Genomic DNA, 144,179 nt, shown 5'->3' on the forward strand with positions numbered 1-144,179 from the left:
TCCACCGGCTTGATATGATCAAGGAGACAATAGGACCCATCGGAAAGCAGTTCACACAATTGTATAATATTCCATATCAGGAGATCTCAATACCAGCTAGATGAGGGGAGGGGGAAACATGACACATTTGAACAAAGCTTTCTGTCCATCGGACCAATCAATTCAATTCTTTGGGTTTGTTTTTGCCATCTGGGGAGATCAGGCAGAAAACAATATAACGAGGAGCCTCTGAAATGAAAATGAGGGTTGAGCCGCGGGATGAATTTATTATTTTTAAAATTCATTTACAGGATGTGCGTTTCGCTGTTAGGCCAGCATTTATTGCCCATCCCGAGTTGCCCTTCAGAAGGTGGTGGTGAGTTGCCTTCTTGAACCGCTACAGTCCCTGAGGTGTAGGTACACCCACTGTGCCGTTAGGGAGGGAGTTCCAGGATGTTGCCCCAGCGACAGTGAAGAAACGGTGATATATTTCCCAGTCAGGATGGTGAGTGACTTGGAGGGGAACCTCCAGGTGGTGGGGTTCCCAGGTATCTGTTGCTCTTGTCCTTCTAGGTGGTAGTGGTTGTGGGTTTGGAAGGTGCTGTCTAAGGAACCTTGGTGAGTTACTGCATCTTGTAGATAGTACACATGGGCTGCCACTGTTCGTCAAAGGTGGAGGGATTAAATGTTTGTGGAAGGGGTAGCGCTTAAGAGGGCTGCTTTGTCCTGGATGGTGTCGAGCTTCTTGAGTGTTATTGGAGCTGCACTCATCCAGGCAAGTGGAAAGTATTCCATTACACTCCTGATTTGTGCCTTGTCGATGGTTGGACAGGCTTTGGGGTGGGGTCAGTAGGTGAGTTACTTGCTGTAAGATTCCTAGCCTTTGACCTGCCGTGGTAGCCACAGTATTAATGTGGCTAGTCCAGTTCAGTTTCTGATCAATGGTAATCCCCAAGATGTTGATTGTGGAGGATTCAGCAATGGTAATACCATTGAATGTTATGGGGTGATCGTTAGATCCTCTCTTGCAGGAGATGGTCATTGCCTGGCACTTGTGTGGCGTGAATGTAATTTGCTACTTGTCAGCCCAAGCCTGGAGATTGTCCAGGTCATACTGCATCTGGACATGGACTGCTTCATTATCTAAGGAGTCACAAATGATGCTGAACAGTGTGCAGTGATTCGCAAACATCCCCACTTCTGACTTTATGATGGAAGGGAGGTCATTGATGAAGCAGCTGAAAATGGTAAAATGAAACGGAAAGAACCCAAGGCATACAGCTTGCCAAGATCAGTACATCAGAGCAGAATCTGGCTCCCTCCCTCGCTCTCTCTTTACAACCAGGACCGAAGGAAGAACTATACCACAAGGAATGGGAATGACCCTGAGGATTTTGACCAGAGAGGAAATGATGGGGTGAAAGTTTAATCTGTAGCCTGCGGAATACTCAGCCCAATGCCGTGTGGAGAGTCGGCTCTCATCTCCCAACTAAACCTGAGGTAATTTAGGGGTTTTAACAACCGCGAGTAAGGGAAACTATTTTGATATCAGCCTGGCTTTCGCACCACATGTGCTCAATTCTGATGTGATTTCCATTGAAAGCCACCTTGGTGAGGGCACTAGTGAGACACTGGAACCGTGCTTCAGGTGTATGCATAGTAGGCAGGTTGTGATGTCAATTAGTGTGTAATGTAGATTTAACCCTTCTGCTGCCATTTTGAACCTCACCACTCCATGTCCTTTCTTAACCTGGCTTAGCTGAACAGACTTTCAGCAGCAGGAAGGAGAACTATCTGAAGGATCATCAACTTGAAAGTTAGTTGCAGATTACCATCCACTGGCTCTGTTTGAGTTTGTGGAAGTGCTGGGTATTTTGAGGAATTCGTTTTGGTAAAGCTTGAGAAGGCCTTCTCTCCGATTTCAAAGTTTCTGGGCATGCCACTTGCTCCAGGTCATGGTTGCTATAGTTGGAATTCTCTTTCAGTGACAGCAAAAGAGGGAGATGGAGTGGAGACAGCAAAGAAGAGGACAAGTTACTTCCAGAGGGAGGAGGAAGTGTTCTCAGCAGGACACCTTATCCACCGCAGATCTTTCAGGTGCAGTGGCTGTGTCATGTCCCTTTTATGGAGGAGCCGCTCAGAGAAATTTTCCACGCCTTACAATCATACTTGCAGCATCAGAGCAGAGTGAGAATGGTAATTTCAGTGGGTGTGAAGGTGACTGTGGCCCTGGATTTCTTTGTGTCAGGATCCTTCCAGCTGGAGCAGGTGATTTCATAGATTTCATAGAATTTACAGTGCAGAAGGAGGCCATTCGGCCCATTGAGTCTGGACCGGCTCTTGGAAAAAGCACCCTACCCAACCTCACACCTCCTCCCTATCCCCATAACTCAGTAACCCCACCCAACACTAAGGGCAATTTTGGACACTAAGGATAATTTAGCATGGCCAATCCACCTAACCTGCACATTTTTGGACTGTGGGAGGAAACCGGAGCACCCGGAGGAAACCCACGTAGACCCAGGGAGAAAATGCAGACTCCGCACAGACAGTAACCCAAGCCAGGAATCGAACCTGGGACCCTGGAGCTGTGAAGCAAGTGTGCTAACCAGCAGGATTTTCTGGGAGACTATGTCGTCCCACTGGAGCTATATTGCACCTGATTTGCGCTCCCGCTGGGAGCACAAATAAGGATTAATTCCCAATCCTTAGCCATATAAATTTTTGAATGGCGAGGATTGGGAGGAATTCCCCAGAGAATCCCACTGTTGGTGAGTGGGCGGCCCGAGAGCGGGGTCGGCGCCTGCCCTCCTTTGAGGAATTCAGCCCCCCTCCCGCAGCACAATTCAGCCCCCCTAGCCTGTCCCTCTCCCCTGTACGGGGGTGACCTGATACACCCAATTCCCTTGTGAACCAGGGGACATTGCAGGATGAAGGACAAATGGGACGTGAGAAGTAGGATGAGGTAAAAGAGTACCTTCTTTTATGAGTTTAATCCAGCCCCTGGCCATGGCCTCTGTAATGGTGGCTCGAATTATGGTGAACAGGTTCTCCTCCAGGGGGACAAGGTCATGCAGCCATGCCAACATCCCATCAATTAGCTCCTGACTTCGGATATGCACTACCTTGTAGATAAGGAAGTGTGTCAGTGAGTGTCATGTGATGTTTTTGCGTCATGTGGCTGGCATGGTTGAATACCTGACAGTGTGTGCAAGTGGTGTGAGGTTTGCAGCAGTGCTGCTGAGAGTGAAATGAAGTTCTGAATGTGAGGTATGAGATGTGTTGGATAGAGATGGTTGGCAGATGAGTGAAAGGGCTATGTTGAATTGAAAAGCATCTGAAGCTTGTGGTCCAGTTGCAAGGAAATGGCATTTGAAGATGAGTTCACTGACCTTGACCATTTTGTTGAATTTCTTCCAGTACTGCATCCAAGTCCTCAAGGTGACAAATTGCTTCCATTGACCTCAGTGGCTACCTGCTTCCATTCCCTTCTCGCCACTTGAGTGGCAGGACCCCTGATCCCTTGTGCGTACAGGACATCTGTCCACCTCGCACAGAGAGTCTCAAATGCTGCATTGGAAAATTGGGGAGCCTGTTTTCGGTAATGCTGCGCAATGCTCTCTCTTCCATTGAATCAGACATTATTCTACAACACCACACCTGCAGCAGCTAGAATTTACCTCCCTTTTTAAGAGATGCAGCCAGGATTTAAGAAGCACTGGCTAGTTTAAATGTTGCTAGCTTCAAATGAACACCTCCCCCCACCACTTCTGAGGAATATAGACACTCAACAGCCTGTTTGTGTGCCGTCTGCATTGCTTTGAATGAGAGTGGGTGAAGGGCACATTGTCATTCGTGCTCCTGTCTTTGCGGGCTAGCAAATTTTAACCTCCAAAATATTTTAATTATTACCTTTAGTTTCTGCAGTGTTCCAGCCAATAATCTAATTAATTACGTGACCACTCGTGCTTTATTCTTAGTGTAGTTTAGGATGATGGGGACATATTAGCTGATCCACACCTTAATATGATTTGCAGTGCTTTTAACCCATAAAAAAATGCATCGTGGCCTCTCTCTCTCTCTCTCTCGATAAACAATGGCTTCCTGGGTATGCTCATGTATATATCTTTCTGTGCAAGCATTTGTGTAAACCCAATGCAAATCTGATGCTAGCAGCTGACCCAGCAGGAAACTTATACGTAGCCTTTAAGTTTCAGTGTTCAGTCTATTCAATTTAGTGGCACATGGGGACACAAAGGTAAGGCAGTAACAATGTTCAGCTCTTTCATTTTTCTCCTGTTATTTCCCTGCACGACTGGCCAGTATTTTTATTATGCTGGGATTTAATTTACAAATTTAAAGTGCAATGTGTGCCCAAAGGGCAGCAAGGCATAGCACAAAACTAAAGGTGACGGATGCACAACTTCTCTTGTTCAGACCTCTTAGCCCTCTTAGAATATATTGAAGGGAGTGCAAGCAGGCCAATGGGTCTGTATGCCATCGTCCTGGCATTTATAGCACCTGAGTGAAGTGTCATTGGCTCTAGGACCACAGATATGGAGATGCCGGCGTTGGACTGGGGTGAGCACAGTAAGAAGTCTTACTGAGGATTCACCTGAGGAAGGTGCAGTGCTCCGAAAGCTAGTGTTTGAAAGAAACCTGTTGGACTTTAACCTGGTGTTGTAAGACTTCTTACTAGGACCACAGAACAGGGCTTGGCACGCCTCACTCTTCTTCATTGTCAACCCCTGGCAAATTCTTCACCCTCTTAAAGCAACAGTACACAACTAATCCCTCACAATGTTGTCTGGTTAAGGGCACCAACAACTCCATTTCTTACACCAAGGCTACACCATTCCCTTAACACACAATAACTGCCTTGTACAATCCCATCCTCGAACATCTTCATACCCCCATACCTAGTACTTTGTTTCATTCAGGTCAATTGACAGTTATGCTTTAACTGTCGGTTTTGTCATCACTTAAGTATCTTCAAACATTGCTACATTGGTGGGGGAGCGGGGGGAACCGCCTGCTGCCAAGAAACATGCTGCGGGGAGGCCACAGAATTTCACTTGATGTATTTTTATTTGGTTTTCAAAGGTTTACTGTTTACAGTTCTGTGGACGATTGTGTTATGGTGTATTGATGGTTGAAGTGGGAATAGAAGAGCTGGAAGAAATGATCAGCAATTTATCTGTGCAGTCTAAAAGTTTAAAAACTATCTTTAATAGTTTTCTCTGCCAATATTTATCCACTTGATCAAATACCTCCTACTTGATTACTGTACCTTCTCATCTTATGCTCTTAGCATACAGAGAATCAATTAAATAGTAGTTGATGTTTTTCTCTAATCTTCTAAGTATTCTCAGAAACACATATCACAGAATGACAGAAGCCCTATAGTGTAGAAGATGCCCATTCGGCTCATCAACTCTGCTCTGACCCTCCGAAAGAGCCCTGAGCTCTTCAATCTGGGTCCCTGGTGCTGTGAGACAGTAGTGCTAACCACTATGCCACTGCTCCACATACTTATTCTGTATGCTTACTGTGAGATCAATGGCATTATAACAACTGTACAGATGCAAAACCATTGGAACATACCTACCTAAATCCAGATAAGAGATGCCAGCGTTGGACTGGGGTGGACACAATAAGAAGTCTGACAACACCAGGTTAAAGTCCAACAGGTTTGTTTTGAATCACTAACTTTTGGAGCACTGCTCCTTCCTCAGGTGAATGAAGAGGTATGTTCCAGAAACATTCTGGAACCCACCCCTTCATTCACCTGAGGAAGTAGCAGTCCTCTGAAAGCTAGTGATTCAAAACAAACCTGTTGAACTTTAACCTGATGTTGTCAGACTTCTTACTGTACCTAAATCAAAGCAAAATACAATAGATTCTGGAGATGCAAACTGTAAACAGAAAGCACAGGAAGAATCAGCAGGTCTATGGAGAGAGAAACACAGTCAACATTTCCAGTTTAATATGACTCTTCTTTGGATCTGAAGAGAGGTAGAAATGTGATGGGTTTCAGCTGTTGAAAATGAGGGAAAGTCAGGTAGAACAAAAGAATAGATCAAGGATAGAGTAGAGGGCGGTGGTGTTTAAATGACAAAGATGTAATTGAGTAAAGCAAAGAGAGTGGCAACGGTAGTAGTAAAGGAACGAAACATTGATCCAGAAAATATGTCAACAGCAGTATAAAGGATAGTGCTGTCTGAATGCAAAACAAGAGAACAAGATACCGATTGGCACTAAGGGAAAACATATTAAATGGAGGACAGAGTTTATGGTTTGAAGTTATTGAACTCAGTGTTAAATATAGAAGACTGTAAAATGTCTAATCTGAAGATGAGGTACTGTTCCTCAAGCATGTGTTGAGCTACAAAAATGCTGCTGAGTGCCTTTTTGAGATACTAACCATGCATGTAATGAACTTGACCTTGTCATTTTAGATTTAGATTTAGAACAGTACAGCACAGAACAGGCCCTTCGGCCCTCAATGTTGTGCCGAGCAATGATCACCCTACTTAAACCCATGTAACCCGTATACCCTAACCCAACAATCCCCCCATTAACCTTACACTACGGGCAATTTATCACGGCCAATCCACCTAACCCGCACATCTTTGGACTGTGGGAGGAAACCGGAGCACCCGGAGGAAACCCACGCACACACGGGGAGGACGTGCAGACTCCGCACAGACAGTGACCCAGCCGGGAATCGAACCTGGGACCCTGGAGCTGTGAAGCATTGATGCTAACCACCATGCTACCGTGAGGCCCTTTGTTCTGGTAACTTTGTTTTGTTCTGGTAACTGTTGTGACAGTGTACGCATGCCAATGCAGATATTAACGTGTACCTTTAAGAAGCTGCATAGTTACATCACTATGACATCACCACGTGTAAGGCTGAAAGGTACAGCCTCTGTGTTACAAACACAGAAAATGCTGGAAAATTTCAGACGGTCCAACAGCATCTGTGGAGAGATAACAGAGCTAACATTTTAAGACTGGGTGACTCTTTGCCAGAGCCTCCATGTTAGATTTTCACTATCGCCTGTGATCTCTATTGCAGACATTCAATACTGTCTGTGACTCTGTATCAGTAAGACTTAGTGGGTGAGATTCTCTGGCCTCCACGAGGTATGTTTCTCGGCAACAGGAGGTGGCCCACCGTTGGCGGAATCTTTTGGTAACGCCGCTGTCAATGCGATTTCCCATTGAATCCACCCATGCCACCATGAATCACATGGTGGGAGTGTGCCGTTGCAAGGACTGGAAGATCTCGCCGGTGTAAAGAGCCACATATAAACCTTATGCGCCAGGCATATAATCAAGTTATCAGTCGATGTAACCAAGAACTGTGCAGAGCTGTATGTAGTTGTTGCTCGTAATAAACTCCATGCTATTGTGTTCAACTAGAACCCTGGTCATTCTGAACATCTTGCTTAGCATAGATAGCCTAGAGACAGATCGCTTGAATCCTCAACATATATATGGTGGCATCAGACATGACTTGATTGCATTTTGTTTTAATTGATTCAGATCAAAAGGTTACATGATCACTGCAAATATTAAGAAAGTGACTAATTATACAAGTAGTCTTGAACTTGCAGAATTAAGCCCGAATTCTCCAGCCACTTTTGCCGAAAATTTCTTCTGATCCAGCTGAAATCAACGGACGTTTGAATGGCTCGCTGTATTCACCACAAGACCTAATCTAGGTCAGGCTAGAAAGTTCCGGCAGCAGTAACCAACTCATCTGCTTTAATAAGATTAATTTGGACACAAAAAACCAAATATGGTAGTCACCACTGTTGTATATATCACATATAAGATGTAATACGGTAAGGCTCCTGTACTACAGGTAGGGGGGGAAATACCTGCCTGCTGGCTCCGCCCAGTAGGCGGAGTATAAATGTGTGTGCTCACTGAGCTGCAGCCATTTCGGCAGCAGCTGCAGGAGGCTACACATCTCTGCTTAATAAAGCCTCGATTACTCTCTACTCTCGTCTCATCATAATTGATAGTGCATCAATTTATTAAACAGAGATTTTACAACGATGGATCTCCGCATCAAGCCTGATCAGCTGCAGCTGCACCCTCAAGTAGACAACGCCAAGTCGGCCTTCGCCCATTTGCTATCTTGCTTTGAAGCCTAAATCGGATCTGCGACAGAACCACCCTCAGAGGCACAGAAACTCCAGATCCTGTATACACGGCTGAACTCCGATATCTTTCCCCTCATCCGGGACGCACATGCCTACACTGAGGCCATGGCGCTGCTGACCAACAAACTCTACACCAGACACCTCCTGTCCACACGGCATCAACTCCCCGGTAAGTCTGTGGAAGATTTCTGGTGTGCCCTGCATGCCTGGCGAGGGACTGCGATTGTCAGGTCGTTTCGGCCATTGAACATTCTGAACTCCTAATCAGGGACGCTTTTGTTACGGGCCTAGGGTTGCCGTACATCCGTACATCCGCCAGCACGCCTTAGAAGGGGCTATCCTCGATCTTGTGGCAACCAAGAAACCTCGTGATCTCACTAACGGTCGCCTCCCGTAATGTACAAGCGTACGCCCCCGACCGCACGGCACCCCCCCTCCTGGACATTGTGAACCCCACCAGTGAACACCCCATAGTGGACCTCACCAGTGACCGCCCCAGCCAATCCCAAGCCAGTGCCGCGCGGCAGCCAGCCAACCCCGGGGGACCCAAGTGCTACTTCTGCAGACAGACAAAGCACCCCCAGCAGCACTGCCCGGTGCGGAGCGCACTCTGCAAGGCCTGCGGGAAGAAAGGACATTTTGCTGCTGTGTGTGTGGTGAATGATACTGCATTGTAATTCACACTGTATTGCATTGCGTTGTATTATGTCCTTGTGGGCTCTGTATGTGAGCCGTTGCGCGGCTCTGCCCATAGGGGGAGATGAGGAGTTTGTGCTGGGCTTCACCATTGCCCCCGCCCATGGCTCCGCCCATGGCTCCTCCCACTAACTAGAAGTATAATGTGCTGCAGCCGTAAGCCTGCTCTCAGTTCCTCTGGTCGCAGGCTGGCTCAGTTGTAAGACTATTAAAACCACAGTTTACTTCCAATCGTGTGTCTAGTGCATTGATGGTCACATCAGTATGCCAGGCCCGCTCGATCACCATTGTAACCAGGCCCATTGTTCCTGCATCACCCACGTGCGATCCGTGGGCGCCGCCATTTTCGTCCCAGCAAATCACATGCAGCCAGTGGGTGCCGCCACCTTCCTCGCCTCAGAAAACGTGTGGCCCGTGGGCGCCGCCATCTTGCTTGCCGCAGGACATGTGCAGCTCGTGGGCGCCGCCATCTTCCCCCCATCAGGCCTTGTGCGGCCCGTGGGCGCCGCCATCTTTTAAAAATTTTTTTAGTGTTCCCAATTCATTTTTTCCAATTAAGGGGCAATTTAGTGTGGCCAATCCACCTACCCTGCACACCTTTGGGTTGTGGGGGAGAAACCCACGCAAACTCTTTTTAAAAATTAGAACAGTACAGCACAGAACAGGCCCTTCGGCCCTCAATGTTGTGCCGAGCAATGATCACCCTACTCAAGCCCACATATCCACCCGATACCAGTAACCCAACAACCCCCATTAACCATATTTTTTTAGGACACTAAGGGCAATTTAGCCTGGCCAATCCACCTAACACGGGGAGAATGTGCAAACACCACATGGACAGTGATCCAGAGCCGGGATCGAACCTGGGACCTCGGCGCCGTGAGGTAGCTGGGCTAACTCACTGCGCCACCGTGCTGCCCTGGCGCCACCATCTTTAACGCCGCCCGCCATGTGCGCGCCGTGGACGCCGCCATCTTCCCCGCCTCAGGACCCCTACTCCTCGGGCACCTCATTGGGTCGCTCATCACCTGCAACCACCACCGACCAGCCAGGGGCCTTCCAACACCAGCTACAGCTCGCCTCCATCACGATCAACCAGACCCGGCCACACAACCTCGCAACCGCGTCGAAGACGGTAAAGGTCGATGGGCACAAGACATCCTGCCTTCTTGACTCCGGGAGCACAGAGAGCTTCATCCACCCCTATACGGTAAGGCGCTGCTCCCTTACGGTACACCCCATCACACAACGAATCTCCCTGGCCTCCGGATTGCACTCCATGGAGATCCGGGGGTACTGCACCACCACCCTCACCATCCGAGGCGTAGAGTTCAGCGACGTCCGGCTCTACGTCCTCCCCAACCTCTGCGCTGCCTTGCTCCTTGGCCTGGATTTCCAGTGCAACCTCCAAAGTCTCACTCTGAAATTCGGCGGGCCCCTACCACCCCTTACTGTATGCAGCCTCACGGCCCTTAAGGTCGACCCACCTTCCCTGTTTGCAAACCTCACCCCAGATTGCAAACCCGTCGCCACCAGGAGCAGACGGAACAGTGCCCAGGACAGGACCTTCATCAGGTCTGAGGTCCAGCGGCTGCTGCGGGAAGGCATCATCGAGGCCAGCAACAGCACCAGGAGAGCCCAAGTGGTAGTGGTGAAAACCGGGGAGAAAAACAGGATGGTCGTTGACTACAGTCAGACCATCAATCGATACACGCAGCTCGACGCTTACCCCCTCCCACGCATATCTGATATGGTGTCAGATTGCACAGTACTGGGTCTTCTCGACAGTGGACCTGAAATCTGCCTCCCACCAGCACCCATACACTGCGTTTGAAGCGGACGGCCGCCTTTATCACTTCCTTAGGTTTACCTTCGGTGTCATTAATGGGGTCTCGGTCTTCCAACGGGAGATGGACTGAATGGTTGACCGGTACGGACTGCGGGCCACCTTCCCGTACCTGGATAACGTCACCATCTGCTGCCACGACCAGCAGGACCACGACGCTAACCTTTCCAAATTCCTTCCCACCGCCAAACTCCTCAACCTAACGTACAACAAGGAGAAGTGCATGTTCAGCATGAACCGCTTAGCCATCCTCGGCTATGTGGTGCAAAATGGAGTTCTAGGGCCCGACCCTGATCGCATGCGCCGCCTCATGGAACTCCCCTCCTCCACTGTCCCAAGCTCTGAAATGATGCCTGGGGTTCTTCTCATACTACGCCCAGAGGGTCCCTAACTATGCGGTCAAGGCCCGCCCACTAATTCACTCCACCGTTTTCCCCCTGATGGCCGAGGCTCACCAGGCCTTCAACCGTATCAAGGCCAACATCGCCAAGGCCATGATGCACGCGGTCGACGAGACACTCCCCTTCCAAATCGAGAGCAATGCATCAGACGTCGCTCTGGCCGCCACGCTCAACCAGGAAGGCAGGCCCGTGGCATTCTTTTCCCGCTCCCTCCATGCCTCCGAAATCTGGCACTCCTCCGTTGAGAAGGAGGCCCAAGCCATCATAGAAGCTGTGCGGCAGGAGATTCACTCTCCTCACTGACCAACGGTCGGTTGCCTTCATGTCCAATAACACACCGGGGCAAGATCAAAAATGATAAGATCTTGTGGTGGAGGATCGAGCTCTTCACCTACAATTACGAGATTTTGTATCGCCCCGGTAAGTTCAGCGAGCCCCCCGATGCCCTATCCCGAGGTACATGTGCCAGCACACAAATGGACCGACTCCGGACCCGACGCGACGCTCTCTGTCACCCAGGGGTCACCCAGTTCTTTCACTTCATAAATGCTCACAATCTGCCCCACTCCATTGAGGAGCTCAGGGCTATCACTTGAGACTACCAGGTCTGCGCGGAGTGCAAACCGCACTTCTACTGGCCAGACCGAGCGCATCTAGTGAAGGCCTCCTGCCGCTTTGAACGCCTTAGCGTGGATTTCAAAGGGCCCCTCCCCTCCACCGACCGAAACACATACTTTCTTAACGTGGTCGACGAATACTCCAGATTCCCCTTCGCCGTCCCATGCCCCGATATGACGTCTGCCACCGTCATCTAAGCCCTCAACACCATCTTCGCCCTTTTCGGTTTCCCCGCCTACATCCACAGTGACCGGGGATCCTCATTTATGAGTGATGAGCTGCGTCAGTACCTGCTCAGCAAAGGCATCGCCTCGAGCAGGACGACCAGCTTCAACCCCCAGGGAAACGGGCAGGTAGAGCGGGAGAATGGGACGGTCTGGAAGGCCGTCCAGCTGACCCTAAGGTCCAAATATCTCTTGGTCTCCCGCTGGCAGGAGGTCCTCCCCGACGCCCTTCACTTCATCCGATCGATACTTTGCACTGCGACTAATGCAACCCCCATGAACGTCTCCCTGCCTTCCCCAAGACGTCCGCCTCCGGGATTTTGCTCCCAACGTGGCTGGTAGCTCCAGGACCCCTTCTCCTCCGCAAGCATGGGCAGCTCCACAAGGTGGACCCGTTGGTCGAGAGGGTACAGCTACTCCATGCATACCCACAGAACGTCTACGTGGCGTACCCCGACGGCCGCCAAGACACAGTCTCCCTCAGGGACCTGGCACCAGCTGGTTGCCCCCCCCCCAATTGCCCCGGCGCCACCCATCCTCCCCCCAGCCCACCTCACCACAGCCCCAGCTCCAGGACGACCCATCCTCCCCTTGGTCCCACCCGGGGATAAAGATGAGGTCTACACACTCCCGGAGTCACCAGAGACCAAGCCGACGCCTGCATCGCCACTGGGACTGCGGCGCTCACAACGGAGGATCAAGGTACCCAATCGGCTGAATTTGTGAACTTTCCTTAAAATGGATGTGAATAGTTTTCCACCACCCTCACTGAACTCTTTTTTAACAGGGGGTGAATGTGGTAGTCACCACTGTTGTATATATCACATACGAGATGTAATACGGTAAGGCCCCTGTACTACAGGTACTAGGGTAGATCCCTGCCTGCTGGCCCCACCCAGTAGGCGGAGTATAAATGTGTGCGCTCACCGAGCTGCAGCCATTTCGGCAGCAACTGCAGAAGGCTACATATCTCTGCTTAATAAAGCCTCGATTACACTCTACTCTTGTCTCGTCGTAATTGATAGTGCATCACCAAACAGATTTGGGTTCCACATTTTAAAGCCCTATATTGTATGAGAAAATAACATTCAAATATTCAATATCCATTATCTGTACAGTAGTATAGTGGTTATGTTACTGGACTAGTATTCCAGAAGTCTGAACTAATGTTTTGAAGACATGAGTTTAAATCATTCCAAAGCAACTAGGAAATTTTAAATTCAACGAATTGTATAAAATCGGGGTAAAACAGCTAGTTTCCACAATGGGTGACCATGAAATTACTGGATTGTCATAAAAATCCATCTGATTCACTAACGTCCTTTAGGGCAATTAGGCTTTTAAGTAACGTCACACCCAAAGCAATGCGTTTGACTGTCAATTGTCCTCTGAAATAGTTTAGGAAGCTACTCAGCTGTATTCAAAAAGGTGGCTCATCAGTTTCTAATTGCAATCAGCGATGAGCAATAAATGCCGACCTAACAAGCAATGCTCACATCCCATGAATTAATACAAAAGAGTAGGCCTGATGTCAAACAATAATAGCAAATTTTACAGTTCTGTTACTGTCATGTATTGTTAATATATAATTACGCATAATGCAATGATAACACAGGGCGGCACAATGGCACAGTTGTTAGCATGGCTGCCTCACAGCAAGAGAGACTCGGGGTCGATTCTGGCTTTGGGGAAATTTCTGTGTGGAGTTTGCACTTTTTCCCCAAGTCTGCCAGGGTTTCCTCCGGGTGCTCTGGTTTCCTCCCACAGTCCAAAGATATGCAGGTTCGGTAGATTGAACATGCTAAATTGACCCTTAATGTCCAGGGAAGCACAGGTTAGGTGGATTGACCATACTAAATTTCCCCATAGTGTCCAGGGATGTGCAGGTTAGATGGAATGGCCATGATCAATGTGTGGGGTTATAGGGATAGGGTGGGTGAGTAGGCTTATGTAGAGTGCTCTTTCGAAGGGTCAGTGCAGACTCGATGGGCAGGATCACCTCCTTCTGCACTGTAGGGATCCTATGGATTCAGGAACTCAGTGGTACTACTCCTCATCTCTGCTTTACAGTATACAGATATACTGCATTACAGGAGCAAAACTGATAGGCTTCATATTAATGGTAATACACCTTGAGCAATCATCCAGGAAACTGGGATGTGAGTAGAAGAAGGTGGGTTGGGGGGGATACTTTTTGGCAGATGCAATGTTTCCCCACCAAGACACCGTGGATTTTATTGTAAACTCTTTGTCAATCCATGCATTTTCCTCAGTTCCCCACATGTTAATTTATTTTAAACATATTCTGGTTCTTTGCTCTGATCTAAATCCAGATTTTGAACAGACATCAAGTGCACCTTATCCATTTAAAGTCGAGTCTAAATAATTTTATACAAACTGTACTAATTGCCACTAATTGCCTTTCAAAAGAAAAACATTTTAACATGGAAATAGTGCCTTTCACTGATTTACTCCCAGGAACAATTGTAACTGAATTCAGCCTGTTAATGCCTACAGATAACACAAAAAATTTGCTTTGTGTAGCAGCATCGCACATGCATTTAAAAAGAGCACGTTTGGTTTTTTGCGACCAATGTCATCTTCTGTGGGGAGTTCTCCCTCAATCAATACCACCAAAAATAGATTAACCTGTCTTTAACATCATGGCTATTTGCAGAACCCCTCCATGAGCAAAATGGCTACCTCCTTTAGCCACATAATAACAGCAATTCCCTAATGTAAATCAGCGCATATGGAGTGCTGCTGGATGTTTCTGTGAAGTGTTGTGAGGCATTATATAGTGCAAGTTAGTTTGTTTCTCAATTACAATACATTTTACTGCACGTTGGAGCTGGATTTTGTCAGGGGTGATGGCCCTGAAGATGAGCCTGAAAGTTGGGGGCAGCACGGTAGCATTGTGGATAGCACAATTGCTTCACAGCTCCAGGGTCCCAGGTTCCATTCCGGCTTGGGTCACTGTCTGTGTGGAGTCTGCACATCCTCCCCGTGTGTGCGTGGGGTTCCTCCGGGTGCTCCGGTTTCCTCCCACTGTCCAAAGATATGCAGGTTAGGTGGATTGGCCATGACAAATTGCCCTTAGTGTCCAAAATTGCCCTTAGTGTTGGGTGGGGTTACTGGGTTATGGGGATAGGGTGTTGACCTTGGGTAGGGTGCTCTTTCCAAGAGCCGGTGCAGACACGATGGGCCGAATGGCCTCCTTCTGCACTGTAAATTCTATGACTATGAGCACTACCAGTGCTGTTTGGGAGGACCTGGACAGATTTTTTGCCTATCATGTAGCTTATAACCAGCCATTGGAGTACCTGTCCATTTAAAGGATGAGAACCTGGCTGGTTCCAAGAGCTACCAGACAATCAGAGTATTGGAATCTCTTCAGCCCCAGCAGCACATTGGGAGTGATGGCCCCTGCTGGGACTGCATCCAGTTTGAGACTCTCGGCAAGAAAATTGGAGCCAGGGATCTCGGGAATCAGTCAGGTGGCTGTGGTGGATATGGGCAGGTTGGTGAGTTTAGGAGGGATGGTGTTGGCACAGGGGTGACCATTGTTTCCGAGGGCCACAAGCACGTGATTATAAAGACCCTGCCTCCCTCAGCCCACAAGGAAGGTGCCAGATCTACTAGTCTTTCCAGATGTGCAGCACCCACCCGCCACTGGTAAAATGCCAATGGGATGTGACTGTTAATTGGTTACTCGAGTGACACTTTGCTCTCAACTCTCCTCTGAATTTTCCAATCCCTCCTCTGTAGCCACCTAAAATGGATGCTGAGCTACAAAATAGGTCAAGCGCTAAGACTGCTGGGAAACAGACAGTTTAGCCAGAACAGCAGTCTGCAAAGAGCAGTTTGCATTCTGCAACAGCAGAAACCAGTTTGGGCTCAGGTGAGAAGACCTTAGCTAGGTGCAAATGGCAAAACGCTTTGGATGCTAATGAGGCCATCAGACTTGAACACCCACACAATAGATACATTTGGTTCTGAATGGACACATTCTAATCAAGGCCCAGACATCGAGGCACCAGAAACCTCCAAACAAAAGGACATAAGAAACGCCCCCTCCATCACGGAGACCCCCTCGCATTGGGGAATTAATCCAGTATCGATAAGAAATTGATCCAATAGGTAGAGCCCGCCCGAGAAGAGGGAAGGACAATGGAACCCCTATAAAAGATAGGGACCTCGTGTTGTCCGGTCTGTTTTTGTGCTCCGGCTACCTGTGATCCTGAACTTGACTCCTGACTCCAGCCGTTGAGCACCAGCCGCCGAACCGTAAGTGCCAGTACGACGCTCGCTACGCGAACTAAGCCCGCTAGAACCCCCAGTGACCAGAACCCTTGCTGAAGGTTGCAGCCCAAGACCAGGACGAAGGCCTCGCTCCCTGACCTTGCCTGTTCCTGTTAGATAAGTATTCTGATTACTTTAGTTTAGTCATAGCTTAGTCTCTTAGTGTGTGCATGAATATTTATTATTACTGTATAATAAATATTATCGTTTGGACCTTACTAATCGGTGTATCGTCTTTATTACTTTGAACTTGACCTTGGAATACTAGTGACGTTGTCTATACGGCAACTGGCGACTCCTAAAGCTGAATAAATACATACGACAGAGCCTAGCGGTGTTAAGCACTTGGAAGTTAATACACCCCAATAAACGCGTTTTGCGCCCATAGTAAAATGTGCAACACCTCCACCTCCGATCCCTCTTCCCCAGGACCCATAAAATTCAGTAGCTGAAGTGGGCAGTAGTGCTATTGCACAGAAAAATCCATCCCAGTTGCTGGATTTCTTTAGAAGTAGATATGCAGACCAAAAGCTTCTCAGCAGTTATACTCTAGGAGCTATCTCTGATGCTGAAGAATAAAAAATGGTGGCCTCTGATTTCTGCACCTATCTCCTTTAGAAAATTGAAATGATTTAAGGAACACTGCAAACAAAGGTTGTGACAATGCGAGAACAGAGACTGGGTGGAATAAGAAAGATTTCACAGCCAATTAAAGCTATTTGCTTGTCAGATTATTCAATTTATTTTAAAAAAAATATTTTTATTCTCTTCCTTTTTCACATTTTCTCCCAAATTTACAACAATAAACAATAATCAGTAACAAATTCAATGTCAATCCCCATATCAATAACAACAATCCCATCCTCCCACCAAACCCCCAACCATTAGCCCGCTGGTTAACATAAACAAATAACAAAAAGGAATCAGGAATCACCCATAGTCACCATAAACACATACAGTCCTCCTCCCACTAACTCTCCCAACACCCACGCCCCATGTTCGATGTAATCGAAAGTGCACAATCAATTACGCCCATGAATTGTAGTTCCCATCCTTCCCCTCAGTTCAAATTTGATCTTCTTAAGAGTCAAGAATTCCAGCAGGTTCCCCCACCACGCCAGGTCACAGGGTGGAAAGGTTGATCTCCGTCCCAACAGGATTCGCCTTCGGGCAATCAACGAGGCGAAGGCTACAACATTTGCCTCCATGCCTGTTTCCAACCCCGGCTGGTCTGACACCCCGAATATGGCCTCCCGAGGGCCTGGTCCAGTTTCACGTGTACCACGTTAGAGATTACCGTAAAAAGCTCCCTCTAGTAATCCTCCAGCTTTGGACAGGACCAAAACATATGAATGTGGTTTGCGGGGGCCCCCCCGCAATGTTCACATACATCTTCTACCCCTCAAAGAGCTGGCTCATCCTCACCCTCATGAGGTGTGTTCTATATACCACCTTCAGCTGCATCAGCCCCAACCTCGTGAACGAGGTGGAGGCGTTCACCCTCCGGAGCACCTCACACCAGAACCCCTCCTTCATTCCAACCCCAATCTTCCTCCCACTTTGATTTGATCCCTTCCAGCGGTGCCTTGTCCTCTTCCAAAATAGCCCCGTAAACCGCTGACACTACCCCCTTCTCCAGTCCCCCTGTCGTCAGCACCTCCTCCAGCAATGTGGAGGCCGGCTCCACCGGGAAGCTCTGTATCTCCTTTCTGGCAAAACCTCGAGCCTACATGTACATATTTCCCCCTGCTCCAGCCCATACTTCGTTCCCAGCTCCTTCAATCCTGCAAACCAACCCCCAAGAAACAAATCTTTTAGCGTCCTAATTCCTTTCTCCTCTCATCTTTGAAAATTTCCATCCCACTTCCCTGGCTCAAATCTGCGGATCCCCCGAATCGGCATTTCCCTTGACCCTGCCCCCAACCTAAAGTGCTGGCGAATGTGCGTCCAAATTCTCAACGATGCTATTACTACCGGACTCCCTGAGTATTTCCACAGGGCCGTTGGGAGCGGCACTGTTGCTAGCGCCTCCAATCCCAACCCCCTACACAAATTCACCTCCATTCTGACCCACTGGGAGTCAACCCCTCTGACCCAGCTTCGTCCCTTCTCCACGTTCACCGCCCAACAATAATACATCATGCGATTATTCAATTTCTAAGGTTGGAACCAGGTGAGTGGAACTGCAGCGGCCCACCTTGCGCAGGCGCCGACGACATGGCAGAGCCACACAGCGGGCCCGCGCAGAGTAAGATAGGTCCCCACAGATCATGATGGCCTGCCGATCAATGGCCCCCGATCGCAGGCCTGACCACCGCTGAGGCCCCCCGGAGTCAGATACCCCCGCCCCCCACAGTGGCCGTGGGTCTACAAACAATGTAGAGTCACCTCACCTCAAATGAGAGTTTCTGAGCAAGAGTCCCAAGTGATACAGCAATCGCGTTTCACCGTGATACAGTTGTCCACAGTGTCACAAGGCTGCCTAGCATGTACATTAACTAGATGATGTTGATATACTGACATATTGTCTTCCTCCCTTAGATGTTCCATCCTCTAGAAGCTGCCAGGAACCTGAGGACCCTCCATTCACACCTGAGGGGAAACCACAGACAGAGATACTCGTGTCACACCCCCTTTCGCTACCAGGTACTAGCGCAGATACAAGAATATCAGAGGGCTTTAAACCATTAGCTATGATGGTAGTGCACAGTGGGGAGGGTACAGCGCACTGGTGGAGTCAGCTGGGGGCAGCCTGAGGACTGCTGGTTACCAGGACCACGATGAGTCCATGGCAGTTGATGAGCCTCTGCAGTTGCCAATCAGGCGGCAGTTTCTGGATGTCCAGTGAGGTAAGATTTGCGCCATGGTCTCCGTCATGGAGAAGCCCATGCATAGCATGAGCAATGCATTGACCCTCAGCACTGAGCACACAGTCTTCTCCATTGCCATGGAAGAAGAGGTCTGAAATCTCAAGACAACAGCAACAGCAAACTCTCACCTTTACTCCCAACAACTCACAAAGCCAATGCTCCAACCCCTTTTTATCCCGTCCTTGAACGCGAAAAGTGAAAATTCTGGATGGGTGCCTGCCTGTGTTTGTGCGTCAACCGTCATAAATCGCGCAGGCAATGTAAAATTCCAGTTAATTGCCCTTTTCATTGCTTTAACTGACTAATTAGGGGAGGCGATGGCTTAGTGGTATTGTCGTGGACTAATAATCCAGAGACCCAAGATAATGATCTGGGGACCTTGGTTTGAATCCCACCACGGCAGGTGATGGAATTTATTTTGAAGGCGACACAGTGATTAACACTGCTGTCTCACAGCACCAGCGACCTGGGTTCGATTTCAACCTCAGGTGACTATCTATGTGGAGTTTGCATTTTCTCCCTGTGTCTGCGTAGGTTTCCTCCAAGTGCTATAGTTTCCTCCCACAGTCTAAAGATGTGCAGGTTAGGTGGAATGGCGATGCTAAATTGCCCCTAGGTGGGGTTACGAGGATAAGGTGGGGGGTTGGGCTTGGGCAGGGTTCTCTTTCAGAGGGTTGGTGCAGACTTGATGGGCCGAATGGCCTCCTTCTGATTTGCAGGGATTCTATGAAATTAATTGTCAGTGGGTGTGCCTCTGACTCCTGCGTATTTCAACGACCAGAATATCACACATGTGCGTGATGATGCGGGAACGCGTGCCTGGCGTCCTCTTACGTGATTTCACGTTCTTCTGTGTCAGCCACGCATCCAAAAGTAACATAAAGTTCTGACCCTGTCTTAATCCTCATTTTCTTTCCCCTACTGCAGTCCTGCTCGTTCACTTTGATGGTCAGTAACAGAGGGATGATGAGGTTTGAAACTGTTGTTGAATGGGACATTGGGGTTTTCTTCAATTGTACCATGATAAAATAAATTGATCATGGACAGTCTGGTTGGAAAGGGAATGTGTCAATTCCCTCCTCAGTTCCTCTTGCCCTTCCTCCTCTTAAACTGCTCACCATATTCCTGGTGGCAAGGGAATAACCTCATGATCACGAGGTTGTGCAGGATTCAGCAGATCACGATGGATCATGACAGTGCTCTAGTGTGTACACCAGGCCTCCTCAAGAGCGGTTCAGGCAGCTGAATCATTGCTTGAGAACCCCAATGTTCTGCTTAATTACATTTCATGTGGCAGCAAGGTTCTCATTATACAAATACTGCCCATTGGGGTTGGATTGGCACTGGAGTCATGAGCCAGGACGTCAGAGGATAGCTTTGTCACCTAGTAGCCACCCTCTGGTCTGACGCAGTGGATAAAAAGCTGATAGTACAGTGTACTGGTACAGAGCAAATGCTAGGATACTGGGCATTCACCTGCATGATGTGCTGAGCATGGTCACATACCAACTACACATTCACAGAGTGAAACCCTTTACAGTTGCAGCACATTTCTGTTTCCAGATGTGACATCTGCAAAGACATGTGTGTGCTGTCAATGGCAACCTACACCTTAGGAAAGTCTACAATCCTGGCAAAATCACATGCACAAGCTACCCGTTTCTCAGAGAGAACGCGATGTAGATGTAATCCTCTCCCGGCATACTGAGCATCAGTCAATTTTTTTATGCAGCAATGGATGTCACACATGGATATTTTTGAGATATCACCTGCTCCAACCTGGAAGGATCCCGATGCAAAGAACGTGACAGCTAGAGTCACCTTCAAAGCCACTGGCAGGGCCATCCTTGCTCTGTTCTTTAACTGCATATCTGCCTGCAGCAGGTCATAGACTTCAGTGAGCACCACCTTCATAACATTTTTGTTTTAAATATTAGAGTCCCCAATTATTTTTTTCTCCAATTAAGGGGCAATTTAGCGTGGCCAATCCACCTAACATGCACATCTTTGGGTTGTGGGGGTGAAACCCACGCAGACATGGGGAGAATGTGCAAACTCCACACGGACAGTGACCCAGGGCTGGGATTCGAACCCAGGTCCTCAGCAGTCCCAGTGCTAACCACTGCACCACATGCGGCCCTACCTTCTTCATAAAATTGAGACTTCATGCACGCTTTTCATTAGTGAGTTTGAGGTAGGAGAATTGCTCCATGAATAGCTTGGTGGATAAGGCCTCCTGCTGTGAGTCTTTTAACTTCCTCTTCTCTCTTTAAACAGCTTGTTCTCCTCTGTGTTGATTCTGTTCATTCTCCCTGTCATGTTACAGGTCCAGGGTGATTGTAACTACAGCATTGAGGATCATGATGCTCCACGTCTGTAAGGAACCATCTTTTCCTGTCTATCATTTTCATATGTTGATGAGGAGGAGTGGTGTCAGAGACAGCTGCATGAATGATCCATTTGTAGTTGTGTTGCAAGTAAATTTGGGGGTGAAGGGATGGGATAGTGGAGAAATGGAAATCATTAAATCTTCGGAAAAGAGATTTGAACAGGTTGTACATAGGGTAGCCAACCTACTGTCACCTGTTCACTGTCTGGAAGTGAATTTTTTTTTTCATTCACAAGATATGGATGTCACTGGCAATGTCAACATTTATTGTCCATCTGTAATCATTCTTGAGAAAGTGGTGGTAAACTGCCTTCTTTAAATGCTGCAGTTTGTGTCATATAGATACACCCAAAGTGTCGTTACGCAGAGAGTTCCAGGACTCTGACCCAGCGAGGATGGAGGAACGGAGATATATTTGCAGGTCAGAATGATGTGTGACTTGGATGGGAAGATGGAGGTGATAGTGTTCACATTCACTTGCTGCATTGGCCTTCTGCGTGGAAGAGGTCAAGGGTTTGAGGTGGTGGTGTCAAAAAAGCGTGGCCAAGTTTCTGTCGCATCTCTTGTAGATACTGCAGCCACAGTATGCTGGTGGTGGATTAAGTAAATATTTAAGCTAAGGAATGGAATGCCAACCAAGTGGATTGCTTTATTCCTGATTGTGTTGGACGTCTTGAATGCTGTTAGGGATGCACTCAGCCAGGAAAGCGAAGAAAGTGAAGAATCTACCACCACACTCCTGATTTGTGCGTTGTTGGTGGTGGAAAGACTTTGGAGATTCAGCTGGTGAGTTCCTCACCACAGAATACTGTTATGGCCAAAACCAATAACATTTTAAACAAAAGGGATCCCCATGACTCCAATGGAAAGAAGACTGATGGACAAGGTTTCATTTTTAAAAGTTTACTGGAATAAACCAAATAAAATCAACATTCTTCACATTTTAATTAGAGGCAAAGGATATTTCAAATGAGAAGGTAAATTTCACTTCAAATAGTATATGCAGAAAAATAGGCCTCATGTTACAACAAGCACTCACATTAGCTCCTGACCAGATGTACAATTTCCAACTCACTTCGCACTCTATGGATTTGGTGCTTGTTTTGCTTTCTGCAACAGCTGTATTCTTTCCGAAGTACCCAGGTACGCATGACCCCAAACAGGCAGAATGTCTATGACCCCTCTTTTACTCAGGGCATCAGTTCTCATGCCATGACTTTCCAGAGTTCCGTTTCAACTGACCAACCAACACACCCAGTTCACAGCCTGATCCTTTAATACAAACAGTCAAGCTTGCCCGCATGTTGCTTCACAAGGAGCTTCAGTTGTGTTTTCTTCTCATTGCCAAGACATAAAACTGGTCTATTTTTACACATTTGCTTGATTCCCTTAACCCCAATTCTGTGTTCTCACTTGCAGCTTCTGAGATCAGGGCCTAAATTTTACATTGCGGCCAGGTGTGCGTCGACCCAAACAATGATGAAATTGTGTGAAACTAAGGCATGCATCCCAACGTTATCAGGAGGACTTGCAATATTGAGGTCAGCGAGCGCATAGGCGAGTCAAATCCGCACCCACTGACAATTAAAGGGACAATTAAAGCCATCAATAAGCCTATTGCATACAATTTTCTGTTGGTCAACTGATTTTTCACTCATCGCATGGACAAAATGGGTAGACGGCCAACACATTTTCATCGACTGGCCACGTAAGGGCAGGATAAAAAGTCCCCAGAACACAAGCACTTTCAGTTCATTTGTGAGTTTGTTGCTGTCTTTGTTCAGAGTTTGTGCCAGATTTCTGTTTGGTTTCTGTAGCTTTTCAAACCTCCCTCGGTGTATTTGACGACCTGACCTTTTCTGGAAGCTGATGTTTCCACAGGTTTCTGCACTGAAGGAAGTTATTAGCTGAAGGCCACAGAACAACACAACACTAGAAACAATCTTTGTACGCATGGCAATTGTAAAATACAGGCCCAGCTGTAATTCAAACTCCAGCTGTCTATTTAACTTTTGCTTTTTAACTTTCACCCCAAAACAATATCACATGACATGAACACTTCTCAGAAATCTCCTTTCCAGAATAGTCTCACTTTGGTCTTAAAGGGACAGCAGTGAAAGAAATTACAGGGGGCTGGATTATCCGATTTTGAAGCTCTGTCCGGACCATGGGCGGAAGGCTCTGTCAATTCGTCATTTTGTCAATCCTGCCCCCGCTGTGGCCCGAATTCTCCGCCACCCGGGAATCGGCGGGGGCGGGAATTGCACCGCGCCAGTCGGCGGGCCCCCTGCGGCGATTCTCTGGCCCGCGATGGGCCGAAGTCCCGCTGCTGATAGGCCAATCCCGCCGGCTGGACTCAAAACAACTCTGGTGCCGGCGGGATTGGCGGCGCGGGCGGGCTCCGGGGTCCTGGCGGGGGGTGCAGGACGATCTGACCCCGGGGGGTGCCCCCACGGTGGCCTGGTCCACGATTGGGGCCCGGCCCACGATCGGGGCCCACCGATCGGCGGGCGGGACTGTGCTGTGGGGGCACTCTTTTTCTTCCGCCCCGCCATGGCCTTCACAATGGCGGGGGCAGAAGAGACCCCCTCCCCTGCGCAGCCGCTGACGCCCCGGCGCATGCGTGGACTTACGCCGGCGAAGTCCTTTCGGCCCTGGCTGGCATGGCCCCAAAGGCCGTTCACGCCAGCCGGCGGAGCGGTAACCACTCCGGCACGGACCTAGCCCCTCAATGTGAGGGCTTGGCCCCTAAAGGTGCGGAAGTCGGGGAGGCCCGATGCCGGAGTGGTTGGCGCCGCTCCAATACGCCGGAACCCCCCGCCCCGCCGGGTAGGGGAGAATCCCGGCCCAGGTGTCTAGTCTTACAACCAAAAAGTCGGCGCCACCCCCGCACCGATGCTCCGCCCGGTGGGGGGGCGAGCGGCGGCCATGGCTTTACCTGCAGATATGGAAGGAAAATTTCCGAGTCTGTGGCCACACATGCGCAAAGCGGCGACCTGCAGCGGTCGCACTGTAGAACATGGGGCTGGCAGCACGCGGGCCCGGCCTGCCAGATAGGGCCTCCTTGTAACCCCCTCGCCACCCCTGGATCACCCCCTACCAGTCTCCCCAGCTCCCATCGAAGCCCCCCTCCCCGACTGCGGCGGTGCTGGACACAGTCCGCAGCCACCACGCGAGATCCCTGAAAACTGTGAACACGCACGGGAAGTTGGCCCATCGGGGGCGGTGCATCGGGAGAGGACCTCAGGTGACGTCCTGAGGCCGTCCCAGCAGCATACTCTGCGATGACGCCATTGATGAGGGGGCGCAGCATTCGAAAAACGGCGGCACCCTCGACTTCGGCATTAAAAACGGATTCTCCGACCAATCGCCGAATGCCATTTCGGCTTCGGCAATCAGAGAATCCAGCCCAAGTTTTTCCCCGAAGTGCAAGAGTCATCACAATACCCTGCCTCTGATCTCCTTTTCGTCACAGTATTCATGTGGCTCATCCAGTTAAGTTTTGGTGGTCCCAGAATGTTGATGGCAGGGAATATGATGATGGTAATGGTATTTAATGTCAAGGGGAAGGTGGCTAGACTCTCTATTGTTGGAATGATTCTTTCCTGGAACTTCTATGTGTGAATGTTACTTGCCACTTATCGGCCCAAATCTGCAAGTTGCCCAGGTTTTGCTACAGGCAGTCATGGACTGCTTTGCTAACTGCTGAGTTGTGAATGGTACTGAACAATGTACAATCATCAAAGAACACCCCCACTACTGATCTTAATATTGAGGCCAGATCATTGATGAAGAAACTGATGATGGTTGGGCCTTGGACACTAGAATCATAGAATCTTAGGGCACGATTCTCTGGAAAAATTTCTAAGTGTGCTAGCGAGCGGGATTTATCGCGGGTTTCCTGGCATTTGGTACAGCGAGGCCGGCAACACTATTCAACGATAATTGGTTCACTTAATGAGGCCTCACGGGCCTCCCACCCGGAATGAAGGCTCACCAGCTGATTCGTCGGCACAGCGCTTGCCAGCCCCTCCTCACAAGGTTGAGCAGCATTAAAACTGCACTTGCCCAGCCAACCCCAGCCAGCTCTCAATAATGGTGCCAAGGAGACTAGCCCCAAGATTCGGGGATACTGACCTGGGGAAGCTCTTGGACGCGGTGGAGGCCAGGAGGGATGCCCTTTTCCCCTGAGGGCCTCGGATGGCGACCCACAAGGCAGCCAATGCTACCTGGAATGAGGTGGCGGCAGCCATCAGCTTGAGCAGTGTGACCAGGACTGGCCTCCAGTGTCGGATGAAGGCCAACGACCTACACCAGGCAGCCAGAGTGAGTAGACACCAACGTCCCACCCCCCAATCCGCCAAGGGAGCATCCCCCCAGATTACCTCCAACCCTCCCTCCATTCCCACTCCCCCTTTAGCATGCCCTCCATCCACCCCTTCAACTCTCCCTCCACCCGAACCCTCCGTTCACATCCCCCCCAACTGTGAACCACGCCTGTGGCTAATGATGCCCTCTCTGCGTCACTCCAGTACACCGACCGGAGGGTAGCCCGCTTTGTTGTGTTCTGCTGTGTCCTCCACAACCTCACACAGCAGCGGAGGGACGAGCTGGAGGTTGGTGACAAGGAACATGTGACCACCTCGGAGGAGTGGCGGGATACGGGGACGAGGATGATGATGAGGCGCTGGACCAGCAGGGGCTTTAGGACGAGGCTGGGCAGGAACTTGAGGCCCAGCTGGAGGCTGCAGAACAGGTGGCAGCGGTGAGGGCAGGCATTCGTTTGGAGCTCTGAGGCTGGTGGGCCCTGGAGCATTTCTCAACGGCACATGCACAGCCGTGCTGCTGTGTCCCGTGTGCTGACTTCAAGACATGACCTCATCAGAGGTGGAACTCGGGGAGCTGGTGTTCACCATCCCCACTCTATGGTATGGGTCCGGTTTGGCACCCTGCACACCCTCCTCCCAGCCGATGCCCATAGGGCCCTGGCGTGACTTTGGGATGGAGGAGCAGCTGGTTCAAGCCCCGGCTGCCCCTGCATCATCTGGCTCTGCCAGCCCTGGTGGTTTCCCATGGTCTGCACCAGAGTGTCGACAACCTCGGCGATGCTCCTCAGTGACTGGGATAGGACTCAGCAATGCCCACTTGCAACTGGGACAAGCTTGCAGCCATTCACATCTGATGCGGTATATGTCCCTCAGAACCTCATCAACGTCAGCCTGGTACTGGGTCACATCCCCACCGAGTCGGACATTCTGGCGAGATCCTCAGCCATGGCTGTCCCCGACTGCATGGCGCCTTGAATACCTTCACTCATGGTGCCGACATCATGCACCTTTCCACTGCGGTCACCACCCTAGTAGTGTTGGCCTCGGTGCCATGCATTGCCGGCACTTTCACCTGTGCCCATAGCCTCTGTCACTTCTCCATTTGGCTATGGACCTGCTGGAGTGACACTGACGTCCCCCCCCGAATGTCCCGGCTGCTCCCTGTCATCTCTATCAGCTTCGAGTACCTCTGTACCACAGGCTGAGCAGCCCTCTGACTGCTGTCTCACCTGGGGATTCATGCCTCCACCAGATGTGCATCAGCAGCTGTGTGATGCTCACCTGAGCGTGCCCCAGAAGCCTGTCCACTAACAGATCCCACCAAGGTAGGTGTATCTGTGCTGGTGGAGGATGGGGATGACAGCTGTGCCGCGACTATAATGGTTGCATCATCGGAGCTCTCCTCTGAGGTGTTCTCCTCAGAGTCAGGACAGGGGGCTGCCCGTGGTGGGCTGGCACAGCCAGGTGGAGGACATGCAGGAGAATGGTGCGTGAACCACTCTCAGTGTGGCAGCAGGCCGCTCTCTGTGGGCTTGTACCGCTCTTTGTCTTTTGGTGTCAGGCCGCAGCATAATCCTGCGCTGACGAGTCGAGATGTCGTATATGCTGGGCTGAGGATTCCCCAATCCGAAGAACTTGTCGTCAGGGTCTTCAATGGACAACACTTCTAGTTGAGGTTCGGGTTTGGAACTGGGGTAGCCACCTCCCAAGATGAAATCTTCATCTGAGTCGATATCATCTTCTAGGGCAGTGCTTACTGCATGTTGCAGGGTTCTGCGGAGGTTACTTACAGGTCGAATTTCAGGCATTATGCTGTCCTTCCAGGTGAAAGAATCGGGTTTCACGGCTTTAAAACATTTTTTTCGTGTTTTGAGACATTTCCCCTTTAAATGGGCGTGGTCCGGGGACTCTGACGTCACAAAGCGTGTGACGTAGGTCGTAGAAAGCAATTGTGCATGCGCAGACCGCTGTTCCTTTACTTGGGGCCTATTTCGCAATTGCGCATACGCGGCTTCTCGCGTATGTGCAAACGGACCTTCCCGTTCTGTGCGCTCTTCGCGCAACTGCGCATGTGCAGCACCTTTTCCAAGATGGCTGCAAATCAAAACTGCCGTTCGTTGCTGCAAGCCGACCTCATGGTGAGTTTTGGCGCCTCTTTACCTTTTCTTTTGTATGTTCGTGGGGGATAGGGGGGTACACCATCTAGTGCTCCTCCTCCTGGACGGTGCACGTAGAGCTCTGTGATTCACATTGGGACGGAGGAGCAGCTGGATCGAGCCCCGACTGCCCCACCGTCATCTGACTCTGCCAGGTCTGGCGGCTCCCCAATGTCTGCAGCATGGTGTTAATGCCCTCAGCTGTGCTGCTTAGTGATTGAGGAATGCTCTGCAGTGCCTCGGCTATGCTCACCTGTGACTGGAACATGTTCTGCAGCACCTCATCAAGGTCCACATGGGACTGGGACATGCTGTCGACGCCCTCAGTCATGGCTGTCACTGACTGAGCCACGCCTTGGACACCTCCACTCAAGCTGCTGACGTCGTGAACCAGACTCTCCACTGCAGTATTGACCTCTGTGCCATGCATTGCCAGCGACATCTCCTGTTCCCGCAGCCTCTGGGTCTTCTCCAATCGGCTATAGACCTGCTAGAGGGTTGCTGAAATCCCTTGCTGAATATCATGGCCATACCCTAGCTCCGTGTAAACCTGGTCCACAGGCTCAGCATCTGACTGTGACCCAGCTGGGTCTTGGGATACAGCAGATCCCTGAATGCTATCTCGCCTGGGTGTTCCTGCCTCCACCTGATGTACATCAGCATATGTGAGATGCACACCAGAATGTGCCCTGGAAACCTGTCCACTTGTGTCAGTCACCAATGTGTGTGTCTGTGTGTTGGTGGAGCGTGGGGATGACACCTGTGCTGCGAATATAGTAATCTCCTCGGAGCTCCCCTCTGGGATGTCCTTATGGGAGGCAGGAGTGAGGGACCACCCCGGATGGGTCGTCACTGTGGGATGAAGATCCTGCAGGTGAATGGACATGTGTTCAGTGAGAGGAATGGATCATTCTTCATGGCTTTGACAACTCATGTGTGACCGGCAATCTGGATTGGGGCTGGTATGAGCTTACCTCTGTGCCGAACGCCAATCTCAACGATGGTGACAGATCTTTCCTCTTCCACCCCTGCATTCTCCAGGGCCCATTCCTCATAGGGGGTGAGGACTCTGGTGTCCAGAACCCCGCTGCCAGCCCTTTCCCAACTTCTCCTGTGGGGTGAGAGAGAGAGGCCATCATGAGCCACTCGCTTTGTTCATCGCAGGTGTGGGGTGGGGGGAGGAGATGTTGAGTACGTGGGGGATAGGGGAGGTACAGGGAGATGGGGAGTATGGGGTGGAAGGGGAGTTTTGAGGGGGATGGGGAGTTTGGGGAGGTTGCTGGCGTGGGCGGCACTACTGGACATGGGTGGGTCGGGGCATGGAATGATGCTGGGTGGGGGCAGTGACAGGTGCATGCTTGGCGGGTGGGGGGTGGGAGGGGTGGGGGCGAGGCTGGGCCTGTGCAACGGGGTCGATGCCAACCCACATGTGCGGCCCAGTGGATGTTGTTGACCTTCTATGGTGATAGTTCTCCTGGTGACCCTCCCCCAGCTGACTTCTTCCCAGGTGGCTCTGGGTTCCCTGTGGCTGACCCTCCGAGACTTATGCCTGGTCTCGACCGCGACGAAAAATCTGCCCAGGTCGGCATCCCCGAATCATGGGTCAGGTCTCCTCGGTCAAATGGCTGCAAGCTGTGTGGAGTTGACTGTGCAGAAGTGTTTTAAATGCTGCTCTTCCTCGTTAGTGGGAAGCTGGCGGGCCAGGTGCTGAGAAACAGCCAGCAGGATATCGATTTGTGACGTGAAGCCCTTGGGGCCTCATTAAGTGAACCAATTAACCTTTTATAGCGGTGATGGCCTCGCTGGCCGAGCATCGGGAAGCTCACAGCTGTTCCCACTCTCTACCACACTTAGAAACATGTCCATTAAATCACGCCCCATGATTGAGACTTACCTTTTATTCCCAATTTATTGAACAAACTGAATTGAAAGTTCCCCAGCTGCCAGGGTGGTATCTGAACTCATATCTCTAGATCATTCATCCAAGCCTGTTGATTACTAGTCCAGTAACATAAAATTATGCTGCCATAACTGGTGTGGTGATATGCATCACTGTAAATACACAAGGGGTTAATATAAATACACGTAGACTAGCTAAACACTAGATGGAGCACCAGAGACATGACACACAGACATTCAACCAATAGGCCAGTAAGATAGGACACGACCAATGGGCATTTACGACACGCACAGAGGTGACACTACCACAGTGGGGCATTACACCAACCCATATAAAAGGACACAGCACACATGATCTTCCTCTTTCCAATGGAGACACTTAATGAGTACACAGGGTTGATTGAACACATCACACCCACCATGTGGATTGTAGCAGACTGGTTCGTCAGTCTGAGTAGTTATAGCAGGATTAACAGGAGAGTCGAATCCATGTAGGAGAATCGTTAATAGTTTAATAAATGTGTTAAAGCTACCTCTAAGTCTGAACCTTCCTTTGTCAGAGTGCACATCAAGGAAGCAGCTTATGCTACATCAAGAGCATAACAAAACATGGCACCAAGGAGTGAACTGTTTAAATCCATATAGTTACAACTCAGCAGACAGGACTACCAGCAACACCAGCCAGGCAAGATGATGTTCGAGATTCCGGTTCCACAGCAGCTCAGGTACCAAGGCAATCTCAGCGCAAACTGGCGTGCATTCAGGCAGAGATTTGAGATCTACCTGGTAGCGACCAACCTAGATGGCGTGGCGGATGCAGAGAAAATAAAGCTTCTACTTACCATCGCGGGTCCAGAAGCAGCTGAAATCTTCCAGACCTTCAAATACTCAAAGGGGCAAAACGGAGCGACTACCAGGCAGTCCTGGACAAATTCCAAGAATTCTGCGAGGAACATACAAGAAGAAAAGGTAAAGAGGCGCCAAAACACACCACGAGGTAGGCTTGTAGCAACGAACGGCAGTTTTGATTTGCAGCCATCTTGGAAAAGGTGCTGCACATGCGCAGTTGCGCGAAGAGTGCACAGAACGGGAAGGTCCGTTTGCGCATACACGAGAAGCCGCGTAGCGCAATTGCGAAATAGGCCCCAAGTAAAGGAACAGCGGTCTGCGCATGCACAATTGCTTCCTACGACCTACGTCACACGCTTTGTGACATTAGAGGCCCCGGACCACGCCCATTTAAAGGGAAATGTCCCAAAACACGGAAAAAAAGTTTTAAAGCCGTAAAACCCGATTCTTTCACCTGGAAGGACAGCATAATGCCTGAAATTCGACCAGTAGCTGAAAGTAACCTCCGCAGAACCCTGCAACATGCAGTAAGCACTGCCCTGGAAGGTGATATGGTCTTGGAAGACAACGACTCAGATGAAGATTTCATCTTGGGAGGTGGCTATCCCAGTACCAAATCCGAACCGCAACTAGAAGTGTTGTACATTGAAGATCCCGACGACAAGTTCTTCGGATTGGGGAATCCTGAACCCAGCATATATGACATCCCGACTCGTGAGTGCAGGATTATGCTGCGGCCTGACGCCAAGAGACAAAGAGCGGTACAAGCCCACAGAGAGCGGCCTGCTGCCACACTGAGAGTGGTTCACGCACCATGATGGGTCCTAGCCTGCACACAGAAAGCGATGAAAGACTCCACAGCGAGACAACTGTACGTCTCCACACAGAAAGTGACTCCAGTGACACAAGCCTCCACAGCGAGCTCATGGACAGATTCCATGATGGAAGGAACACAAGACTCCAAAGCGCAGTCCTTGCATGAACAAGACCATAAGGGTCTCGCAACCTCCTCTGAGCAGCCAGCAGCAGACGATGCAGGTCTGCCACGCTCAAGTGCACAACAAGAAGGTTATGACAGTCTCTCATGCTCAAGTGCACAGCAAGAAGACTATGACAGTCTACCACACTCCAGTGAACAAGAAGACTCTAACAGTCTACCCAGCTCAAGTGAACGACAAGAAGACACTGAGGCTCTACCCACTGTATGTGAGACAAGTGACGACGACATCCCACTTCCCATACAGGATGTGCAACGTGACAGACCTCAGCTAGTGTGTACAGAGGCACTCGACAATCACAGTGAGACTACTGGTGACTCCGGTGACACCACGTTAATTTAATCCTCATCTGCTCGAGCCTCTCCACAAGCAAATGCATTCCTGAATGTTTTGACTCCGGACGTGGAGCATCAAGAAACCTCGGAAGATGCAGGTGAACCAGAAATGACTCCAGACGGGGAGCATCGACAAGCCAAAGCTGATTCAAGTAAGCCGAACATGACTCCAGACAGGGAGCGCCGCGAACTCAGTGACTGCACGCTCAAGGAAACAGCAGATGCCACAAAGCACGCTGACTCGAGTAACTGTGTGAAGGACTCGTATTATCCACAGTGTGGTCCTTGAGTGCAGCACACACAACAACAAAACTAACCAACACAACAGCAACATCAAAGACAATAACAAGAAACGTACCAAAGGCAACAGCGTCGACAACAAGCACGACAAACACAACGCCACTGGAACTACGACTGGTACAACATGGTATGGCGGATTGGAAATTAGCAAACGTGACACCACTGTTTAAAAAAGGAGGTAGGCAGAAAGCAGGTAATTATAGGTCAGTGAGTTTAACTTCGGTAGTTGGGAAGATGCTGGAATCTATCATCAAAGAAGAAATAGCGAGGCACCTGGATGGAAATTGTTCCATTGGGCAGATGCAGCATGGGTTCATAAAGGGCAGGTCGTGCCTAACAAATTTAGTGGAATTTTTTGAGGACATTACCAGAGCGGTAGATAATGGGGAGCCAATGGATGTGGTATATCTGGATTTCCAGAAAGCCTTTGACAAGGTGCCACACAAAAGGTTTCTGCATGAGATAAAGATGCATGGCATTAAGGGTAAAGTAGTAGCATGGATAGAGGATTGGTAATTAATAGAAAGCAAAGCGTGGGGCTTAATGGGTGTTTCTCTGGTTGGCAATCAGTAGCCAATGGTGTCCCTCAGGGATCAGTGTTGGGCCCACAATTGTTCACAATTTACACAGATGATTTGGAGTTGGGGACCAAGTGCAATGTGTCCAAGTTTGCAGACGACACTAAGATGAGTGGTAAAGCAAAAAGTGCAGAGGATACCGGAAGTCTGCAGAGGGATTTGGATAGGTTAAATGAATGGGCTAGGGTCTGGCAGATAGAACACAATGTTGGCAAATGTGAGGTTATCCATTTTGGGAGGAATAACAGCAAAAGGGATTATTATTTAAATGATAAAATATTAAAACATGCTGCTGTGCAGAGAGACCTGGGTGTGCTCATGCATGAGTCGCAAAAAGTTGGTTTACAGGTGCAACAGGTGATTAAGAAAGCGAATGGAATTTTGTCCTTCATTGCTAGAGGGATGGAATTTAAGACTAGGGAGATTATGCTGCAATTGTATAAGGTGTTAGTGAGGCCACACCTGGAGTATTGTGTTCAGTTTTGGTCTCCTTACCTGAGAAAGGACGTACTGGCGCTGGATGGTGTGCAGAGGAGATTCACTGGGTTAATCCCAGAGCTGGAGGTGTTGGATTACGAGGAGAGGTTGAGTAGACTGGGATTGTACTCGTTGGAATTTAGAAGGATGAGCGTGGATCTTAAAGAAACATATAAAATTATGAAGGGAATAGATACCATAGATGCGGGTAGGTTGTTTCCACTGGCGGGTGAAAGCAGAACTAGGGGGCATAGCCTCAAAATAAGGGAAATTAGATTTAGGACTGAGTTTAGGAGGAACTTCTTCACCCAAAGGGTTGTGAATCTATGGAATTCCTTGCCCAGTGAAGCATTCGAGGCTCCTTCATTAAATGTTTTTAAGGTAAAGATAGATAGTTTTTTGAAGAATAAAGGGATTAAGGGTTATGGTGTTCGGGCCGGAAAGTGGAACTGAGTCCACAAAAGATCAGCCATGATCTCATTGAATGGCGGAGCAGGCTCAAGGGGCCAGATGGCCTACTCCTGCTCCTAGTTCTTATGTTCTTATGGTTCTTATGTATGACTCTGCAAATGCGGGACACTGTTACTGCTAAGCTCAGTACAATGACATACCATGGCAGGACGACACAGATTGCATACATCGCTACCACAAGCATCGAAAGAAAGAAAGAGTCCACATCAGACAACAAAGTGATTTGACCACTTCTTGTTTCCTTACGCACAGGGACGCTGACGGTGTTTACAAAGCAATGCCACCATCAAACATCACCAACTCACCAACCAAACAAGAAAGCCACTCGACCATAATAATTAATGAATTTTGGACTCATGCATATGATTTGGACTTATTGTTTAATGATCACTGTTATCATAACTTGAACATAGCATCACTTATCTACCTGTTTTTGTTCAATTTTCTTTAATACTGTACAGAAAATATGTAACACGAAAAAAGGGGGGATGTGGTGATATGCATCACTGTACATACACAAGGGGTAAATGTAAATACACGTCGACTAGATAGACACTAGAGGGAGCACCAGAGACATGACACACGGACAGTCAACCAATAGGCCAGTTAGATAGGACATGACCGATGGGCATTCACAACACACACAGCTGACACTACCACAGGGGGGCATTACGCCAACCCATATAAAAGGACACAGCACACATGATCTTCCTCTTTCCAGTGGAGACATTTAGTGAGTACACAGGGTTTATTGAACACATCACACCCACCACATCGATTGTAGTAGACTGGTTCATCAGTCTGAGTAGGTATAGCAGTATTAACAGGAGAGTCGAATCCAAGTAGGAGACTCGTTAACAGTTTAATAAATGTGTTAAAGCTACCTCCAAGTCTGAACCTTCCTTTGTCAGAGTGCACATCAAGGAAACAGTTTATGCTATGTCAAGAGCATAACAAAACAACTGGCACATTAAAACCTTTAAAACCATTTGAATGCCTTCATGGAATTGATGTTGAACAATTCAATCAATGCACAGTGTTCAACGAAACAGATAGGATGATGCACTTTATGGCCAAAATATCTACATCATCAGTGGTTTGGTCAGAATGCATCTTGAATGCTGGACGCACTTTTGGACATAAATGGCCAAGTGAGACAATAAAGTGCTGGCAGCAAGCAGGGAAGAACCAGAAGATTCAGGTCTACAAGTCTGGATTATGACAAAGATTGGATACATGACGGCATTGTAGTGATCTCTGTATATCAATACACATGATCAATGTATGTAAAACTAGTACAGTCAATTCAACACTAGATGTCTCACTATCAGATGGTATAAGAAAGACTTTCCCACTCTTTCATAGAGCGTGTGCTTCAGGAGAATGAACAGACAAGACACAGAATAGATGGAGAGAGAGAAGTTATAAGTTATTTCATTATTACATTGTACAGTTGGTTAGTTATCTTTACTGTATTTTATTTATTTTACAAACAAAGAGCAAAGAACAAAGAAAAGTACAGCACAGGAACAGGCCCTTCGGCCCTCCAAGCCTGTGCCGGCCATGCTGCCCGTCTAAACTAAAATCTTCTACACTTCCGGGTCCATATCCCTCTATTCCCATCCTATTTGTGTATGTGTCAAGATGCCCCTTAAACGTCACTATTGTCCCTGCTTCCACCACCTCCTCCGGCAGCAAGTTCCAGGCACCCACTACCCTCTGTGCAAAAACTTGCCTCGCACATCTCCTCTAATCCTTGCCCCTCGCACCTTAAACCTATGCCCCCTTGTAATTGACCCCTCTACCCAGGGAAAAAGTCTCTGACTATCCACTCTGTCTATGCCCCTCATAATTTTGTAGACCTCTATCAGGTCGGCCCTCAACCTCCGCCGTTCCAGTGAGAACAAACCAAGTTTATTCAACCTCTCCTCATAGCTAATGCCCTCCATACCAGGCAACATCCTGGTAAATCTCGTCTGCACCCTCTCTAAAGCCTCCACATCCTTCTGGTAGTGTGGCGACCAGAATTGAACACTATACTCCAAGAAACCTAACTAAGTTTCTATACATCTACAACATGACTTGCCAATTTTTATACTCAATGCCCCGGCCAATGAACAGTAAGAAGTCTTACAACACCAGGTTAAAGTCCAACAGGTTTGTTTCAAACACGAGCTTTCGGAGCACGGCTCCTTCTTCAGGTGAATTCACCTGAAGAAGGAGCCGTGCTCCGAAAGCTCGTGTTTGAAACAAACCTGTTGGACTTTAACCTGGTGTTGTAAGACTTCTTACTGTGCTCACCCCAGTCCAACGCCGGCATCTCCACATCCCGGCCAATGAAGGCAAGCCATATGCCTTCTTGGCTACCTTCTCCACCTGTGTTGCCCCTTTCACTGACCTGTGGACCTGTACACCAAGATCTTTCTGACTGTCACTACTCTTGAGGGGTCTCCCATTCACTGTATATTCCCTACCTGTATTAGACCTTCCAAAATGCATTACCTCACATTTATAGAACATAGAACAGTACAGCACAGAACAGGCCCTTCGGCCCTCAATGTTGTGCTGAGCCATGATCACCCTACTCAAACCCACGTATCCACCCTATACCCGTAACCCAACAACCTCCCCCTTAACCCTACTTTTATTAGGACACTACGGGCAATTTAGCATGGCCAATCCACCTAACCCGCACATCTTTGGACTGTGGGAGGAAACCGGAGCACCCGGAGGAAACCCACGCACACAGGAGGAGGACGTGCAGACTCCACACAGACAGTGACCCAGCCGGGAATTGAACCTGGGACCCTGGAGCTGTGAAGCATTTGTGCTAACCACCATGCTACCCTGCTGCCCAGTAGGATTTGTCCAGATTAAACTCCATCTGCCATCTTGCCGCCCAAGTCTCCAAACGATCTAAATCCTGCTGTATCTTCTGACAGTCCTCATCGCTATCCGCAATTCCACCAACCTTTGTGTCATCCGCAAACTTACTAATCAGACCAGTTACATTTTCCTCCAAATATACTACGAACAGCAAAGGTCCGAGCACTGATCCCTGCGGAACACCACTAGTCACAGCCATCCAATCAGAAAAGCACCCTTCCATTGCTCCTCTCTGCCTTCTATGACCTCGCAAGTTCTGTATCCATCTTGCCAGCTCACCTCTGATCCCGTGTGACTTTACCTTTAGCACCAATCTGCCATGAGGGACCTTGTCAAAGGCCTTACTGAAGTCCATATAGTCAACATCCACTCCCCTACCTGCATCAATCATCTTTGTGACCTCCTCAAAAAACTCTATCAAGTTAGTGAGACACTACCTCCCCTTCACAAAACCGTGCTGCCTCTCGCTAATACGACCAATTGCTTCCAAATGGGAGTAGATCCTGTCTCGAAGAATTCTCTCCAGTAATTTCCCTACTACTGACATAAGGCTCACCGGCCTGTAGTTCCCTGGATTATCCTTGCTACCCTACTGTGGTGAATGTATTAATGCTACCATTCACCATTGTATTGCATTACATTGTATGGTGTTGATGCCCTTGTGGGCTCCGCCTATGGCTCCACCCCCTCGGGGGTGGTATATAATCTGCAGCCTGTAGGCGGCACTCAGTACAGAGCAGTCGCAGGCAGGCACAGATCTAGCTGATTAAAACCACTGTTCACTTCAACTCTCCATCTCATGTGAATTGATGGTCACATCACCTTCTTAAACAAAGGAACAACATTGGCTATTCTCCAGTCCGCCAGGACATCACCTGAACACAGTGAGGATCCAAAGATTTCTGTCAAGGCCTCAGCAATTTCCTCCCTTGCCTCCTTTAGTATTCTGGGATAGATCGTATCAGGCCCTGGGGACTTATCCATCTTAATGTTTTTTGAGACGCCCATCATTTTGTCTTTTTGGATCTCAATGTGACCCAGGCTATCTACACACCCTTCTCCAGACTCAACATCCACCAATTCCTTCTCTTTGGTGAATACTGATGCAAAGTATTCATTTAGTACCTCGCCCATTTCCTCTGGCTCCACACATAGATTCCCTTGCCTATCCTTCAGTGGGCCAACCCTTTCCCTGGCTACCCTCTTGCTTTTTATGTACGTGTAAAAAGCCTTGGGATTTTCCTTAACCCTATTTGCCAATGACTTTTCATGACCCCTTTTAGCCCTCCTGACCCCTTGCTTAAGTTCCTTCCTACTTTCCTTATATTCCACACAGACTTCATCCGTTCCCAGCCTTCTAGCCCTGACAAATGCCTCCTTTTTCTTTTTGACAAGGCCTACAATATCTCTCGTTATCCAAGGTTCCCGGAATTTGCCATATTTATCCTTCTTCCTCACAGGCTACATTCCTTATATTCCACACAGGCTTTGTCTGTTCCCAGGGTTTACTAGTTGAGTATTAAGTACAAAGGACTCACAAATATTATTTATATTACTCAATAAATGAGTTCACCTTTACAAGAAGACTATTGTTCATTTCATCAACTCGGCTGGTTCAAAGTGTAATACTATATTGCACAAAGTAATATAACAGGCATCTGCCTGGAAAGGAGGCATGAGTGTAACATAGTTAATACTAAATATTACTTTAAAATAAACTGGGAGTAGAACAAGGGTTCAAATAAATTTGTACCAGTATCAATAAATTCAGTGCGCCACCCGTAGCCAACTTGTGGAACAAACCTTCACATATAGTAAGGCCACAACCCTGCAATCATTTAAAGGACAGTTGGATGTTACAATGCAGCAAGCTGTGGGGGGTGTAGGGTGGCGGGTGGCGGGGCGGGGGGGATGGGGGGGGAGGGACGGGGACGGTAGGGGGTGGTGTCAGCAAACGGTGAGACTTGAGGATTTCCCTGAGAAGAATGAATGGAGATAGGCTGAATGGCTTTCGTCACCGTCATTATTGTGCAGCCTTGTGATGCTTTAAAAATTACAGTATATCATCATTACCTATCTTGAAATCCCATTTTCTGTTCGAGTTGCCAGCTCTTCATTATCTGCCACTGCCGCTGCACAGAGGAAAGACAGAGATCGATCTGGTTTTGAGAAAAACAGTCTGCATGGGATTTATTGACCTTTTGTACCATTCAAAGGAAACAAATTAGCAGCAGGTCATCACTGAGTCATTTGTGTTAGAATGCTGTGAGCAGAATGTGGAACAATACAGTGCAGGAACTGCAGCAGTAGGTTTAATATCAACTCAAACAGCGCAATTATACACATCCTGCAAATTTGATGCATGCATTTTATGGATGAGGCATGCCGTGATGGTGTAATACCCGAAGAGGTCTGTATTGTAACAGCTGCAGGGATTTCAGGGTTTGAGTCTTTTTGAATATCTGATTGTACCTATCAGTAATTTTCTTTTTTTTTTGTGAATTGATATATGAGGCTGCTATGCTACAGGATGCTTAAGATTCCAGTACTATTTAATCCGGCCTATTTACATTTGGGTACTGGCTACAACACAGAAACAGCTTGTTCAAAAGTCAAATATTCCAGATACTGGAAATCTGTAATAAAAACAGAAAATGCTGGAAATATTCAGCATGTCTGTGGAGACATTTCAGGTTATAGATCACTGATGTAAATCCTAAATTCTGACCTTGATACACCGACAGTCAATCTAACTATTGCAATAATATGACGGAGGGTTGAGCGTCGGTTAGCACAATTGGCTGTTTGGCTAAAGTGTGATGCAGAATGATGCCACTGACATGGGCTTAAATCCCCATACTTGCTAGTTCATGGATGTCTGCCTCATTGCATTGCAAGTGCTCAAGCTACATATAACATAAAATATAAGAGCAGGGAATTATGATGGAGCTGTATAAGACAGTGTTTTTCAAACTTTTTTCCTGGGATCCACTTTTGCTAACCAGTGGACCTTCGGGACCCTCGCGATGTTTGCGACCCATGCCAGCTGACCTTCGCGACGCACCATTATCACTTATCTTTACTGAGGCAAGTGAGCTGCTTGGTCCTCATGATCTCACGAGCTTCGCCATTCAATGTTACATTTCTGCTAAGGACTTCAGCTGACAGTTTGCGCTGCATCCTTTGAAAAGAAATCAAGAGATTTGTCTTGGAACTCGCTTTGCTTCGGCTTCCAATTTGAGAGTTTTAAAGTTTCATTTGCCAGTACTTCCCTGCACATAACACACATAGGCTTTGCATCCTGATTTTCATTGGCACAATTAAAGCCAAAGCTCAAGAGATCATCTCTATCTTCTTTTGTTCCCGATTTCAGTTTCTTCTTAATTGTTTGTTCACCAGAGGCCCTGTAGCTCTGTCTACAGCTCACACCAGCACTGCTTTGTCCTGCTGTGGACTCTTCGGTGAAGCTCTCTCCAGCAGATTCAGTTGTGAGATCCAGGCCTGTTTGTGTCTCTGGCTCTCTCTTCCTTAATGCAAAATAATCCATCTTCAGTTCTTCACATAGTCTTGTTGCTTCCTTGCTGGCAGCTACAAAATGAAGGAATCGCTCCTGCATGATTTCACGCCCAAAGCACCAATGTACAGGGCGCATGGCGTTAGTGTGCGTGCCGGGCGTGTGACCTTCTCTCTGGTGCTGCCTCTGGTGTAAAGACTCCATTGTTCCTATTTAAAGGCTGGTTGCGACCGCCATTCTTTTGTTACTTTGAAACTTTATGTTCTGTGCCTAATTTTTCCAAATTCGACTTTTTAATACTGAAAATTGAAACAATTTCAGTTGAACTTGCGCATCCTTACATTAATACACAAACATTGTTTTGAAAATATCCCCATTTCTTTAGAAATTTAAATCAGTATAAAAAAAAGTGCAATCTTGTTTTTACTTTACAAACTATGGGCTGGATTCTCCATTGACGGGATTTTCCGTTTCGCCAGCAGCGCACTCATGCCCGGGAATTTCCCGACAGCGTGGGGTGCCCACAATGGGAAAACTCATTGGCCGGCTGGCGGGATAGAGAATCCCACTGCCGGCAGGGGCACGCTGCACCAGATAACCGGTGCGGCGGGATGGAGAATCCCACCCTATGACTAGAGGAGATGAGCCAACTTGTTAAACACACAAAATGTCACAATATTTCTCACTGCATTGCACTATCCAAGCATCCAAGTCATCACTTTCTCCATTCTCACGAAAAGCACTGACTTCCTGGTTTCCAGAGAGTGTTGGAAACAAAGTGATGGTTGCATAGGTTTCTTCCAGTGTTGACAGTGCCAGCCGTATTGACTGGACTCGTTTAATTGGTATTCCTGGCTGACAAACCTGGCCAGGCTTCCCTCTCACTGTCCAGTAGCTGCATCCACCCCAGTCACAGACCACTTCCCGATCAGTATTTCACATTGTGGGAGTGCAAGCGGATGTTGTGCCGGCCATTGAACAGCTTGACCACGGAGCTGCCGGTCACAGACTGCTGATTGGCGAGCTGAGCAGTGCGCAGAAGACGAGCACCAGAACAGAGCTCCAAGCTGTAGCCACCACTGTTAGCACCGCATGTCCACGTGGACGCCTGGCAGCCCCGTCCCCAATTCCTCACACGCGCGCAGTGTCCAGCACACACAGCCCAGCTCCCGCTACCCCACTCCGCCCCCTCAAACGCCGCACCAATTGGGGACTGCTCGCGGCCGGCTATCTTAACAACCGTGGCCTTTGGGGACTTCTTCCCGCGATCGGGAATGCCACAACCGATCACGTCATGACCCTCCTGACATCCGCCTGCGACCCACCCATGGGTCGCGACACTGAGTTTAAAACCCTGGTAGAAGACACTTGCTAGGCTACAGCTGGAATACTGTGTGTACTTCTGGTTGCCACAGTGTAAGAAAGATGTGATTATACTTCAGAGGGTGCAGAGGAGATTTACCAGGATACTATCTGGGTTGGAGCAATTCAGCTATGAAGAGAGGCTGGTTAGGCTGCGGTTGTTTTCCCTGGAGCAGAGAAGGCTGAGGAGGGCCTGATCAAGGTGCACAAAATTATGAAGGCCATAGATATGGTGGATAGGACGAAACATTTCCCCTTAGTAGAGGGATCAATAACCAGAGGGCATTGATTTAAGATAAGGGCAGGAGATTTAGAGGGGGTTTGAGGAAAAACATTTTCACCCAGGGGGTGGTGGGAACCTGGACTCACTGTTTGAAAGTGTGGTAAAGATGGGAACTGACACAACATTTAAGAAGCATTGAGATGAGCACTTGAAACGATGTGCTGGAAAATGGGATTCGAATAGATAGGTGCTGGTACAGACATGATGGGAGAAGGGTCTTATTTTTCTGATGTAAAATTCTCTGACTCTATAACCAATCATCTCTCCCCCTGTTTAATGGAGAGAGATGCTTAGGGTCCTTTGTGGACTTTGGGTAATTGATGGATGGGGGTGGGGGGGGGGGGGGGGGGGGTGGGGGGGGGGGGGGCGACACCAAGACCAACAACTGGGGAAATCTTCCTGTAATATTTAAGGTGAATGCCTGTGTTTCATTTTACTGTTATACATATAACTACTTTGGACAGATCTTTGGTCAGTTTTAGTTTCCTCTTTACTTTGGAACTTCTAATCTTCTTTTGGAAGCTTCCGCATATAATTTTGCAAAGAATGGTGCTGTAATTGCCAGCAGGTACACATATCTGGTTCTAATTTATATTTTCATGGCAGGATCCTTGAAATCACCATCTGACTGATCAAAAGCCAATCTCACATCCTCTAACTTCTGTGCAGGAGCATTGTGCTCCGCCTCCAACACTTCAGCCTCTGGCTTCCTTGCGAACTATGAATTATCCTATCACAATTCTCCATAAACAATCCATATCACTTCCAGTTAATCTAGCAGTGCTAGTAAGTAGACGTGATGAGATTTGTGACAGAGTTGGACAATTTTTGCTGACAGTGCAAATGCAGTAGTTTCTGGCATAGTTCCATCTCACTCTCTCGAACGACATTCTTGTTTTCAGCTTCTCTGGGGATAAGAGGATTGAGAACTGTTTTGAGTTTCCTGATATCTACTCTTTATTTTCTGTTTAACTTAGGCCCTCCCCAAAGTTGAGGTGTAAGATAAAGAAATTATTCATTTTGGAAGATGGACCATGGGCCAACTTTCCTACTGCTTTGTACATGCCTGGGCGTGAACCAGATAATCATATTTAATTGCTCATAAAAAAATGTGCAATCTATTTGCAAACACATTCTCCTCGTGCCCGGGTGTTGCTGGCCGCAAACCGGGCACTGATAATCATTGATCATAGAATGCACAGTGCAGAAGGAGGCCATTCAGTCCATCGAGTCTGCACCGGCCCTTGGAAAGAGCACTCTTCCCAAGCCCCACACCTCCATCCCATCCGCATCCCCTATATCCCCGTAACCCAGTAAACCCACCAAACCCTATTGGACACTAAACGCAATTTAGCATGGCCAATCCACCTAACCTGCACACCTTTGGACTGTGATGGAAACCGGAACACCCGGAGGAAACCCACGCACACACGGGCAGAACGTGCAGACTCAACAGACAGTGACCCAAGTCGGGAATTGAACCTGGGGCCGTGAAGCAACTGTGCTAACCACCATGCTACCGTGCTTAGTACTGGTCTCCACAAACATAAACCAGGGGCACAATCTACGGCCACATCCCACTCGAACAGGGGAGCGACGCGGCCGATAGATGCAGCGAGAGGCTCCCTCGGGCTTTCCAAGGGATCTCATCAGATCTCACTAGGTATCGCTATCTGGATCCCACCCACAATGGGAGATCCCAGCCGGGCACCGATTAGCCCTGGTCTACGCAAACATGGACCATATGGAACGTCACGGGGGGGGGGGGGGTCACCCAAGCCATGGGAGACCCTGGGTGGTCCATTACAGGGCAGGGTGGCTCCCTGGCTCACCCCCTGGCACCCACGCACCTTGGCACTGTCAGCAGGCACCTTGGCATTTCCACCCTAACTGGGAGGAGCACACCCAGGGTTCCAGGGTCGTAGTGTCAAGTGTTAGAGCCTGAGGGGATCCACGCCCATGAAAGAAATGGGGCTGTCGAAGGTATGGGGATATAGGGTGGGTATGATGGGATCTCCGCAAGATTGGGGGGGGGGGGGGCGAAGGGTGTGGGCCCTGGAAAGGGAGGGGCGCGAAAGGGGCCATTAGAAAGCCCGAAAAGGTGGGGGTCTCAGCGATCCCATGGCAGGGTGTCCTCATTTGGTGGGTATGGGTAATGTTCATGTGTGTGGGAGGTGACATTGCCCGTAGGTGGAGGTGTGTGTGGGACCCTTAATCTCACTTAGAGATCAAAGCACACTTTCAAAATGGTATACCGATCTCAGAGGAGCCGGTCTGGCTGGCGATGAAAGAAATTATAAGAGAGGGCAGCACGGTGGCGCAGTGGTTAGCATTGTTGCTTCACAGGGCTGAGGTCCCAGGTCGATCCCGGCTCTGCGTCACTGTCCGTGTGGAGTTTGCACATTAAAACATAAGAACTAGGGGCAGAAGTAGGCCATCTGGCCCCTCGAGCCTGCTCCACCATTCAATGAGATCATGGCTGATCTTTTGTGGACTCAGCTCCACTTTCCGGCCCGAACACCATAACCCTTAATCCCTTTATTCTTTAAAAAACTATCTATCTTCACCTTAAAAATATTTAATGAAGGAGCCTCAACTGCTTCACTGGGCAAGGAATTCCATAGATTCACAACCGTTTGGGTGAAGACGTTCCTCCTAAACTCAGTCCTAAATCTACTTCCCCTTATTTTGAGGCTATGCCCCCTAGTTCTGCTGTCACCCGCCAGTGGAAACAACCTGCCCGCATCTATCCTATCTATTCCCTTCATAATTTTAAATGTTTCTATAAGATCCCCCCTCATCCTTCTAAATTCCAACGAGTACAGTCCCAGTCTGCTCAACCTCTCCTCGTAATCCAACCCCTTCAGCTCTGGGATTAACCTAGTGAATTTCCTCTGCACACAGGGGCTGGTTTAGCTCACTCGGCTAAATCGCCGGCTTTTAAACCAGACCAAGCAGGCCAGCAGCACGGTTCGATTCCCGTACCGGCCTCCCCGGACAGGCGCCGGAATGTGGCGACTAGGGGCTTTTCACAGTAACTTCATTGAAGCCTACTCGTGACAATAAACGATTTTCATTTTTTTCATTTCATTTCCAGTGCCAGTACGTTCTTTCTCAAATAAGGAGACCAAAACTGAACACAATACTCCAGGTGTGGCCTCGCTAACACCTTATACAATTGCAGCATAACCTCCCTCTTTTAATATTTTATCATTTAAATAATAATCCCTTTTTCTGTTATTCCTACCAAAATGGATAACCTCACATTTGTCAACATTGTATTCCATCTGCCAGACCCTAGCCCATTCACTTAACCTATCCAAATCCCTCTGCAGACTTCCGGTATCCTCTGCACTTTTCGCTTTACCACACATCTTAGTGTCATCTGCAAAGTTGGACACATTGCCCTTGGTCCCCAACTCCAAATCATCTATGTAAAGTGTGCCCAACGCGGATCCCTGAGGGACACCACTAGCTATTGATTGCTAACCAGAGAAACACCCATTAATCCCCACTCTTTGCTTTCTATTAATTAACCAATCCTCTATCCATGCTACTACTTTACCCTTAATGCCATGCATCTTTATCTTATGCAGCAACCTTTTGTGTGGCACCTTGTCAAACACATTCTCCCTGTGTTTGAGTCCCCACAGCCTAAAGATATGCAGGGTAGGTGGATTGGTCACACTAAATTGCCCCTTAATTGGAAAAAATTAATTGGGTACTGTAAAATTAAAAAAAAAAAAATTCTAAGAGCGCGATTTAACCAAATTGCAACAGAGTCCTGTGACAAGCATGTTTAGCCAGCAGTTTCCCGTCACTCACATTGAAGAGAAACACCATGCTATCTATTGGGACGTTTTGCAATCTAGGGCATCAGCGGGCTGCACTTAGTCCCATTTCCTGATTGCTTGACCACCTGTAAGGGGTCCCACCCCCCTGCCTGCATCCCACTTTGCATGGGCAGGGCAGACCCGGGCTCTATCCCTGGTGCAGGAAAGTGCCAGCGCACCCTGGCAGTGCAACCTGTCACCAGGTGCCAGCCAGGTGGCATTGCTAGAGTGCCAGGATGGCTGTGCCAAGGTGTGAGGGCGTCACCGCCAAGGTACCTAGTTGGCACCAGCAGTACCAGGGTGCCACCCTGCCCAGAGGGCAACCACCCGGTGCCTCCGATCCTTTTGGAGACCCCTCACCCCAAGTGCTATTCCGCCTGGTCACCATTTGTGGTTGGAAGATCACGCCCCAGGTGTGGGACAGCACGGAGAGAAGCACACCAGGGTCTGCAAAAGTGACTTCGGCAGCGATTTAACGGAAAGGTTTCTAAGGGCATGATTTTGTGGCTGTGTCATGCCTAAGCGAGAGAGCAACCAGGCCGTTAAATCATGGGAGAGTCCAAAAACACGTGTGCAATCTTTTTGCAATCTAACTGACCTGCTCCCATTTGCAAAATTGGGATCCCACTGTAGCATGGCGTGAATCCAATAATCAGCACTTATGCTCAATCTCCAGACAATTACCAGGACCGTCCCTCTATCTAACGGCCTTCCATGATCTAATGGCCTTCCCAGCAAGTAGTCACACGGATGCCGATTCGTACTCCTTTTCAAAAACGTGAAGCTGGTAAAAAGGCTGCTGCAGGGACCCAAGGGGATATGTGGCCATCTTCGCTGACAGGCAAAAAGGCCTGAATTGGATTTGTTTATTGTCACGTGTACCGAGGTACAGTGAAAAGTATTTTTCTGCGAGCTGCTCAACAGATCATTCAGCAATCATTGAGATCATTAAGGCCTGGGGCACTGGGGCTGCTTCCTCATGCTCAGTGGAGGGGTGGGGAGCCAGCCTTGGTTGGGGTAGGCCACATTCAAATGGGGGGGGGGTTGCGGAGCAGGGGGAGGGGGGAGTGGTCGCCCATGGCCTCTGCTAGGGGTGTGGCGGTGTCTCAGTGTCCACGGGTCCTCCATGCTAATCCCTAGACAGTGGTTGCATTCCATGGGCAACCCCATGCCCAGCCAGCCTGCACTACTGGCCATCCATAACTCCCACTGACCGCTGAGTCCTCCGCATGGCTGAAGATTATTGCTAATGGGAATTAGCAATCGTAGTTAAGTGAGCACTTCACACATCCCAAGTGCATTCCCATGGGTAGCATTGCCATGTAGCATGTGGAGGTTATCGCCTAGCATTGCAATAAGACCGTGATCTCTAGACACTTTGTCTGTACACTGCAGAAAGCAACACCAGGGACGTATCGGCCAACATCCGGGAACCCAGGGGCTTGGCCCTGGAACCGGGGGACATTTCTGTGGCTGGAGGGTGGGTGAGTACACTGGGGAGGGAACCTTTGCCCAGTCCAGGGAATGCAGGTGTCTGGGGTACAGGGTGCGGGGTCCAGTGACTTGGCGCCCCCGCTGCGGCCTGAGGTGTGTCGGATGTGAGTGGGGGGGGGGGGGGGGGTGGGGAGTGGGTAGTGATGGGGGATATGGAGGGTCCCGGGGTGGAAAACCCCGCTGGTTGTCAGTATCACACCCTCTCCCAATTTGTGAAAGATATTGCATGGGATGGACAATATCTTGGACCCCGTGGAACTTTCCCTCAGAGTGCTTCCTGCAGGCCAGAGAAGGCAGCTGCAGCAGTGTCAGCAGGCCCGAGGTGGCAGTACATGTGCAGGGCCCTGCCCCAGTCCCTGATGACCCGGCTCCCCATAGGACCAGGGAGGGACTCAGATGGGGAGGTTGGCGACCGCCCAAGGTATACAGGCATCACTGGTCTTGGGAACAAATGACAGACTGCATATGCCCAAAGAGGTAGTGCAGCACGTGTTCCATGTCCTTGCGGACCACGTGGAAGAGGAAGATACCTGCTTCCGGTGGCCATCAATGTCACTGCAGTCCTGAAGATCTATGCTTTAGGATCATTCCAGCACTCGACCTGTCTGGTATCTCCAAGCTGCAGCCCACAAGTGAATCCGTGATGCCACGGATGCCCTTTTTACCCACGCAGAAAACAAAATAAACTTTTACATGGACCAGGCCCAACAGATGCCCGGGTCGCAGGATTCTCCGCCATCGATGGAATACTCCATTTCCAGGAGTAGTGGAAGGCACGCGTGTTGCCTTGCGTCAGGGAATGCGCTATATTAACAGGAAGGGATTCCACCCGTATGCAATTGTCACATGAAGATCATTCACGTGTGTGCATGCTTCCCGGGAAGTGTGCATGACAGCTACATCCAGGGACAGTCTCTCATTCCCGGCCTTTTCGAGGACCACCCTAGGCTGGACAGCGGCTCTTGGGGGGAAAAGGGGTACCCGCTGAGGACCTGTCTAATGATGTCAGTATGGAGGCTGGAGACCTGATACAAGGAGGCCACTTGGTCTGTCATTGAACTATGTATCAGACTCCTCAAAATGCAGTGCCGATGCCCCGACCATTCCGGTAGTGCCTTGCAAGACATCCCCCAGAGTGTCGCCCGCTTTGTGGTGGTCTCCCTCCACAACTTGGCACAGCAGCGGGGCGACGTGCTGGAGGTGGAGATGGAGGAATAGAGGAGGAGGACGAGGATGAGGAGGCACCGGACCAGCAGGGGCTGGAGGATGAGCCCGTGTGCTTCGATACCACTGGCGAGCATCGACTGGGGGCTCTGGGTCCAGAGGGCCCTGCCGCACTTGCCGGTGATGCATGTCTCGATGTGCCACCCGAGCAGTGTTGGCCTCGGTGCCACGCATTACCGGCGCCATCTTCTGCGCCCATAGCTGCTGGGACTCCTCCAATCGGTTATGGACCTACTGGAGGTTCGCTGACAGTCCCCTCTGAATCTCACGGCCACACCTTAGTGTCTGAATCAGCTCCTTGTAAACATGATTCAGAGGCTCAGCATCTGACTGGACTCAGCTGGGTTCTGGGATCCAGCAGACCTCTGAATGCTGTGTCACCTGGGTTGTTCTGCCTCTACCTATGTGGTGCTCACTAGATTGTGCTCCAGAAGCCTGACCACTACTGTCGCTGACTCCGAGATACGCTGTTGTCAGTGGGGTGCATCTTGGGGAAGCTGGTGGCCGCAATTGCCACTTCATAGGATAGGTCCGTGTTGGCATCCAGCACCCCCTCCTCCCAGTCAGTGCCATGGGGCCTGTGGGTGCACCTTGGGTTGGAGGGGCAGCTGGATCAAGTCACGGCTGCCCTGCATCTTCTGGTTCTGCCAGCCCTGGTGGCTCCCCAATGTCTGCACTATGGTGTTGACGCCCTCGGCAATGCTCTTCAGTGATTGGATCATGCTCTGCAGTGACTCGGCAATGTTCAGCTGCGACTAGGACAAGCTTCGCAGCAATTCGGCTATGCCTACATGCGACTGGGAGGCCTCGGCAATGCCCACCTGAGAGCGCGACATGTCCCCCAGAACCTCATCAAGGTGACATCTCCCAGTGGGGTGAACATTGTATTGATACCCTCAGCCATGGCCGGCACGACTGTGCGACGCCTTGGACCCCTTCATTAATGGTGCCGATGTCGTGCATCAGGCTTATCCACTGCAGTCACCGCTCTCACAGTGTTGGCCTCGGTGCCACGCATTGCCGGTGACATCTCCAGCCTCCGTGGCCTCTGGGATTCCTCTAAGCAGCGGTGGATCGCACCCTATGTGCCATTTTGTGTGAGTTTGGCTGGGTGTTTCCCGCCGGCAGAGGAAAGCAGTGGCATCCAGCTTCATGGCACCATGGATGGGTCTGCTGCACTAGGAGAGGAGGAAGGTCAGCAGAGCTATAGTGGTAGGGGATTCAATTGTAAGGGAACATATAGGTGTTTCTATGGCAGCAAAAGAGACTACAGGATGGTATTGTGCCTCCTTGGTGCCAGGGTCAGGGATATCATTGAATGGTTGCATTTTGAAACAGATAGATATCATGGTACATAATGGTACCAACAATATAGGTATGAAAAGGGATGAGGTCTTGCAAGCAGAATTTAGGGAGCTCGGAAGTAGATTAAAAAACAGGACCCAGAAGGGAGTATTCTCTGGATTACTTCTGGTGTCATGTGCAAATGAGTATAGAAATAGGAGGTTAGTCCAGATAAATTTGTGGCTGGAGAGATGGTGCAGGAGGGAGCGCTTTAGATTTCTGGGACATTGGAACCGTTTTTGTGCACGGTGGGACATTTATAATGCGGGTGGGTTGCCACTGAACAGAAGTGGGAGCAGCTTCCTTGTTGGAGGTTTGCGAGTGCTGTTGGGGGGAGTTTAAACTAACTTTTCAGGGGGTTGGGATCCTGAGAGAAGATTCAGCAGGTGGAGATGCACAGCCAAAATGAAAAGACACAGCAAGTGAGTCAGGAAGGCAGAGAAGTTACAAGCCAGTCAAGTCACAGGGAAGATTGACAAGATTTATGGTATTTATTTTAATAAAAGGTGTTTGATGAACAAGGCCGATGAGTTGAGGCCACAAATTAAAACATGGGGGTATGATGTCATTGCTGTCACTGAGACATAGCTCAGAGAGGGGCAGGTTTGGAAGCTCAATATTGCAGGATATATTCAGGCGAGACACAATTTTTATCAGGGAATTGTCATGTGAGAGTAACCTTTAAGAAATGTGTGTTTAAGAAATGTACCTTTAAGAAATAGAACTGCTCATGTTACTGGGGTGATGTCAGTGTGGGTGGAGCTAAGCTCTACTTCTGCTTTTTAGTTTCAGTTTTGAGAAAGAGCTTGGGTGTGTCTGTGTTTTTCAGTGAGCTGCATCTGCTGTGATCTCTGCCATCCAAAGACTATCTATGGATCATTTGGCAAACTGAGAATTGTAAAATGGTCTCAGCATTGAATGTAAACAGAGTGTGTTCCTGTTTGAAGGTTTGTTAAGTCTTTGGGTGTGAAATGACAGCATACAGGTTACTTAGTGTTGTATTCTTTGGGGATTATATTTGATTTACTGGTTGCTAAGATATTCACTGTTTGTTTAAAAGGTCAACTTGAGTTCATAGAATAAACATTGTTTTGTTTTAAAAAAACACTCATCCATTTTCTGCTGTACCATACCTGTAGAGTGAGCTGTGTGCTCCCCATAGCACAATCTATTAAAAGTTGTGGGTCAGGTGAACACCACGATACATTTTGGGATTCTCTAAACCCTGGCCCATAACAATTGGGGGCTCGTCAGGGATAAAAGTCTATCTATTGGATTGGCTCAGTGAACTTAAAGACAGTGAGGGGTGAGCATATTGTGATTGCTTTTCAGGTGTGGTATTTCAGTTAAGTAGGGAGTGTGTTGTGGATAATGGCTCTTTCAGAGGCTCTGAAGTTTTTGGGGGTGGAGACAGTCACACGCAGTACCTTACGGACAGAGACTAAAAGTAGACTCTTAGATTTGGCAAAACATTTCAGTTAAGGTGAATTGGTTAGGTGGATTGGCCATGCTAAATTGCCCGTAGTGTAAGGTTAATGGGGGGATTGTTGGGTTACGGGTATACGGGGTACGTGGGTTTAAGTAGGGTGATCATTGCTCGGCACAACATTGAGGGCCAAAGGGCCTGTTCTGTGCTGTACTGTTCTATGAATCTATTCTTCTATGAATCTTAACATTACCTGACAAAATGTAAAAAGGTGAGGTAATTATGGCGGTGGCTAGGCATTTAAAATTGCCTGAGATACAGTCTGACTCATGAGAAATGGCAAAGATCCAGTTGCAGATTAAGCAACTTGAACATGAAAAATAATTAAAGCAGCTTGAATATGAAATTAGAGAAAAAGAAATGGAGAGAGAAGAAAGAAACAAAGAAAAAATAGCCTGAGCGCAACAAAAAGGAAGAGATAGGGAGGAAAGGGAAAAAGAGAGAGAGTTTGAATTTCAGAAAATGGCCATGAAACATAACAGTCAGTTAAAATTGGCAGACTTAAAGGGAAACGTACAGTTGGATGATAGTGATGAGGAAAGTGAGAAAGAGCATCTAAGTCGAAGGCTTGGTGGGGATCTATTTAAATATGTTCAAGCATTGCCAAGGTTTGATGAGAAGGAAGTGGAAGCCTTTTTCATTTCATTTGAGAAGGTTGCTAAACAAATGAAATGGCCACAGGACATGTGGGATTACTGACTCAAACAAAGCTAGTAGGTAGAGCTAGTGAAGTGTTTGCGTCACTACCGGAGGAGAAATCTGGGACATTATGAGGAGGTGAAAAAATCCATCTTAGGTTCATATGAACTAATGCCTGAAGCTTATAAACAAAGGTTTAGAAATTTAAGGAAAGAATTTGGTCAAACATACACGGAGTTTGAAAGGCTCAAACAGAGTAATTTTGATAGGTGGATAGGGGCTTTGAAAATAGACCAAACGTATGAAGCTCTCGGAGAAATTATACTTTTGAAGGAGTTTAAAAATTCAATTCCTGATGTAGTGAGAACTCATGTGGAAGAGCAGTGGGTTAAAACTGTGAGGTTAGCAGCAGAAATGGCAGAAGATTATGAATTAGTTCATAAATCAAAGCTTGGTTTCCAACATCAGTTTCAGCCTATGAGGGATAGAAACTGGGGACATGAAAAATACTCAAGTGGTAAAAGTAGTGGCGATCTGATGGGAGATAATAAAGAGAGTATACCTCAGATTAAAAAAGAAATCCAGGAGGGTGGAAAAGAAATGAAAAGTTTCAAATGTTCTCACTGTAATAAACTAGGCCATGTAAAGTCACAATGTTGGTGGTTGAAGAAAAGCACTGGGAAGGCTGATGTGGTAAAACAGGATAAGACAGTGGGGTTTGTTAAAGTGGTGAAGGAAAGCCCAAGTGAAGTGAAGGAGGTGCAAAAGATTGTACAGCCTGATCAAAAGGTGATTGATAAGAAGGTGTCAGGTCTCTTTAAAGAATTTACTTGTGTGGGTAAAGTTTGCTCATGTGTATCAGGAAGAGTAGGTAAAGAAGTCCAAAATTTTAAGAAATACGGGAGCTAGTCAATCTTTAATGGTAAGAGATGAGGAGTTATGTAGTTTGGGAAGAATGTTGCCAGAAAAGGTGGTAATATGTGGAATTCAGGGTGAGAGGAGTAGCGTTCCGTTATATAAGATAAGGTTGGAAAGTCCAGTGAAGAGTGGTGAAGTGGCAATAGGAGTAATAGAGAAACTATCTTCTGCAGGAATACAGTTTGTCTTGGGTAATGATATAGCTGGATCGCAGGTGGTAGTGATGCCTACTGTGGTTGATAAGCCAGTGGAAAATCAGACAACTGAATTGTTGAAGGACAAATATCCTGGGATTTTTCTGGATTGTGTCGTAACAAGGTTGCAAAGTCACAGGTTAAGACAAGAGGAGAAATCAAAGAGTGAAGATGACGTTGAGGTGCAATTGTCAGAAACGATTTTTGATCAGATGGTTGAACAGGTAGAGGATGAGGCAGATATTTTTAGTTCAAGAAAATTGGCGGAGTTACAACAAAAGATATAAATATAAAACGAATCAGAAAGCATGTACGGAAGAGGAATCTGCGTGTATACCAGAGTGTTATTACTGTAAGAGTGATGTCTTGATGAGAAAATGGAGACCTTTACATATGCAGACAGATGAAAAGTGGACAGAGGTTCATCAAGTACTATTGCTGGTAGGGTATAGAAAGGAGGTGTTGCGAGTTGCACATGAGGTACCAGTGGGAGGTCATTTGGGACTAAGGAAAACTCAAGCTAAAATCCAGAAACAATTTTATTGGCCTGGACTACATAAAGATGTAGTTAAATTTTGTCAATCATGTCACACATGTTAAGTGATAGGGAAACCTCAAGCAGTGATAAAACCAGCGCCCCGAATACCCATTCCAGCATTTGAGGAACCTTTTACAATGGTCCTAATTGATTGCATAGGACCGGCATGGGAAAGGTGGCATCTTATGACTGAAAAAACGGCGCAAAACGGCCACCAATCCCCTGTTTCTGGGGGGCTAGCAGGCACGCAGCGTAGAGCACCAAGCTCTAGCTGCGGATATGGCCTGAGAATTGTGAGGTGGGGCAGCACGGTGTGCAGTGGGTTAGCACTGCTGTCTCACGCGCTGAGGTCCCAGGTTCGATCTTGGCTCTAGGTCACTGTCCGTGTGGAGTTTGCACATTCTCCCCGTGTTTGCATAGGTTTCGCCCCCACAACCCAAAGATGTGCAGGGTAGGTGGATTGGCCACGCTAAATTGCCCCTTAATTGGAAAAAATTAACTGAGCATTCTAAATGTAAAAAAAATAGAATTGCCAGGTCCGTGGCCGCGAATGCGCATGGCGGCGGCCTGTAGTGGCCGCGACATGCAGTGTGGCGCAGGCCGCGTGCGGACCAAGCCTCTCAAATAGTTACCCCCTTCGGCCAGGCTCGCCAACCCCGGACCACCTCCACCAGTGCCTCCAGCCCCAACCGAAGCCCCCCCTGCCCGCGGATAGGCTCCTCCCCCCTGACTGTGGCAGTGCTGGACTTAGTCCTCAGCCGCCACGCTGAGTTCCTGATAAAAAAATAACGCACGCGACCGACGCCGTCAGGAACCCAGCCCATTGGGGGCAGAGCATTGCAGGAGGGTCTCAGGTAACCTCCTGAGGCCATCCCGATGGCGGGCGGCGTACTCCTCAAGTACGTTGTTTTGGAGGGTGCGGAATATTTCAAAAACGGCGTCCCCCCCCGATTTCGGCGCTAACGTGAATTCTCCGGCCGAGTGCCGAACACAATTTCAGCGTCGGAGACTGGAGAATCCAATATATTGTGAAGATTGATGTACTGAAGGTGAAGGAGTCTTTTTGCAGTCAAGAACTCAATTCCAAGTCTCTCAACAGATGCAGAGTTAGCCTGGTGCCAGTTGGCCATCCCGGGGGAGGCTTTTATAGTGGAGCATTCTGTCAGAAACCCAGCAGCCAAAGGAGTCACTAAATGACTTGGATGCTAGGCTAACAACGCATTAAAATATAACATTGTTTTATATGTAGTGATCCCAATCTTCCTTAGAATCAAGATGGCCCCCAGTGTGCAACAACCTACTTCAGGAAAAGTTAGTAAATAACCATTGGTAATGGAAATGTTTAACTTCATCACAAGTTGCTACACCAGTGGAACTGAAAATATATCGGACCTTCTTCTCATTACACATCTTGCTTGGGTGAGATCTGTCAGGCCCAATTCCAGGATAAGTGACCACTCAGCAGTATTGGGAGAGTACTGTGTTAAAGCAACACTGCACCGAAAACCATCAAGGAAAGTGCCGTAGTTGAAGGATATCAATATCGATGCCTTTAACAGCCAGGTTGCACAGAAGACAGAATAGATTTTCAACAGAAAAAGTTGTTGAAAAACTGTTCTGTCTTCTGTGGACAAGAATTAGAAGATGATTATAGAATGTGTAAGTCAATTTGTAAACCCACATGTTGCTCACAAAATCTATTCCAGAAAGAGGAGCACTCCCTGGGAGAGCATATGGGGGAGGGGTTCTGGTGTGAGGTAGTCCGGAGATTGAACGCCTCCACCCCGTGTGCGAGGTTGGGGCTGATACAGCTGAAGGTGGTATACAGAGCACACCTCACGAGGGCGAGGATGAGCCAATTCTTTGAAGGAGTAGAAGATGGGCACTAATCACGTTCATATGTTTTGGTCCTGTCCAAAGCTAGAGGATTACTGGAAGGAGGTTTTTAGGGTAATTTCCAAAGTGTTGCATGTGAAACTGGACTCGGGCCCCCTGTTCAGGGTGTCGGACCAGCCAGGGTTGGAAACGGGTGCGGAGACAGATGTTGTAGCCTTCGCCTCGTTGATCACCTGAAGGCTGATCCTGGTGGGATGGAGAGCAGCCTTTCCCCCCTGTGCCCTGGCGTGTGGGGGACCAGTTGGAATTCTTGACTCTTGAGAAGGTTAAGTTTGAAGTGAGGGGAAGGATGGAGGGGTTCTACAACTCATGGGCATTATTCATTATGCACTTTCAAGAACTGGATAACATAGAACATTAGTTGGGGGGGTGGGGGGGGGGGGGGGGGTGGGTGGGTGGCAGGGTTGGGGGGAGGGGGGCTGTGTGTGTTAATGGTGGCTATGAGTGATTCCTGATTCCTTTTTGTCATTTGTTTGTGTGAATATGCGGGCTAATGTTTGGGGTTTGGTGGGAGGGTGGGATCGTTGTTAATGATTTGGGGATTGACATATTTGTTACTGATTATTGATTATTGTTGATGGGTGTAAATTTGGGATAAAATGTGAAAAAGGAGGAGAATAAAAATATTTATAAAAAAAGCAAAAGGAAAGTGAACAAGAAGGAGAAACTATATATGGATACTAAACATTCTTGGTGGAACAATGATCCTTTGAAGATCAAGGAAGTCTGGTTTATGTTTCAACAATACTGAACTCTGGTCAATGGGGAGATTTGGGGCACCAAGCATAAATACAGAATTGAACTGGCCAGGACAGAAAACCCCTGGGAATTTTTGAGTGGTATTAAATCAGAAAGAAAGGATAGTACTGGAATACCAATTCTGTATTTAGGGGTTAACTTACGACTGGATGGCAAAGGAAAAGCCGAAGACCTAAGCTCACAGTTCCAGAGCGCTTTCAAGGAATGAATCAGAGCACCTGAGTATGAATCTTTAGCATTGGGCTGCCTTACAAGAACATGCCTGATGTTATAGTTAGAACAAAAGGTGTTGAGAATCTCCTCCATAATATTGATCCATCGAATGTTTGTGGTCCTAATAACATCCCAAACCAAATGCTTAAATCTGCAGCTGATCAGTTTGCATCAGTGTTGCAGTTTGTTTTTCAACACCCATAAACACAGGGGAACCAGACATCGACTGGCTGAGCTAACCTCTCTCCACTTTACCAGAAAGGACCCCTTGCCGACCCAGCAAACTACTGTCCTATTTTGCTCACTAATGTTTGCTGTAAATTACTAGTACCCATTTGTGATAGTGTTATGGGCCAGCGCTTGGAGAACCCCAAATTGTATCATGGAGTTCACCTGACCCACAACGTTTAATAGTTTGTGGTATGGGGAGCACACGGCCCACTCTACAGGTATGGTACACCAGAAATGGAAAAGTATTTTTTAAAGCAAAACAATGTTTATTCTATGAACTCAAGTTAACCTTTTTAAAACATACAGTGAACATCTTAGCAACCATTAATTCAAATAAAACCCCCAAAGAATTCAACACCATGTAATCCTAAATAACTTCCCAAACAACATCCAGAAGATAAAAGAAACACCTTTTAACAGGAGCACATTAGGTTTACATTCACTACTGAGAACATTTATAATTCTGAATTCACCAAATGATCAAGAGATAGTCTTTTCATGGCAGAGAGAACAACAGTGCATCTGCTTTGCCTGGCTTCAGCTCCAACACCGAAAATGAAACTAAAACACACCCTGCAGCAAACAGCCTAAAACAAAAGTAAAAAGCTGACAGACAGCCCCGCTTCATCCACACTCTGACATCACTGATAAACACCCATTTCTTAAAGTTACTCTCAAATGACATTAGGCAGCTAATGAGGCATCTTGAAAGGCAGAATATCTTTATTGATGAGCAGCATGCCTTTCGGAAAGCTGGTTCAACAGAATCACAACTCATTCTTTACCATTCACATCTGACCTGTAATGTTGACAATCGCATTACCATAGATATTTTACATTTTTACATTTTTGATTTTTCCAAGGCATTTGACCATGTGCATATGCAAAGCGACTGGACAAACTAGATCATTCTGGAGTATGAGGAAATATTCAGAAATGGATGAGAACATTTTTTAACAAACAGCAGCATAAAGTCACAGTGAATGGGGAGGCCTCAAATTGGAAACCAGTCTTAAGCAGTGTGCCCAAAGTACTGTCCTGTGTCCCCACCTGTTTCTCCTTTTCACCAATCACATCCAGGATGAAGAGTCAAGTTCGATCAGCCTCTTAACAGATGATTGCCTTGTCTATGGAACTGTTACTGAAGCAGCAGAAGTTAGCCTTCAGGAAGATCAAAATAATCTCCTCAAATGGACCAATATATGGGAAATGAAATTCAATTGAAATGTAACATTCTACGAATCAGAATGCTGGATGTCCATTAGAACTCAACGACACATGATTCCCCCCTTGCATTTATAAAGAATGTCATTAAACTTCCTGTGACGGTGATGTGCTGAGCGGACGCACATCAGGTGGCTCTCCTCCCAACTAGAACCAAAAGAGTTCATTTTTGGCAATTTCTGGCTCAAAAAGCCATCCAAAACTTTCCCAAGACAAAGACCAACAGCGGTGAAGAGGATGCCGACAAATGGTAACTCGAAGAGCTGATGGGAAGGCAGGAGCAGTAGAAAGGGGCATGAGCAATGGGTGGCTGGACTGGCGGATCCACGAGGCGAGGAGTAAGCCCCTGCTGCCCAAGAGGGGGGAATAACGGCAACACGAACAGACGGAACCGACCCGAGTGACGGCCTCTCCGTCCCCACCAGGCGAGGGATGAAAAAGCTTCTGAAAAAAGGAAGCCATGAGGGAGGCAATAAAAATGGAATTCAGGGTGGTGGTAAAGGAGGTGATGATGGAGACGAAGGTCTCCCTCCAGCACACGATCGATGGTCTGGGGAAGAAGGTGGAGGTGCTGGAAAAACAATCCTCGAATTTATGAAAGCTTTGTCAGATCAGAGCGACAGAATCGTGGATCTAGAGGCTGAGGTGAAAAGCTTGGTGTGGCCCAGGGGACGTTCGAGGACCAGGAGAACAGGTCTCAGCGACAAACTATTCGGATTGAGGGCAGAGACCCAATAGACTGTATTGCCCAAATGCTGGGTAACTTAGTTAGGAGAGACAGCTTCCCCAAACACCCAGCACTCGACAGGGCACACAGGTCACTCCATACAAAACCCAAAGCAGGGGAACAACCAAGAGCGATCACTAAGCTGAACTGGTATCAGGACCAAGAAAAGATCCTGAGGTGCGCCCGGCAGACAAGGTCGTGCTCAGGGGAAGGGCACAGAATCCGGGTCTACCAAGACATTGGGGTAGACCACACAAAAAAAAGGACGGAATTCAATAGAGCAAAATCGGCACTCTGTAAAATTGGGGTGAGATCGGCATGTTGTTCCCAGCCAGACTCTGGGTCACATACCGGGGTAAGAACATTACTTCAGCACCCTGGCAGAGGCTAACAAGTTTGTGAGAGCTCACGACTTGGCGAGAGACCAAGCTCGGCAGTGATGAGGATGCGCTGGAAAAAAACTGCACTGGGAAAGAAAAGCAGAGACCAGAGACTACTGTGTAGATTATGTGTTTGTGTGGGACTGTATTGACTCGCTTTGAGCTGAGAGTTGGAATACAGAGAGAAGGGAGCGGTGACAGGGAAAGCAGGTGAGGGGGCGGTGAAGGGAACATAGGCAGGCAGGGGAGGAGAGCCACCAAACTAGCAGGAAAGGTCTGCACAGGAAGACAGGTAGTAAAGGGGGCTGCGGCACACCTCTCAGGGGGAGAGGGAGCATCTGGCCAAGTGGGGGGCTCAGCAGAAGGGAGGGAGAGCACGGGGTGGGGGGGGGGGGGGGGGGGGGGGGTCAAGGGGGGGGGGGGGGAGAGGGACAGGGGGGATACACAGAACAGGTAAGGGACAAAATGAGAGGGAAGGGTTGGCAGCAGAGTTGGCATTGGCTTTGGTAGGCAAGGAACAGGCTGAGAAATAAAGATGAACAAAGGGAAACCCCGGAGTACAGGGGTGCACCCACGTGGTGACGGCCATGTTGGGTGCCCCTTGGACAAAGGGACACCCCGGAGCACAGGAGCCTGGTCTCACAGGGAGAACGGTCACAGCGGGCATTTTGGATGGCCCGCAGACAAAGGGAAATTCCGGAGTGCCGGGGCGCGTCCACCAGGTAAGTTGATCCTGCAGGAACGGGGGGTCAGAAATCCCCCATCAGGATAGTCACCTGGAATGTCAGGGGACTCAATGGTCTGGTGAAAAGATCCAGAGTCTTCGCCCACCTGAGAAACCTGGAGGCTGATATAACCTACCTGCAGGAGACACACCTGAGGGAGAAGGACAGACTGCTGGTAAGAAATGGCTGGGTGGAATAGACATACCATGCATGCTATGGGACGAAGGCTAGGGGAGTAGCCATACTGATCACCAAGAGGATAAGATTTACAGAGACCAGGACGGTTACGGACCAGGGGACATTACATTATGGTCAGCGATGTCCTCGACTGAGCACCGATAATTCTGGTAAATGTGTACGCTCCCAACTGAGATGACGCAGACTTTATAAAAAAGACCCCGACATTGACACACACCGCCTGATAATGGGGAGGCGACTTTAACTGTGTACAGGACCCGCTGACCGACTGATCAAACAGAACGGGGAAAAATGCAGGCATGGCTAAGGAATTGGGAACATTTATGGAACAGATGGGGGCGGTGGACCCATGGAGGTTTCTGCACCCGGGAGAAAAGGTACATAAAGTATACACCTCATCGACTTCTTTGCAGTGGGGAAATGAGTACATACAGGAATAGTAGGAACGGAAAACTCCGCGATCGTCATCTCTGACCACGCTCCGCACTATGTGGATGTGAGGTTGGAAACAGGCCGGGCCCAGCACCCCACATGGAGACAGGACACGGACCTCCTGGCCGACAAGGCGTTCAGCCAGAAAACATCACAGGTCATAGGCGCCTACGTGAGTAACAACCGGAACGGGGAGGTCTCACCCTCCACATTCTGGGAGGCACTAAAGGCGGTGATCAGAGGGGAAATTATAGCTTTCAAGGCAGCTGGGAGCTCCCAGTTGGGAGCATATACATTTACCAGAATTACAGTGCTCAGTCGAGGACATTGCAGAGATAGGGAAGAGAGGATGGCTAGGCAGCAGCTGATCGACTCCATTTTGGAGGTCAACAGAAAGTATTTCAAGGCCCTGACTGTAGAGCTGCTGGCGGAGAGGAGGAAAACTACAAATGGACTTTAACCTGGTATCTGCTAGGAAAGTAGTGTACCAAATCCGCCAGACACAGGGGACTTTCTATGAACACGGAGACTGTGGTAGTCAGCACTGTTGTATTATATTGTATATACTGGTATTACGGTAAGACCCCTATACTACAGGTACGGGGGTAGATCCCTGCCTGCTGGCTCCGCCCAGTCGGCAGAGTATAAATGTGTGTGCTCTCCGAACAGCAGCCATTTTGCCAGCTGCTATAGGAGGCCACACATCTCTGTGTAATAAAGCCTCGATTACTCTCTACTCTCGTCTCGTCGTAATTGATCGTGCATCAGAGACAAGGCTGGCCGCCGACTGGCTCACCAGCTGAGAAAGCAGACAGCCACGAGGGAGATAGCGCAGATAAAGGATAACAGAGGCAGACTGGTGGCGGGTAAGAGATAGGGTTAGGGTTAGGGACACCGCTATCGGGTAAGACAGCTGTTTGTTAGTTCAAAATTCAAAAAAATCCCAGTAAAGTGACGTCACACGAAACTGTGACCTGATCGGCTGAAAGGCAGACTGGGCTAAATTTGAGTATCTGTGGAGTTACTGATTTAAATCCCAGTTTTGATTTGACTTAGATTACCATTTTTAAGTTAATTTGAATTACTATTTGAAAAATTTTGACTTAAATAACTATTTTGGGTTGATTTAAATTACTATTTTTAATTTGATTTAAATAACTTTTTAAATTTCAATTAAATAACTATTTTTAATTTGTTGTCAGGTCAAGAGGGATAAATACTCAGTTTAAAAAAAAATCTGATTAAATACTATACAGGGATTGGATTTAATCTGACACAAAAACATCTTTCTAAAGTTTAATTTCAAAGCTTTAATTTAAAGTAATAAATCATGACAGGACAGCTCCAACGCGTGGTCTGCTAATCTTGCTCCATGTGGCAGGCTGGGGACAGTTCCAGTCCTCAGGGTCAGCATGTGTGCAGGAAGGGATAAATACTCAGTCTCCAGTTATAGCTCCTGGAAGCTCGAGTTTCAGGGCTGGAGCAGCGGCTGGAGACATTGTGGAGCATCTGCGATTCGGAGAGTATCGTGGATAGCACGTATAGAGAGGTGGTCACACCGCAGGCTCAGACTCCACAAACAGGAAGGAAATAGGTGACCACCAGACAGAGCAAGAGAGCGAAGCAGGTAGTGCAGGAATCTCCTGTGGCCATTTCCCTGCAGAACAGATATACCGTTTTGGATACTGTTGAGGGGAATGGCCTCTCAGGGGAAAACAGCAACAGCTAAACCAGTGGCACCACGGTTGGTTCTGCTGCAGAGGGGAGGAGTAATATGTGTGACAGTGCAATACTTATCGGGGATTCAATTGTATGGGGAAGAGACAGGCGTTTCTGTGGCCGCAAACGAGACTCCAGGATGGTATGTTGCCTGCCTGGTGCTAGGGTCAAGGATGTCTTGGAGCGGGTACAGGACATTCTAGAGGGGGAGGGTGAACAGCCAGTGGTCGTGGTACACATCGGTACAAACGACATAGGTTAAAAAAAGGGATGATGTCCTAAAGAGGGAGCTCGGAAGGAAGTTAAGAAATTGGACCTGAAAGGTAGTGATCTCAGGATTCTGGGGGATGTGGGACCTGTACAAACTGGACGGGTTACATCTGGGCAGGACTGGAACTTATGTCTATTTGCTCGAGCAGTTGGGGAGGGTTTAAACTAAAATGCCTTGGGGGTTGGAACCTACGCAAGAAGTCAGAGAAAGAGGGAGCAAGGACAAAAGTAAAAGGTAGAAACGTGAATATGAAAAGTGATAGGTGGAGAAACCCAGGACAAAATTCAAACAGGGCAGTAGAGAAAAATATTGGGAGCAAGACAAGCTTTGTGAAAAAGACAAACTGAAAGGCTCTGTGCCTTAATGCACGGAGCATTTACAATAAAGTGGATGAACTAATCATGCAGATAGATATAAATGGGTCTGGTATAATTGGGATTACGGAGACATGGCTGCAGGGTGAACAGGGATAGGAACTGAATGTCCCACGGTTCTCAGTATTTAAGAAGTACAGGTATAAAAGAAAAGGTGGTGGCGTGGCACTGCTGGTTAAAGTGGAAATTAACACAGTAGTGAGAAAGGATATTAGCTCTGACAATGTGGAATCTGTATGGGTAGAGTTGAGAAATACCAAGGGACAAAAAACATTAGTGGGTGTCATATATAGACTTCCAAATTGCACTGGTGAGGTTGGGAATGGCATTAAACAAGAAATTAGTGATGCATGTAATAAGGGAATATCGGTGATCATGGTTGATTTTAATCTTCACATAGATTGGGCAAAGCAAATTAGCCACAATGCCGCAGAGGAGGAATCCCTGGAGTGTATACGAGATGGTTTTCTTGACCAATATGTGGAGGAGCCAACTAGAGAGCAGGCCATCTTAGACTGGGTACTGTGTAATGAGAAGGGAATTACTGCCAATCTGGCTGTACGAGACCCCTTGAGGATGAGCAACCATAACATGATGGAATTTTTTTATCAAGATGGAGAATGAAGTAGTTAATTCGGAGACTAGGGTGCTGAATATTAATAAAGGGAACTATGAGGATATGAGGCGTGAGTTGGCCTTAATAGATTGGGGAGAGTTACTTAAAGGGATGACAGTGGATAGATAATGGCAAACATTCAAGGAACGCATGGAGGAACTTCAGCAACTGTTCATTCCTATCTGGCACAAAAGCAAAGGGGCTAAGAGGGCCAATCCATGGCTTACAAAGGAAATTAGAAATAGTATCCGATCCAAGGAAGAAGCATACAGATTGGCTAAGAAAAATAATAGGCTGGATTCTCCCCTACCCGGTGGGGCGGGGGGGGGGTCCCGGCGGGGTGGAGTGGCATGAACCACTCCGGCGTCGGGCTGCTCCAAAAGGTGCGGGAAAGGCCTTTGGTGCCACGCCAGCCGGGGCCGAAGGGACTTCGCCGGCCGGCGGAAGTCCGTGAATGCGCTGGAGCGTCAGCGGTTGCTGACGTCATCCCCGCGCATGCGCGGGGGAGGGGGTCACTTTCGCGTCGGCCATCGTGAAGGCTATGGCCAACGCGGAAGGAAAAGAGTGCCCCCACGGCACAGGCCCACCCGCCGATCGGTGGGCCCTGATCGCGGGCCAGGCCACCGTGGGGGAACCACCCGGGCCAGATCGCCCCGCGCCCCCCCCCGCCCCCCAGGACCCCGGAGCCCGCCCGCGCTGCCAGTCCCGCTGGTAAGGGAGGTGTTTTGATTCACGCCGGCGGGGCCGGCATTACAGCAGCGGGACTTCGGCCCATCGCGGGCCAGAGAATCACCGGGGGGGGGGGGGGGGGGGGGGGGGCGCCGCCAAAAGGCACGGCACGATTCCTGCCCCTGCCGAATCTCTGGTGCCGGAGACTTCGGGAGACAGCGGGGGTGGGATTCACGTCGCCCCCCCCGGTGATTCCCAGACCCAGCGGGGGGTCGGAGAATCCAGCCCAATATGTCTGAAGATTGGGGGCAGTTTAGAATTCAGCAAAGAAGGACAAAGGGATTGATTAAGAAAGAAAAAGTACAGTACGAAAGGAAGCTTGCAGGCAACATAAAGACTGACACTAATAGTTTCTACAGATATTTGAAGAGAAAGAGATTGGTAAAGAGAAATGTAGGCCCCCTGCAGACAGAAACAGGGGAATGCATAATAAGGGACAAGGAAATGGCTGAGCAATTAAATACACACTTTGGTTCTGTCTTCACAAATGAGGACACAAATCAGATCCCAGAAATTCTGGAGAATGAAAGGATTAGTGAAAGGGAAGAACTGAGGGAGATCAATATTAATAGAGAAATGGTACTGGGAAGACTGATGGGATTGAAGGCAGATAAATCCCCAGGGTCTGAGAATCTGCATCCCTGAGTGCTTAAGGAGGTGGCTCTGGAAATAGGGGATGCATTGGTGCTCATCTTCCGGGATTCTATAGACTCTGGTACTGTCCCTGCAGATTGGAGGCGAACTCATGTCACTCCGATATTCAAAAAGGGAGGTAGAGAGAAAGCCGGGAATTATAGACCAGTAAGCCTAACATCTGTAGTGGGGAAAATGCTTGAATCCATTATCAAGGACTTCATAGCGGTATATTTAGAAAGCAGTGGCAGGATCAGTCAGAGTCAGCATGGATTTATGAAGGAAAAATCATGCTTGACAAATATGTTGGAATTCTTTGAAGAGGTAACCAGTACAGTCGACAAGGGGGAGCCAGTTGATGTGGTATATTTGGACTTTCAGAAGGCATTTGACAAAGTCCCGCACAAGAGATTATTGTGCAAAATTAAAGCACATGGGATTGGGGGAAATGTATTGAGGTGGATGGAAAACTGGTTGGCAGAGAGGAAACAAAGAGTAGGGATTAATGGGTCCTTTTCAAATTGGCAGGCAGTAACCAGTGGGGTACCACAGGGATCGGTGCTGGGACCCCAGCTATTCACAATATATATTAATGATTTGGATGAGGGAACAAAATGTAACATCTCAAAGTTTGCAGATGATACTAAATGAGGTGGGAGGGTGAATTGTTACGAAGATGCAGGGATCCTGCAGCAAGATCTGGACAGGTTGGGAGAGTGGGCAAACCAATAGCAGATGCAGTATAATTTGGATAAGTGTGAGGTTATTCATTTTGGAAGCAAAAACAGGAAGGCAGATTACTACCTAAATGGTTGTAAATTGGGAGAGGGGAGTGTGCAGCGGGACCTGGGTGTCCTTGTACACCATTCGCTGAAGGGAAGCATGCAGGTGCAGCAGGCGGTAAAGAAGTCTAATGGTATGTTGACCTTCATTGCAAGAGGTTTCGAGTATAGAAGCAGGGATGTGTTCCTGCAATTGTACAGTGCCTTGGTGAGGCCACACCTAGAATATTGTGTGCAGTTTTGGTCTCCTTCTCTGAGGAAGGATGTTCTTGCTCTCGAGGGAGTGCAGCGAAGATTTACCAGACTGATTCCAGGGATGGCGGGACTGTCATATGAGGAGAGGTTGACTAGGTTGGGATTGTTCTCGCTGGAGTTCAGAAGAATTAGGGGGATCTCATAGAGACTTATAAAATTCTAACAGGATTAGACAGGGTAGATACAGGGAAGATGTTACCAATGATAGGTGTGTCCAGAACCAGGAGTCACAGCCTGAGGATTCAGGGTAAACCATTTCGGACAGAGATAAGGAGACACTTCTTCACACAAAGAGTGGTGAGTCTGTGGAATTCACTACCATAGGAAGTAGTTGATGCTAAAACATTGAATATATTCAAGAAGCGGCTGGATGTAGCACTTGGGGAAAATGGAATCAAAGGCTATGGGGAGAAAGCAGGATTAGGCAATTGAGTTGGATGATCAGCCATGCTCGTGATTAATGGCGGATAAGGCTCGAAGGGCCAAAAAGCCTCCTCCTGCTCCTATCTTCTATCTATCTATGTATCTATGGAACCAAAAGAAGTCAATTGAGCATTTGAGACCTTCTACCGAGGACTGTACAAATTCAAAAACAGCTTCCTCCCCACTGTTACCAGACTCCTGAATGACTCTCTTATGGACTGAACTGATCTCTTCACACATTTTCTCTACTGAGTAGTACTGCACTCCATTTGCTCACCCGTTGCCTGAGACTATATATTTACATTGAGTATTTATGTATTTCCTACATTTTTTTAGGTATGGAATGATCTGTCTGGGCTGTAGGGAGAACAATACTTTTCACTGTACCTCGGTACATGTGACAAAACAAATCCAATCCAATTGTTGGAACTTTTAGAATGAATGAACTAAATGTTTCTTTTCCCTCTGTAACTATTGTGATATCAGATTGGACAATGATCTGGATGTGAATTAAGCTTTTGTGGTGTACAGCTGAGGTACAGCAGCCCTGGAGTTCTGCTTGGTTGGAGTTGGTTGAACAGTAAATGGCATATTTACACATTAAGTGTCTGTTAAGGTAAACTAGCCTTATCGAAAGGTACATAAGGATTGACCAGGATTCTGACATGAATGATAAAGTGACAAGTAATTGCTCCAAACAGATAACAAGTCAAAACATCAGCTTTAAAAAGTACATAAAAAATAAATATTCACATGCAGGACCCAAAAGCTGAAAGCACACAGCATTATGTTTCATCTGCCTCTCAAGGGAACCCTATAATATTTGAATTTTTAATAAGTTTATCATTGCACTCTAAAGTAACAAACTGTTTCCTGTTCAGTAGGTACAATTTTGACAGGATTAGCTGGCTGTCCAATGGGAAATAGACCAAGTGTACGGCCAAAGGAGGAAATGAAATTTTGGCAAGGAATGGTCTTGGTGTTGACTTTGACAATGTCCATGTTCTGTGCACTGCTCAGGCAGCATATCCTTATCATCATATTGCATTTTAATCAGGTCTTTGTGATGGCTGAAGTTGGACTTGATTTTCAACATCTGCTAACTTCATTTTCAAAGGCTGTATCACATCTCCTCCAGTAAATGGCAAGGGTACTCTTTTAAAATTTTAAATAAACAGCTGGATCCAAATTTGCTATTTTGTCCAAGAAAACCTATGGGAATCTATCAAGTAGTAAGATGCGGCCAATTGCAGAGTTTGCTGTTGACTCCACTGATGTTCATATGGTCAAGCAGAGAAACCATAAGTAGAGGACCTTTAGCACTTTGCTGGCACATCTAACCCCTTCCCTCAGAAAAGAAACCAGAAATAGTGATTAAAGCTGTACAATAAAACTGGACAGCTTGCGCCAGTGAAACATGGGTCTGAATTTTGTTAAGACAGTGTTGGCCCCCAAGGCAGGTTAGAAAGTCAGGGACCACTCTGCCTCGGCCGTTTCAGAGAGCCTCAATCCTAATCTGTGACAATTAGGCAATCAATTGGCTGGTATTGGACACTTGACCCTTTAAGATGTGAGATCCCACCTCTCAGGGCTTCTGGGCATTTGGAGGGTCAACAGCAGTGCCACCAGGAGGGCTGGGCCAGCCTCCAGTCTGGAGCAGCATTATGGCTGCTGCTCTAGGACTGAGGTAAGTGAGGTCAGTTTGCGGGTTCCGCACGCCAGGCCGGTGCAAGAGTGGGGGCGTGTGGTAGGGGAGAGGGTGACGCTTCAACGGGAGGAGTCCTTGCCACCCGGGGGCCCTCCATGGACTTCAGGGTACCTAATCAGGAGGGCACCCTACTCCGAAGCCTGTAAATTTTACTGGATGGTTTCACTGCACAGTGTTGTGGGGCTTTTACTGGTGGTAGACTGGTCGTGGTGGCAGGAAAAGACCTTTAAGGGTCCTGTAATTAGTCACCTAGGGGCCTCAATTGGCTGTTGGGCAGGGGGGCTATCCTCCACCTTCCTCACCGCCATCCATGCCGACAGATGGCAATGGACATTGTGCCCCCTGCCTTCCCTCCCGATTCTACAGCACCTTCATCTCCTACCTCACTTCTGAGCCCCCCTAATAAATTCTGACAATGGTGTTGAAGACAAATTCCATCCCTTCCTGGTCCGAAATTCCCAGGTGGAACTGACACCCACTCCTGTCAGTGAGGTATACCAGATGAAGATAGGTTTTCTTGCAACAACTTGATTCCAACTTATTGAGGGCTGAGGTTAGAAATGCTTGACTTGGGCCAGAGAACATTTTGAAATGGGACTGTAAATAGGTGAACAGCATTCCATCGGTCTTCAGCTCTCTCTGCTGGCTAGCTCCAAAGCTCTTGAATTCCCTCTACTTTCCTCTTTGCCAATCTTCCCCTCTCCCTCTCCCTATGTTTCTGGAACCCACCTCTTCATTCACCTGAGGAAGGAGCTGTGCTCCAAAAGCAAGTGATTCAAAACAAACCTGTTGGACTTTAACCTGGTGTTGTAAGACTACTTACTGTGCTCTCCCTTTCAAGCGCTCCTAAAAACTTATCACCATCTGTCCTAATACCGCCTTACCTGGCACAATGTCAAATTTCGATTTGTAATACAAAGAAACATACATAGAAAATGGAAGCAGGAGGAGGCTATTCGGCTCTTCGAGCCTGCTCTACTATTCATTATGATCATGGCTGATTATCAAGTTCAATACCCTGATCTCTTTAGACCCAAGAGCTATAAGAGCTATAGCTACTTCCTTCTTGAACTTACACAATGTTTTTGCCTCAACAACTTTTTGTGGTGGTGAATTCCACAGATTCACTACTCTCTGGGTGAAGAACTTTCTCCTCACCTCAGCCTAAAAGGTTTATCCCTTAATAATAATCTTTATTATTGTCACAAGTAGGCTTAAATTAACAGTGCAATGAAGTTACCGTGAAAATCCCCTAGTTGCCACACTCCAGCGCCTGTTCAGGTACACTGAGGGAGAATTCAGAATGCCCAATTCACTGAGCAGCATGGCTTTCGGGACTTGTGGGAGGAAACTGGAGCATCCGAGTAAACCCATGTAGACATGTGGAGAACGTGCAGACTCCGCACAGAGAGTGACCCAAGCTGAGAATTGGACCAGGGACCCTGGCTCTGTGCAGCAACAGTGCTAACCACTGTGCGACTGTGCCGCCCGTTTCGTCAGGCTATGACCCTAGTTCTGGACTCCCCCACCATCAGGAGCATTCTTTCTGAATCTTCCCTGTCTAATCCTGTTAGAATTTAATAAGTTTCTATGAGATCCTCTTTCACTCTTCTAAACCCCAATGAATTTAATCCTAACCGATTTAGTCTCTCCTCATATGACAGTCTTGCCACCTCAGGAATCAGCCTGGTTAACCTTCGCTGCACTCCCTCCATTGCAAGAACATCCTTCCTCAAATAAAAATACAAAAAGATCACACAATACTCCAGATGTGGCCTCACCATAGCCCGATACAATTGTAATAAAACATCCTGATTCCTGTACTTAAATCCTCTCGCTATCAATGTCAACATACCATTTGCCTTCTTTACTGCCTGCTGTACCTGCGCGTTTACTTTCAGCGACTGATGCATGAGGACACCAAGGTCTCGCTGAGTATCCACTTCTCTCAATTTATACCCATTCAAATAATAATCTGCCTTGCTAATTTTGCTACCAAAGTGGATAACCTGACATTTATCCACATTACACTGCATCTGCCATGCGCGTGCCCACTCACTCAGTCAAAATCCAGCTGAAGAATCTCTGCATCCTCCCTCCCACCCAACTTTGTAGCATCTGCAAATTTGGAAATACTACATTTAGTTCCCTCGTCCAAATCATTAATATATAATGCAAACAGTTGGGGTCCTGGTATAGACCCCTGCGGAATCCCACTAGCCACTGTCTGTTAATTGGAAAAAGACCTATTTTTCCAACTTTTTGTTCCTGTCTGCGAACCAGCTTTCTATCCATCTTAAGACACTACCAGCAATCCTATTTGCTTTAATTTTGCATAATAATGTGCTGTGTGAGACCTTGTCGAAAGCCTTCAGAAAGTCTAAGGGTGCGATGCAATGGCCACGTTGCACCGGAAAAGCAATTCGCCGCGTGCAGCTTGGCTGCTGAAAGCCGGAAGACCCCGCTCCCGGGATATACCTGACTTGCAACGCATTGCGTGATTCAATGCAATCTTGCAAGACACTGCGATGTGAATCCCGCCCACAATGGGCGAGATCACTTTTTAGCAAATCTGCATATTAGAACGAGGTGGTAAGCCTCACTCTAATGTGTAGATTCCCGAGGTACCTGAGGCTTTCAGATTCAACCCCTTCACCTCAGACATTTGGCGAGTGTTGTTCAACAGTGGTCCGCACAAATGGGAACCAGACAGAATGGCATTCATGGTAGTCTCCCATGGGATTGGATGCCTCCAGCTGCATGCCTAAGTGGCACTGCCAAGGTGCCAAGCTGGCATTTTTGCGTGCGTGCGATCAGACCAGGGTTGCCCGGTGGGGTGTGGGTGGTGCCGGGTACTCTCCCATGTTGCGTTCGGGCTGGGGGGAGGTCGGGGATTGTTTGGGGGCCTCGGACATCGGGATATAATTTTAAAATGACTTTCCAATGTCTCACTGCAATTACAATGGGGAGTGCTGGAGAGCCGGTGGACAAAACGGGACTTTGTGCGCCCTCAGCCACGCATTCTCCGATCAAGCCTCTTTTTCCACATGAGTCGTGTTGAATAGCCATGTGTTTCTCAGCATTGTGAGTGCAGGCTAAACACGCTCGTTAAGGGACTTAACCTCTGCCATTTTGTTCTTCCCCGTTATGAATTCCCCTGTTTCTGACTGTAAGGGGCCTACATTCGTTTTTATCAATCTTTTTCTCTTTACATACCTATAGAAACTTTTACAGTCAGTTTTTATGTTCCCTGCTAGCTTAGTTTCATATTGTATTTTCCCCTCCTTAATCAATCCTTTGGTCTGCCTTTGCTGAATTTTGAACTGTTCCCAAACATCAGGGGCGCAATTCTCCGGACTTACGAAAAATCGGAGAATAGCGGGCGGCGTAAATTTTTACGGACACGCTGGTCTGACGCCCTCCCGCTATTCTCCCCCCCCCCATGGCCGCCCCCCGACACGAATCGCTACTCGCCGTTTTTTTACGGTGAGCAGCGATTCTCCCCTGGCCGATGGGCCGATTTCCAAGGCCTTTACGGCCGTTTTTATGAACACACCTGGTCTGACCGTTCGTAAAAACGGCCGTAAAGTCCCGATCTGGGGAACCATGGCACCGATTGGCACGGCCGTACCACGGCCGTGCCAAGGGTGCCATGGGCCCGCGATCGGTGCCCACCGATCGCGGGCAGCGGGTACTTACCCCGCGCACTCTTTCTCCCTCCGCCGCCCCACTGGATCCATTCGCGGGGCAGCTGAGGGGCATACCGGCCCGCGCATGCGCGTGTTTCACACATATGCGTGATGACGTCATCCACGCACACGCGGGTTGGAGTCGTCCAATCCGCGCATGCGCGGCTGACATCATCTGACACGTCAGCCGTCGCTAACTTTGGCTAGCGGGCTTAACGAAATTCGTTAAGTCCACGATGCCGGAGTTCACGGCCGCGCGATGCTAGCCCCGACCGGGGAGCAGAATCGGTTCCCGGTCGGGGGAGCGGAGGCTGGCGTCAAACGCGCCCGTTTTTGACGCCAGCTTCCCGATTTTTCGTAACTCGGGAGAATCGCGCCCCAGATCTATTGTGTTTTCTTGCCAATTTGTATACCTCTTCTTTGAATCTAATACTGTCTCTAATTTCCCTTGTAAGCCATGGTTTGGCCATGGTTCCTTTTCTATTCTTGCGCCAAATAGGAATAAACAACTTGTGTTCTTGTATACTGCTTTTGGATGTTTTACTGTGTGTTAAATGTACTATATAAATGCAAACTGTTGTTGTATTTGGCAACTGATCAGATAAATATGCAGATGGGAGTCCTCCACCAGTTGCCATTTGCAGGTACAACTGGATATTTAACCACGCTTTGATTGGCCTGAGTAACATATATTAAGAGTTCCTTAAAAGCAGCTACTCAGTCAGTAGTCCATAAATTTTTACATTTTTATTTATGTGAGCCCAGGAGTGCTCCTGCAGAACCGGTTGAAAATCTCTCACACCCTGCTGCCCTATTTGAGGTCATCCTGGGATTGCCTTCCCCTCGCTCCACACTTACACAGCGAAAGTCTGCTGGAACTATGAAAAGTGGGTGGAACATGACGTCAATTAGCGCAAGGTAATTTGATAACAGTGCTGCCATTTTGGAGGTTAATGCTCCAGCCGACAGTTTTACTTTTTTTAATATAAATTTAGAGTATCCAGTTCATTTTTTCCAATTAAGGGGCAATTTAGCGTGGCCAATCCTCCTACCCTGCACATTGTTAGGTTGTGGGGGCGAAACCCACCGGGAATGTGCAAACTCCACACGGGCAGTGACCCAGAGCCGGGATCGAACCTGGGATCGGCGCCGTGAGGCACCAACAGTTTTACTTAAGCTTGCACTGCTGAAATTTGAGCAGCATTAAGAACACCATCGGCCACACACACACACTATTTCTAAAGGGATGATTAACTACTTATTGTCCAGTTGGTGGTTGATTTATTCAGGATTTTGCTACAATTCTGCAAGTTTCTGCACATGGCTATTCACACTCTCGTTGAATAAGGGGCCTGAATGGGGAACACGTGGCCAAGGTTGCACATAGCCACGTTTTGTACAGTGGGGTGTGTCCCAATCTCCAAGGCTCCCAAAACCATCTCCGACCTGCCCCCCCTCCCCCCAGCCCGAACACACTATGGGAGGGTGTCTGCTCCGCAACCCCCCCATCCCCCCACCCCAACATCCATGCCAGAGAGCCCTGGCCTGATCGTGTGCAAAAAATGCCAAATTAGCACCTTGGCAGTGCCAACCTGCTACTCTGGCAGTGCCCATGCCAACTGGCAATGCCACCTGGGCACCTCAGCAGTACCAGGACATCACCCTGCCCAGCTGGGGGCCTCCAATCATCTGGGAGACCCCCATGAGTGCCGTTCCGTCTGATCCCCCTCTGTGGAGACCAGTGCTGAACGGCGCTTGCCCAAGGCCTCTGAGGTGAAGGGATTGAATCCTAAAGCCTCAGGCACTGAGGGAATCTGCACATTACAGTGAGGGTTACTGCCTTGCTCTAATATGCAGATATGCCAAAAAGTGATCCCACCCATTATGGGCGGCATTTACAGTGCAACGTCTTGCGAGGTAGCATTGGATCTTGTGAGGTGTGGCGAACTGGGTAGATCCGGCATCGGGGTCGACTGGCTTCCAATGGCCTCATCTACACACCTGGTTAGCTCCTTGAAAAATTAACCAAATTTATTAGACATGATCTTCTGAGAAAACCATGCTGACTATCCTTGATTAACCCTGCCTCTCCAAGTGGAGATTCATTCTGTCCCTCAGAATGTTTTCCACTAATTTCCCTACCACTGATGTTAGACTCACTGGCCTGTAATTAAATCCCTACCTTCCTTATTAAATTATGATACCACATTAGCTGTCCTTCAGTCCTCTAGCACCTCTACTGTGGCCAGTGAAGAATTGAAAATTAGCATCAGAGCTGCAGCAATCTCCTCCCTTGCCTCACACAGCAGCCTAGGGTACATCTCATCTGGGACTGGGGATTTATCCACTTTTAAACCTGCTAAAATTGTTAACACTTTCCCCATATCAGTGCTAACCTGTTCGATTATATCACTGTCACCTCCCTACTTTCTGTACCTATATTGCCCTTCTCCCTGGTGAACACAAATGCAAAATATGCTTTTAATACCTCACCTACATCTTTCAGCTGCACACCGAGGTTACCACTTTGGTCCCAAATGAGCCATACTCTTTCTCTGGTTACCCGCTTTCTCTTTATATACTTATAAAACATTTTGGGTTTTTCCTTCATTTAGCCTGCCAGTGTTTTCTCACGCTCCCTCTTCACCCTCCTAATTTATTTTTGAAGTGTCCCTCTGCACTTTCAACACTCCTCCAAGTATACCACTGTTTTGAGCCACCGGAATCGACCATTAATCTCCCTTTTTTGCCTTATTAAATACTCTACATGCCTTCACATCCAAGGTTTTCGTGACTTGTTGGTCCCACCCTTTACCTTTACGGGAACACGTTGGCAATGCGCCTTCTCTACTTCCTGTTTGATTGACTCCCACTGCTCTGATGTGGATCATTCCCTAAAATTAGGCATCACCCTCGCTCTTATAGGACTTTCTACGTGCTACTCAAAAAGCTCTCCTGAATGCATTTTAAAATTCCGACCCCTCTAAGCCTTTCACACTTTGCTTGTCCTGATTAATATTGGGAGAGTTGAAATCTCCTACTATTATACCCTATTATTTCTACACTTCTCTGAGATCTGTCTACATATCTGCTCTTCTATCTCACCCTGACTGTTTGGGCTCCTATGATACACTCCCAGCAACGCGCTTGCCCCATTTTGTTTTTAAGTTCCACCCACATGGCCTCAATTCAGGAGCCTGCGGAGACACCATCTCTGTTCACTGCAGTAACTGACTCCTTGGTCAATGCTGCAACACCACCTCCTCTTTTACATCCCTCCCTCTCATCTCGACTGAAAACTCTATACTTTGGTTTAGTAACTTGAAGAAGCCAGCGGTAGTTGAACAGGTATTTATTTAGCTATTGTGGTATTCACCACTGTTGTATATATCACGTATGAGAGGTAATATGGTAAGGCTTCTGTACTACAGGTACGGGGGTAGATCCCTGTCTGCTGGCTCCGCCCAGTAGACGGAGTATAAATGTGTGTGCTCACTGAGCTGCAGCATTTTCGGCAGCAGCTGCGGGAGACTACACATGTCTGCTTAATAAAGCCTCGATTACACGCTACTCTCGTCTCGTCGTGATTGATAGTGCATCAGCGATATATAATATTGTGCTCACGGCAGTAATTCACTCCTAGTCCCAGTCCTTGCTGGGAGAACCAACTACACCAGGCCTGCTTGGGCTGGATTTTATTTATGCTTGTAACAAGCTCCAGCTGGGTGATTTCTGCTCCCTATCTGGGAAGCTCATGCTCCACGGGTCCTACTGGGAGGTCAACAATGTTTTCCCCTTGGTCCTTGTGAGGACTATAAGACCAGGAATTGAGCTGCCAATCCTATTCCTCCCTTAACCATATCCCGAGCACTAATATCACACTCCCACATGTTAATCAATGGTCTCAACTCATCTTCCTTACCCGTAAGACTCCTTGGATTAAAATAAATGCCATCCAGCCTTGCCATATCCCTTGTGTCTTAACATGTCTCTCTTTGCATTGGCTTCCAGACCAACTGAGCTTTCATTCTATATTTGGCTGTGCATCTCCTCTGACTGTACCTCCACATCATGACCCATTCCTCTGCCATATTAGTTTAAACTCTCTGCCAACAGCACTAAAAAAGCTCCCCGCAAGGATGCTAGTCCTATTCCGGTTCAGGTGCAATCCGTTCAATTTCTACAGGTCCTAACTTCCCCAGAAACTTACCTAGTAATCCCTAAAACCAAAGCTCTCCCCTGCACCATCTCTTTTGCCATTCATTCATCTGCTTTATCCCTCTATTCCTACACTCACTGTCATGTGTCACCAGGAGTAATCCAGAGATTACAACCTTTGAGGTATTGTTTTTCAGTATGCTACCTAACTCCCTAAATTCCTGCTGCCGGATCTCACCCTCTTTCCATCTATGTCGTTGGTAGCAATACAAACCATGACCTCTGACTGTTCACCCACCACCTTCAGAATGGCCAGCAGCTGTTCAGTGTCATCCTTGCTCCTGGTACCAGGGAGCCAAAACATTATCCTGGAGTCTTGTCTGTGACTGCAAGAAGGCCTGTCTGCTTAAAGCTGGGCTGTGCCTTTTAAAGGTGCACGGCATTGTGGCTGAAGCATGCATTGGAAATCGTGCCGCTTCCATGGATATAACCCAGAATACAATGGGGATTAGCACCACATCAGGTAGGGAATGCTCCAGTGGTTCCCAATGCAGCACTGGAGGCCCGAGTGGAATAGATAGAAAAGAGGAGCAACATCAGTATCCTCAGATTAGCCAGTCGGCCCTCCTGTACGGTCAATAGGCAGTAGGAGAAGGTAACCATGCAGGTCAGTGCCATGAATCTTCACATCTGCTGAACAGTGCCAGCTAGCATTATGTAGGACTTTACAAGTCAGACTTTACATGCTGCTGGAGTGGGGGGGGGGGGGGGGGGGGGGGGGGGGGGGAGGAGTTGAGGGCGGAAAATCTAGCTCGGTGTGTCACTTAATATGTGTGCTCACTTTCCATTGCAATTTCTTTGAGGCCTATTTAATTTATCTCCCATTAGTATTCGAGTGGAAAGACATTCATGTCATTATTTGAAAGGTATACTTTCAAAGTAAGGAAGGAAAACAAACTTTAGTTTTGCTGCTGAGTCTGCTGTACTTTGTTGTGCCACAAATATTGCTGCTCTGCTCTGAAATCAATACTTAATCAATGTTAGCCTCATTTTCAGACCATGAGTTCATCTGAGATTCTCTGCATAGAAAATAACGACACAGATGGTTCCAGAATGATGATGGGTCAGAATTTGCTGTCAAACTAATCATAAAACAATGTTATTTATGTGTAAATTATTCAGCAACTTCAGGTGAGGAGTAGAGGTGCAGTGAAATGTGAAAATTCAAATATTGCTCTTTGAGTGGCATCGCTTGGCTCTATCCCTTCTCATCACATAAACAGCACTTACTGACTCACTATTGACACGCATTGACTGTCATGAAATTGCTGTATGGGCCCAACCGAACGGCCTCGTCGTGCCCAACTAGATGGTGTGGCGATATCCAGATTGATATATTTAAGTGAGCCATTAAGTCCAGCTGCCAGGCTCTTCAGTGCTAACTCCAGCCCAGCAGTTAGAACGCCTGCCTTCCATCATAAGGTCAGAAGAGGAAATGTTTGTGGATCGCCACACCATGTTCAGCTCCATTTGCAATTCCTCAGATAATGAAGCAGTCCATATCCAAATGCAGCAAGACCTGGACAATATCCAGGCTTAGGCTGACAAGTGTTAAGTTATATTCGTGCCACATAAATGCCAGGCAATGGCCAGCTCCTTCAAGAGAGGCCCTGACCATCACCCCTTGACATTCAATTACCATCACTGAATCCCCCACAATCAACATCCTGGGGGTTACCATTGATCAGAAACTGAATTGGACTAGCCACATTAATACTGTGGCCACAAGGGCAGGTCAAAGGCTAGGAATCCTACGGTGAATAACTCACCTCCTTATCCCCCAAAGCCTGTCCACCACCTACAAGGCACAAATCACGAGTGTGGTGGAATACTCTCCACATGCCTGGATGAGTGAAGCTGCAGCAACACTCAAGAAGCTCGATACCGTCCAGGACACAGCAGCCCGTTTGATTGCTCCTCCTTCCACAAACATTCAAACCCTCCACCATTGACGAACAGTGGCAGCCGTGTGTACCATCTACAAGATGCACTGCAGTAACTCACCAAGATTCCTTAGACAGCACCTTCCAAACCCACGACCACTACTATCTAGAAGGACAAGAGCAGCAGATACCTGGAAACCCCACCATTGGAGATTCCCCTCCAAGTAACTCACCACCCTGACTTGGAAATATATCGCCGCTACTTCACTGTGGCTGGGTTAACACCCTGAAACTCCCTCTCTAACATAATGGGTGTACCTACAACTAAAGGACTGCAGCGGTTCAAGAAGGCAACTCATCACCACCTTCTGAAGGGCAACTCGGGATAGGTAACAAATGTTGGCCTAACCAGCGACACCCACATCCTGTAAATAAATTTTTAAATAATTGTTTGGAATTCGCGCCAGCAGAGTGCTGGCCCATTAGCATGTCCTCAATTGCTCCAGAAATAGTATCCCCAAAGGCAACGTTAATCACATACAATTTAGTCCTGACGGCAACACTTTGGGAGGGATTCTCCGGAAACATTCCTCAGTGTTGTAGCGAGCGGGAACTGCTGCAAACTTCCCGGAACTTGGCCCAGCAAGGCCGGCTATGCTATTCAACGTTAATTGGCCCACTTAACGAGGCCTCATGGGCTTCTCGCTGCAAATTAAGGTTCGTCAGCTGATTCGCCAGCCCCTCTACTAACAAGGTCGAGAAACACTTAAGCAGTACTTGCTCAGCCAACCAACGCGCAACAATGTTGCTCAGGGGACCGGTCCCAAGATTCAGGGATGCAGACCTGGGGAGGCTGCTTGATGCTATTGAGGCCAGGTGGGATGTCCTGTCCCCCCGATGGTCCCGGAGGGTCAGCCAATGGCAGCCAGTGCTGCCTGAGAGGAGGTGGTGGCTGTGAGTGCCGGGAGTGTGACCAGGAGGACTGGCCAGAAGATCAGTGACCTAACCGGGCAGCATGAGTGAGTAGAGACGAACGCACACCCCACCACCCCACCCGCCAAGACCGTTCCGCCCCAAGGGGGCATCCACCCCCCCAAGAATCCATGTGACACCCAACCCTCTCTCCATCCCATCCCCCTTCAACCCCCAACCCTTCCCTCACACATCCCTCCCACCACTGAGAACCACGGATGTGGCTAACGATCTCCTCTGCATCTCCTCAGGAAAGGCTCTCCCACAATTACTGGGAGAGGCCCTGACTGGTGATGGTGTGTCGGATATCAGTATCTTCACTGCCTTCAAGGAGTGTGCCCTGCAGGTGACCGGTGTGGCTGAGGACAGGGCAGTCAGCAATGCAGAGGCTGCTGGATGCCGCAGGTGAGGAACCACTGGTTCCACCCAGGGGACCTGTCAAACCTGTGTTGTTATTGCCTTACTGACTGACCCATGCCTTCCACTGACCACATGTCCATTCTCCCGCAGGTCCTCCAGCCAAGGGCCCCTGCACATTCCGGGTGGCCCTCTCTCCAGTATCCCATGAGACCACACGGAGGAGAGTTCCGAGGATGCCACCGTAATAGTCATGTCACAGCTGTCATCTCCATCCTCTACCAAGACAGATACACGTATCTCGGTGGGAAATGTTAGTGGTCAGGCTTTTGGGTCACACACTGCTGCTGATGTACATCAGGTGTAGGCAGGACCCCTCAGGTGAGATAACAGTCGGAGGTCTGCTGGATTCCAGGACTCAACTGGGTCCCAGCCTGACGCTGAGCCTGTGGACGAGATTATCCAGAGCTGATGGAGACGTTTGGGAGTGGCCGGGACATTCAGGGGGAGATGTGAGCATCACTCTAGCAGATCCATAGCCATTTGGAGAAGTCCTAGAGACTATGGGTGCTTGAGCTGTCGCCATCAATGCATGACACTGAGGCCAACAGTGCCAGGGTGGTGACCGCTGAGGAGAGCCTGGTGCACGATGACAGCACCATTAGTGAAGGTGTCTACGATGTTGCGCAGTCGGTGACAGCCATGGCTGTGCCCTCGACAGAATGTCTGTCTTTCTGGGGATGTGACCCAGTACCAGGCTGACCTTGATGAGGTTCTGTGGGACATGTCCTGCTCTCAGATGGGAATGGCTGAGGCGTTGAAGAGCATCCCCCTGTCACTGAGGAGCATCGCCGAGTGCTTCGACAGAATGGTGCAGACCATAGGGAACCACCAGGGCTCACAGAGCCAGATAATGCAGGGGCAGCTAGGGCTCGAACCAACTGCCTGTCCCTCCCAAGGCAAACCCCAGGGCCATTTGTGCGCCGAGCAGGAGGAGGGGGCGCTGGGTGCCAACCCAGACCCTTCCCATGGAGTAGCCGGTAGCCACTCGCACCCCCAGGTTCCACCCCTCTGATGAAGCCGCATCTCACAGGCGGCAAGGCGGCATGGCAAGTGAACCAAGCCCTCCAGTCTCAGAGCCTCGAGAAGATGCCTGCCAGGGGCATCGAAGGCCATGGGATGTAGTAAGCAGCAGGCAGCCTCCACCTCAGATGGGCATCCTGGGGACACATCGCGACGTAATGGTTGACCTGAGGTTTCTGATGCCATGTCCCTCACTATGGCATTATCAGCTTGTGCTTTCAATATTTTGCAGGCAATATTCTGTGGAGCTGCTGGGTGCAGGTACAAACACTGTTAGGTGCCCTAAGAAAAGATCTAGTCTGAACTTGGAATTATGAAATAATATCACATATCAACATTGTTTTTAGTTATAATAGACATGTTGATGGTTACCTAATGATGCTATTTATCACTGACAAGATCATTCGGACAAAACTGAAACAATACTTTCATGTGCACTGATCAAGGATCGTTGAAAATTGATACATCATTGTGGCTGAAAGGAACCATTTCTGTAATTACCTTCAGGTAATCTTTTAATCTTCCTGGGGAATATTGCTGGAAACAGATGACATCTCCATCCAGGGTCTTTTGAGTTGTAAGAACCAACATGCTTTTTAAGTACATGTGGTACCTATAAATTGTGCCAATGTTCTTATTTATAATGTGAGTCAAGTCAGCAACTCAAACAACAAAAACATCTCTACACAAGTAAAACATACCGACTAAACAATTTTACACTGATCAGCTGCTGACTATAAATCTCACGACACTTATTAGCCGTTCCGTGTGGCTATCATCACTCATGCATAATATGGGATACACTATCCATACGTGTTCTAAATAGACGCAGGGATCATAATGATGCAATAATATTTATTCATACTAAATTTTTATTTTGAGAAAAACTAATTATATAAAATTCCATTGAACATTTTTGCAGTGCATCAGACGTACAGTCCCCACCACTTCCCCAGTTCTGACTTATTCTGGATAGTCGCCTATATCAGGCAAATGATGCGCACCATTTGCCATTGCTGTAGGTACCAATTATAAAGGTGCTGCTTAAGCTGTATTAAGCAGACAGCTATTTCTAGCAATACAAGGAACTGTAGGAGGTCACCTTCCATCTGCACCTGTCCACTGCCATTTGCCCTGCAGCGTGTTTTAATATACATTGGTTAAAAAAAGGTCTAGTGGCGTACCTAGTTGAAACATTCAGGGCAGCTGCACTGAGCCAATATATTTCCTATGTTGAATCACCCACTTATTACATGTTAAGTTCTGAGACATTCATAAACAGTTCAAATACTTTGGAACTGACCACTGACTTCAACTCAAGTTCTTTACATATGTCATGATTCTCTTTGCTAGCCCATGGAGCTTGACAATACACCTTGAACTAATTAAAAGTGGTGGCACTCAAATTATCTTGGGTACTCACCCTAAAGTTTGTAAAATGTTCTACTGGCCATTGTGTATGTGGGTGAGTTGCGTTTGCACAAACACATCTGCTATAATCAATAGGGGTTGTACTACTTGCTGCAGCACTCCCTGATGTGGTACATTCCCAGATTTGGGCTGAAAATATGGGTATGTACAATATATCGCAATTTTCAGTGCAAAAAGAAAGTGAATTTCTTAGAACCTCGGCCTTGATAAAAACTCTCTACTGATTATTAACATAGCTCCCCCTCACACCGGAGAAAATGGCAGTATGGGGGAATGTCCGCAATTGCTGCCAGTTTTCAATGGCTAGTAAATATACACTTAAAATGTTAGTTGCAATTAGACCCAAAATCACTATTACAGTGGTTATATGGCAATATTTTAAGCCACTTTCTTTCCCATGGGAACATTGCAACAGGAATAGCTTCAGCTCCTGAAAGTGTTTCGCCATTTGACTAGATTGTGACTGAGCCCTACCTCACCTCTAGTTAACGACCTTTCTTTCATAGAACAGTACAGCACAGAACAGGCCCTTCGGCCCTCAATGTTGTGCCGAGCCATGATCACCCTACTCAAACCCACGTATCCACCCTATACCCGTAACCCAACAACCCCCCCTTAACCTTACTTTTATTAGAACACTACGGGCAATTTAGCATGGCCAATCCACCTAACCCGCACATCTTTGGACTGTGGGAGGAAACCGGAGCACCCGGAGGAAACCCACGCACACAGGGGGAGGACGTGCAGACTCCACACAGACAGTGACCCAGCCGGGAATCGAACCTGGGACCCTGGAGCTGTGAAGCATTTATGCTAACCACCATGCTACCCTGCTGCCCATGCTGCACAATTCATATTGTGATGAGAGATGTTTTAATTTTTTTAATATTTTGGGGGGCTATTGTTATTCTGAGAAAAAGATTGGTGAGTCTGTGTGTGAAAATGATTTAATTAAGTTAGGGAGTGATTGTCAGGTAGATTTTGAGAAAGAAGTATAGGTGTTAAATACACGGATTTGAAGTAGATATGGCCAAAAGATATTTCCACAAATAAACAAGCAGTGGGTAGAAATATACATTAGAAGATAAAAATGGATTTGGATTTTCAGCTGCTAAATTTCAAAGGGGAATAAAAGGTTTTACAACTCGGAAAAGGTCATAAATCAACAAGGAAAAGTTATTACATTTTATTTGACCTGAAAGCCGCAGCCATGGGAGAACATGAAATATATCTATGTTTTGGAAAAGTTAAGTTTCAAAGAAATGTTAAGGACAATGGATTCAAAGATGAAAAAGGATATCTAAGGAGAGGTAACGAGCTGGTTTCTCCGATGGCGGGATTCCCCCTTGCGCTGGCAGCGCGCCCACGCCTTGGATTTCCCGATGGCGTGGGGCTACCCACAATGGGAAAACCCATTGGCCAGCTGGTGGGATGCAGAATCCCGTTGCTGGTCGAATGCGCCGCAGCAGGGTGGAGAATCCTGCCCATTGAGTTGTTGGGGATGGCTATATGATACTTCCTGGGTACAGCTCTGTGTGGGGAAAAGAATTGTGAAGAGGCAAAGTTTAAAAGAGCCATTCAAAGTATCTGCTTTTGACATTTCTTGAATTTCCTCAGCAGAGTGGAAGGGAGTCTGCAAAGTCCTATGTTGTGCCTTTCCTACAGCAACAGTGGGTTTTCCTTGTGGTAATATTATTGGAAGTTTGTCGTTAAACATCTATAAGGGAGAGTTGACTAAAGGGTGTTTACCTGTGTGTCTACCCAAGTGAGGTTCTTTTGAGGAATGTACTGTAAAGCAAATTTTAACTGTGTACCCGTAACTTTGTGTGGTTCAGTTTTGTTAATAAATATTTTAAGGGAATGTTTAAAATCCCAAAAGAATTACTGGAACTTTCTGAATTCAGCAGACTTTTTTTTCTCATTGTCAGAATAAAAAAAACCAGATTGTGTTCCAAGGTTGCCTTTGCGATTAGGCATCCACAGCAATTAACATCTGTTGGATCATAACAATATTCATTGATACTGTCACCTCATAAAAATCTATCCATCATTAAAATATCAATGATGGAAGCCCAAGCCACTGCATGGACATCCATCAGCCAGGAGGGGCCAGAAATTCCAGAGTGTGTCTGTTAACCCCAAGAAGATGGAACCCCTTCAGTTACCTATGCAAAACATCGTACATGTCACCCATCTTTTATAAGAGGGCTGAGAAAATAAGGGACGGGATTCTCCGTTCCCGACGCTGATTTCGTAATTGGCAATCGGGCGGAGAAGCCTTTTGACACCGCAATCGGGGGCGGTTTTGTACTCTTCACCCCCTCCAAATCGCTGTCATCGCAGTGCACGCGCACAACGTTGGGACGGCCTCAGCGCATCATCTGAAGGCCCTCCCCTGATGCTCCGCCCCCGATGGCCCGAGTTCACAATGGCGCAGTTCACTCATGGTCTCAGCCATGCGGGAACCCTGCGTGGCTGCTGCAGACTGTGTCCAGCGCTGCTACAGTTGGTTGGGAGCCATAAAGCCAGACGTGGGGCTTCCGTGAGGGCTGGGGGCACTGGTGGGGGGTTGCCAGGGGGGCACTATCTTATAGCGGGAGCAGGTCGGTTCTGCGTACGGCTGACACCATGTTGTATCGCATGACCGCTGCAGGTCATCGCCGGCGCATTCACAGCCACAGACCCGGCCAGTCTCCGGCCGTTTATTTTGTGGCGGCTGGGTTTTTACATGGCACGGCTGCTAGCCCCACACCGGTTGCAAGATCGGTGAGGAGGCGCTGCTGATTTTTTCCATGTAAAACACCACAGATACTCCGCACTTAGCCTCAGAATCGGAGAATCTGACCCATAAATTTTAAAAAAGGTGTTTAAAAGCAGTACAAAGAACAAAGAAAAGCACAGCACAGGAACAGGCCCTTTGGCCCTCCAAGCCATGCTGCCCATCAAAACTAAAATTTTCTACACTTCCGGGGTCTGTATCCCTCTATTCCTGTCTTATTCATGTATTTGTCAAGATGACCCTTAAACGCCACTATCGTCCGTGCTTCCACCACCTCCTCCGGCAGCGAGTTCCAGGCACCCACTACCCTCTGTGTAAAAAACTTACCTCATGCTTCTCCTCTAAACCTTGACCCTCGCACCTTAAACCTATGTTCCCTTGTAATTGACCCCTCTACCCTGGGCAAAAGTCTCTGACTATCCATTCTGTCCATGCCCCTCATAATTTTGTATACTTCTATCAGGTCGCCCCTCAACCTCTGTTGTTCCAGTGAGAACAAACCAAGTTTATTCAACCTCTCCTCATAGTTAATGCCCACCTTACCAGGCAACATCCTGGTAAATCTCTTCTGCGCCCCCTCTAAAGCTTCCACATCCTTCTGGTAGTCTGGCGACACTAATTGAATTGAACATTATACTCCAAGTGTGGCCTAAGTAAGGTTCTATACAGCTACAAGTTTTATACTCAATGCCCCTGCCAATGAATGCAAACATGCCGTTTGCCTTCTTGACTACTTTCTCCACCTGTGTTGCCACTTTCAGTGACCTGTGGACCTGTACACCAAGATCTCTCTGACTGTCGATACTCTTGAGGGTTCTACCATTCACTGTATATTCCCTACCTGTATTAGACCTTCCAAAATGCATTACCTCACATTTGTCCAGATTAAACTCCATCTGCCATCTCGCTGCCCAAATTTCCAAATGATCTAAATTCTGCTGTATCCTCTGACAGTCCTCATCGCTACCCGCAATTCCACCAACTTTTGTGTCGTCCGCAAACTTACTAATCAGACCAGTTACATTTTCCTCCAAATCATTTATATATACTACAACAAGCAAAGGTCCCAGCACTGATCCCTGCAGAACATCACTACTCACAGCCCTCCAATCAGAAAAGCACCCTCCCATTGCTACCCTCTGCCTTCTATGACCTAGCCAGTTCTGTATCCATCTTGCCAGCTCATCCCTGATCCCGTGTGACTTCACCTTTCGTACCAGTCTGCCATCAGGGACCTTAAGTCCATATAGACAGCATCCACTGTCCTACCTGCATCAATCAATTGTGACCGCCTCGAAAAACTCAGAAGAAGCAACAAGATGTGCTGGGAGTACAGAACGTTATGATGAATGTATAACTGGCACCTTCCGAACTCTTATTTTTGTTTCAGTTATGGACTGTTGAAGCAGTCGGAGAACTGCTGCCGAGCTACCACTGAAAGGTGGGGTGGGATTTTCCAGCTGTTCCTGCTGATGGCGACCCGGGAGGGTCCAAAAAAGCCAGAAACCCCGTTGACAGCAGCGAGTCCAGAAAATTCCATCGCTGACCAATGGCGGTCCAGCTCTGCAAAACCTGCTGCAGGGAAGGGCGGGAAATCCCGCGCACTCTATCTTGTAATGCCTTACTTCTGAAACCAGACAGCATTATAAAAAGTGGTTAAAAGTATCAGTTGTAGCTCAGTTTGTAGCAATCTTGCCTCAAAGTCAACAGGCTGTGGGTTCAAGCACCACTCCAGGAGCTAAACTTAAGAAATCAAAGCTGACATTCCAGGACTGAGGGAGTGCTGCACTAGTAAACGGAAATCTTGATTGGATCCCATAACATTATTTGGAAGTCCAGACCAATATTTATTCCTTAACAAACATTATAAAACAGGGCTGGAAATCTCCGGCCAATAATTGATGGTGGGATTCTCTGGTCTCGCTGGCAACGCACTGCTCCCCGTGGGTTTCCCGACTGTGTATGGTGTCTTCAATAGGAATTCCCATTGACAGCAGTGGGATCAGAGCATCCCGCCGCCAGTGTCTGCCTCCCGCAACTGGGAAACATGCTGCTGGGAGACCGGAGCAACCCGCCCCCAGTTGATCTGGCCATCATCATATTGCCATTTGTGAGAGCAAGCTGTATGAGAATTGGGTGTAGGGGCTGGTTTAGCACAGTGGGCTAAAGAACTGCCTTGTAATGCAGTGCGGGTTCAATTCCCGGACCGGTCTCCCCGAACAGGCGCTGGAATCTGGCGACTGCAGGCTTTTCACAGTAACTTCATTGAAGCCTACTTGTGACAATAAGTGATTATTATAGTTTACAATAGTGATGATATTTCAAAAGTACTTTGTTAGCCATAAAGCTCTTTGGGACATCCTGTGGCAATGAAAGGTGTTCTATAAATGCAAGTCTTTCTATTTGTTGTTGGCAGAATACGAAAGCAGAGCGTGCAAACTAATGACAGATGCTGCTGTCAAGGAAGAACAGACTCAGACCAAGGTGAACACCAGGGTCTTATGGGCACCGACCAGGAGGGGTCACTGTGTGCCAACCCAGACCCGTCCCATGGAGTGGCAATGGTGGCCACCAGGTCTCCCGAGTTCCACCCCTCTGATGAGGCCGTGTCTCAAAGTCAGCACACAGGACATGGTGGCACAGCTGTGCATGTGCCATCGACAGGTGAGCCTGGCCCTATGGCCTCAGAACCCTCGGAGGACACCCGCCAGGGGCATCGAAGCCCCCGGGTTGAGGTAAGCAGCTGGCTGCTTTTAATTCTGATGTGCATCCTGGGAACACACCTAGACGTAGCGGTAGAGCTAGGAAGGCCAAGTACATCGAGGACGACTGAGGGCACTGGGGGAGGGGTAATAGGGTAGGGCAGTACCATCGGGAGAGTGGGGAATTGTAAAAGGCAATCAACACACTTGTGCACAACAAGTACGATGCCTCTGTCACTTTCTTCTGCAATGGGCGCCGACCTCCAAACCTTTGGCCCATCTCTCAAGGGAACCTCCCCTCCCCCACTGTGGCACTCACCCACCCTCCAGACGTGGACATTTCCCCAGAGCTGTGCTCAATTCTCTGGGTATTTGTGTGTTGGCTGCTGCGTGTGTGATGTTGCATCCCACAGTGTTCAGGCACAGTGTCCATGCATCAAGGTGTGATTGGAATGCTAGACAATGACTCCCACTTGGTACATGGCCCGCCTATGAGAATCCACAAGTGCTGACTTAATCATGATTGGCAATTCCCTATTAGCGATAGCCTTCACTCCGCGCGGCCAAAGGCCTCAGCAGTCAATGGGGGTATGGGTGGTCGGTGGGGCAGACGAATAGGGACAAGGGTTGCCCCCAGAACGGTGCTACAGGATCCAGGGGGTAGCATGGGGGTGTCGCAAGTGGTTGCCCCCCAGTTGTCCCGTCCCCCCAGCGCCTCCCCCCACCCTCCCATGGCGGCTGAAGCCCTTCTCTCAGGTTCACATTTCAAAAGGAGTACTATTCAGAGCCAGTGTGAACACTCGCTGAGGAGGCCGCTAGATAAGGCGTAGCTCCAGTTAATTGTGTGGAAATAGGACTTAAGTGGTGATAATTGCTTTCTCGCCACGCTTCATCATAAACTGTTGGGGGCCTGGCACAGTTCTCATTTTCTGCCTTTCCCGCTATTCACTGGCCTCATTTCGCTCGAGCGAGAGTGCAACGAGGCCGGAGAATCGAGCCCTCTGCCTTCTTACACTTGCAATTTACAGTTTAGTAGTCATGCTATTTTTCTCTCTCTTTAATAGCTGTTAAGCAGAGATGTTCCATGGTGCTTATCAAGGGAACTGAAGCTCGAAACAGCTATGATTCATTGCACAGCCTTTTGTACAGATTCTGAAGCTATTCTGATATGTTCAATGATTCACAGAAACCTATTGAATGTGTTAAAGGCAGGGTGGTCCATTGGTAGTGGTGATTAATGGAACTATTTCCTTCGGGATTTCTGTCAGCTTCCTCTTTCTGACTGATTAAACATACTTTATCTTTTTCTCAGCTCACCCAAGGACTTCCTGAGGTTGAATGAGCAGGACTCCAGAGAACAGTGATCGGAACTGCACACACAAGCAGCAAGACAGCAGAGGACACAATCACACAATTGTTTTAGGCCTGTGACAAAACGGAAAAATGACACGACAGTTCTCCGTAAAGCAAACCAAAATTGTGAACCGACCTACGAGAAGACCAACGTTTGGTGTCGTTGATATGGTACAGTTGCGCAGAATTTTGTATGTCTGGTTTTCATGCACGAGCAGATGCACCATCCGGGAGGCCTAGGATCTCGAGCCTTGGGCCTTAATTGTACTATTGGACAATCTGCAGGAACCTGTCACACTTCCACAAGCAGTTCACCCACCTTGCACCGGTAAATATTGGCTGAGTGCAATAGCTCCAAATTCCTAAACAATTTTTCTTTCATCGTTTATGTAGGGTTGAGGATCAAGCTGAGGTAGCTGAATAGCTGAAAAGGGAAACTATTGTAGTGAGGGAGTACTCTTGCGGTAAACATTGACCTGTCATTTGTAGCACCCTGGAGGAATTAGCCTCATGAAAAGCCTGTGTTTGGCCAGGTGCCAGCACATGAAAACCTGGATTAACCTCTTCAGGACAAGAAAGTCTGGTGCATTTCATTGAAATTGGATGTTTCAGAAATCATAACTTGATTTGTAAGCTCCTTCCAGAATAATGAAGACAGACGTCCATTGCATAAAAGGTGAGAAAAATCAACGGTTTTATGACAGCTACTGATAGGCATTAACTGGAGTGTGAGACCACATACTCATATTTACTGTCACAAAGCAATGCCCCTTATTTTTGAAAATATGATTTTTAAACATTCAACTAGCTGGAAATTTTGCAATTTGAAATGAGACAGTACAAATAACTTAAAAATGCAAAGCCACCTTTCAGGCTGCAGGCACTGCAAGAGAGACTTCAGCATTTGAGCCTGTTCTGCCATTCATTATTATTATGGGTGACCATCCAACTCAATGGCCTAATCACACTTTCCCCCCATATCCTTGGATCCCCTTCGCCCAAAGTGCTATATCTAACTGCTTCTTGAAAAGAAATTCAATGTTGGAAATCTGGGGCGGGATTCTCCGGTCCCCCAGCCACATGTTTCTTGGCGGCATGTCATTCGCTGATGGCGGAATTCACCCTTACTGCCGCTTATCAATGGGATTTCCCATTGAATCCATCCCCAGCCACCAGGAAACACACGGGCAGGAGTGCGCTGCCAGCCTGAAAGTTTATTCCCAACAACTGAAGAATTCCTGATGAACATACTCAGTAGGTCTGCCATCATCTGTGGAGAGAGAAACAGAGTCATTGGGCACAATTCAGTGACCCCGTTGCACCCAGAGTGGATCCAGGCACAATGGGTGAATCGTGCACGAACACAAAATCCCATGCTGGGTGAGATCCATATTTTAATATTAAAATTAGCCTTATGGCTCATTTAAATACCCAGGCGCCGGATTCACCCGTGCCTGGAACTCACCGGGCGAGCCTGGGAGATCTTGCTCAGGCGCCATTCAGTACTGGTCCACAGAAACATAGACCATAGCACTTGGGGTGTCTCGCAGGCCGTTGGAGACCCCTGGGTGCTTGGGGGCAGGGATGGGTAGCACCCTGGCATTCCCCCTGGCACCTGGTCACTTTGGCACTGCCAGCATGGCAATCTGAATATCACCTGGCCACCCAGGCAACCAGGCAGTTCTACCCTTACACTGCCGGGTGGCAGGTTGGCACTTCCAAGGCGCTGGGGCACTGCCCAAGTGCCATACACCCTGGGTTGGGCCTGGGTGGCTTTACCAAGTAGAGGGGGGAAGGTGAGAGGGGATGCTAAGGTCCTCCCCAATTTGGGGGGGGGGGGGGGTGAGGATTGGTCAGAAAAGCAGAGTGGCGCTGAAAGTGCAGGTGGAAAGGCTGCCGGTTAAAATGGCGCCCTGATCTCAGAGGCACCTGTGCTGCTGGAGAGCATCAGCTAATCCGTCTAAGTGCAGCCTCAGTGGGGAGAAATTCCACGAGGCCACAAAAAAAACAGCAAAGCCCCGTTGGGTAACAGGATGTTTCTCAGTGCTGCAGTTGCCAGAACAGCCTGATAAATGTGCCCGACAGTGGACATTAACTTCGGATCATTGAAGAGGGCCGGGGGACCCTCCCATGTTGCGTTCGAGCTGAAGGGAGGTCGGGGGTTTTATTTGTGGGCCTCGGAGATTGGGGTGTCATTTTTAAATGGCGTACCGATCCCTCTCTACAATGGGCAGTTCTGGTGAGCAGAGCTCCCTGTTGTAAAAAACAAGGTGATGTGCGGCCTTAGTCGCGCATTCTCCATTCTGGCCCTTATTCAACATGAGTAGCATTGAATAAACGTGCTCGTTAGGGGACTTTGTTCCCTTTTGGGAAGATTGCCAATAAATTCCTTGTTTGGAATTTCATAATCAATGCAGAGGGAAGCAATTACTCTTGAAATTACATATTTTAAATTGAAGGAAGCTGAACCTTTGTTATGGTGTCCGTGAGAAGCACACCTATTCAATATATGTTGAGATATCCTCCTCACCATCTTGTTTGTTAACTGCTGCCCATTTAGGGAGGGCTTCTCCTGTCAGCAGTCTATTGGCGATAAGATGACTACCTTCCTTGGGAAGGAAGTTAGCAGTATGTATTTGAGATTGAGTAGGGTCCAAATTATAAACGTGTAGATGAAGGATTGGTATCAAGTTAATCTTTTGTAGCACGCTCAGTAATCCAAACCCCAAACAAAACAGGCCCATATTGATCATTGACAAGTTTAGAACAGTACAGCACAGAACAGGCCCTTCGGCCCTCGATGTTGTGCCGAGCAATGATCACCCTACTCAAACTCACGTATCCACCCTATACCCGTAACCCAACAACTCCCCCTTAACCTTACTTTTTTTTTAGGACACTACGGGCAATTTAGCATAGTCAATCCACCTAACCTGCACATCTTTGGACTGTGGGAGGAAACCGGAGCACCCGGAGGAAACCCACGCACACACGGGGAGGACGTGCAGACTCCGCACAGACAGTGACCCAGCTGGGAACCGAACCTGGGACCCTGGAGCTGTGAAGCATTGATGCTAACCACTATGCTACCGTGCTGCCCTTATCCAAGCTCATTGATGAAATCTGGTGCAGTCAGTTGGAATTCTTATTTTGGTTTGGGCCTGAAATCCCTAGTTCCATTTTATAGCTGGACTAGAAATGAGAAACCTACCAGTGCTCTATGCTAGTATGAATGTGCCTTTAGCTGGTTTATGTCAGTCACTACTCCTGTGAGGCTGGAACCCTGGTCTCTTGTCCATCTGTGAATGACTTCTCTAGTTTCAAGTGGGGTATGTCCTTACAATGATAGAGTGTGCACTCCATGGCAGACAAACAGAATCTCCATCAGTGTGGATTTTGCAGCAACTTGGTTCAAAGGCTTTTAAGCATTGTGACAGGTTTTCTTGTGACACACATTCATCTAATGAAAAAAATGGCCCACTGCACAATAATAAATCATCTTGCATCTGTGCAGCACCCTTCCTCATATATGCTATGAAGCAGTTGCTGATGGTCTCAATGAAATTTCTTGCACTTTCACCTCTCCCTTCCGGTTGTTTCCTATCTGTTAAATTTATCTCTGGGATATTAAAAGTGTTTGTATGATTTCCACATCTTCCTTTGCAAGCTTTACAAATAAAAATGGTGCACCGTGTATCTGCTCACCTTGAGCAACAGTCAGTTATTAATAATGCTTATCCTTATTGATCCCATCTATTCTTATACCTATGTTTTCATGAGCAGTTACATTATCCCCTTACAAAAGGTAATTTCACAAGCTAATCTTCATGAAAGATTTTCTACCATATATGTTGAGCAGTATCTATTTTCTAATTATAACAATATTTCATGATGTGGAGATGACGGCGTTGGACTGGGCTGGGCACAGTAAGAAGTCTTACAACACCAGGTTAAAGTCCAACATGTTTGTTTCAAACACTAGCTTTCGGAGCACTGCTCCTTCCTCAGGTGAATGAAGAGCTATGTTCCAGAAACATATATATAGACAAATTCAAAGATGCCAAAGAATGCTTAGAATGTGAGCATTTGCAGGTCATTAAGTCTTTACAGATCCAGAGATAGGGATAACCCCAGGTTAAAGAGGTGTGAATTGTCTCAAGCCAGGACAGTTGGTAGGATTTTGCAAGCCCAGGCCACATGGTGGGGGATGAATGCAATGCAACATGAATCCCAGGTCCCAGTTGAGGCCGCACTCATGTGTGCAGAACTTAGCTATAAGTTTCTGGGCTACAGATCACAAACCCACTCAAGTCGACCTACAACACAAACTACGCTGAGAGACTCTGCCGTCGCACCTCTCTCACACTTCTCAACCACCTCGTACGCCAGCTCTACAGCAGGCGACGCAACCTGGAAACCAAGATCGAGGCCATATTCTCAACTTGCGCTCAGGACGCAGCAGACCAGCTGCGGAACACCGCCAAACAGATGAGACAACGATACTATGCCACCTATATGCACACCAAGAACAGGAAGCTTGAGAAACTCGGCATCACCACCAGCAGCAACCAAGCCTCCCCCTGGTACCACAGTAGAAAACAATACAGGGAAATCGATTGTCAACTTGTCGGACTACACCCTTCAACCTGACGAAATCGAAGTCCTCAGCAGAGGGCTCAATTTCTGCACCACCACCAAAATGGACCCCATCGGTCTTGCGGCAGACATGGAGGAATTCATCAGGTGAATGAGGCTCCGGGATTTCTTCCACAGACCCCAAGAGGTCGACAGCGAACCCAAGGAGACTGCCAATGAACCGGAACAGCAGACCGCGAGATCTGCGGTGTGGCAACTGAAGAGGAAAGAGTCGAATTGGACTTCTCCGGAAGGCCGCTGCCCTAGACTCGACATGTATGCTCAAGCCGTCAGGAGTCGCGTCAATGCCAGATTCATCAGTCACATTCACAAGACAGCCCCGAACGTCACCCAAGCACAACGCAACGCCATCCTCGCTCTCAAGATCAACCGCAACATCGTCATCAAACCAGCAGACAAAGGAGGGGCCACCGTCATACTGAACAGAACAGACTACTGCAAAGAAGTATACCAACAACTCAACAACTAGGAAAACTACAGACAGTTACCCGCAGATCCGACCAAGGAACACATCCGCCAACTCAACAGACTGATCAAGACTTTGGATCCAGACTTTCAGAGCACCCTACGTGCTCTCATCCCACGTACTCCCCGCTTTGGAGATCTCTACTGCCTCCCGAAAATACACAAGGCCAACACACCAGGCCGTCCTATCATTTCAGGCAATGGGACCCTGTGTGAGAACCTCTCTGGCTACATTGAGAGCATCTTGAAACCCATCGTAAAAGGTACGCCCAGCTTCTGTCGCGACACAATGGACTTCCTACAGAAACTCAGCACCCATGGACCAGTTGAACCAGGAACATTCCTCGTTACAATGGATGTCTCTGCATTCTACACCAGCATCCCCCATGACGACGGCATTGCTGCAACAGCCTCAGTCCTCAACACCGACAACTGCCAATCTCCAGACGCAATTCTGCAACTCATCTGCTTCATTCTGGATCACAACGTCTTCACCTTCGACAACAAGTTCTTCATCCAGACGCACGGAACAGCCATGGGGACCAAATTTGCACCTCAATACGCCAATATCTTCATGCACAAGTTTGAACAAGACCTCCTCACCATACAGGACCTTCAACCGACATTATACACCAGATACATTGATGACATTTCTTTCCTTTGGGCCCACGGCGAAGAATCACTGAAACGACTACACAATGACACCAGTAAGTTCCATCCCACCATCAGAATCACCATGGACTACTCTCCAAAATAAGTTGCATTCTTGCACACACTCGTCTCCATCAAGGACGGTCACCTCAGCTCTTCGCTTTACCGCAAGCCCAAGTATAACCTCACGGTTCTCCACTTCTCCAGCTTCTACCCTAAACACATTAATGAAGCCATCCCCCATGGACAAGCCCTCCGTGTACATAGGATCTGCTCAGGCGAGGAGGAGTGTAACAGACTTCTACAGATGCTGAAAGATGCCCTCATACGAACGGAATATGGCGCTCGACTCATCGATTGACAGTTCCAACGGGCCACAGCAAAAAAACGCAGCAACCTCCTCAGAAGACAAAGAAGGGACACAACCCACAGAGTACCCTTCGTCGTACTTTCCCGGAGCAGAGAAACTACGACATCTTCTTCGCAGCCTTCAACACGTCATCGATGAAGATGAACATCTTGCCAAGGTCATCCCCACACCCCCACTACTTGCCTTCAAACAACCGCGCAACCTCAAACAAACCATTGTTTGCAGCAAACTACCCAGCCTTCAGAACAGCGACAATGACACCACACAACCCTGCCATGGCAATCTCTGCAAGACGTGCCAGATCATCGACATGGATACCACCATTACACGTGAGAACACCACCCACCAGGTACGCGGTACATATTCGTGCGACTCGGCCAACGTTGTCTACCTCATACGCTGCAGGAAAGAATGTCCCGAAGCGTGGTACATTGGCGAGACCATGCAGACGCTGCAACAATGAATGAACGGACATCGCGCAACAATCACCAGGCAGGAATGTTCCATTCCAGTCGGGGAAAACTTCAGCAGTCAAGGGTTTTCAGCCTCTGATTTCCGGGTGAGTGTTCTCCAAGGCGGCCTTCAGGACACGCGACAACACAGAATTGCCGAGCAGAAACTTATAGCTAGGTTCCACACACATGAATGCGGCCTCAACTGGGACCTGGGATTCATGTCGCATGGCATTCATCCCCCACCATCTGGCCTGGACTTGCAAAATCCTACCAACTGTCCTGGCTTGAGACAATTCACACCTCTTTAACCTGGGGTTACCCCTATCTCTGGATCTGTAAAGACTTAATTACCTACAAATGCTCACATTCTAAGCATTCTCTGGCATCTTTGAATTTGTCTATATATATGTTTCTGGAACATAGCTCTTCATTCACCTGAGGAAGGAGCAGTGCTCCGAAAGCTAGTGTTTGAAACAAACATGTTGGACTTTAACAAAATTTTAGAGATATTATATCAGCAATGTTACAGAAACATCTACCTCTGGAAGTTTATTCCCAATGTTCATTGAATTTGTCAAAAAAATATATAGTTTTGACAGATCATTAAGGACAGTTTCCTGGGGCAGCACGGTGGCACAGTGGTTAGCATTGCTGCCTATGGCACTGAGGACCTGGGTTCAAATCTTGGCCCAGGGTCACTGTTTGTGTGGAGTTTGCATGTTCTCTCTGTGTCTGTGTGGGTTTCACCCCAACAACCCAAAGATGTGAAGGTTAGGTGGATTGGCCAAGCTAAATTGCCCTTTAATTGGAAAAAAAATGGATTGGGTACTCTTAACTTTAAAAAAAGTACAGCTTCCACTGTGGCCAGCACTGTTGGATCTGTTTAAAAATCTCAAGTCCTACATGGGGGTGGGTATGTTCTATACCCTGTTTACATACACATGTACAAATTGAGTTTTTTTCCAAAATAAATTTAGAGTGTCCAATTCATTTTTTTCAATTAAGGGCCAATTTATTGAGGCCAATCCTCCTACCTTGCACATATTTGGGCTGTGGGAGCAAAACCCACCCAAAAACAGGGAGAATGTGCAAACTCCACACAGACAGTGACCCAGAGCCAGGATCAAACCCAGGACCTCAGCACCGGGAGGCAACAGGGCTAACCCACTGCACCACCGTGCTGCCATACAAATTGAGTTCTGATTTAGCCTATACATCATTAGGATGGTTGGTTTGTGATGGGAGCGATACCAATAGCGCGGGTTAAATTCCTGTGCCGACTGAAGCTATTCATGGAGGCCCCACTTTTTCAATCTTTCTCCTTGCCTGAGGAGTGGTGACCCTCAGGTTAAATCACCACCAGTCAGCTATCTCTCTCTCAAAAATTGGAGAGAAGCCTATGGTTTCCTAATACTTGGGCAACATTTACATTTACATAATTAGGAGGGACTGAAGCACATTTGGAAATTACTCTGTATAAAAAGTAATTAACTTAGAGACTGGATCCTGGGTAGGTTAAAATCATTTCAAAAGCAACTGTGAGCCCTTTCTGGATGGATAACCTGAACAGCCTTTCTGACCCTTAACTTTATTGTGAATTTGCTTTTCCAGCAATTACCTCTCCTTCTGAATATCATCATGTTTGCTGGTGACATCCAGCTTTATGTCTCTCACCACTTCTCTCAACTGCATGATCAACTCTGTGTTGTCAGATATTTTGTCTTGGCATTCAGCCTTATTACAGATTCCTTCAGCTGAATGTGGAAAAACCAATTCCATGGTATTTGGCACATGCATTGTGGGGAGGCGGTAGCGTAGTGGTGTTGTCACTGGACAAATAATTCAGAAACCTAGGGTGCTACCCTGGGTTTAAATCCCACCATAGCAGATGATAAAATTTGAATTCAATAAAAAAAAACCTGGAATTAAAAGTCTAATGATTGGCAATTGTCATAAAAACTCATCTGGTTCACTAATATCTTTTGGGGAAAGAATCTGCCGTTCTTATCCAATCTGACCTACATGTGACTCCAAGCCTACACAGCGATGCGGTTGACTCTAAACTGCTCCCCATTGAAATGACCGAGCAAGCCACTCAGTTCAACGTCAATCAGGGATTTTTATAGACCGATGAGTTTCTTAAGGTCTTTTTATTCAAGCAATAACATTACCTACGCAAGGCCTGGTAGACCTCACCGGGTCCTCTCTACTTTCTGCTCACTTTTATATCAGTGCAAATAAGTTACCCTGCCTATAGTGGGGGAGCTTGCAGCACCAATGAACACAAGGGAACAATCGTCCCCAGCTGGATGGGTCCCATGCAAGTTATCCCTTCCCCCACCGAAGTCTGAAGACCCTCTGAAAGGAAGACAATGAGACAATGACAATGAGGAGGAGACAACAAAGGGAAAAAGGTTGAGGAAACAGAAGAGGACAGAAACCGGTGAAAATCAACAGCGCCCAGATGACAAAAGAAAAACAACATCATTTCAGTTCCAACAAGACGCTATCGAACAGGGGAGCAGGACGGGCTGGCGTACACGCCGCATCATTACGTCCGGGCACATACCCCCACTACTCACACAGGGGGTGAAGTCGCCAACAGCCGAACGCAGGGACATCAGGCAGCAAGGCGTCTAACCCATTAACCCAAAGTCTAAGCAGCACAGAGGTCCATCTAGCCACAGAGGAACCAGGTGGGTGATGGCAATAGACAACATCCAGCTCTTTAATTGAACATCCCGCACAGGGCTAACGTGGAAAAAAGGGATCTACAGCACTTTCCAAAATGCTAGGTGACCTTGACCTCGAAATTCTTCCTGTACACGTTACACGGTTACATAAAACCACAATTCTAAAAAAAAGCAGGGTCCTTTGCATGCCACCACAGGACCAGCATTTCCATACAGAACGCCCAGCCAACACATCGGCAACAGGATTCATTCACGTGCGGACCCCATACCGCACCTGCATCTATAGCATATAACCCGCCAGTGTCGCTAGTCACCAACTATCAGCTGCAGGCAACCGTCAGCTCTCAGATAGAATCACTGTAGCCTTCTGGCCAACTGGTCACGGAACACTCCAGGCAACTCAATGCCAGTGCACAATTCGAACCAAGTTCCAACAGGGCTGCACCACACCTGCTGGACAACTCTGCCACATCAAATCACACCGCAAATCAATGGCAGCCAGAAACAGACAGAATCAGTGCACTCTCGTTGGCAATTTAGTAAAGCGAGGAGTTTCTTAGTCTTTTTATTCAGCAAACAATATTACTACACAAATCTAGTACACCTCACTGGGTCCTCTCTCCTTTCTGCTCAGCCCCACACTGGCTGAACGTTTATATCTGTACAGATAAGCTACCCCGCCCATAATGGGGGACTTTGCAGCACCAATGAACACAGGGAAACAATCAGATGGATGTGTCCCGTGCAAGTTATAACAGGATGGGCAACAAATGCTGGTCCAGCGAGTGATGCCCACATCCCAGGAACAAATAAAAAGACAAATACCATTAGCTCTGCTCCTTTGCAACTGACGTCAACCTACTTATACTGGCTATTTGCTCCAGCTGAAACTTGATGATTTTGTACTACCCCAGCGTGGAGTTCAATAATGAACATTCTCCTCATCATGAAGTCTACTAATTGGTTGAATTTTTTTGATGAATGACAGAGGAGGTTAATGAGGGGACTGTGCATGTTATCTGAAAGGATGTTAAGGGAGCATTTGATAAAGTGTCACATATAAGGCTCGTTAGCAAAATTGAAGTTCATAGAAAAGGTGGGTCAGTGTCAGCTTGGTAAAAATTTGGGTTAAGGGCAGCAGGTCATGATAATTATTTTTCAGACTGAGGGATGGCACACAGCAATGTTACGCAAGGGTTAGTGCAGGGACCACTATTTCCTTTGGACATATATAATTGACTTGGATATTGGAATATAGAACAATATTTCAAAATGTGTTGATGATGCTATATTTAGAGGTGTAGCAAACAGAGGGGATGATACCAACCGATGGCAACAGGACATCAATAGGATAGCAAAATGCACAGATAAGTAGAAGATGGAATTTACTCCGGGGAAGTGTGAGTTGATACATTTTTTAGTAGAAGGGTAGGGAGAGGAAACATAACTTAAACGGCATAGTTCTAAAGGGTGGACGGGAACACTGAACGTAATGAACTGGAGACTTGGAGGCCATGTTGGTCTTAATGACACGGGCCAATTTAGATAAATATTTTCAGAGAACAACTTAACACCTGGCCAGGATGACGAGAGGACCCTGTGGGAAATACATAATAAAGTCATAGTTAGATCTTTAATAAAGAAGTACTGAAAATAATAACAAAAGAAATAGAGAGAAAATATGTAACACATGTAGAAAGAGAAGGATCAGAGGTCAGCGACCACTCTTCAGGTGATCGTCTTCTTCCATACAGGGCTTATTCAAATATTGGTGAACTTAAAGGTTATTCATAATATTTGGCATGAAAGAGTAAATTGAACTCATTGGCAGCTGCTTTAGCAATTGAAATGTGCCCATTTGAGACCAAAGGAAGTTGTGAGGACAAAAATGTTAACAGATGGAGAAGGACATGGTGTGTATTTACACTCCCATCAGAGCCCCATTACGACCCACTCCAGCGACACTTACCTCTTCATTTGAGAATAAGTCAGGCTCTGATTCTGGATTTCAAACAGTACTTTAGTGCTGGTACAAAATGAAAATGTTTGCATTCATAGTCTAGTTGTTGTATAAATGCAGATTTTCGTTGGAGCTATCAAAAGGAAGAGATGTTTGCTAGATTTGTGAGGACTGAATGGAAATCAAATTTTTGAGGAATTGAGAACAAATTTAATTTAGTCCATTAAAGAATGGATGAAATTTGACAAAATTATTGACGTCTCTCAAATGAAAATCACTGCTGCTGCCATCTCCTTTATTTGGGATAGCAGTACTGGCACTCGGATCAACCAATTTCCACCTTCATTGTGACACACAAATCTCAGCTGTCATAAAGGTATTGTATCTCCAAATCTGACTATTAAGGGAGATGAAATGAGAATCGGGTCTTGGATTTGACTTCAAGCTCTTCGCAGGGAATCTATTACTTTATTTCCAACATTGTCTGCAGGGCAACTCCCGTAATTCTCTTTATCAAATAGGATGTTTTATTTATTCTGTGTCAGTGCAAAGAGGATATTCATCTAGTTTGCCAGGCACTTTCTTTTGGGAAGCATATGCAAACAATTTCCTATTCACAATGGCAACCACTTAGTAATGGGATCCCTCTGACAGGTTCTCAAGCGAAAGGTATTGATGGGAATTGAGGACAATCTCTGCTGAATAATAATTTCTATTACTTTAGTTAATAGCTCAGATGAGAAAGGACTTCCTGTAATTAAAATGTAAATTGATAGGAATGAATAGTGATGCCTGTGCTTGTTTCTAAAACTATTGCAAATAACAGGTGCCTGTTTGTCCCCCTTTCATTTTCTACACTGCTGCTTTGAACGTGCTGACTCCTGCTGAGGTACAAATTTACAAGCCATGCCAGCTGTTTGATGTCTCGTTCAAGTGCCTATTTGTCATGTGCGAGCCTAGACCCTGAGCGTGAGCAGAATATTCATTTCTGTAGGACATCACAGTCGTATTATTCCCAGCAGGGATCAGAAGATATTTTTCATCTCCCTAACTTGGGCATACTGGGACCTTTTGTAAGGTCCCAAAGATGCCATGCTGTTTGAGGCCATCCAATTCAGCTCAGACTGAACCAAGGACCATTAGCCATGTAGCTCTGCTTCAGTGTAATTATTTTGCTTGTAAATAAATTTGACTATTAAGTGCTGACATAGATTTTTGGGGGGAAGGGGTGCTTTAATTCCTCTGGTCCCCTTGTTCCTGAGACCTGGGAGAATTTAACTCCCATGTCCTGGAACAGACACCTGGCTGATCACTGCTGGGATATAGACACCAAATGGGAAGAGTGGTAAATTTATGACTGGAGGGGAAACATTCACCAGCAAGGCTGGGTGGAGTAGAATGGATAACAGAAAAGAAGCCCAGGATAGTGGAACTCCAACATATCGTTTTGGGGGCGGGTGGAGCAATCTTGTTCCTCGTGATCCACACGGCTTCAAATAAAATACATTTTTTTTCCAATTCTCTTTTATGGCCTTGGACTGGTTGTGGTGCTGTGATTAATGCATGCAGGGTTCCCGAATTAGCTAAAATGATGTTGCAGCAGCAGCATGTGGCCATCAGGCTGTGACTTTAATATTTAAATTAGGATCCTGCCTGCCCAGAGTGTGAATACTAACTGACTTGAAACATGCTAAAGGTGGGCGGCATGGTGGTGCAGTGGTTAGTACTGCTGCCTCACACGCCAAGGTCCAACCTTTGGTCACTGTTCGTGTGGAGTTTGCACATTATCGCCATATCTGGGTGGGTCTCACCCCCACAACCCAAAAGATGTGCAGGGTAGGTGGATTGGCCACACTAAGTTGCTAACATGGATACCAAGCAGATACCGCAGGAACATAAAGATGTGTCTGAAAGTGGGATATTTATCATCTCTCAGAATAGACACAGGAGCATGGTAAATATCTTGGGCGCGATTCTCCGAAATGGAGAGAAACAGCCGACGCCGGAGTGAAACCCGGAGGGCGAGATTCTCCCAAAACGGGAGAAATCGTAAAGCTGCCGTAAAACCCGGGCGGGTTTTACGGCAGCGCGCCCCTTCCCGACCGGGGACCGATTCTGGTCCCCGGTCGGGGCTAGCAGCCCGACGCCGTAGGATCCGGCAAGACGGGCTTAACGAAAATCGTTATATGACGCCAGCCGCGCATGCGCAGTTTGGAAGACTCAAACCCGCGCATGCGCGGGTGACGTCATCGCGTTTTTGCGCGAAACCCGCGCATGCGCGGGCCGGGTTGCCCCTCAGCCGCCCCGCGAATGGATACTGCGGGGCGGCGGAAGGACAAGTAGTGCGTGGGCATCGGGCCCGCTGCCCGCGATCGGTGCCCACCGATCGCGGGCCCATGGTACCCTTGGCACGGCCGTGGTACGGCCGTGCCAATCGGTGCCATGGTTATTAATAGCGAGTTTGTGACGCCGGTTTTACGAACGGCAAGACCAGGTGTGTTTGCCGTTCGTAAAAACGGCGGAAAGGGCTGGGACTTCGGCCCATCTAACAGCTGAGAACCGCTGCCGGCCGTAAAAAAACGGCGGCAGCGATTCGGGTCGGGACTTCGGCGGGGGGGGGTGGAGAATAGCGGGAGGGCGGCAAAAATGTCGGGAAGGCCCTCCCGCTATTCTCCCACCCGTCGTGGGGGGCGGAGAATTTCGCCCGGAGTGTTTCACTCCGGCGTCGGAGGCCGCTCCTTGCCCCCTATTTGCCCCTCCCGGGGGGCTAGGAGCGGCGGCGTGTGAATCCCGAGTGCCCGGCCTTGCCTCTTGCGTCAAAGCGGGGCGCCGGAAATGACGCGGCCGGCGGCGCCTAAGTGCCGTCAACCGCGCATGCCCAGGTTATCCGGCGCCAACCCGCGCATGCGTGGTTGCCGTCTTCCCCTCCGTTGCCCCGCAAGACATGGTGGCTTGATCTTGCGGGGCGGCGGAGGGAAAAGAGTGCGTACTTTAGAGACGCCGGCCCGATGATCGGTGGGCACCAATCGCGGGCCAGACATCTCATGAGCACGCTCGTGGTGCTCGATCCTCCCTCCGCCCCCCCACAGGCCCCACACTTACCGGTCGTGCGATGTTCACGCCAGCAGCGACCAGGTGTGGTTGACGCCGGCATGAACCGGTCGGGTTCGTCAGGCCGCTCGGCCCATCCGGGCCGGAGAATCGCCGGTCGCTGTGAGAAACGCTGTGAGAAATGGCAAAACGCGACACGCCATTTTGGGGGGGGGGGAGAATCGCAGGGGGTGCCAGGGCGGCATGTCGTGATTCGCCCGGCTGTCCCGCGATTCTCCCACCCGGCGTGGGAAGCGGAGAATCGCGCCCCTTATATAGTTTTGTGAATTAAACCCTAAAAGTTCTGGGGAATATCTATGCAATCGCACGAGAAACAGACCTGCTGCCGATTTCTGGCAGAGACGATACTGAAGGAGCATCAATGGGATGTCACCCTATATAGTCGCCATGCAACTAGGAAAACACACGAGGTCACCAGATACCCCACACAGTCATGGAAGTTTAGAGCATTCTGTCATCTGGGAAAAGGGTGCCTCCCCTCAACATCCATTACTAAGTCACCTTCTCTTTCCATATTCCCCATTCTCTAACCCCCATTTCTTCGCTGACCTCCACTCTCCCTCTACCTGCCCACCCTGTCCAATCAAAATTCTCACTCCTGGTCTTGACCCCAGTCATAGTCTACTTACAGAAATTGTATTTTTGTTATTAGTTAAAAGTATTGGGAGGAAGCCTGAAACAATCATTTTATATGTGGCAAAGCAGAAGTTGCAAATTTTCCGGAACATGTATATAGTGTGTCCCTGCTCAATACCCAATTCCTGGTGACATTTTAAATGATAGAAATGAGTTGAAAGAATAAGTGACGCTTTAACTTGTCAAGAAATAGAATGATGGGACAAGGCCAAGGAGAGAATCGTGTTTCCATGCGCTTTACCCTACCACTCACGGGTACCCAGAATTGGAAACCATAGACATAGTGGAGTCCAAATGTTTTGTTTTAATATTTTTATTCTCCATATAGGCTTAGCAAAACCTTTGGCTTTTGTACTCTATGCCTTTAATTATAAATTCTATTGAGGTTTCAGGATGATACACTTTACAGCCAGTGGTTTGCCAATTACACAAAACTTGGTGACTGATGTTATTAAACTATCTCTGTTGCTTTGAACCTGCCCCTATGGAATGTCCGGCGAACAACATCTAAAAGATTTGAAGCTCACAAGCACTGCAAACAACAATCCCAGGCACAAATGAGAATATCTTGCGCTAACAGTGACATATTGGCGCATGATCCTTGATTTTACTTTCAAGTTTAAAAATGAAAGAAACCTTCCAGTAATTTAACACCAACAAATTCACCTGCAATAACGTGCTTCTTCACTCCATAAAAGTAGGCTTTGTTAACAGAAAAATTACAACTTGCATTGATAATATTTTCTCATTTTAAATTGAAAACACCACACTTACCAATGCTCATCATGGAACACATAATAGGAAGGCAAAGTAATGCAGATGGTCTAAACAGAAAATATTAAACATATTCAGCAAGTCAGACAGCAACTGTGGAGAGAGAAACTGGAGTTGACACATGCGGGTCTCAATTTGATCTGGTCCTGATGAAGGGTTACAGACCTCTCTTTCTCGCTGCCGAGATGAGTTGAACATTTCCAACACTTCCCATTTCCATTGGCAGAAATATAACTCCCTTTATCAGCCCTCCACAAAGCAAACAAACATCTTGTGAGCCTCTCATTCCCCTTCAGCAAGAAACCTAGAAGCAGCTGCCTGAGATCTGCTTTGACACAGCAATGAACATGAATTTCAAAAGAAAGTTAAGATATGAAGAAAACATAAACAACTTGCTGAGCAAAAAATTGTCAAAGCAATAAATATTGATCATTGAAAAAAATGAACAATCAAAAGAAAAATTACCATCAGAAAGTGTGAAGCAGCAGAGTTTTTGTTTAAGAAGCATAGTTAGAAAGAGATTAGACCCCAAGTCCCAATCACCAGGAAAGGGGGAGAAGAGCAGGGCTGAGCTAAGGAGTTGGGTTTATCCGACACCGACTTGCGTTCACCTTGTTGGAGCACACGCCAAGCTGGTCTTGGTGGAATTCATATGAAAGAGGGGCTCAGAAGGGGGTACATAATTGAAGAGGAGTTCATGGCAGTTGTGAAAGTGGCAAGATGTGCTCTCGCTCCTCTTATCTAACAATTTAGCTGTCCCAGGCCTCACTGCTGCTGCAGTCATTGCTCCTCCTAGCCTATCTGGCCCGTTCATAGAATCAAAGAATTTACAGTGCAGAAGGAGGCCATGTGGCCCATCGAGTCACCACTGGCCCTTGGAAAGAGCACCCCACTCAAGCACACACCTTCTCCACCCCATCCCCTTAACCCAGTAACCCCAATTTACCTTTTTGGAAACGAAGGGCAATTTTAGCATAGCCAATCCACCCAACCTGCACATGTTTCGGGACTGGTGGGAGGAGACCGGAGCACCCGAAGGAAACCCACGCAGACACGGGGAGAACGTGCAGACTCCACACAGACAGTGACCCAAGTCGGGAATCGAACCTGGGACCCTGGACCTATGAAGCAACTGTGCTAACCACTATGCTGCCGTTCCGCCAGCTTGACTCCTGTAATTCTTTAGTGGGGCAGACTTTAGTCCTGCACTGAAATGAAATGAAATGAATGAAAATGAAAATTGCTTATTGCCACAAGTAGGCTTCAAATGAAGTTACTATGAAAAGCCCCTAGTTGCCACATTCCGGCACCTGTTCGGGGAGGCTGGTACGGGAATTGGACCGTGCTGCTGGCCTGCCTTGGTCTGCTTTAAAAACCAGCAATTTAGCCCTGTGCTAAACTAGCCCCTGGAGGGAGAGAGTGAGGCCAGGGCAGACTATATCACCCAGACTGTCCCCTAGTTGTCAAAACATATGGCCACAAGGACACAGAACGTGGTGGCATGGTAGTGAGGCGATCGGAGCAGTAATGCAGAGGCACAAGCCATTGCTCTTGGAACACCATGGAAGCTGGTGGAATTTAAATTCAATTTATAAATCAGGAATGAAGAAATTACTTTCAGTAATAGTAACCAGGAACTATTGTCGCTTGTCGTAAAAGCCCATCTGGTTGACGAGGGAAGGAAATCTGCATCCCACACCTGGTCTGGTCTACATGTGATTCCAGAACCACAGCAATGTGGTTGACTATAAATTTCCTTTTGAAATGGCGTAGCAAGCCACTCAGTTGTTTCAAACTAAAAGGTCTACAAAAGGGAAGGAAACCAGACGGACCACCCAGCATTGACCTCGGCATTGACAATGATAATGACCTGTCAACACTGCAAAGCCCTCCTTACCAACATCTGGGGGTTTGTTCCAAAATTGGGTCCCACAAACTAATCAAGCAAAAGTCTGACATTGACTTTTTTCCAGAATCATGTTGCAAAGAAAATGTCCCAAACTATCATCGCAATCCCTGGGTATGCGCTGTCCCACCGAGAGGCGGTTTGGCAATTGATGTTTGTTGATAAGTCAGTTTGAGCAATATTGACATAGGATATTCAAATTAGTTTATGATTCATGGATTTTCTCACAGGTGTCAGGCCGCAGATGTCAGGTTCAAACAGACTTCCTGAGCCAGCACTTACCAGAGTCATGCCTGATGGTTCAGTCTTCCTGGAGGCACTGCCTTAGCTGGCTGCCTCTATGTTCACTGTTCTTAATAGGGGATGGGCAGGCTCCTGAATTTGCTGGCCCAATCAGAGGGCTGGTCGCTCCGCATCCTCGACATTCTCACTGGGAGATGTGGGCATTGCTAAGGTGCATCAGATTCCACGAGGGCACCTTAACATGGAGGCGCCCTGAGAACCATGCATGTAAAGTAAAAATTATTAGGGACATAGCCATTAGACCCCTTGAAGTGGAGGGGAAACCCTTCAGAGCAGATCGGTTGGGCCTTTCCTGGTGCAACCCCGTCAATGGGGTCTGGCGCCTGCAACTGAGGGAGGCAGCCTCCATTGAACTAATCTGTCAGTGGCAAAATACTGGTGCCACAATAATGAGGTCCGTAATTTGTTTAAATGGCTGTGGATAACTGATCTAATCACCAACTCCACCATGGGAAACCTCCCCGGTAGAAGAAACTTGTTGAGGAGCTGGTCTGCTTCATCTTCCCCTCGAATGATACGACAAGGGACAGGTTGTATTGAGGAAGCAGGAGGGTTGTAGAAGGACTTGGACAGACTAAGAGAGTGGGCAAAGAAGTGGCAGATGGATTCAATGTGGAAAAGTGTGTGTTTATGCACTTTGGGCGGAAGAATGGAGCCATAGACTGTCTTCTAAACGGGGAAACGCTTCGGAGATCAGAGCACAAAGGGACTTAGGAGTCCTAGTTCACGATTCTCATCAGGTTAACGTGCAGATTCAGCTGGCAGTTAGGAATGCAAATGCAATGTTCATATTCATGTCGAGAGGGCTAGATCACAAGAGCAGGGGTGTACTTCTGAGGCTGTATCAGGCTCTGGCCAGACCCCATTTGGAGTATTGTGAACAGTTTTGGGCCGTGTATCAAAGGAAGGATGTGGTGGCCTTGGGAAGAGTGCAGAGGAAGTTCACAGGAATGATCTCTGGAATGAAGAAGTTGTCATATCAGGAGCGGTTAAGGACTATGGGTCTGTGCTCGTTGGAGTTTAGAAGGATATGGGGGGATATTATTGAAGCATACAGGATGCTGAGAGGTCCAGATAGAGTGGACGTGGAGAGGATGTTTCCACTTGTAGGAAAAATTGGAACCCGAGGGCACAACCTCAGACCGAAGGGACAATCCTTTAAAACTGAGATGAGGAGGAATTTCTTTAGCCAGAGGATGGTGAATCTGTGGAACTCTTTTCTGCAGAAGGCTGCAGAGGCCAAATCACTGAGTATGTTTAAGACAGAGATAGATATGTTCTTGATTAATAGGGGGATCAGCGGTTATGGGGAGAAGGCAGGAGAATGGGGATGAAAAACATATCAGCCATGATTGAATGACGGAGCAGATTTGATGGGCCAAATGGCCAAATTCTGCTCCTATGTCTTATGGTCTTATGGAAAGCATATCATTATTCTCCATTTGCATTCATTTCCATCTTATTCGCGAGATTGAAGTTGAATATAATGGCCACCAGAAATTAAACGGCTCCCCAGCAAGAAATCACGCGGGAGTCATTTAGTACATCTTTTTAAAATCGTGAACCTGTCGCAATTGCAACTGACAGGAACTGAGGAGGTAAGTAGCAATTTCCATTTTCCAGCATGCAGCCCAAGGGCACTGGAGCTGATGCCTCAGTGTTCAGGGGTTGGTCTCGTCAGGAGCTGAAACATTCCAGGGTGGGGGTCGCTCCTGTGCCATGGGGGGGTGAGAGGTGCGAGGATGAGGGGATTTTTGTCTGTGAATCCTTCAAGCCATCCTTAAATATTGCATGTACCCATTACAGGGGCAACTACAGCTGTTGCCTGTCTGTCCCACCAAACACTTCCAGGACAGAGCCCTGCTCTTTGTTCTATGCTGAAGGTTGCTTTCGCTCTCTTTGACTGTGAGCAACCTCTAGCTTCACAGCTGAAGGACATTGCTAATGAGGAATTGCATAGATAGTTGTAAGAGCACTTCACAACTGCAGGTTGTGTTTGCTGCTTGCTCTTGTTGGTGGCTGCAGATGCCTGAAGGCTGCTGTTGCTATTTCCTTCCTTCTCTGTAGCCAGAAAGAAGGCCAATTTTTTCTAAGATACCTGGGACCTGGAACGCCGGGCACATGGGGTGTATGAGTTCAGAAGGAAAACCAGTTTGAAGCAAGAAGACACTGTGGGATCTCATGCACAATATTGAACCAAATGAGCCATCTGATGATGTTGTTGAAAAAATTATTTCACAGATTGCTGCTGCTTTAGTTGCTGGTGTGCTGAGTGCTGCATGTAACTGCACCTCACCACGGATAAACACACTGGAAGTCAAGGATATTCAACTGCACCTTGAAGGCTGGTGGATTACGTAGTTGGCAGGATTTGGTTCAGGTGAGATTGGGAGGGCCTGCATCTCCTGGACAGATACATGGAACAAGTCACACATTGATGGACAGATCATTTCTATGACAAAGTCCTGGACATGATAACACTGTGTGTTTGATTTTTTGTGAAAATGAGCTTTGTATTGGTACCAATATGGAATGGTAATGTTTCCATGTTGTATAATGGGTAGTGTGAACTGTGGAATGAAAGCAAATTACTGGGATGCTGGAATCTGAAATGAAAGAGAAAATGCTGGAAAATTTCAGCAAGTCTGGCAGCATCTGTAGGGAGAGAAAAGAGCTAACGTTTTGAGTCCAATGACTCTTTGTCAAAGCTGCGATATGTTGAATGTTCCGTAGTTGATTTTCAAATCTTTGTTGCGGTTGACTTTTTGGTAAACAAAATATTCTCAAGTGACTTCTCATGAGTAGATGTACCATGCCTTGGACAATGATTGTTGCATTGTATTTTAATCAAATTTTGAAGCTTGAATAGTTTGCCTAAACTCTAGAAGCATCAGCATCATAGAGGGAGCAGCTAACAATCAAACACTCAAGAGCTGGGCTTCAGCACTGGGGATAACCACGTGACCATAGGGTAAGCCTGTGGATCAGGGGAGGACACCGGAGCACGTCTACCAAATGTTCCCAGTAGGAGTCTGGGGTTTGGAGTGTAGGGGCTCGTGCTGTGGTCAGGGGGTGAGAATACAGAGCGAAGTTTTCCAGCACAACTAGCTTGGCACTCTGAGAGAAGGATAATTCAGGAGATATAGCATACAATTTGCATGCATTATTTTCAATAGCTCATCAGAGTCAGGAATTAATTATTTGGATTAGAAAGATATTCATGTGGGTGTTGATTTTGATAAAGGGCGACAGATTAGACTGAGGGAACTTCAGGCCCTTAAGTCAGGCATCAATCATTGATAAAATGCTAGATTGTTAGATTTGATAAACTGATAAGCAAGATATCATCACAAACACTGAACATGGTTGTTGCAAAGACATCTTGTTTAATGACTCTGTGGATTTTTTTGAGGAAAATGCCAGGTTAATGGGTAAGGTTCCTGGTAGATAGTACCTCCTTGGCTTCCAAACATTCTTGGATAAGGTGGCCATAATGAGTTACTGTATAAGATAGAATTGCGCCGTGTCATCTTAGGAGCTGTTATAATTGATAGGACTCGGCTACATTCCTGTTGGTAGAAAGTTGTAGTTAATGCTTTGGGTGCATTTTACTCATGGAGATCCATCTTGGAGCCCTGCAGCCTTTCTATAGAGCCTTTCTCTATTTCAATTTAATTGCTGTAGGTATCAATATTTTTTTCACCGAAATAAGGTAATGTAAAAGTGTTTCCTGTAATATTGAGAGGAACTGCTTCCAAATTGGGATCAGAGTAGGTTCTGACCTTATCCTGCCCTTAATCCCAAAAGACAGGCATTCATCTGAGTCAAGGAAGATTGACTGTCAATCATTTCTGACACTGAACCTAGCCTTGGATGACCTCACCATTCAGAAGAAAACTAAGAACAGATGGAAATAGGTTAATTAGGCTTGAAAGATACTGGTGCATATTTTAACAGTTTCTATTTTTGAAAAATCCAGATCTTTGAATCATTGAAACTCACATTTTATGAACTGCATAATTAAAATAAATGTTAGAAGAAAAATGATTTGTGACAATTTTGCTTAATATATTGCATTTATAGTGATTCTCGTTTATAGCTACTGATTAGTGGGAAATGACAAAGTGCTAGGATTGAAATATGCTTAATAGCTATTTATCAGAAATGAATTTTGACTAAAATTAAATTTAGTAAAGCATGTCAAACTGTAACCCTTTAGATCCATTCAGGAAGTATTGCCCAACAACTATGCATTTTCCTTGTATCAGGAATTTCTGACAAGTGTGGCTAAAAATAGCCGTTATTTGTTAGAAGATGTGATCCTAATTATTTCTTTGACTGATGAGGTTTCTGTATTACCTGTAGTTTGTCATGAGCTTATTCCGATATTGCAGGGCCATTTATAATTTCAATTACTCAGTCATTTTGCTCAAACACCTGCAGCCTCTTAAAATGTATCTAATTGGTGTCATCAACTGGCAATCATTTGCCACTTCTGTTTGGTTTCCTGTTATATTAGGCTTTTTATGACTCTTACTCAATTTGTGGAAAAAAATTGAAAATCTTATAAATCCCTTTTGAAAATAAGATCAATACTTTTAATAACTTTGGAAAAAGCTATTATCCTTCAAACTGTGATCTATACAATTTCCATTAGTAGATCATGCTTCCTTTGTTTAAATGTTAGCTGATGAAGTGCAGCCATCTTTTGGTTATTAATATAAAACATGTTAACTTTTTCTGTTCCTCCTGCTATAGTCCGATGAGAAGTGGTGGGATGACTCCCTTTCTTCCCACTTTTTGTTTGGCCACAACGGGTGTTTTGAAAAAACTTGCCTTTTAATTAATTGAGGGTTTAACTGTCAAAGTTCTCTGACTGTAAAAGATACACACTTGTAAGTATTTAAAAGCAAAGGGAATAGTATTTATTGGACTGAACATCAGATCTAAATAAAACAATAAAAATGCTCCAGCTCTCACTTATGCATACATTCAAGACTTTGCACAAACACAAACACAGAAGTAAGTTACGGAATGGAAGGGTAAGTTAAATTATTTTTACGTCCAAAACAATTCTACAATCCTGTAAATTGATGGTGTGGATGATTTCCTGACGGTCTTTCTGGATTTTGCATCAGGACAATTTAAAGATGTTGAGAGGTGATTTCTCTTTTCTTTTGTGAAGAATTGATTGTTGACATTTAAGATGCTGCCTGGAGTATGTGTCTGGTCAAAAAACTGGTTGGGCACAAGCTTGCAAGCTGGCTGGAGAGTGCCAAATCCAGGTATTTCTGGTCTAATGCTGACTGTTCCTTCAAAGACAAATAAGGTTAACTTGCTCATCACATCTTCTCACAAACTAAAGTTACCTAAACAAAGTCATAACAAGTTGGGTCCAAGGCCATTGATTTAAAATGATTGGATTATGCCTGGTAGAGTTTCCTTCTCAGCCAAAGTCCATTGTCAAAAGTAATTGAGTCTAAGGTCTTGCTCCTCATCCAGCTCAAATCATGGGTTAAGTGTGGAAGTTGTGGATGGTTCAGGAGATATGTCATTTATATCCATCTAGGTTGATTTTCTCTGGTGGGCTACTATTAGACAGCCCAGCTCCTTGTTCATGGCTTTGTAATTTGTAGGATAGAACTATGTAAATATTTGGCCATTTGGGAGCTGCTGTGCTAATTAAAATGTGGTTGTTTATTCTTTTTAAACTTATCTGGTGGTTTCAACCCACTCAATAAATCTTTGATACAAAACATAGTTTTATAACACCCTCTTTTGATTCAGCACTTACCTAAAGCTTGAGGTTGTAGAATGAGACAGATTGTGAATGCAGATTGAGTCAGGGGACTAATAGTTGGGCTTCCATAAGTAAATCTTCATAAACAGCTACAACGACTGGTTTATGGTCCAAAGAAGTAAGCCAAGTGAATTTACCCTCTGACTGCTTATTAATGCCTTTTCATGTTATATGACATGCTGCACATTTGAAGCACTTGAGCTGTTGTGTTCTGAATGCTGATAGGGCACTCAGCCTATGAGGAAAATACTGAAAATAACTGGATATGAAATAGTTAAATCTTTGTGAAAAAAATCTCTTTTCTAACCAAACAGAAAAATGTTTAGAAACTTTTAAAATTGATTTGATTGATTTTCGAATTGAGGTCGGGAACTTGATACCCAGATAATTTTCAGGTCCTGACCCTTTGCCACATCAGTATCGCTCACAAAATGCAATATTCAGATGGTAATGCCCTCACTCTCCCGGAGGCAAACTCTGTGACCAATTAGTGGCGCAGAGCTCTGCACGGAGACAGGAGATGCCCGTTGGAGCAAGAGTCTCAAAGACAGGCAGCTGCCAAGACAGGGCATACACAAAGGAGGCGACAGGGATTTGGAGAGCCAAATGCCTTAGCACTCAAGAGAATTGACTAAATAGCCAGGCAAGTGGTACTGTGTCAGGGAACACAGCAACATATCTGGTGGCAATTTTTTTTCTCGGTTTAAAATTAAACTTTTGCAGCTCCCTATCTTGAACTCAACAGCTATGGGCTAAAATGCACCAGATAGCCCATATTTGATGATTTCTGATTTCCTCCCTGGCCCAATCACCAGCTCCTGATGGAGTTTAATGGGACATTAATTGGAGGGGAGTGAGTTCCTAGTTTCCACCCTCCTCGATCCCTCTGCGAATGCAATTTTAAACATTCGATCACACACCTCCTCACCCTTCCTGGAACTGAAGCCCGAAAATAAATTACTACAAGAACACAAAGTAATTTTTTCAGTGAATTTTTTTTTGGGAAGGGTAACATTATTTATAAATTTTAATGCCTTTGTGTGTATTCAGAACTTTTTTTGTTTTTTATTACATTTTGATGCTAATCTGTTTCGGTTAACCTTTGTTGAAACATAGAAAATAGTAACAAGTATAAGCCATTTGCCTCTTCAAGCCTGCTCCGCCATTCAAAGAACAAAGAATAAAGAACAACAAAGAACAATACAGCACAGGAACAGGCCCTTCGGCCCTCCAAGCCTGAGCCGACCATGGTACCTGCCTAAACTAAAACTGTCTGCACTTACGGAGTCAGTATCCTTCCACTCCCACTATTCCTATATTAGTCTAGTTGTCCCTTAAATACCTCTATTGTACCTGCTCCTACCACCTCCCCAGGCAGCATGTTCCATATATTTACCACCCTCTGTGTAAAAAATGTGCCTCGCACATCTGTTCTAAACTTTTCCCTGGGCACTATAAACCTATGCCCCTAGTACTTGATTCTCCTACCCAAGGAAGTAGCATCTGACTATCCACTCTGTCCATGCCGCTCATAATCGTGTGGACCTCTATCAGGTCGCCTCTGAACCTCTGATATTCCAGTGAGAACGACCGAGTTTATCTAAACTCTCCTCATAGCTAATGCCCTCCACACCACGAAGCATCCTAATAAACTGCTTCTCTACCTTTCCAAAGCATTCACATCCTTCTGCTAGTGTGGTGACCAGAATTGTACACAATATTCCAAATGAGGTCTAACTAAGGTCCTGTACAGCTGCAACATGACTTGCCAATTTTTATATTCAATGCCTCGACTGATAAAGGCCGGCATACCGTATGCCTTCTTAACCACCTTATCCACATGTGTTGCCATTTTCAGTGATCAGTGGCCTTGCACGCCCAGATCTCTCTGCCTGTCAGTACTCTCAAGAGTTCTACCCTTTATTGTGTAATTCCTACATGCATTGGACCTTCCAAAGTGCATCACACTTGTCTGGATTAAACTCCATTTGCCATTTCTCCGCCCAGGACTCCATCAGTTAATATCCTACTGTGTCCTCTGACAATCCTCTTCACTATCTGCAACACCACCAATTTTTGTGTCGTCTGCGAACTTATTAATTAGACCAGCTACATTTTCTTCCAAATCATTTATATACACCACTTTATATGGTTTATATATATCATTCAATATGATCATGGGCGGTTATCGAATCCAATACCCTGTTCCCACTTTGCCCCATAGCCTCTGATCCCTTTTGCCCAAAGAGCTTTATCTAATTCCTTCTTGAAAATATAACAGGTGCAAGTTAACGGGAACAAAACAGTCCCATTTTGTGTGCGTTTAGCAGGGTGGTTTCTCAACGCCTGCAGCACCGAGAACCATACCGCTATCAAATGGGACTCTGTTTTGCTTTTTGGCTTTGACGAGGAATGCCCTGCTGCACCTACCTTAATTTCCTACACTCTCAAGCTCAGCTTGGCATTGGGGGAACCCAACGCTTACATATGTAAGTGAGCCTAACTGTTCACTTAAGCATGTAAATGTGGATCACGCCCAGTGAGATTGAGATCCAGATCTGAACGATCGCGAGATCTCGTTAGATCGCGAGAGGCGTTTTCAGCATCACAAATCTTGAGAGAGAGGCCTCTCGCGAGATTTAATGGTCTTATTGCATCAACAAAACTGTCGCGACAGAGCCATTCGAAGGCACCCACAACATTTTGGTCTCAACTGTTTCGTGTGGTAGAGAATTTCACAGGCTTACCAATCTCTGGTTGAATACATTTCTCCTTATCTCAGTCCTAAAAGGTTTACCGATAGCTTTATTCCGTGAACCCTGGTGCTGGCCATCACCACCATCAGGACCATCCTTCCTGCATCTACCCTGTCTAGTCTTGTTAGAATTCTATAGGTTTTTATGAGATCCTCCTCATTCGTTTGAACATCAGCAAATATAATCCTAACGGACTCAATCTCTCCATGTTTCCCAGCACGACCAGTGGGGGCATAGGCATGCACGACTGCAGCTTGTCAGCCCTCCGCATGCGCTGCCCAGGATGCGGTGATTCTCCAGCCATTCTCCATGTGGTCCGCGTGTGTTCCACACGGCACCGGTGCTAGCCCCTCACCAGTACTGGAATCGGTGACGGATTCGCACCAATTTTCCCATCATGGAGTACCATGGATTCTCCGTTGGCGCCTGCACTTAGCCTCAGAAATGGAAAATCCAGCCCATTATATTTAGTACCCCCATCTAAATAATTAAACACATTGTAAATAGCTAGGGTTCGAGCACTGATCCCAGCGGTAGCCTGCTAGCCGCTGCCTGTCAGTTTGAAAAACATTCGGTTATTCCTACTCTTTGATTCCTGTCTGCCAACCAATTTTCTATCCATCTCAATCCACTACACCTAATCCCATGTTCTTTCATTTTACACGTTAATCTTTTATGTGGGACTTGGTCAAAAGGCTAAATAAACCATATCCATTGGCTCCCCCTCATCAACTGTACTAGTTACATCCTTGAGGAGTTCCATTAAATTTGTCAAGCATGATTTACCTTTTGTAAATCCATGCTGGCTCTGTGCAAACCGACTACTATTTTTCAAGTGCTCTATTATAAAACCTTTGACAATAGACTCCAGAATTATCCCCACTTTTGACGTCAGGCTGACTGGTCTATATTCCCTGTTTTCTCTCAACCTTACTTTTTACATTAGCTACCCTACAATCTGCAGGAACTGAGGCTATAGAACCTTGAAAGATGACCCCAAATGCATCCACTACTTCTAGGACTACTTCCCTAAGTACTCTGTCATGTAAATTATCAGGTCCTAGGGATTTATCGCCCCTTCAGTCCCATCAATGTTCCCTGCGCCATTTCTCTACTAATACTGATTTCCTTCAGTTCCTTCTTCTTACTAAACCTTGTATTCCACAATATTTCTGGTATGTTATTTGTGTCCTCCTCTGTGAATACAGAACTAAAGTATGTATTTATTTGGTCAGCCATTTCTTTGTTCCCTATTGTTGTAGGAGAATATCGGGGCCATGTTTATATATATATATATATATATATTTATTCACGCGTCCATTCACATTTGGTTTAATCGTGGGATAAATGTTCAAATGCACAAAAGCAAGTCAGACTTCATGAGAAAATAGGAAAGAGTTAATTCAGACATCCAGGCAGGCAACAATCAACTCAAGCCATCTACATCCACAATGGCAAAAGTCCAAAAGACCCTTTTGAATTAACAATACAATCAGGGAAACTGCACTGAAACGGACAGAACACTCGAAAATCTAGGAATCTTCATTCAACATATCTCTTCATTCACCTGGGGAAGGAGCAGTGCTCCGAAAGTTCATGTTTGGAACAAACCTGTTGTTGTAAGACTTCTTACTATGCTCACCCCAGTCCAACTTCGACATCTCCACACCATGGGCGGAATTCTCCGCTCCCCACGTGGCGTGGGAGAATCGTGGGAGGGCCACCCGACATTTTTTTACGCCCCCCTGGCGCCCCCAGCGATTCTCCCCCCTCCCACCCCCCGCTTGGAAAAATCGCCGCTCGCCGTTTTTCACGGCGAACGGCGATTCTCTGAGCCCGATGGACCGAGCGGCCGGCCCTTCACGCCTGTTTCACCATGGCAGCAACCACACCTGGTCGATGCATTCGTGAAATGGCCGCCAGATGCCCGTTTGGGGCATCTTGGGGCCCGATTTGGACGGGAGCACCGCGACTGTGCTCCAGAGGGGACAGGCCCGCGATCGGTGCCTATCGATCGTCGGGCCAGCGTCCAAAACGGACGCACTCGTTCCCCTCCGCCGCCCGGCAAGATCAAGCCGCCATGTCTTGCCGTGTAGCGGTGGAGAAAGACGGCACCGAGCATACGCGGGTTCGTGCCGTCTGCGCGCTGATGTCATCCACGCATGTGCGGGTTGAAACCGGCAACCCGCACATGCGCGGATGACATCAGAAAAGCGCCGTTTCCGCGTCATTTGCGGCGCGACGAGGTCGTGGCCAGGAACGACGGGGGCCCGCTCCTAGCCCCCCGGGTGGCGGTGAATTATGTGCGGGGAGCGGGCCCCGAGGCCGTCGTGAACCTCGGCCGATTTCACGACGGCCATCCCGATTTTTATTGGGAGCGGAGAATACCGCACTGAATCGCAGGAACCAGCAGTGTTCAGGCCTAAGCAGCTGTGTCTCCCACATGCATGTGAAATAAAGCTCAACTTTAATTCCCTCTAACACCATTATAAATTCCCCTGTTTCTGACTGTAACCAATCTATTTTGTATAATGTATTTTGGAGAATGTATTTTGGAAGAGTCAGCCATTACTCATATCTTTCCATATTTAACTGTTGTGACGTACAGATCTCTATGTCATTGTTCATCAAAACTGTTGTCAGTTAAAGACATATTTGATGGCAAAGAAAACACAATTTAGCTTATCTTCATAAGAAATAAAAGCAATTTCAAATATCAAATTAACTGCATGACAATCATAGCCACAAAGAAGAAGAGAACTTAATTATCCCTGAAAATTAGTATTTTAAATATGCAGATTGACAAAATGGACTGGATTATCTTCAAATCCTTTTCATCCCCCACTTCAAAGCATAGGAATAGTGGGATTCCTACTGCAAAATCCAAGACAGCCAGTCCAAAACAGCACTTTCTGCAGAGCTGATTAAATATTGAAGGACAACTGTGGACAAAATATCGGGAATTAAAAGCCTAACGATGTTCATGAAACAATTGTCGTAAGAACCCAAAGTGATTCACTAATGCCAAGTGACCCCAGACCCACAACAACGTGGTTGACTCTAAAATGCCATAGCCTAGCAAGCTACTCAGTTGTATTCAACTGCTCCATAAACACAAAAAAGGAATGATACCGAACGTACCACCAGGCATCGCCCCAGACACAAGAAACGACAGCGGCAAGCCCAGGCCTGACGACCCTGCAAAGTCCTCCTTCCTAACATCTGGGGACTTGTGCCAAAGTTGGGAGAGCTGTCTCACAGACTAGTCAAGCAACAGCCTGACATAGTCATACTCACAGAATCACACTGTACAGACAATATCCCAGACACCACTATCATCATTCCTGGGTATGTCTTCTCTCACCGGCAGAAACTCGCCAGGGTTCCTTCGGCAGCACCTTCCAAACCTTGACCACTACCATCTAGGAAGACAAGAGCAACAGATACTTGGGAACCAGTCCCCTCTAAGGCTTTCACTACCCCGATTTAGAAATATGTCGCCGTTCCTTCACTGTCGTTGGGTAAACATCCTGAGTCTCCCTCCCTAACAGCCCAGTGGGTGTACCTACACCTCAGGGACTGCAGCGGTTCAATAAGGCAACTCACCACCACCTTCTGAAGGGCAACCAGGGATGGGAAATAGATGCTGGCCTAACCAGCAACACCCACATCCCATAAATGATTTTTTTTCAATGTTTGTTCATACCTCGTATACCTGAGATCTTCATATGGTCACCTACGTCATGGCTAATTTTGTTTGGGTGGATTTGGGTTATAAGGTGGGCAAATGAAATAAAAATGTTGACCATGGCGATTCTGGGCAATGTTAATTTTTAGGAGTATTCTAGTGTAATAACTTTGAGGCGAATTGGAAAGGTTTGCCTTTACTACCTCAGTGTCCTCTTTGCAGTACCCCACAACATGCATGAAGTTGGGAGAAAGAATGGCGAGCCTATTGTGTCCATCTACAAATGTTATGCAGATAGTTCTATTCTCAGAGGACAGCGTCACTTTTATGCAAGGATCATTCATATTATTCTGAATATATTTGTCCGGTTGCTTCACACCTTCAGGGTCCTAGATTCAATTCCAGGCTTAGGTCACTGTCTGTGCGGAGTCTGCATGTTCTCCCTGTGTCTGCGTGGGTTTCCTACGGCTGCGCCAGTTTCCTCCCACAGTCCAAAGGTGTGCGGGTTAGGTGGATTGGCTATGCTAAATTGCCCTTTGTGTCCAAAATGGTTAAGTGTGGTTGCTGCATTATGGGGATAGGGTGCAGGTGTGGGCTTGAGTAAGGTGCTCTTTCCAAGGGCTGGAGCAGACTCGAAGAGCCGAATGGCCTCCTTCTGCACTGTAAATTCTATGATACCTATGACATCAATCAGTGGTTGGTTATTAGTGCGCAATCTTCCGGTCTTGTTATGCTCTCGCTCAAGTGAAATGAGGCCAGTGAATAACGGGAGATGCCAAAAACAGTTTGCGATGCAACCGGCCTGCTCCCATAGGCAAAATCGTGATCTCACAGTAGCCAGGCGAGAAACCAATTATCAACACTTAAGCCCTATTTCCATACAATTAACGAGAGCCAGTCCTTATCCAACAGCCTCCTGTTATTCAGCGGCGTGCCCAGCAAGTGGTCACACTGGCACCGATTAGTCCTCCTTGTGAAAAATGTGAAGGTGGTGAAAGGGCTTCAGTGGGGAGCCGGGGAGGTGAGTAGTCATCTTTGCTTATAGAAAAGAGCCCGGGGGCTCTGGGCTTGCTGCCCCTGTACTTGGCAGCGTGGGGGGGGGGGGGACCCTCAGATGAGGGTGGGTGACAATCCGCATAATAAGAAGGTGGGGGAGGCTTGGGGGGGAGGGAAACAGTGGGCAATCGCTTGCAGAACCACCATGCCAACCCGTTGATCATGTGTACCTGTTCTGGGGGCAACCCTTGTAACTACCCGTCTGCCCCAACGACCACCCATAAGCCCCACCGACTGCCAACATCTGAACACCCAGAGGATGGGACACAGCTCAGCGACATACAGCCATGGCCGGAGGGTGGGTGAATACCATGGGGAGGGGACCTGCGTCTGGTCCAGTTGACGTTGTGAGTGGTTGTCTCGGGTACAGGGTTTGGAGTCTGGTGAGGGGGCCCGCTGTGGCCGGATGTGCGTTGGCAAGGCGTTCCAATTGAGGGGAAGCAGTGGATCACTGGGGGAATGGAGGGTCCCAACGCCTTACAGTTATTGAACACTATGACAGGGATGTTAGACACAGAGGTTGCCCGAGTGGTGCTCGTGCTACGCGATGCAGCCAGGTGCCGGTGAAGTCAGCAGCGTCTGCAGATGCTCAAGGCAGCGGCCCAAGTGCTGGACCCTGCCCCACGTCCTGAGGACCCGACTGCCCATCAGGCTAAGGAGAGACCCAGAGGGGGAGAACCCACGACAGCTCACATGTCGCTAGTCATTCGAACAAATGACAGACAGCACATGCCGCAACAAGGAGACTGTGCGACACCTGTGCCATGTCCTCAGGGATCTGGCTCCACGTGGAGGAGGGGGATACTCGCTCCCGGTGGCCGGCAAGGTCACCGCAGCTCTGAATCTTTATGCCTTGGGATACTTCCAGGGTTCGAGTGGGGACCTGTGTGCTATCTCACAGGCCACAGCCCACAGGTGCATCCGGCAGGTCAAGAATGCCCTGTATTCCCGGGTGGAAGACTACATCGTCTTTGACATGGACCAGACTCAGCAAGATACCTGGGCAGCAGGTTTCTCTGCCATTGCCGGAATGCCCCAGGTCCAGGGGGTAATAAATGCCGTGCATGTTACCCTGCGTTCACCGGGCTATCTGGGGGTGCCCTATGTTAACAGAAAGGCGTTCCACTTCCTCAACATACAGCTCGTGTGTGACCACCAGATGAAGATAATGCACGTGTGTGCACATTTCCCAGGGAGTGTACACAACAACTACATCCTGGGCAGCCAGTCATCACTGACCTCTTCGAGGAGCACCCCAGGATGGCTGGTGGCTCTTGGAGGATAAGGGGTATCCGCTGAGGACCTGGCTAATGACGCCAGTATGGAGGCCGCTGATTGAAGTGGAGACCCGGTACAACAAGGTCCTTGCAGCTCCTCGGGCTGTGATTTAGTGGTGCATTGGACTCCGTGGTTCCGATGCCTTGACCGCTCCGGTGGTGCACTACAGTACACCGCCTGGAGGGTCGGCCGCTTTGTGGTGGTCTGCTGTGCCCTCCACAACCTCGCACAGCAGCGGAGGGATGAGCTGGAGGTTGGTGACGAGGAACATATGGCCACCTCGGAGGAGGAGGGGGCTGGGGACGAGGATGATGAGGAGACGCTGGGCCAGCAGGTGCTGGAGGACGAGGCTGGGGAGGAACATGCGGCCCAGCCGGAGGCTGCAGGACAGGCGGCAGCTATGAGGGTCCGGCAAGGCCGGAGGGCCAGGGAGGGCCTCATACTTACCTGCTTCACTTAAGACATGGCCTTGTCAATCATCGCCACCTTACCCACCCACCACCCTATTTCCCACCCTTCCAGGGTATGCGTCTCATCACCCCAGAGTGCTGGGACTGTGTCGGCCCCTTCAGTGGGTCACTGTCGAGGGCAGGGGAATGATGAAAACCTGCAGAGAGCTGGGCGCTGGTGGTCCTCAATCTATGGCACAGTCTGACAGCTCTCTGTTCGCTGAGTGCTCACTCACACCCATCGCCTGCACATGATGATATATCCTAATGGTTGTGCACAAAGGTGCTTATTGTTCAACACAGGTCCCCAGTCTCGATGGTGCCACCCCCCAACCCCCACCCTCAACACTCCCCCTCACCCCCTGCCTCTGCCATCCCCTTGCCCTGGTGCCCTTTGTGATCCTCATTGTGCTTTGCCCTCCCAGCTCTACTACCACATCCTGGTGTCTCCCCAGGATGCACATCTGAGGTGGAGGCAGCTTACCTCATCCTGTGGCCTTCGATGCCCCTGGCGGGCGTCTTCTGGGGTTCTGGGGCCGGAGGGCCCCGGCTCACATGTTGATGGCACATGCAAAGACGTGCTGCCCTGTCCCATGTGTTGACCCCGAGAGGCGGCCTCATCAGAGGGGTGGAACTCAGAGGAGCTGGTGGCCACCATCACTGCTCCATGGGATGGGTCTGGTTAGGCAGCGAGTGCCCCCTCCGCCAGTTGGTGCCCATCGGGCCCCAGGGTGCACCTTGGGATGGAGAGGCACTGGTACGAGCCTGGGCTGTCCCTGCATCATCTGGCTCTGCCAGCCCTGGTGGTTCCCCAATGCCTGCACCTTGGTGTCTTTGCCGTTGGCGATGATCCTCTGTGACTGGGACATGCTCTGCAGCACCTCGTCAATGCCCACCTGTGACTGGGACAAGCTCCACAGAGCCTCGGCCATTCCCATTTGAGGACGGGTCATGGACTGCAGAACCTCATCAAGATCAGCCTGATATTCAATGACATCCCCCAACGAGGCAGGCATTCCAAAGAGACCCTTGGCGCTCGAGATGGGCTGGCGCCATCGGCTGGAGGAATTGTAGGAGAATGGACATGTGGTCAGTGGGAGGTATGGGTCAATCGGCAAGACAATCACTACTCGCGTTTGACAGGTCCTCCGGTGGAGCCCATGGTTGCTCACCTCTGTGATGTCCACCAGCCTCCATGTGGGTGATCACCCCGTCCTTGGCCACACCGGCCACTTCCAGGGCCCGGTTCTCGAAGGAGGTGAGGATTCTCATGTCCGCCACTCCTCTGCCAGTCTCGCCCTCTCCTGCTGATTATGGGAGAGCTTTTCCTGAGGAGACACAGAGAGGGCATCGTTAGCCACACACGTGATTCACAGTTGTGTGTGGGGGGGGGGGCGGATTGTGAAGGGAGGGTTGGGGTTAGGGGTCTTGAAGGGGTGGATGGATGGAGATTTGAAGGGGGAGAATGTGGAGGGAGGCTTGGAAGTCCCCTGGGGAGTTAGGTGAGTGGATTGCGCCCTTGGGGGGATGTGGTGTTGGTGTCTACTCACTCGTGCTGCTTGGTGTAGGTCGTTGACCTTCCTCTGGCACTGGAGTCCAGTCCTCCTGGTCCTACTGTGTTAACTGACTGCTGCCGCCACCTCATCTCAGGCAGCACTGGCTGCCTTGTAGCTGACCCTCCAGGACCCTTGGGGAAACAGGACATCGTTCCTGGCCTCCACCGTGTCCAGGAGCCTCCCCAGGTCAGCATCCCTGAATCTTGGGGCTGGTCTCCTCGGCACCATTAGTGCGAGCTGGCTGGGGTTGGCTGAGCAAGTGTAGTTTAAGTGCTGCACGACCTTGTAATAATAATAATCTTTATTGTCACAAGTAGGCTTACATTAACACCACAATGAAGTTACTGTAAAAAACCCCTTGTTGCCACACTCTGGAGCCTGTTCAGGTGCACTGAGGGAGAATTCAGAATGTCCAAATGATATAGCAGCACGGCCGGGATTCGCCAATCCTGCGGCCAAGTTCTGACGCCGACGTGAAAAGCGGCACGAGCCACTACAGCGTCAACGGGCCTCAACTGTGGAGGCCCCCCATAGGGTCAGATCCCCCCGCCGCCACCCCCCGCCCCCCCAACCAGGACGGCCCCCGCAAACAGAACTCCGAGGTTCCGCTGGGTGGGATCATACGTAGCCCAGGCCGGCAGAACCAGGTGGGCACTTGGCCCGTCGAGGCCCAGAGAATCGCTGGGGGGTGGGGGCGCTTTCAACGGGATGCCGACCGGTGCGGCAGCAATTCCACGGGCGCCCGAAAATTGGGGCCGATTGGCAACCCGGCTCGGGTTCGGAGAATACTGGCCCACGTCTTTTGGAACTTGTGGGAGGAAACCGGAGCGCCCGGAGGAAATCCATGCGGATACGGGGAGAATGTGCAGACTCCGCACAGACAGTGTCCCAAGCCAGGAATCCAACCTGGGATCCTGGCGCTGTGAAGCAACAATGCTAACCACTATGCTACCGTGCCACCCATAGCAGGGGGCTGGTGAGTGGGGTCCTGGTGAATCAGCTGGCGAGCCGTCTTTTGCAGCGACAAGCCCGTGAGGCCTCATTAAGTGGACCAATTGACATTGAATTGTGTTTCTGACCTCGCTACGCCGAACCGCGGAAAGCTCGCGGCAATTCCCGCTCGCTACCGTACTTCGAAATTTTCTGGAGCATTGCTCTGTTAGTAGTTAGTGAGAAAGGTAATTGATGATGTGTGAATATGGGAGGGAGAGAGGGGGGCAGCATGGTGGCGCAGTGGTTAGCACTGCTGCCTCACGGCGCCGAGGTCCCGGGTTTGATCCCGGCTCTAGGTCACTGTCCATGTGGAGTTTGCACATTCTCCCCATGTTTGTGTGGGTTTTGTTCCCATAACCCAAAGATGTGCAGGGTAGGTGGATTTGCCACGCTAAATTGCCCCTTAATTGGAAAAAATTAATTGGGTACTCTAATGTTAAGAAAATAATGTGAGGGAGAAGAGAAATGGTTGGACAGTGTTTTCAAAACATTGCACAATTAATAGTGAAAATGTTGGAGCTGGATTTTATGGTCCCAAACTGGGACAGAACATACGTGAGCTGGCAAAAGGCATAGGTGCTGAGTGGAATCCCTCTTCCATTTCCACTCTCCAGCATTTTCCCTGTTGCAGTTCAGGGTTTGGGCATCAAACCAGACCCACACCTATTAATGCAGCAATAAAGCATTTTGAGGTCCCAATAAAAGGCTCCACTTTACACACCATGCGATTTTCCAGGAGGTGGGTGGGTATTGGAAGCCATCAGCAATCACGTCCAGTGAATGAAGGCATGAACAATAATGGAGGTTAGTCATCAGGCAAGGAAAGTTTTTGAAACTTTATTTGAATTGTTTGAATTGGCTGAAAGGTCACTGCCTGTGCTGAAAAGCTATGGGAGCTCATCAAGGGAGAGTGGAGAGGCAGTTGTGAGGCCTCACTATGCATGCTTAGCTGAGTGCCCAGGCACTTATAATAGGAATATGTGAATAATTATGTTTACACAGGTGCAGGAAAATGTTGACCTTACTTGATTGATATCCTCATTATGTTATAATAAGCTATTTTTTCTGTGATCTCTTTTGTCAATGGCTCAATGTTTATTTTCACAGGAAAAGGTCTGGTTGATTGACACTTTTACAGCGTTGTTGCAGTTCCACACATACCATTAGTACTATCAGGCTCATTGGTTCTGTATAGCATGTATTCTGAGTGAGTGGGTATGCAAGTGCCATGAGTTGGCATGGAGGGTCTGGGAGCCATTGGGGGTAGATGGGGACATGAGTTAGCATTGAGTTGGCAAAGGGAATGGGAAATTAATAGGAGATTCTGCTACATGAAGTGTCAGGGATCAAGGACCTAAAGTGAAAGCAAAGACCTGCAACACTGTCCTAGAGAATAAGGCTGACCCTCTCAGCAATCTGCCTTGGCACTAAGATGCCCCTGGGTTAGCCTCTAAATCGCTTCCAGGATCTGAAGCTGTCCTACCATCCTTTCCCCAAAGTGAAAATTGGGTCTGATGGGGCACTTTCTGCTGGGGCTGGTTTGCTGAGTTGGGGAATATCCTGACTCAAGCTACTCAACTGCAAAAATATGGTCCTAATCGGCAGCAGTGCAGAAAACAATTTTGCAGTCAAATGCCATGTTGATGTTTTTTGCAAGTGGATTGGAGTGCATGATAAAGAAAGTCTTACTACAATTGTACAGTACTTTGGTGAGACCACACATGGAGTTTGACCATTAGACCATTGGGCGGAATTCTCCAGCTTCCCAACAACGTGTTTCTCAGTGGCGGGAGATGGCATGCCATTCGCTGGTGGTGGAAATTGCTGCTCCCGCCACTGTCAAAGAGAATTCCCAAAGGGGAAAAGTGAGATGTTTGCGGTCCAGGCGAGGGGACAAGAGAGGTGATTGGGGGAGCTGCTGTTTAGATTAGTAGGGGGAAGCTTTAGGTACCTAGGCATTCAAGTGGCATGGGAATGGGACCGGCAGCATAAATTAAATCTGGCCCGGCTAGTAGACCAAATGAAGGACGATTTTCGGAGGTGGGACGGGCTTCCGTTGTCACTGGCTGGGAGGGTGCAGACGGTGAAGACGACGGTCCTCCCGAGATTCCTGTTTGTATTTTAGTGTCTCCCCATCTTTATTCCGCGGTCCTTTTTTAAATGGGCCAACAAAGTGATGACTGGCTTCGTTTGGGTGGGCAAGACCCTGCGAATAAGGAAGGTAATGCCTGAGCGGAGTCGGGGAGATGGCTGCCAAATTTTAGTAACTATTACTGGGCGGCGAATATAGCCATGATCAGGAAGTGGGTGATGGGGGAGGGGTCGGCATGGGAGCATATGGAGGCGGCTTCATGCAAAGACACCAGTTTGGGGGCGTTGGTAACTGCTCCCCTGCCGTTCGCGCCGGCACGGTACTCCACCACCCCCGTGGTAGTGGCGGCCCTGAGAGTCTGAGGGCAATGGAGGAGACATGTGGGAGCATCGGGAGCATCGGTTTGGTCCCCAATCTGTAATAATCTCCGGTTTGCCCCGGGAAGTATGGAAGGGGGGTTCTGGATATGGTGGAGAGCAGGGATTGAGAGGATGGGGTCATGGTTTATAGAGGGGAGCTTTCCGAGTATAAGGGTGCTGCAGGAGAAGTTTGGGTTGGCGAGGGGAAACTAATTCAGGTATCTGCAGGTGCGGGACTTCCTACGCAAACAGGTGTCAGTCTTCCTGTTCCTAGTGCTAAGGGGGATTCAGGACAAGGTAGTTTCCAGAGGGTGGGTGGGAGAAGGGAGCGTCTCTGACATTTACAAGGAACTTATGGGGTCAGAGGAGACGCAGACCCAGGAGCTGAAGCACAAGTGGGAAGAGGAGCTGGGAGGAGAAGTAGAGGATGGTCTATGGGCGGACACGTGGAGTAGAGTCAACGCATCTGCTGCATGTGCCAGGCTCAGCCTGATACAATTCAAGGTCATTCATCGGGCTCACATGACAGTGGCCAGGATGATCAGATTCTTTGAGTGGAAGACAGGTGTGCAAAATATGCGGGAGAACCAGCGAACCATGTCCACAGGTTCTGGACATGTCCGAAGCTTAGGGGATTTTGACAGGGGTTTGCAAATGTTATGTCCACAGTGTTAAAAACAAGGATGGCACTGAGTCCAGAGGTGGAGATTTTCGGGGTGTCGGAAGAGCCGGGAATCCAGGAGGAGAAAGGGGCAGATGTCTGGCCTTTGCTTCCCTGGTAGCCCGGAGACGGATACTATTAGCTTGGAGGGACTCAAAGCCCCCGAAGTCGGAGACCTGGCTATCGGACATGGCTAGCTTTCTCTGTTTGGAGAAAATCAAGTTCGCCTTGAGAGGGTCAATGTTAGGAGGTGCCAACTGTTTGTCGACTTTTTTGCGGAAAATTAATCGTCAGCAGAAGGGCAGCAGGGTAGCATGGTGGTTAGCATAAATGCTTCACAGCTCCAGGGTCCCAGGTTCGATTCCCGGCTGGGTCACTGTCTGTGTGGAGTCTGCACGTCCTCCCCCTGTGTGCGTGGGTTTCCTCCGGGTGCTCCGGTTTCCTCCCACAGTCCAAAGATGTGCGGGTTAGGTGGATTGGCCAGGCTAAATTGCCCGTAGTGTACTAATAAAAGTAAGGTTAAGGGGGGTTGTTGGGTTACTGTTATAGGGTGGATACGTGGGTTTGAGTAGGGTGATCATGGCTCGGCACAACATTGAGGGCCGAAGGGCCTGTTCTGTGCTGTACTGTTCTATGTTCTATGTTCTAAGGGGGGGTTAGTTTAGCTTAGAGTAGGGGGTTAATAAAGGTGGAACCTGTAAGGAAGGGAGACGGCTTTTGCACTATGTTTATAGTTTCATATATATTGTTTATTTTGTTGTTGTTACAATACCAAAAATAACTCAAGTAAATGTTGATTTTAAAAAAAAGAGAATTCCCAATGAAGCCACCTCACGCCACTGGGAAACCCGGGGTGCGAGTCTAGCAGGACCAGTGAATCCTGCCGCCAGCAAACGACCAGAGAATTCTGACACATATGATGTGGTAGCATAATTAGGCCGTTCGGCCCATCGAGTCTGTTTCGCCATTCAATTAGATAATTATTGATCTAATATTATACTCCTCAACTCCATTTTACTGCCTTATCCCCATAACCCTTGATTCACTTACTGATTAAAAATCTGTCTATCTCAGTCTTGAACACAGAGTGCACAGTTGTGGTCTCCATATGCAAGAGAGATGTACTTTCTTTGCGGGTGGGACAGTAAAGGTTCACTAGATTGCTTCACGGATTGAGAGCTGTCCTATGATACTAAACTGAGTAAATTTAGTTTACATTCTCTGGAGTTTAGAAGAACGAAAGGTGATCGCATTAAAATATGCAGGATATTTAAGGAACTTAACAGGGTAGTCACTGAGAGGTAGTTTCTCCTGGCTGGGAATTGTAGAACATGGGGCACAGTCTCAGGACAAGGGAACAATCATTTAAAATTGAGATGAGGAGAAATGTCTTTACTCAAAGATGAGTGAATCTTCAGAATCCTCGACTCCCGAAGGTTGGATGCCCTTTTGTTGAATATATCTAAGGTGAGATAGATGAATTATTAGTCTCTGAGAATCAGAGCATATGGAGTGTGGGCAGGAAAGTGGAATTGAGGCAGAAGATTAGCCATCACGCATTGAATGTTGGAGTAGGTCTGAGGGCCACATGGTCTATTCCTGCTCCCATTTCTTATGTTCTTAGCTGCATTTGAGGGGCAGAATGGCTGCTGGTAACTAAATAAATGGAAAACAAAATAACTACAGGCATGGACTTGAAAAGAGAAAGAACTTACTCTACTTATATGAAATTTCATCATCACCATCCTAATGTTTGGATAAACATCTATTTATCATTCTTTCTGCACATGACTCCCCTCCCAGAAAATATCTGATTATGATATATTTTCCAACGTTGACGCAGATATACTAAAGAAATAAACAGCAGGTGTATTGATGTAAGGCCTTGACATTTAGATTTATTGCAGATGAGTCATTTTTCCCTATGCATCAGTTCTGTTATTAATTCAGTAAGATTTGTAAACAGTTTTTATGGTCAAATAGTTTCAACTAGTAGTACTGCAATTTATAACATTGTCAATCATTCTTTATTTTCAGACTGCCAGGAAACAGTGGTTGTTTTGATAATGGGCATTCTTTAATGATATCTATTGCCTTGGTAATGGCCGTTTACAAATTAAAGAAACAAATGGCCTCAATTTTAACTCCACTTTGGTTTTGGATGGTAGTTTCCATATGGGTCTATCATTCAGTTCCTTCATCTGGAAACAGTCCTGAACTATTTTAACGAGGAATTATTGATATGCTCTCACTGGTGGGTTTCCCAGTAAAATGGCTGCACCAATTGGAAGCTCGATCACTTTGGGACAGACAATTTCTGGCTGGTCACCAGAGGTCCATTGAAGTGTTAAAAGAGAGGCTGCATTACTTTACAGCTGCTTTCTTTTTCATGGAACTGGTGGTCCCCATTAAGGCCAGGAGGATTTATCCATGTGACTTTATTGTTGGGATGCACCTGCCAGGTGACTCGATTATTGATCCCACAGACAAGCAGGCTTTTGGGACTTTGGGGAGATATATGCAACAGCACCTCAACCTCAGAAACTGGAAGATATCTGTAACAGCTCTTCAATCTCAGAAACTGGGATGAAGCTGACCATTCTAAGAACATAAGAAAATAAGAAATAGGATCCGGAGAAGACAACACGGCCAGTCAAAGCTGCTCTATGTGTTCACTCTGATCATAACTGCTCTTGGTCTTCAACTCAACTTTCTTACCGACTCCTCATATTCCTTGATTCCCTGAGTGATTCACTCGAAACAACTTTCCAATTTCAAGGGCAGCCATTACCCTTTGTTCCTGTTACTAAGCCAACTTTTATCCAGTTTGCCACATTGCCCCATATTCCATGGACTTTCACTTTCTTGACCAAAGTACCACGTAGGACCTTGTCAAATGCCTTGCTAAAATCCATGTACACCACATCCACTGCACTACCTTCGTCAACCCTTCTGTTGCACATATCTCCCCAAAGTCCCAAAAGCCTGCTTGATGCACGTCCGTCTGTGAGGTTAATAATCGAGTCACATGGCAGGTGCATCCCAACAATAAAGTCACATGGATAAATCCTCCTGGCCTTAATGGGCTCGATGTTGGGACCCTTACTGTTTGTGTTATATATTAACAATTTGGATGTGAACGTGGGGAGCATGTTTGGGAAATTTGCAGATGGCACAAAGATTGGCCGAGTGGTGGACAGAGCAGAGGATAGCTATAACCTTCAAAACGATACAGATGGATTGGTGGAGTGGGCAATACAGTGGCAGTTGGAATTTAACACAGAGAAGAGTGAGATCATGCAATTAGGGAGGTCAAACAGTTGTAGACAGTACACAATAAATGGGAATATACTAAGAGGGGCAGATGAAGTGAGAGATCTTGGTGTACGTACACAGGTCCCAAAAGGCAACAGTTCAAGTTGACAAAATTGTCAAGGAAGTATATGGAATGCTCTCCTTAATAGGCAGAGGTACAGAATATAAAATAAGGATATAATGTTAGAATTGTATAAAATACTGGTGAGGCCACAACTGGAATATTGTGAGCAGTTCTGGTCACCACTTTACAGGAAGGACGTTATTGCTTTGGAGCGAGTGCAGAGGAGGTTTATTAGAATGCTGGAAAAGAGTGACTACAAGGAGAGATTGGATAAGTTGGGGTTATTTTGTTTGGACCAAAGAAGGCTGAGCGGCGACTTAATTGAGGTGTACAACATTACGAGGGGAAGAGATAGGGTGGACAGGTTAAAATTGTTTCCCATGGTGCAGAATTCTAGAACCAGGGGACATAGATTCACGATAAGTGGCAGAAGGTGCAGAGGGGACATGAGGAGAAACATTTTTACGCAGAGGGTAATGGGCACTAAGAATTCGCTGCTCAAGTAGGTGATGGAGGCAGAGACCCTAGACTCTTTTAAAAGGTACCTGGATCTGCATCTTAATTGCTCTAAGGCCATAAGACCTCAAGACATAGGAGCAGAATTAGACCACTCGGCCCATCTAGTCTGCTCCGCCATTCAATCATGGCCGATATTTTCTCATCCCCATTCTCCGGCCTTCTCCCCATAACCCCTCATCCCCTTATTGATCAAAAACCTATCTATCTCTGTCTTAAAGAGTGATCTTTAAAGTATCATCTCTTTAGTCTGAGATTGTGTCCTCTGCTTCTAGTTTTTCCTACAAGTGGAAACATCCTCTTCACATCCACTCTATCCAGGCCTCACAGTATCTTGTAAGTTTCAATAAGATTCCCCTCATCCTTCTAAACTCCAACGAGTGCAGACCCAGAGTCCTCAACCATTGCTCATACGACGAGTTCTTCATTCCAGGGATCATTCTTGTGAACCTCCTCTGGACCCTTTCCAAGGCCAGTACTTCCTTCCTTCGATATGGGGCCTAAAATTGCTCACAATACTCCAAATGGGGTCTGGCAAGAACCTTAAATATCCTCAGAAGCATATCCCTGGTCTTGTACTCTAGCCCTTTCGACATGGATGCTGACATTGCATTTGCTTTCCTGACTGCCGACTGAACCTGCATGTTAACCTTAAGAGAATTGTGAACAAGGACTCCCAAGTCCCTTTGTGCTTCTGATTTCATAAGCATCTCCCCATTTAGAAAATAGTCTATGCTTCCATTTCTCCTTCCAAAGTGCATAACCTCACACTTTTCCACATTGTATTCCACCTGCCACTTCTTTTCCCACTCTCCTAGCCTGTCCAAGTCCTCCTGCAGCCCCCCCTGCTTCCTCAATACTACCTGCCCCTCTACAGATCTTTGTATCATCTGCAAACTTAGCAACAGTGCCTTCAATTCCTTCTTCCAGATCATTAATGTATATTCTAAAAAGTTGTGGTCCCAGCACCGACCCCTGAGGCACACCACTAGTCACCGGCTGCCACCCTGAAAAAGACCCTTATATCTCCACTCTCTGCCTTCTGCCAGTCAGCCAATCCTCTATCCATGCCAGAATCTTATCCTGAACACCATGTGCTCTTAACTTTTTAAAAATCTTCTATGCGGCACCTTGTCAAAGGCCTTCTGAAAATCTAAATAAATCACGTAAACTGGTTCTCCTTTGTTTAACTTCCTAGTTACTTCCTCAAAGAACTCTAACAGATTTGTCAGACATGACCTCCCCTTGACAAAGCCATGCTGACTCAGTCCTATTTTATCCTGCACTTCCAAGTACTCTGCGATCTCATCTTTAGCAGTGGACTCTAAAATCTTACCAATGACCAAAATCAGGCTAACCTACCTATAATATCCCATCGTCTGCCTCCCTTACGTTAGCCACTTTCCAGTCCTCTGGGAGCCTGCCCGCCTCCAATGATTCCTGAAGGATCACCACCAACGCCTCCACAATCTCCTCCACTATTTCCTTTAGAACCCTGGGGTGTAGTCCATCTGGTCCAGGTGATTTATCCACCTTCAGACCTTTCAGTTTCCCCAGAACCTTCTCCTTAGTAATGGTCACTGCACTCACCTCTACCCCCTGATTCTCCTGGAGCTCTGGCATCCCACTGGTGTCTTCCATCTTGAAGACTGATGTAAGTTAACTATTCAGTTCCTCTGCCATTTCTTTGTTTCCTATTATTACTTCTCCAGCCACATTTTCCAGTGGCCCAATATCTATTTTTGCCTCTCTCTTACCTTATATATATTGAAAATAACTCTTTCTTTATATTACTAGCTAGCTTGCAGTCATATTTCATCTTCTCCCCCTATTGCTTTTTTAGTTGTCCTCTGCTCGCTTTTAAAGACTTCCCAATCCTCTAATCCTCGCCACTTTGTATGCTTTTTCTTTTGCTTTAATGCTGTCCTTGACTTTCCTCGTCAGTCATGGATGCCTTGTCCTACCCTTAGCATGTTTCCTCCTCCTTGGGATGAATTTCTGTTGTGCCTCCCCAATAACCCCCCAAAACACCTGCCATTCCTGTTCCACTGTCTTCCCTGCTGGGCTCCTATTCCAATCAACTCTGGTCAGCTCCTCCCTCATGTGTAGTTACACTTATTTAATTGTATTACTGTTACATCTGATTGCAGCTTCTCCCTCTCAAACTGCAGAGTAAATTTAATCATATTGTGGTCACTGCTCCTTAAGGGTTCATTCACCTTAAGTTCCCGAATGAAGTCAGCATCATTACATATCACCAAATCCAGAATTGTTCTCTGGTAGGCTCTGTCACAAGCTGCTCCAAAAAACCATCTCTTAGACATTCCGCAAATTCCTTTTCTTGGGATCCACTGCGAACCTGATTTACCCAGTCCACCTTTATGTTGAAGTCCCCCATCATTATTGTAATGTTGCCTTTTTTACATGCCTTTTCTATCTCCTGATTTATTTTCTGCCCCACATCCTGACTACTGCATGGAGGCCTGAACATAACTCCCAGGGTATTTTTACCTTTGCAATTCCTCAACTCTACCCACAGAGATTCTATGCCTTCTGATCCTATACCACTCCTTGCTATCGATTTAACTTCATTTCTTACTAACAATGCAACCCCACCCCCTATGCCCATCTGCCTATCCTTTCGATATGACACATATCCTTGGATGTTTAGATCCCAGTCCCAATCTCCTTGCAGCCACATCTCTGTGATGCGCACAACATCGTACCAGTCAATTTCAATGTGCGCAACAAGCTCATTTACCTTGTTCCGTATGCTGCGCGCATTTAGGTACATCGCCCTCAGTCCTGCATTGACCACCTCTCTTCCCACACTTGTCATCTTTTTTGCTCTGCATGAGGGTGATGTTGTTCTCTTATTTTGGTTCTCTATTTCCCTTTCAGTTATTACACCTTCTAAGCTAACATTCTGTTTCCCACCCCCTTCTATACTAGTTTAAATCCTCCCGAGTGACACTAGCAAACCTCCGAGCCAGGATATCAGTGCCCCTCCAGTTTAGATGCAACCTGTCCTTCTTGTACAGGTCCCACCTGACCTGGAAGAGATCTCAATGGTCCAGAAATCTGAAACCCTCTCTCCTACACCACCAGTTTAGCCATGTGTTTAGCTGCACTATCCTCCTATTTCTAGCCTCACTGGCACGTGGCACAGGGAGTAATCCTGAGATTATGATCCTCGAGGTCCTGCTTTTTAGCTTACTACCTAACTCCCTGAACTCCTTCTGCAGGACCTCATCACTGTTCCTGCCAATGTCGTTGGTACCTATGTGTACTACGGCCTCTGGATGTTCACCCTTCCCCTTCAGGATGTCCTGTGTACGTTCAGAGAATGAAGAAGCTACAGAGCTATGGATCAGGTGCAGGAAGGTGGGATTAGAAAGAGCACCTGGGTGTCCTAGGGCTGGCATGGACAAGATGGGCCGGATGGCCTCTTTCTGTGCTGTAACATTTCTATGATTCTATGAAGACATTTCCCCTCACCTGTGTGCTTGTGTCACAATAGTCCTGATGGTGTAACTTTTCAGAGTTTGTTTTCAACTGACCAAACCATGACACCCCAGTTCAGTTTGGCCATTACTTAGTAAACACCCAGCTCTTTAGTGTCCCTGAGCTATTCAGACATCTTTCCAGGTTTTAGATATTTTTAGCCAGCTTTCACCATACCTCCAAAGACCCCTATTTCCTTTTCTGTCGAACAGGAAAATTAACTTTTTCCTGAGAGTGATTAAAATCGTGCTTGGCACAGGCGCGGAGAATGGGGTCTCAGACCAATGGCGCAGGGACCTGATTCACCGCGGACCGGAGCAGCGCCAGTTGGGGGCCATTGATTCAGGCCCCCACGGCGATTATCTGCGATCGACCGGCCGAGTTCCCTCCGAGTTCTGCCGGCCTGGTTCCAACCTAGTTACACCTGGCGAAAGCTCGGACTCGCGGCTGCGCTGACCGTGCTGGTTGGCGGGAGGGAGGGGGGGATTAGACTCCGGTGGCGGGGGGCCTCCACGACAGACAGGCCCGCAATCGGGGACTACCGATCAGCGGGCGCACGCGATCCGGGGGGGAGCTATCTTCTTCCGCGCTGACCCGCTGTGTGGCTTCGCCATGTTGCACGGGGGCCAGCACGAAAATGGCGAGCTGTGGGGCGCACGCCAGGGCCCTGCTATCCCTCTTAAAACCAGAGAATCACTCCAGACCTTTTTCAAAAAGTCTGGAGTGATTTGCGCCTGTTTTCCGACGGGCGTGGGGACATAGCCCCATTTTCGGAGAATCCTGGCCACTGTGTTCCACTTTCAGCCCCTGTTTGCTTTCTCTTTGTCTCTGCAGCTGTGGCTTGATCATCCAGAAAGAAAAAAACAGTTCGGACCAGAACTCTTATTTCCCCGTTTTACTGGTGTTCCATTTTAAAGTTCACAAGACCAATTTAGACCAATATTTTTATTTCCACTCTTCCTGTTTTTTCCTTCTGGACACATTCATCACAAACTCACAATAAAGCATCTGCTCCAAAAAAAAATGTGTTGTTCCTTGTGTCTTAATAAAGCTCATAATCTCAAAGTTGGAGTAGATGCTTTATTGTGAGTTTGTTCTGTCTTCAGAGCTTAACTTATAGCTACCTCAATGCTGCCTGTCTGCCTGTGTCTTGCTACCAATTCTCCCTTCTGTGAAGTGTCCCTCACTTCCTGTCCCTCTGTATTTATAGCTCTCCCGTGCTCCCTCTAGTGCTTGCTCAGTTGTATTGCATCTACACAGATCTACAATCACCACAAGGGAGGCAATAAGAATATTGGTCTGAATTGGTCTTGTAAACTTTAAAATGGAACAGAAGTAAAATGGGGAACTAAGAACACTGGTCCGAACAGATTTTTTCTTCTGGTAGGTCACATGGCCCAGTATTTCTTACCATTCACTAAAATTACAATTGATCCTTTTACAATTGATGCAGACCGTTAAAAGCCCTTTTCAAACATTATTAAAAGCAGTGACAGATTCCACAGAAATTACCCATTTTCTTTACTGCTTCCAGGTCAGAGGTAGCCACAAGGCCCTTACGTACTTTTCAGCAAATTGCTGGAATCGTTAATGTTGTATCAAGTAACATTTTAAAAAGTGGTTCTATGTTTCAATGCAGAATTAATTAAGTGTAGACAATATGCTTTTTCTGGCACAGTGACCTCCGAGCGTATGGGATGATGGAATACTGTGCCGCAGAAGTCTGCTGATAAGGGAGAAATAATGATGGATGTCAGACCAGATGGATATTCTAGAATTTCTCTTGATTACCTTTGGCAAGCAGGCAGGCAGAAACATTCCCTTAACCAATTAGTTAAATTGAAAAGAAAAATGAAAGAGAACATTATGCATGTTCTCCGGATAAAAGATATTGGTTCTTGTATGTTCAATAAGCTTTGGTCAGTTCTATATTCAAGCTTACTGGTTCTTTTTGTTCTGACCATGAGATCCCTCTACAATATTGTAGTGCAGCCATATGCTAAATATACAATGGTCCCAGATATATTTCCTCCGTGAACTGCACTTTCTAATCACATTACCACATTTGCTAAACAACAATATCCAGATGTATGACTATGTTATGTGAGATTATCTGTAGCACAGTGGTTAGTATTGTTGCTTCACAGCACTAGGGACCCGGATTCGATTCCTGGCTTGGGTCACTGTCTGTGTGGAGTCTACATGTTCTGCCCATGTCTGTGTGGGTTTCCTCCGGATGCTCCGGTTTCCTCCCACAAGTCCCAAAAGACGCGCTGTTAGGTGATTTGGTAATTCTGAATTCTCCCTCAGTGTACTCGAACAGGGGCTGTAGTGTGGCGACTAGAGGATTTTCACAGTAACATCATTGCAGTGTTAATGTAAGTTACTTGTGACACTAAGAATGATTATTCTAAAACAAATCTGTTCTTTTCCTGCACCGTGGTCAGCTACACACTGATTGTTGATGGGAGTAAGTTATCCTCAGATATTCAGTTCAAAATCATTGGGAGATATACTGCAGTAAAAGGATATTAAAATGCATCTCTCGTAACAACATTGAATGACTACCTATACATAGGATTCAAAACAGTGCCTTTTTGCATAGATATAGCTGGCAGGATTCAAACACATTTATTTGCCTGCATGTGTCAAACTGATGTAACAAGCTGAGCAAAGAAATGAAAAGTCGATAGATGTCGGAAAATGCTCCTTATGAGTAACAGGGGTAATTTCACAAGTCCACACTCCCAGGCTTCATCCATGGGAACCTTTGGCAGAATTTTGCACTCCCTGGCTGTGGAGCAGTACCAATCCATGTTGCAACACCAAAATAGGTAGCCAGGGATTTATAGGTGCAGAAATCCTTGACAATGAGAAGGGAAAATGCTTTCAGGCCTCAGTCAAGTTGAAAGCCTCAGACGATGATATTTTCTTACATCGATGTGGAGTTAGACGAGGCTGCACCTTGGCTTTCTTCCTTCTCTTACAAAAATTAGGGACATCACCACCAGGATAGCATCTGACTGCCCCCTTTACAACTTAATTGCATGGAATTCTAATTTTATTATGCTCCGCTTATTGCTATTCCTCGGATACCTAGTGGGAGATAACAGTCGCTCCAGAGTATTTGAACATCTCTGTGTCTCACTGAAAAATAAACTGCCATGTGCCACGGTTCACTTTAAGCTTGTTTATGGCCAGATTCAAAAACAATTGAAATAATAAATCTTTAAAAATTCATTGTTATGCCATAAAATGCCTTTAGAAAAATGCTTCTCCCACTTGGCAAGTGGGGAAACCCTGTGGAAATTGACCCTCTACAGGGATTATTCCAACTCTTCCTACGTGGGGAAAACTTGATAGGTGGGCAGTTAAAATCCTGCCTAAATCCTGTTGTCTTTTGACCAGCTCGCCTAGAGCAGGTGACAAGGGTACTGCCAGAAACACTTGCGGTCCTTCTTTCAAGATACAGATCACGGTTTGGTGAAGTTATCGGGCTGTGATGCAGTTTTAACCCTAATCTGAACTGGGAATCTGTTGTGGCTTTCCTGTCAGGTGAAGACAGTGAGAAGAATATCGGAAGCAAAAAAAATCAATTGAGCTAAGTTTATAATTTCCTTGCAGGGGTGGAAGGAGCAGGAGTTCTTTGGCCTCCTGTGCTCAGACATTCACTTTCTCTTTCTCATAGAATTTACAGTGCCGAAGGAGGCCATTCGGCCCATTGAGTCTGCACCGGCTCTTTGAAAGAGCATCCTACCCAAGCCCACACCAACACCCTAGCCCGATACCCCAGTAACCCCACCCAACACTAAGGGCAATTTTGGACACTAAGGGCAATTTAGCATGGCTAATCCACCTAACCTGCACATCTTTGGACTGTGGGAGGAAACCCAAGCACACACGGGGAGAACGTGCAGACTCCGCACAGGTAGTGACCCAGGCCGGGAATCAACCTGGGACCCTGGAGCTATGAAGCAATTGGGCTAACCACTATGCTACCGAGCTGCCCTATTTATTTAAATATATGTAAACCAAATACAATTCATAACATTAAGCTTCCTATGGGAAAGAGTTGGTACATTTGGCAATATACATATTTGGTTTGACACAATTCCATTCAACAGATTCAAGTAAGGGAGGAAGTTCTTTCCTGGCCAATCCATCAAAATTCATTATTGTATCATTCACAATCAGTGACACATTCAAGTTTTTGCCACATAGTCTCAAGCCTGCACGATTGGGAACTCTGTCTCAAAACTAATTTTGGGGGATAAATAAACTATAGGTGTTTAATCTTGACAGGTATCTGAAAGTGACAGCCCTGCAGATAAAGAAAGACAGGTGTGGCAAGAAATCTTGACATTTTCTCAATAACTACTGATAATTTGGGCAATTTGTCCACACTTTGGTCTGAACTACTCTCATTGCATCTCTGTGTTTTGCTTCCTTATTTTACTCCCTTGAACTTATTTTTCTTTGACAGGCAAAATAGACTTAATATTAGTGGTGGTATTACTTTCAGTAACCTGTATAGTCCTATGGGATTAATTGTGAGTTACAATAGTTTCAAGATGTTGGCAAGAAATTACTTTGAGTAAGGGGTAATTTCAACAAATTGATTCATTTTAACCCCCTTCAATGTATTGTCATAACAAAAAGCTTTTCAACTGCGTGTCCCTTAAGGGAATTAAGACCAGTGAAGTGGATAAAGGAACACTTTTGATTTGCCAGCATTTGGTATTCAGACCTTTTTTTAGTCTATAATATATAAGGCTTACTTTAGTAAATTGAAACCATGTGGAGAATAGGAAAAACAATTTTTAAGACTTATTACAAATCCAGACTTACCATATTGGTGAGTGGAGATCAGAAACTCGAACTCTGATCCGTCCTTGGGTTTTTCTGGGCAAGCGTGACCTGGAAGAAGGTGGAACATGTGCACTACATGAGGATGGGCCCAGTGTGCCTGTACAAAAAGAAAATGGTGCAAAAACCTCCATCTTGTGACCAGGAACAGAGATCATTAATCAGGAAAGATCCCAGAGAGGGGCAGGGAGAGGTCCACTCCCAGTTAAGAAGAAAGAGGAGCAGAGAAAAACACTTAATGCAGAAAAAGGGCTGCAGTTGGAAGACTTTAAGTGGTGAGGGCTCAAAGGATGTCCTGACAATCGAAGAAGGCAACAGGACGTTGGTGACTCTGTGCTGTTGGCCGTTGGGGCAAATAAAACCCTTTGGAGCAGTAGTGTTCTGCTTGGTGTGGCCAAAGAGCTGAAGCTGTGCTTGTGAGTTGGTGCTGGAATGCAGACTTGGGAATCCAGGGTAACAGAGTGCTGGGAGATGCAAGGTGGGTGTTGTAAGACCTTTCCAGTTGGAGTGACTTCTGGACAGAATTTCAAGGCGAGATTTTCAACGGTGAGGTTTGGGATCCCTGGTGCAACAGACAGTTTCAATGAGATTCGTTGCCTCACAAGCCCAGATTTGCACCATAATGGAGAGGCTCTCCACCATGGCGGAAATCCTGGAAATGGCCAAAAATTATGGGCGTGATTCTCCGCTCCCCACGTCGGATGGGAGAATCGCGGGAGGGCCGGGCGACTCATTTCACGCCCCCTCTGGCGCCCCCGCGATTCTCCCACCCCCAGCTGGGAAGAATCGCCGGTCACCGTTTTTCACGGCGACCGGCGATTCTCCGACCTGGATGGGGTCGGATTCTCCGAGCTGAGCGGCCTGCCGTTCGCGACTGTTTCACGACGGCGGCAACCACACCTGGTCACTGCCGTCGTGAACATGGGTGCCAAAGGCCCGTTTGAAGCTTGTGCGGGGCGGAGAGGGGAGTGAGCACCACGGCCGTTCTCGGAAAGGGACTGGCCCGCGATCGGTGCCCACCAATCGTCGGGCCGGCGTCTCAAAGCGACGCACTCGTTCCCCTCCGCCGCCCCGCAAGATCAAGCCGCCACGTCTTGCAGGGCAGCGGAGGGGAAGACGGCCACCGCGCATGCGCGGGTTTGAGCCGTCAGCCGTCGTGACATCAGGCGCACATGCGCGGGTTGGAGCCGGCCTACCTGCGCATGCGCAGCTGACGTCACTTAGGCGCGCCGGCCGCGTCATTCTTGGCGCGCCGCCTTGACGCAGGCGTCAAGGCCCGGCCGCCGAGAAAAACGGAGCCCCGCTCCTAGCCCCCTGGGTGGGGGTGAATACGGTGAGAGGAGCGGCCTCCGAGGCCGTCGTGAAACTCGGCCGAGTTCACGACGGCCTTCTCGATTTTTCCCAGGAGCGGAAAATTCCGTCCTATAAGTCCCACCCCCAAACATGTTCCATTTCCTTAAAGGCAGGAGTAGAGCTAGGCCATGTTTCACCCGGGTGTGGTTTACAGAGACAGTTGGACATGAAATTCACCAACTGTCACCACTGAAGTGGGATTTAGGTAGGCCAGGAGTGTGAAATCCAATATGTGCATATTTAAACAGATCTGAACTTGGTGGGTTAATTTAGATAGCCAGAGTATTCTTTTGGAGAGGTAAGGTACTCCTTTCCGATTGTTAAAAGTGAACATGACTCTGCATTTTTTTTTACACACAACAGTTTATCTGTCAAGCTGTCAAAGAATTGTCCAGCTCTCAAAGAACTGATAAGCTTTCGAAGAACTGTCACATTGTCAAGGAGCTGTCAAAGAAGTATCCATCAGTCAAATAACTGTCAAAGAACTGTCCAGCTGGCAAAGAGCTGACCAGTTATCAAATAATTGGTCAAATTTCAAAGAATTGTCAAGCTATCCAATCTATGAAGGAAATGTCAAAGAACTGACAAATTGTCAAAGAGCTCTCAAAGAACTGTCCACCTGCTGAAGAACTGTCAAGCTGTCAAGAAACTGTCAAAAAACTGTCTAGCTGTCAAAAAGCTGTGAAGCAGTCAAGGAACTGGAAAAGCAATGAAAGAACTGTCAAAAAAAGTCCTAGCTTTCAAGGAACAGTAAAAAAAACTGTCCAGCTGTGAAAGAATTGTCAAAAAAATTGCCAACTTGTCAAGGAATTATCAAAGCTTTTAAGCAGCTGTCAAATAATACTAGGTGTGTTGGCATGGAGGGATAAGAATAAGAGATGGTGTGTGAAAAGCATAGATTGGCATTAGTTGGCAAATAAAGGGCCATGGAGATGTTGGAGACATAGGGAGTATAAGAGGCTATTAGGGATAAGAGGCCTTGGGGTGGGCAGTGGGCCATGGCTTGGCATAATGGGAATGAGGGGACAACGCGGTGTAATTTGTGGCATGAAGGGGCACATGGTACCATGGATGGGGCATAGGGACTGTATGGGGCTGTGAGGGCTGGAGGGATATTTTTAAATTTAGTTCAGTGAAGTACCAAAGCATAGAGGCAGGCTTTCCGCCCAGTTTGCCTCTTTCCAACCGGCAGCTTCCACACTTATTCCAGTGGTGGCAGGCCTGACTTCTGATCCAGCCACGCTATTTGCACCCAACCCCCTAGCCCCGATCTATGGGCCATCATTTTTAGATTTTGGTGTGATTGTCCACTTAAACCCCTCAATTAACATTGGGGTGAGGAGGCTGAACAAGAGCCTTCCTGCCCTGGACTAATCAGGGAAAAATTGGGAATGTTGTGGATTCCTCAGTCAACACCCTTCCACCTGATTAAGTGCCAAAAGGAATGAGTATACGAAACATCATTAATAAATGAAATAGGGAATTCAGAAGAAGCCTTTTTACCTAGAGCGCAGGTAAGCAGTTAAGGTATATAGTGTAGATGCATTGGAAAGGAGTCTAGCTGAACATGCGAGGGAGAAGAAAATATGTATCTCGCAAATAAATGTCAGGACTAAACCTTTGCAAAAAAATCACATGTGATTTTCATGGTGGCTGGCCCTCACAGCATCCAAAGATGTTACTATTGAACAAAATATCAAGAAACTCATATGGTCTGTCACTGAGTTGAATATGGCATTCCTGTAGGATTTGACATGCTGTTAGATAATTTGGGCATTCTGTGTTCCCTCTCTGTGCACACGAACAGGCGCCTGGATGTGGCGACTAGGGGATTTTCACAATAACTTCATTGCGGTGATAATGTAAGCCGACAAGTGACAGTAAAGATTATTATTTAATATTATTATTTTCCTAATAGGGTCACCAGTAGAAATACAATGCGTGGACATCTCCCACTTTTGGCTGGGAAAATCAATGCAAATCACACAGGTTGTTCTGGCATGATTCCTATTGCAATTTTCCCATATTTAGTCATTTTTTACAGTCAAGCGTGATTTGAGCCAAAAATGTGATCTGTTGGACTAGAATATGCTGGCAAGGCCGGATCCTCAGAGATTGGGCTGCCATTTGTAAACAGCGTGCTGATCTCAGGATTACATTACAGCCTTCTTGCTGGCAAAGATCTCCCCCCTTCTCACCAGCAAAGCCCCCAACCCCATTGCGCTCATCAGGTACCCGCCTCTGCCCAAGTGAGTGACACCCTGTTGTGGAGTCGCCAAAGACCCACCTTTCAAGCACCCCCAATATCAGTCCTCACTTTCGGCAATGTCAACCTGGCACTGCCTCCTCGCATCCTGGCGGTGCTAACCTGACACTGCCAAGTTGGCACTGTCAGGCCTGTACTGCCAGAGCGTCAGGGTATCAGGGGCACTGTCAAGGTACTGGCCAGCCAATTTCCTGACCACCTGGGGGCCACAAAAGCCTCTGAGCCCTCCAAGTATGATCAGCACATCTATCCAAAAAATTCAACAGTGGCTGCGAGAAGGTCCTCATTGAGGAACCCTTGCATTTTTATGTCTGAATGGTGCTAGCTGCTTCTACAGTGGAAAAGGACCTCCAGTGCAAACACATGTTCAGCATCAGAGGTTGAAAAAGATCCAGTCTAAAAAATGTCCCATGAGACTGAGCACCTGCTGTTTCGAGGAAGTGTTTCAAATTGGAACAAAACCTACTGTAAAAAAACACTCAGACAAAGCACCGGTCTTTCTAGGAAACCCTTCTGAATAGAAACAAATCCACAATAGAAGAAAATGAGGTTAGACAGGATACCTCCTCAAAAGAGGAAGCACTTCACAGTTAATGGACTGTGAAGTGCTATAAAACAAACAAAGCTGAACCCTCCTTTGAGATAGCCTTCAGCTGAGAGTCAATCAAGAGGCTTGTAAAAGTCAATGGGGTGTGAAATTCAACGTAAGCAACAAATGCAAAGGGATAAAAGCAGGTATACTGCAACATTGAAATCACAGAGCCTATTGAAACTTCAAAGGAAGTGAAATGCTTCTCCAAGAAATAAGCTGCAGAATGGCTCTGTCCCGTGAAAGCATTTTCGAACAGATAGGCTGCAGCTGTGCTTTTCCCTGTCACGGGGTTTTAAACAGGAATGAAAGCAGGCTTCAAGACTTCAGAGAGCCAATGCAACCCCCATCCTGGGGGAGACCCTTGACCTGGTTCCCTCCAGCACAATCCAAACTCCCCAATCCCCAGGCCTATTGAAGGACCCCCTCACAGCATCTGGACAGCTGCTAATATGCCCTTGTGATTTCTGGAGGTAAGTGGTTCCCTTCTGTGCCCATGCTGCCTGGTCCACGCTTTTAAGTAGCAGTAGTGATTCATGCCCGGGTGACTTCCCGCCAAAGGTAGGGGTGGGGAGACTACCGGGAGACAGCAGCATTCTACTTTAATCCTATTAATGAGATTAAAATGAATGCAAAATAGCTGTGATTCTGGGTGAGATCATGATAAT

The sequence above is a fragment of the Scyliorhinus canicula genome, chromosome 8, assembly GCF_902713615.1.
Source record: "Scyliorhinus canicula chromosome 8, sScyCan1.1, whole genome shotgun sequence".
Classification (NCBI taxonomy): domain Eukaryota; kingdom Metazoa; phylum Chordata; class Chondrichthyes; order Carcharhiniformes; family Scyliorhinidae; genus Scyliorhinus; species Scyliorhinus canicula.